At 41.4% G+C, this 124,105-nt stretch overlaps 3 protein-coding genes across 5 annotated transcripts; 2 read left to right on the top strand and 1 right to left on the bottom strand.

Moving 5' to 3' along the window:
- Positions 1 to 7,399: 7,399 nt before the first annotated feature.
- pak4 (p21 protein (Cdc42/Rac)-activated kinase 4) lies at positions 7,400 to 77,387 on the top strand. Of its 3 annotated transcripts, none has more exons than XM_084063742.1 (11): positions 7,400 to 7,544; positions 53,563 to 53,820; positions 55,293 to 55,492; positions 56,036 to 56,243; positions 56,904 to 57,137; positions 60,299 to 60,778; positions 61,321 to 61,454; positions 63,635 to 63,761; positions 68,313 to 68,438; positions 68,577 to 68,711; positions 69,855 to 77,387. In XM_084063742.1, the coding sequence occupies exons 2-11, from the start codon at positions 53,620 to 53,622 to the stop codon at positions 70,008 to 70,010; spliced, it is 2,001 nt and encodes a 666-aa protein (XP_083919868.1). In that variant the 5' UTR covers positions 7,400 to 7,544; positions 53,563 to 53,619; the 3' UTR covers positions 70,011 to 77,387. The 3 variants fall into 3 exon arrangements, with proteins under 3 accessions (XP_083919868.1, XP_083919870.1, XP_083919869.1); XM_084063744.1 differs by lacking the exon at positions 7,400 to 7,544 and adding an exon at positions 13,103 to 13,214; XM_084063743.1 differs by lacking the exon at positions 7,400 to 7,544 and adding an exon at positions 31,246 to 31,568.
- LOC311050508 (general transcription factor II-I repeat domain-containing protein 2A-like) lies at positions 50,726 to 52,171 on the bottom strand (the record flags this gene model as incomplete). The annotated part of the gene is made up of 1 exon (XM_084064590.1): positions 50,726 to 52,171. One exon carries the CDS (start codon positions 52,169 to 52,171, stop codon positions 50,726 to 50,728), a length of 1,446 nt encoding a protein of 481 aa, XP_083920716.1.
- A 1,943-nt stretch (positions 77,388 to 79,330) lies between the features above and the next one.
- Positions 79,331 to 103,402, top strand: LOC311049862 (sushi domain-containing protein 6). The gene is made up of 5 exons (XM_084063759.1): positions 79,331 to 79,395; positions 84,300 to 84,406; positions 86,319 to 86,522; positions 91,726 to 91,876; positions 100,954 to 103,402. Exons 2-5 carry the CDS (start codon positions 84,313 to 84,315, stop codon positions 101,291 to 101,293), a joined length of 789 nt encoding a protein of 262 aa, XP_083919885.1. The 5' UTR covers positions 79,331 to 79,395; positions 84,300 to 84,312; the 3' UTR covers positions 101,294 to 103,402.
- Positions 103,403 to 124,105: the final 20,703 nt, after the last annotated feature.

The following is a 124,105-nucleotide window of genomic DNA, read 5'->3' as shown; positions in this document are numbered from 1 at the left end:
GTGTGTGCGCATGTGCGTGTGTGAGAGAGGGAAAGATAATATGTCAATTATGAGATTAGCAGCTGAAGTTGTCAGGAGCCATTCCTTCTCCCCTACTACTCTCATCTCCCTCCATTCTGAAGACAAACCAATGACTCAGCAGCCACCAAACAGAGAGATGCTCAACCAAAGACTAGTACCTACTAGCTATTTAATAGCAGTACGATGCTTTTGATCATTCTGAAAGAATAGGCATAATTCAATTCAAAGGTTGAAGATGTCTTTCAGGAATCAAAGCTAATACATTTCCCTGTTCACTTTCATCCTCCTCTTGCTGTCTCTCACAATGTTTGTAACCCTCAATGCACGTGTGTGTACGCACACACACACACACACACACACACACACACACACACACACACACACACACACACACACACACACACACACACACACACACACACACACACACACACACACACACACACACACACACACACACACACACACACACACACACACACACACACACACACACACACACACACACACACACACACACACACACACACACACACATACACACACACACACACACACACACACACAGCCTGACTACTGAGGGTTGACATTCAAAATGTTTTCCTTCTAATACTTGAACAGGGAGGTTGTGTTAGGACACAGTCTTGTTTGCAGGGGAGGACTGGGTCTGGGGGAGCAATTACCCTATCTGTGTCACTGGTCACTTCCAGGTTATTCACCCCTGACTTTCATTTAGAATGCACCCTCAGAAGGATCTATAAGGAGATATTCTGAATCTTTATTTACTTATGGCTATTGTGAACTGTTTTCCTCTTCATGAGAAAGAGTATAGGTGAAAGAGACATAAAAGAAGGGAGATCAATTATGTACAAGAAAGGTCATGAATCCGGTTCCAACCCATGATGCAGCACATGGCTCGTGCTGCTCTCCCAGATGACCCCCAGATTCTGAACAGACTCATAGCGTCTGAATAGGGTTGTAGTCGCTACAGTATTCTAGCTACAACATGTATTATATAGATTATTAGGCAAAGGGCTGCGGAGCTGAAATATACACATTTTGTATTTTTATTCCTTATTAACTTAATTCTACAATTAATAAACGCACAGGAATTTTTCAGTGTGAGTGAAACAGTACATTTCACCAAGCATACGTTACTGACAGACAGCAGGGACAGCAGGACCTTACCCAATCACTGCAAGACTGCAGCATGTATTGTATCGGTTGTAGCCTATACATTCCACTCTCACTCTACAAATAGGCCTGCCTACACTTTCATTTTGTGCATTCAGCCAGCTTATCCTAGCTGCAGAGCGGGGTGGTGAAATGTCCTGCAGGCTGCAGTGTGTCCTGGGCCAGTGTACCATGAGCGAGAGATCACAGTAAATGACTGCTTTTCAAGTGGAAAAACATAACGCATTAAGCCCTGCAGCGCAACACGGATATAGCAAGGTACAGAGCTGGCTGGGATAAACACTTAGCTGCAGTTTGTGCTAAAATTGGTTATGGCAAGAAGTGCTGAGGTAGACAAACTGAAATGCAGCATTCACAGATGGGCCAGGGTCTGCAACGGTGTCAAGATGAGACTTACAAGATGTCAAGATGTCTTACAAGTAAAGGCTTGTTACAAAAAGATATTTGCATAATTTTTGCATTTGTTGCTACCTTGTTCTGCCATTGTTCCACTATAAGCTTATAGATATCTCATTTTGTCATAGCATTCACTTGTTAGTTCAGTTGACAAATGAAGAGTGTAATTCCAAGACAAGCACTCCTGAAATTCTAGCATTTACTGAATAGAAGATTACTGGTAGCTGCTTCCTTTCATTAATAGTTGCACTTCTTTTCTGTGGGTTAAATCAGATTAATTCAGACTATCAGAATCTTTTATTTCGTCAAAAATAAAAGTCTATACTGAAAGGTAGCATATAACCATGACTCGAGTCCATGATTAAAAGCCTATAATTCTCTTGCGGCAGATCCATATTTGAGCTTGAAGTTGGTTATAGACTGAACACAACCAAATGTTATTAAAGAGAGTGTACTGCACATGAGTCACTCTGCTGTATACATTCATGGAAACATACTGTATGTATGGAGACACTATCATACTCTAATCATAAGAGTATGATGGCGTCTACATATATACAGAATTAGTGTCTAACGGATACAAAATTGAACAAATATCCCGCTGTGGTGCAGTTTGCAGCTAAAGGTGAACCCATCATTACCACCCATGGACTTGAATGTCTGTCCCACTTCCGCTCTTTATAGTAATTAGCCAGCTCTCTCACTTGGAATGATTGATGACGAGGCAGTGCAGCAGAAAGGCTGCGACAATCCAATCAGGAATAGTCGTTACTCTAACGAAGCGGGCAGGCAGGAAGGGATGGATGCTGCTCAGTTTTAATGGGAAGTCTGCACACCAATGCTGCTGCTGTGCTTTCAAACCCATTCAATCCGGGAACGCATCTGGGTGTCATTTTCAGATTTCTTTGGCTATTTAAAAATAGCAGATATACAAGCTCATAGCGCGGCACCGAGTACTAAGTGACCCATGCTCAACCCACTACTCATTATGACTTTTATTCAGAGTAGGCTGATGTCACATTTTTGAGTGCATACGTTTCAGCATGGATTGTCCAAGTGGGAATTGAACCTATGAACCCGATAAGGAACCTTTAATCATGGTAGCATTGGAGTCATGTTCAGTGCAATGAACCTCACAACCTTCTCAAATCTCAAGCCCATTTATATGGAATGCATATGTTTGAGTGATTCAATGTATTGGTCATGTAAATGGTCTGCATTTTTTTTAGTAATGCTCTGCATTTCTATAGCTATCGTGTGTCACCGGCATTCAAAATCAATACAAAAAAATTGCCAGAATTTCAAGCATGTGTCAATGGGGTTGATGCACAGCCAGGAGGAGCTGGGGATCAAACCACCGCCACTGCTGCAAGCCAATGCTGCCTTGAATACTTGAAAATGTTTCAATGTAAATGTGGGTGTATAGAAAAGAATACAGGGATGGGGTCAGTATACTTCATTTGAATTGTAAATGTAAAATGCAGTTCACATAGTATTAATAATAAATGTTCATGTTTTCCTGTATTAGATATGTGGATTGAATTCACATGTTTTATTTGGTCTTATTGCTTTGGGCCTGGAGAAATCAATCAGAGGGGAGAACATTTAGTTTTTTAGTGATGGCCTGGAATACACCTGGGACTTTCCTTTCATTGAACATTTATTCAGCCAAACTGGCGAACCCAGAACAGATGGCTATTATAAAGATGCTCCTTGGAGGATGAAATCTGCCTCTTGAGGGGATGAAGGAGTTCAACATTGGGACAATAACAAATAGCTCCAGAATAAAATGCAACCCTAACCCTAACCCTGACCCTAACCCTAACAGACATAAATAAATAAACAAATAAATACATTTCAATAATATTCTGTAAGTTTGCCCTAGTGCACCCAGTCTATGTGTCAAAGTTTCACACTCCCTTAGCAAGACACTTAAAACTACTCGGGCACTAATGGCGCCCACGACATGGCCTCTAATCGTTAGGATGGGTAAGTGCATAGCAGAGTAGTACACATTTCATGTGATGTTTGTACAAATGTACAGTGTCTGTGACACAAAAAAATAACCACATGTGAATGAGTGTTACATGTACACTCATTCACAGGACTGTGACAGAAAAGAACCCACTTGTTCAGCAAAACCAGCCACTGAATAAATAAAGCCTTTAAGAAATATGGTCAGCTGTGCAGGAGAAATCAAAGTCTAATTATATTCAGCACTTGCAGTGTCAGCCTGTTCCCAAGTACATTGATCGGCATTGGAATGAAGGCAGGGAAAAGGCGTTACAGTCTGTGCCCACTTTATTCTGCTTGCACCCTGGTAGATGGAGCCACCTCAGATAGCTAAGTGTGTTTCGATTTTCTTTTTTTCGAATTCTTTGAGAATTCTTCCTTTGTTTTTATCTTTTTTTTTTTTTAAGTAAAAGTATCAATACTGCAATGTAGAAGTACCCTGTTACAAGTAAAAGTAAATTCAAAATGTACTTGAGTAAAAGTACGAAAGTATTGGTATCAAAAGGTACAAGTACCAAAAGTGGAAAGTACTAAAATGTTTGAAAAGAGCCGATCTACAAGCTCACCACGCGTCGCATCGCGACACGTTGTGAGCTTGTAGATCTGCTATTTTCAAATAGCCTAGGTATAAAATAGGGCAAACGTGGTTAATGTATGTTTCATAATGTAATCATTTATATCTGCAAAGTAACTAGTAACTAGAGTTTTCAAATAATTGTAGTGAAGTAAAAGCACAATATTTGCCTCTGATGTAGTGGAGTAGAAGTAAAAGTATTGAAATTTGTAAATACTCCAGCAAAGTAAAAAATACCTCAAAATTTTACTTAATTACTGGAAAAGGTCATTGGGATCATTTTAGTTTGGTTAGTGTCAGAAAAGTAGCATAATCTTACACAGTGTGTATGTATCTGCCATTAGGGGGCAGTGTTGGATGGGTTAACCACACTCCATGAACATAGCATTAGATAACACACTGTATTTCACCTTCACACTAGCCCCAGCCTTATTGATTCACTTGACCAGGAGTTGGTTTGGACATTACAGCTGTGCTGCTGACCTAGAATAGCAAAGCATGGTGGGGGAGGGTGACAAGAGAGGGAGATAGATGTGGTTGTTTTCATTAACAAATTGAAGTTTGCATGCTCTGTAGGCCTACAAAGCAGGCCTACACAGTAAAAAAAAAAAGAATTATAAAGAAAATTTGAATAAATTGAACAAATAACACATTTTAATCAGTTTCAGTGCTTTGACTCTCACCATCAGTACCTTGACCCTTGTTTGCTTTTGGGACCAATGGTTTTCCAGAATCTAACCATGCGGGCTGGGTTGGAATGCAGCACAGGACAAACAGAACAGGAATTAGTCAGCAACTCTTCATTGACTGTGGGGGTCTGTCTGTCTCTCACCAGGGCAGTGGTGGAAAAAGCACACACATTTTTTTACTTAAGTAAAAGTATCAATACTGCAATGTAGAAATACTCTTACAAGTAAAAGTCCGGAATTTACTTGAGTAAAAGTACAAAAGTATTGGTATCAAAATGTACTTAAAGTACCAAAAGTGGAAAGTACTCATTATGCAGAATGTCCAGTTTCCCAAGTTTTCAAATGAATAAAATGTTTACATTTTTTTTTTAAATAGCAGATCTACAAGCTCACAATGCGTCGATTTTCTAAGTGATCCTGGGCGCTACACTCCCCCCACCAGCCTAAGGAGGCTAGGGCCGAGCTCATGCCTCCTTCAATGCATGAGAGCCAACTGACCTTCTTGTCATCTGACAGGGGGGAGTTCCCCGGTTGGACGTAGCGTGTGGAAGGAACACGTTATTCCAACCAGTTCCCTTCCATAAGGCGCCACGGCTGTCATGGGGGAGGCGTTATAGCGACCAGGATTACTACATGTTTTTGTGAGGGTACCTACCCTAGGGGACATGGGGAGAACAAACTCCACACAGAAAGGCCCTTTCGCCAACCCCACCTAGGGTATGGGCACTGAACCCAGGACCTTCTAGCTGTGAGGCGTGAGCTATTTTCAAATGGCCGAAATGTATATAGGGCTGTTGTGGTTATTGTATGTTTTGTAACAATAATCAAAATCTACAAAGTAGCTAGTAACTAAAGTTTTCATGTAATTGTAGTGGAGTAAAAGTACAATAATTTCCTGAGATGTAGTGGCCCTGGGGTAGAAGTAAAAGTATTGAAAATTGTAAGTAGAAATACCAAAAATCTTTTGCTTAAGTACAATACTTGAGTACATGTACTTAAGTTACTTTACACCACTGCACTAGGGGCTGCAGATCACATGGTTGGGCAAAAGATGCTCACCTGCACAGTGTTCTCAACCAGTAAATAATCTGTGCTTTTTGATAGTGGGGATGTTGTCCAATCACAGAGAGTCTGCATGCATCCACACCCTAAATTGCTACCATATACAATCTATATGGTCCATCCATCCTCATCCACTCTGAACCCCCTTCCTTTGTCTCCCTCCCCTTCCCTTGTGCATGACCCAATATACGGGAGCCTCCTCTTCCAGATACAGTAGCTACAAAGTCAGCAGCCTCCTGCCACCTCCTCCCCCATACTAGACTCACCGTAAGTAAAAGTACCAATACTTACGTATACGTACCAAATATTTGAGAATAGCTGATCTACAAGCTCACAACGAGTCGCGTTGTGAGCTTGTAGATCGGCTATTTTCAAATAGCCTATGTATAAGATAGGGCTAAAGTGATTCATGTATGCTTTATAATATCATAATTTATATCTGAAAAGTTACTAGTAACTAAAGTTTTCAAATAATTGTAGTCGAGTAAAAGTACACTATTTGCCTCTGAGATGTAATGGAGTAGAAGTAACAGTATTGGAAATTGGAAATACTCAAGTAAAGCACCACAAATACCTCAAAATGTTACTTAAGTACAGTACTTGAGTAAATGTACTTACAGTAGTTACTTTCCACCACTGGTCCTGGGCTGGGCTGGGCTGCTCCTGCACTGCATTGCACAAGTGTCACAGCCGTCTGGTAGCCCTGAATCTACAGGACACAATGGAAACAAGCCCTAAGGGCTTTTTGTGTTATCCTTTTAGCACCATTGTATAATCGTGCCACTTGTACTATTTGCAAACTGTTAATAAAGTATTCAATCAATCAATCAATCAATCAATCAATCAATCAATCAATCAATCAATCAAAAAGGCACAGGGCTGTACTGAGCCCTTTCACCTGTGCTGTGACTCGTTGCCCTTTGCCTGTTTTTTGCAGGCATGCATTTGACCAGTGGTGTAAAGTAAGTAACTAAGTACATTTACAATTTTGAGGTATTTCTTTACCTTCCTCAGTATTTACCAATGTCAATAATTTACTTCTACTCAACTAGGCTACATCTCAGAGGAAAATATTGTACTTTTACTACAATTATATAATTTGTTTGAATGAATTTCATACATTTGAAAACTTGTGAAATGGGACATTCTGCATAATGAGTACTTTTACTTTTGGTAGGCCTACTTTAAAGTACATTTTGATGCCAAAACATTACACTTTTACTCAAGTAAATTTTGCATTACAAAATGTATTAAATTGCAGTATTGATACTTTTTTACTCAAGTCAAAGCATATTAGTAGGCCTACTTCTTCCATCACTGTTTGACCCACTGAACGACTCTTAACACACAGATAGAGAGGTGTGAGGGGGGGGGGGGGGTTAGAGTGGTATGGTTGCCATGGAGAGTTTGAGCGCAACTCCCCGGATGTAGCATTTTCCCCCAATTCAACATGGCGACTGGAAAGTGAGACTTTGGGCTAATGTTACACCGTTTGCGGTTTAAAGTCAGACAAATTATTCCACGACCAGGGGAACAAAAGTTTTAGACCCACACACACCCGGTGGCAGAAAAAAAGTTTATTCCGGAGTTTTGAGGTAAGTACATTGTACATTGTGGGTTGAAGCTTGTTGTTGCTTATAGCTTGTGGCGCGTCCCCCCTGCCTTGTCTAGCATAGCCAGGCAAAACTCATTCAAGAGTTTAGCCCTTTTAGCCAGTGTTGCCGTGTCGGCTTATTATAAGCGACTTTGGGCTTCTTTTTCTGTGAAGTTATTTAGTTATTTAGGCTTGCTTCCAATTGTTCTAATTATTATTTAAACCAGTGGTTCTCATATCATTTCATAGATATTTTGTGCCAGGGAGCATTTGTGTTGTTAGAATGTATCCAAATAATATTCCAAATATTCCACATTTTATTGCAAGAGTTTTTGAAGATAGCAGATCTGCAAGCTCAGCGTTGTGAGCTTGATGCATATAGGTTTAAAGTGCTCATGTGGCCTCTAGTTTATTCCTTTGGGCTCGTTTTCCTAGACCTGTGTGCTTATTTATCTCATACAACATGGCAACACTGCTTTTTTTTTGCTGGTTTCACAATCTATATTGGTGGCTAATGCTATCGGTTAGATCTGTTTAAAAAGCTCTGTCCAGCCTCGTGTTTGCCACGGATCGTTATCACTTTGTGTTAGTTCTCTGTGTTGTACGACACGGACTCATTCACACACAACTAAAGGGCAGTTCCGTGAACGTAGGTAGGAGAATGAGTCTCTTACAGTTGCAAAAGTTGTTCAAATAATAGCCACAGCAACAAGGAGCTAACTGGGTTGTCCTCCCGGCTCTGTGCTAAGACCCTCTAAGCTTGCTAGACAGCTTACTGGCAAATCCATCCCAAAACCACACAAGCTGGTTTTGGTAACAAAGCCTTTTCTTGTCTGTCATCATTGTCATACCCGACCTGTCACTTCTTTTTAATGCATGATAATGCAAACAATCCCCAAAAGACTAAGAATTTTACATGCATCACATCAATCCTTGCTTTCTTCTGTTTTCACATTAAATTGACGAAAATATATAGTGTGGACTAGCGATATGTCAATGTCAACCTTGCGGCATCATTGAAAGAATGAGGTTATTGCTGATCTTCAGAAAACATACAACCTGGAATACTTACTTTACTTAAACTTCCTGGCCTCAGTATCTAGTGCACAACTTATTTTTTGATTTGATTGAATACTTTATTAGACAGAAATGTAAACGGCACGAGGTACAGTCAGACATTTGAGCTTTAAAAGAGTACACAAAAAAGTCCTGGGGACTTTCCATTGTGGTCCTATGTATTCAAACTCCCTCCTCCTCATAATCATATTTGAACTGGGGACCCCCACCCCCTGACAAGCACTTGGAATGTACGGTTGAGGCATTCAATTTGGTTTGACTCTGTTCCACAGATAAATATTGTGAAAATAGCCGATCTACAAGCTCACAACGATCCCCAGGGGGGTCCCCACATGATTTTGGCGGGGGTCCTCAGATGACAGTGAAGTGACAATTTACGGAATTTTAAGACCTTTTTAATACCTAAAAAAAATCAGAAATAATCAACAAACTATACTAAAAAAACTGGTCAAACATTGGCCAAATTGTCAAACAATATAAAAAAGAGAAAAAAATTGTGAAAATAGCCGATCTACAAGCCGTTGCGAGCCGTTGTGAGCTTGTAGATCGGCTATTTTCACAATATTTATCTGTGGAACCGAGTCAAACTAAATCAAATGCCTCAACCCTCAACTCTTGCATTCCAAGTGCTTGTCAGGGTGGGGGGTCCCCAGTTCAAACATGATTTTTTTTTTGGGGGGGGGGGGGGTCGCGGTCTAAAAAGGTTGAGAACGGCTACTGCGTTAAGAGAGGATGGGTGGAGGGATGAGGGAAAGTGAGACAGACTGGGTTCAGTCAGTCAGTCAGTTAGTCAGCAAGGTTGTGCGATTAGTGCTGGGCACTCCACACATTCCTAACATGCCAGAGCTCTGCCGAGGGGGTCACTCACACACACATAACCCCATATCCCAGCAGTGCACTCTACTGAAACTAAACCCCACCTTTTTGGTTTGGAGTCATTGGCAGGAGTCAGACTTCCATCTACGAGACATATTATTGGGTTAGGCCAGTTGATGGTAAACTCTGTTGGGGTCTTATGAATACATCTGAGCCTCTTGCCTTTTGTGTGATATTAGTATTGTAGGCCTAATGCATTTCCCCTTGTGTGGTTGTGGTTGGCTGAGAAATAGATACAAAGGGACGGGCAGAGCTGAGCAACAACAACAAAAACAGAAACATTTTAGTAGTTGGTTCATCACTCAGAGAATGCCTTGAAACAAACATGACGTGCGTTTTGTGTTTAGCCCTTTCATGATTGTTGCTATTTCATTTTTTACAGAGTCCTCTTTCTCTGTCATTAAAATTCTGTAAAATGTAAGAATGAAGAATACATTTTGCATCTCTAGCAGGCACAGGGACCCGTTGCTATAGCTGTTCAAGTACCCAGATGGTGTCTTCTGGCCTGCGTGTTACTGTTTGTTTTTCCTTTAGAATTTCTGAGACATTGCTTGAGGCACTGCATGGAGTTTATAGTTGCAAACAGAGATGTTCTCTCCACTCAGTTTCTTACAGGAGGCTTCAATTAGTTCTACCCCTCCTCTCTCTCACTGTACTGACTACTGACCTGCTATGTAAAGGCCGGCAAACGTTTTCATGTCATGTAACCTCAAATAGAGCTGCATGTGGACATCCTTTTCATCAGACGACTTATCCAATGTGTTTTATGTTGTCGCATTTATATAGGTTATATTGAATTATACACAGCTATATAGGCCTACTGCAGGGTTGGTGTTTACCATAGTGTGAAAACTGTGATTTAAAAAAAAAAAGATAATCTGAACAGTAGAATTATTTATATTTATTTTAATGCTATAATGTCAAATGTATTGTGAACCAAGATATGTGCTGTGGTATGATTCCAAGTAGGGTCAGACGAACAGGAAGTGAAGTTGAGAGGCTAGAGGGTCCAATGTTGTCATTGGTGTGGTCCTGACTCCTGACAGAAACTAGGTTCTCATACTATAGTGAGTGATAGGGAAGTATTACAGTAAACAAAGTCCATGTTTATGATATATGCAGTAGCGTATATGCTTGTTGAAGACCGGTTGTAACAGAAAACATAATGTCTGTTGTTGATATTGTAGTATAAAAGTAAAGCAAGTTTCCGTGTTACTAACAGCACACAGAGGCTGTCCCCAACTTTGTCTAATGGTTTCATGTACATTTCCGAAACTGGAGAAAGCACTTTGTGCAAAGGTAGCAAGTCAATGAGTGAATAGAATATGGGCTTGGGCAGGCTGACTGACTTACATTGCTGTTGGAATGTGAACTTGTGAGGACTGAAGAGAAATTGAGAAGAAGAGGGATAGCTGTCTGGCAAAGACTGAAACATTGTTCAAATCTTCTCATCTTCTTCCAAAGATCAGGTTGCATAGAAGAAAGATGACACAGGCTTGAGGAAGACTGAGGAGAATGGAATGAAGAGAGAGAGAGGCTGGGTAGAACAAGTAATGAGAAAATAAGTAAAGTGTAGATGGAGAGAGAGAGAGAGAGAGAGAGAGAGAGAGAGAGAGAGAGAGAGAGAGAGAGAGAGAGAGAGAGAGAGAGAGAGAGAGAGAGAGAGAGAGAGAGAGAGAGAGAGAGAGAGAGAGAGAGAGAGAGAGAGAGAGAGAGAGAGAGAGAGAGAGAGAGAGAGAGAGAGAGAGAGAGAGAGAGAGAGAGAGAGAGAGAGAGAGAGAGAGAGAGAGAAAAGTATAGATGAATGTTGGCGTTTGAGAGAGTAGAGAGAGAAATATACTCTGCTAGAGCAGCGCAAGGGATGAGAAAGCAAGAAAGTGTAGATGAAAGGAGATCCGTCTCCCCAGGCAGGTAGACTGTGTGTTTATGGAGAGTCCAGAGAGAGCGTGAGAGATGGAAGGCAAGGCGCCTTTCTTCTTTCTACAGATTTAGCCTGGTCTGATAGCCAAACAGCCAGACCTCCAGAGAAAACACAGCAGCAGGGCAAGGCTAATACTCTGTAAATGAAAACCTGCAGGGTAGGTGTATCAATTCGTTCTTTCCGTCCGTCCGTCCGTCCTTCTGTCCGTCCGTCTGCTGTTTTATCAAATCACAAATGTTAACGGGTCACACATTTTCCCATGTTCAATCTCGTGTTTTATACACAGGATAAAAACAGACTACAATGAAACAGTCATGCTTTTGCTTACCCAACTGAACTATTATAATATGTGACATTGTCTGAAGTCTCAAATAAAAAAAATGAGTGTTGGGGTAGACAGAGGAAGCTGACTGGAAATGGATGAAATGAGCACAGGGTGTGGAATAACAAGTAGAGGGGGAAAGAAATTGGAAAGCCAATGAGAGCCATACTCTGATACTTTGCCTTAATGGGGAGAAACTAGAAAGGGGCTTAGCACATACAAATAAAATCCCTTTTGGAATGAGCACAGCAGCCAATATCAACACAACCCTGTAGGTACGCAGGACCACAGACCACAGAAAAAAAAATAAGTTGCAATAATATAACAATACCAGACCTACGTATGTTTGAGCCAGTTGCAACAGCAAGTCCAGATAGTAGGCCAGCATTGTGTTAAGGTGGAGCAAGATTTATAGCCAAATAAAAATAAACTGATAACATTCTACCTACAGCCTCGCTCTGCTGGTATCTGCTATGCAATATGCATCTGACTTTAAACCTGTGTTCCTCCCGTACCATTGCATTTAAAAATATTTTATCTTTCAGTTACCTGTGAATATGGTTTTAATATTATTGATGGGAGGTTAGTGGCGGTTCCATAAGTGATCTAGTTTTATTTTTGCCGTGGCCAAATATTTACTTAAATTGAATAAAAAAATGTAAGTAACGTTGAAAAACTAGTTAGAAAAGTATGTTATTTTTGGTGACACTATCGTAGCCTGGTAAACCCTCCCTCCGGAAATCTCATTTCCATTTGATTCACTCCTGGAATCAAATGGAAATGAGATTTCCGGAGGGAGGGTTTACCAGGCTAACACTATCGTGCAACAAAGTACAAATTAGGCTTGTGTTTACATTCCTCACACTTGCGTTTAATAGGTTTAGGTAGTGTTCACTAGGGCTGGTAAATTAATATTCGATATTCGAATATTCCTCGAATATGGGGAAAAATGTATATTCGGGGTTTTTTTATGTTTATTTGACAGGGTAAATACAAAAAAACAATTTATCAAGTTATAAAAACAAACAATGTATTCTTTATTGGATCTTTATTGGATTATTATTATTTTTTAACAATAATATTCGAATATTTTAGATATTCTGACAATGTTTAAGACCAATATTCAAGTATCATTTCTGAGGAATGTTACCAGCCCTAGTGTTCACACCATGGTCCTTGTGAAAAAAATTTAGCCAACACCATTTTACCCTGTGAGAAATGACCAAAAGGCGACCACATACAGACTGCTTTTAGAAGGCGCTGATCGGAGCCCCTTTGAGCACTTTTAAAAGTTGAGACTAGTTTAATATTTTCAGTAATGACAGCTTTTTATCAGCTGTCCAACAGGACTGCACACAAATGACCATGGACCATCTCTGTCAGCTGTGGCTGTCAGCCTCAGTCGCGGAGACACCCACACCACACCCAACTACCACCAGCGCCCCTCCCTCCTCCTCCTGTGCCTAACAAAAACTGTATAATAAACTAGTATAATAAGCCAAGTATTACCTAATATAATAATGTTGTATTTTCTATATTTAACGTGTAGTTGTATTTTCTTAAAGGCATGCATCTTGCAAATTCGCAACTGATAAGCGAGCTGTGGTCCAGCTGAGCAGCGTGAGCGTTAAAGTGTGGGAGTTTATTATACTTGTGCACCCAAATGACTTTCTATACACGAATCCACGGAGCGCTGCACTGTAGGTGGCGCAACCATTGCTGCGTTGTCAGTCAGCTGCTGCGGTTCTGTCCATCTGTTGACGTTAGCAGAGCAGCCATAAACTAGCCTACTGGCACCTGATTTTCTGTACATTTTTGTAAAGTTAGTGTTGGTAAAAATGAGTAAAAAGCAGGTAAAAGAGTAAAGTGAGCAGTCAGTGACTGCAGCTGACTGACACCGCAGCAGCAGCTGACTGAGTCTGACACAGCAGCAATGGTTGCGCGCAGGGCAGCGCTCCGTGGATTTGTGTATAGATTCAGATATACTGTCTGAAATCTGAAGGATTATTATCAACTCGCGTGAGTGAGACAGAGCGGGGCTCGGCAGCTCATAGCCACCTACTGAACAAATTCAGTTAAAGAATGAAAACGTTTAGCTGTTTTAGGCTTGGTTGTTCATCAAGTCAGATTTTATATGGAATCCAAACTTACAAACTGATCAAACACCAAATGTGTTTTTTCAAATCAGTTAGTTAGTTAATGAATGAACCATGAGTGATGGTTGGATGATAATGTGTTGATATCGGTAGTTCAGTTCAGTTCACAGACAAAGTCCCTGGGTGAGTTGATACATACATACCTCTAAAAAAACTCGGTATCAAATCTGCCAAAAAAGTTTATATTTTCCACAAGTGAATGTTTTGAATCAGCAGCACACACTGAACAGAACATGTCCTTACCAGTGGTGGAAAAAGTACTCACATTTTTTACTTCAGTAAAAGTATCAATTCTGCTATGTAGAAATACTCTGTTACAAGTAAAAGTCCGGAATTCAAAATTTACTTGAGTAAAAGTACAAAAGTATTGGTATCAAAATGTACTTAAAGTACCAAAAGTAGAAAGTACCATTATGCAGACTGTCCAATTTCACAAGTTTTCAAATGTATAAATGTAAAAAAAACTTTTGAAAATAGCAGATCTACAAGCTCACAATGCGTTGCGATGCGACGCATTGTGAGCTTGTAGATCGGCCATTTTCAAATGGCTGAAATGGAGGGCTGAAGTGGGTAATGTATGTTTTGTTATAATGATCAAAATCTACAAAGTAACTAGTAACTAAAGTTTTCAAATAATTGTAGTGGAGTAAAAGTACAATATTTGCCTTTGAGATGTAGTGGAGTAAAAGTACTGAAAATTGGAAATACCTCAAAAGTGTACTTAGTTACTTTACACCACTGGTCCTTACTAACCACTGTGACCAAGTCGTTATCTCATGATAGTGACAGCCCAAGCTTGATGTTGTGTTTTAGATCATGAGGTTGATAAGATGGTGGTTAGAAAAGACAATAGTCATTGTTTGCAGTACTGGCTATTCAATGTGCTCTTCAATGAAGGCTGATAACTATCTTCATGAGGGAAGCTACTGTAGCCTATATGATGGCACATGATGTTGAATGAATCTCTGCTCATTTTTGTCTCTGTAACAATGCTCTGTCTGTTCAGGTCAACCAGGCAGTTCCCTGCTGTACTGTGTGCGTGCCGTGCATGCATAGGTGTGTGTGTGTGTGTGTGTGTGTGTGTGTGATTGTGAGAACAGGGTTTTGTGTGTGTGTGTGTGTGTGTGTGTGTGTGTGTCTTTGTCTGTACTGTAGTATTGTACATGGTGACGGAGCAACGATTTGTCCTTTGTGCTTGTACGAGCAATGATTTCAATCACAGGCTCACAATCAAGCTAGGACCTGCATGTCCTGGGTGATATGGACACACACACACACACACACACACACACACACACACACACACACACACACACACACACACACACACACACACACACACACACACACACACACACACACACACACACACACACACACACACACACACACACACACACACACACACAGATAATTCTGGGTCGCGAGTGTATTTCCCCTTAGTTGTTACTGTTTCAGTGCTAGTGAATAGCAGCATGTTGAATTGTAATAGGAGGCAGAACAAGAGGGAAAACACAGTTTTTTGTGGACGTTTCACAGTGGCATAATACTAGAATATTCTGAGTGACAGAAGAAGGTCTTTTGTTCCAGTCTAGAGAATGGTTTAGGATTTGGCCCAGCAGCATGCAGCCTCTGGGGCCATGGAGAGAACGGTGCATGTGATTAAATGTGTCTATGCAACATTTACTAATACACATGATCCGATGGAACCGTCCATGCTATTTAGTGACTGTGTGAATGTTTAGTGACTGTCTTGAATGTTTGAGAAAAGAGGGGTGATCGTGAGATTTGGTACTACACAGGGGTTATCAAGGGATTGTGTAATGTTAACTTATGGCACTGTAAAGGTCAAACGGGAAACCCCCCTTGTTTCATCAGTAAAGTAGATAGAAATACTATTAACTATATGCTGGTCAAGTTAACTGTGGCTAACCCACTAACATTCACTGGCCAATGGTAGCAGCATTTGTTTGGTACGTTTCAATTCACAACACTCTCTATAGACTTATATTTGGTTATAATGGTCAAACCTTGCTTTTCCTGTAGACCTCCTGTAGTTTGAATAACATTCGAGTACAAGACCGTGAAATATGTGACCAGATGTTTGATAGCATGTTGACTTGTGACTTGTGATGACTGACATTACAGTCAACTAATGACAGGTTCTTCAACAAGAACATCACCTTGGCTTAGAGTTTACTCACGATCTAATGATGTAGTTATGACTGCATGCCTACCGTAACTCCATGATTCATACAGTTTCCCCAAACTGAGCTACACAGCAGGCTTTGTTGGTGCTGGACATGAGGCTGAAATTGTCAGATTGTAGGCTAGATTTATGTTATCTTGACACAACTAGGCATTAGACAGGTGGCCCTGGGACTGGAAGGTTGTCGGTTCGTAAATTGTTTTGGGAAAATCTGATCGGATGAGGAATGTTTTCCATTACATCCAACAGCTGCTGTAGAGGTGTACTTGAGCAAGGCACTTAATTGTGTCACTTGCTGTGTACCTCCCCAGGAATTAATGTGAAGCTGGTGCGGGCCAAAACCTCTGTCAACCCTTGCTATTAGAAAGACACACGGAGAAAGGCACATTTTATTTGTTTGACAGCTATGTGGTTGTCTAACCAGACTTCTGAATCCTTATAAAGGGGAACTAAACCCTAGGTCACTGACTATTGTAAGTTTGCTGCCATCTAAACGTTAAAAATGAAAAGATTTAGGTGCCAATGTGTAAGTATTGACATATTGACTAGTGTCACCTAAATCTAACATCCATTATTAAACTATCTATTTGGGGCACCGATAGCCGAGTGGTTAAGGTGCCCTGATCCCTTTGCTTCCCGAGCCCTGGACTAAAAGGCAGAAGAAAAAACGATTTTATGTGTGTGTGTGTGTGTGTGTGTGTGTGTGTGTGTGTGTGTGTGTGTGTGTGTGTGTGTGTGTGTGTGTGTGTGTGTGTGTGTGTGTGTGTGTGTGTGTGTGTGTGTGTGTGTGTGTGTGTGTGTGTGTGTGTGTGTGTGTGTGTGTGTGTGTGTGTGTGTATATGTGTGTATATATAAAGTTTTATTTGATCAGCTGCAGTAGTCTTGCTTACGTCACAGTGAGTGTACCACGCTCATCTTAGATCTTTATATTAGTTTGAACCTTTAGACAGCGCAGCAAACTCACAAAAATGCCATAGCATTCCATTTCCCTTTCAATGCACCATGCTAGGCAGGCAGCCATGTTGGTAGAGCGGCTTATTATGCTGGAACTCCAGACTTAATGTGGTTAATGACCTAGCCACTGTGTGTGTGTGTGTGTGTGTGTGTGTGTGTGTGTGTGTGTGTGTGTGTGTGTGTGTGTGTGTGTGTGTGTGTGTGTGTGTGTGTGTGTGTGTGTGTGTGTGTGTGTGTGTGTGTGTGTGTGTGTGTGTGTGTGTGAACAATGAGACTTGGTGTTGGTGGCAATGATGAGTAGTCTAGTCCTGATGAGATGGTTACATTTTGAGTTGAAAACAAAGGTCAAAGATCAAGAGCATAACCAAGATCAAGGTCAAAACTTAATATTAATTGGTCATATCTGGTTAAAAATGTAATAATTAGTCTCGGAATTAATGAGTCGCGGAGCTCGAACTGCACTGCTCACTTGGCTCGTGTGACTCTTTGCTAACCTAAAATATCTTTTGTTAACACAAATATTAGAATCTTAATAGTTCCATTCCGACATGAACGAGACATTGAAAAAAGCCTTGAGTAATTGGGCCAGCCCTAGTAGTCAGTGTGTCCAACCAGGATATTTTCTGTTCTAAAATAAACTGTTCTCTATGTTTTGGATAGCCAAGTGGTTAGGGCACATACCACAGGGGCACAAAATGCTCTGATCACCAAGTCCCTGGTTTGATTCCGGTCAGCCAGAACATTTGCTTTATGTCATTCTGAATGCTCTCTCCAATGTCAGCTATCAAATAACGTTTTAAAAATACCCCCAAAAATAACTTTAAACATCTCATGTCTTGAAGTCCTGTCCTGTAAATCACTAGTTGAACTCTGAGTGTCTAGACTGACCTGGGGCATGCTGGGCATCCTTGAACTTGTGCTCTTTAATGTCAATGAACATGGCTGTATGTTTGTCTGAGCTGCTGAGAGTGAGCCCAGGGCAAGTTGAAGTCTCAAAGTCCCGTTATGAACAGTCAGGTGTGTGTGTGTGTGTGTGTGTGTGTGTGTGTAACTATATTTGTATGTGCATGTATGAGCTGTGCTCAACTCCGCTCCATGATCTCAGTGCCTCCTTTATCATTGACCTTTCCACATTCCACAACCTGCTCCTGGAAGTTGGCGCTGATTGGCTGTGCTGCTGCATGCTTTGTTTGAACTCAAACTCAGGATTGGACGGTTTGTTGTTCCTTGCTCCGATATGTCAACTGTCAAGTGGACCTGTTCTGCTGTATTTTTACACACTGAACAACAGCATCAAACAGGCCTTTTCCTTAGGCCTATTGAGATTGACAGCTTGTTGACAGTTTACAAGATAAACACCAAAATAGAGACGCTGCTTGTAGCTGCAGTTTAGTCTGTCTGGGACGAGTTTTTTTGTTATAATATAAGGTCTTATAATAAACACATAACCATTCTTCAAATAGCCTAATTTCACGATGTTATTGAAAACAAGGGGGCTTGATCAACACAAGGGATCTCAGCAAAGTGGGAAGGATGTGCATGTTTATTATGAAGATATTTGATGTCTGGGGTAAACAGATGTTATGAAGTGGCCGTATGGAATGAATTTCACATGCAGGGGAAGTCGGGGACAGAGAATTGGAAGTGACTGATCTGATACATCAATATCAAAAATATTTCAAAATGTTTGGCCAAATAACTGCTAAAATCATCTTGAAAGTATTTAGAGTTTAGTGTAGCGGGGATCTGATCCGGATTTTTCCGTCCGATGCCGGACCAGTCACAGATTATTTTCCTCAGGATTGGCCGATACCGATTTAAAAAAAAGGAAGAAGAAAATGTTGCTACTACAGTATCTGTACTTGTGGAATAATCTATGATTATGATGAGGGTGGAGTGTTTATTGACATGTGGCTACTTATATGGCCCTCTAGCGCCATCCCGTGGTAAATGACCGTTTGTTCAGAAATGACGGAGTGATGACGAACTTCCGGTTTAGCGTGATTTAATTATATACTTTCATTAAGATTTAGGTAGATTAGCGGCTTAATCCGCGCATAGAAAGTATTGTCCTAGTAGTGGGGTGATTTATGTATTTACTATCTAACTTTCTGAGGGTTTTTTAAGCTATTTGTTATGCCTGCCATCGTGACCAAGTGTACTGCGCATGCGTCAGCTTTCCTAGCACCGGAGTTTTTTGGTTAGTATCTCAGTAACAAAGAAGAGCCGCGGTGGGCAGATGGTATGTAAATTAAGCTCCGACCTTACACGACATAACTTATTTCTTGCATATATATATTATACCTTGTGAAGATGTATTTCATGTCGGTAATGATTGCTATGTTCTATGTTTTTATCTGCAGGTTTATAACCTGCTAACTACCGTTGTAACGACCAGTATAGTGTTAGATATGTGTGTGAGAGTTTGTGTGTGAATGAAACAGAAATAAAACGCCATAAAAGACACTTGTTTGAGTTGTATCCACTGGCCACGGCTCTACCTACCTTTCCAAAGGGAGATCTACGATTACATAGGGTGTGATTGATTAGATATTTGGACAGTTATAAACCATCGTCGCCTCCGGAGGAGGAGAACGTGTGGAACAGACGGCGGGGAGAAAGCGGACGTGACGACCGGACCACTTTCACTCGACGCTGCACGGCGGAGAAGCCGTTAAAGGGAAGTAAAATAGCGCTCATATTGACTACTAGTGGTAAAAAAGGCTTGAGGACCAAGGCTGTAAGCTAAAAGACGTAAAGTGACTGTTTCTGTGGATGCTGCTGCTTACATGCTAAGTGCTAGTTCCTTGGATGTTTGCTAGAAGGCTACGCTACGGCTGCTATGCTACGCTGCTACATGCTGAGTTCTATTGTGTCTTGGATGTTTTGCTAGAGACGGCTACGCTACGGATGCTATGCTACGCTGCTACATGCTGGGTTCTATTGTTCTTGGATGTTTTGCTAGAGAAGGCTACGCTACGGATGCTATGCTACGCTGCTACATGCTGAGTTCTATTGTCTCTTGCTACGCTGTCTCTTGGATGTTTTGCTAGAAAGCTACGCTGAGGATGCTATGCTATACTGCTACATGCTAGGAAGCCCTATTGTCTCTTGTTGAAGATACAACGGCTGCTGTTTTACGCTGCTACATGCTGAGTTATTGTTGCTGGATGTTTTGCTAGAAAGCTACGCTGAGGACGCTATGCTATATTGCTACATGCTAAGGAAGCCCTATTGTCTCTTGTTGAAGATACAACACACTGCTACATGCTAAGGAGGCTGCAGCAGCGCTCTATTGGTTTTGCTGCTCTTGGTTTTGCTGCCTTTGCCTTTGCTGCTATTGACTTTGCTGCTATTGTACTCTCTGCTGCGATCTGCTACCTAGTGAGCCGTAATCAAACTGTTCCGGGGTCCCTATATGTGCACTGAAAGCCAGTAGAGGGGAGCGATAAGACGGAAAGCAATATGGGGTCAAGTGGTGACATAAAGAAGAAGCTAATCAATGCAGTGACCACATACGGGAATATAGCAGATCAGATCGACGATGCTATTGATCGTGCGCCAGCCTTGGAACTGGACAGAGAGAGAAAAGCACTCCAGGATGAGTGGAAGAGACTCTTGGGGTTCTGGAATGCATATGAGATAGCCTTAAAAGAGGAGGATGAGACCGCAAACGCAGGAGCGATTGCAGAAGTCCAGACGAAGAGGGCTGCCGGTAGACAAAGGCTCAAAGACACAGATCAGAGGGTCCGGGCGGAACTATGGACCCGCTGTGCAGAACCGAATGTGAGAATCCTGAGGGGGGAGTTTGATGATGCTTTGGGGAAGGTCCAGGTGCGTAGCTTGCAGGCGGCATCCGCAGAGCAACGAGAGAGAGAGAGGAGAGGTCTAGAGAGGAGACTCTATGACTTTGTACAAGTGATGAATGAGTGGTTATCCGTTGTCCCTGTGGATAAAGCAGAGGAGATGCAGACTACTTACAGGATCCTAAAGGACCAAAAAGAAGTGCTGCTGGAAGACTGGGCCGCGCTCAGGGAGGTTAAGGGAGCTGACGAGAAAGACGAGTCGTCAGTGGTGGTGGTAGATGAGGGACATAACGACCCGTCAAAGCATACTACAACCCCAGCCAGCCCGCAAGTGCATAGCCTTAGAGACCGGCCTGCTGTATCCAGTGGCAGTGTCTATCCTAAGCGTGCATATGTGGGGCCACCCGCTCCGGCCTGGACAATGCAGCACCAGTCCTCAACACCATTGAGAGACGGTGGGACTCCGCGCTTGTCTTTCCCAGCCTCAGGCATACCACCACATCAGCAGAGTGGCCGTACAGGTCAGCACGGCGTCACTGAAGCTCCGCAGGCAGCGTTTGAATCCCACGGTTGGTCAGGCATGGCATCTGGAGGAGATGGCAGCGCCCAGTACTACAGGCCCAAAGTCAAGGTGAAGCCGATTAGTCTGCCTATGTTCTCCGGGGACAGAAGGACCTACTGGAACTGGCGGAACAATTGGGAGAAACTCCAGGGACATGCAGAACCCTCAGGGTTAGAAGTGTGCAAGAGGGCTCACCTACTTGACAGCCTGGAAGGGGCACTGAAGACAGAGCTTCGATTAGATACATGCAGAACGTCAATGGATATCTTTAGACTCCTGGATAACCGGTTTGGAAACAAGGGCACTACTGCTCAGGTGATCCTGGAGGAACTGGAGGAAATGCCTGCGGTGAAGGGCAACCAGCCTAGGAAGGCAATAACCTTAATCCAGACAGTGGAAAGGGCACTGTGCGATCTAGAAGACCTGGAAATGGTGGGGGCCATCAAAAATCCTTTGATGATCAATAGGATAGTAGGGAAACTTCCCGCGGAGGTCAAGAGGAAATGGATCTCCCATGAGCAGGACGCCATGAATGGTGTCAACCAAGGGAATCATTTCGACAAGCTCTTAACGTTTCTGAAAAAGGAGGAGGGGATCCTCGAAAGGCTAGCAGAGATGGATCTTGGAACCACCTATGTTAATGAGAAGACGGCCCAGCGGGAGAAACCGAGAGAGAGGAGGCAGGAAAAGCAGTCATTCACCAAGACAGCAGTGAGTGAGATCAAGAGGGAGTCCCAGCGAGAACCGTGCACTATGTGTGGAGATGAAAAACATGGAGGACGACTCTACGCCTGCCCAGCCTTCAAGAAGGCTAACCTGTCAGTTAAGAATGTCCAGGTAAAGAAGACAAAGGCGTGTCCCAGATGCCTGAGCGTTCACGGGGCTGACAGAGCATGTAAACAGGGTTTTCCCTGCCGAAAGGAAGGGTGTGCTGGGGAGGACGCTCCTGCAGACCATCATTACCTCCTCTGCCCCAGCTCAGAAGGAAGGGGGGCGTCAACCAGAAGGGAGACCAGGGTCGAAAAGAAGAGAGGGCCTCGTGGCCTGACAGAGGAACAGGAAGCCGTCACAGCCAGACTTGCAACTAAGTTGAGTCCGAGAGAGATGGAGGATCTTAAGAAAGCCTTCACTAACAAGGCAACCTCAAAAGTATGCTCTAAGTACAGTCTGGTGGAGAAGGAGCTACCGGTCCTCATGATGCTTGTGGATGTCACAACAAGAGGAGGAGACTATATTGGAGCCCTGATTGACCTCGCCTCCGACACCAACTATATCACGCACCAAGCCGCTAAAAGACTCGGACTGACTGGTGAACCAATCACACTGGTGGTTTCTGGAGTCGGGAAGATGGAGGTAAGGGTCGACACAAGGAGATATCTTGTGGCAATCAAAGTATGGACCCCAAGAGGAACCCTAAGATCCCACGAGATGATCTGCTACGGTTTAGATGACATCGCCAAAGTGGATCGAGTGGTGGAATCAGAAGAACTGGAGCAGTTCTTCCCAAGGGTCAGGCCAGGAGAATTGGCCCGTCCCGAGAAGATTGAACTTCTCATCAGCACTCGCGAAGGCCGACTAGCACCGCAAAGACTGCATAGAATCGGTGATCTAGTGCTGTGGGATGGCCCCCTGGGCAAGACCGTGAGTGGTGTGCATCCGGACCTCTTTGAAGAGGTGGAGGTGACAACACGCCATTCATTAACACACTTTGCTCGTTCCATGAGGACGGCAGCCATTAGGGTGGAGGAACACCTTTTCAATGTCCCAAAGCCTGTGGGCAATGTGGAAAAGGAACACCTTTCCAATGTACCAAAGCCTGTGGGCAATGTGGAAAAGGAACACCTTTTAAACGTCTCAAGGCCTGTGGGTAATGTGAAAAGGGCAACTACCGCTGCAAGCGCTACCGATGCCATAAGTTGGTTGAAGATGGACAGCATTGGAGCAGCATGTGACCCTGCATGCGGGGGCTGTCGTTGCGGGAAATGCTCTCCGGGAGGAAAGGAGATGACGCTGGTTGAAGAAAGGGAGATGGAGCGTATAAAAGCAGGCTTGACCTTCAAAGAAAGGGATGAGCACAGTGGAGAGCCCCACTGGGATGCAAAGTACCCCTGGAAGGAGGATCCGGCATCACTCCCCAACAACCGCAAAGTAGTGGAAGCAACGTTCCTACGAACAGAGAGGCGCCTTGAAAAAGATCCCAAGTGGAAAGAAGCCTACTCCAGGCAGATCCACGAAATGATTGAAAGAGGAGCAGCGGTGAAGTTGACAAAGTCCATGATGGAAGAGTGGCCGGGAGCAGTGTGGTGGGTGAGTCATCTGACAGCACCCAATCCCCATTCAGTTACCACGCCAGTGCGTATCGTCTGGGACAGCAGCCAAGAATACAGGGGAGTGAGCCTGAACAACATCCTGCTAAAGGGCCCAGACGTGCTAAACCCCATTCGGGCAGTATTACTCAGATTCCGGGAGGGAGAGTTTGCTGCTATCGGCGACATCAAAAAGATGTACAATTCAGTTTGGCTGGAAGAGCAAGAAGTCCATCTTCACCGATTCCTGTGGAGAGACTCACCACAGGACACGATTGAAGACTATGCCGTTGTAAGGGTGAACATGGGAGATAAGCCAGCCGGATGCATAGCGCAAGTGGCTATGAGGGAGACTGCCAATCTTCCTCAGTTCTCCCACCTTGTGGATGAAAGAAGTGTCATTCAGGAGAACAGCTACGTGGATGACATCTTTGCATCAAATAATGACCCCAGCAGACTTGAAGAGATCCTGGAGGGGGTTGAAGCTATACTGAAGACAGGAGGCTTCCACCTCAAGCCCTGGGTCCGGTCTGGGCAAAGTGGGAGGATTGATGCTACAGAATCCAAACCTGAAACACTGATTCTTCCTAACCAGCTCAAAGAAGAAGACAACAAGGCATTAGGGGTGGGTTACCTCGTCCGTGACGACAAGCTCTTTGTCATGGTATCCATCAACTTCTCTAGTAGAAAGGGGAAGATGAGAACTGGAGAAGACCTGAGCGAAGAGGAAGTTGTGGAGATGACGCCAAACCCATTGTCACGTCGGGTGCTACTAAGCCAAGTTGCTGGACTGTACGACCCTCTAGGTCTCGCAACACCAATGAAGCAAAAGGGAGTGATTCTCGTGAGGAGAGCCTTCCAGGAGGCCGGAAACCTGACGAGAGACACCTGGGATGAACCACTGTCTGATGACCTCCGTGAAAAAGCAGTAGAGCTATTCAAGGAGTACACAAGACTGAGCAGCATCACGTTTCACAGGAGCATCACGCCCTCCGGCTGGAGGGGGAAGCCCTGGGGTATCACGTTTTCGGATGGAAGCTGTGAGTCCTATGGAGCTGTACTGTACCTAAGGTGGAGGACAGCCGATGGTGTAGTCACCCGACTGATAGAATCAAAGGCAAAACTAGCCCCTCTTGACCAGAAGGGTGACGCGGTCAAGGCCGAAATCTGTGGAGCTGTGTTCGCCTCTCGTCTAAAGGGCTACGTGCTGAAGCATGGAAGATTGGAAGTGGAGAGATGGTTCCATTTTGTAGACAGCCAGACGGTGCTAGGTGCCATCCAAAGAGAAAGCTACGGGTTCCAGACGTTCTTTGCTAATCGAGTTGGGGAGATCCAGAAGGCTGGCCCCGTAGAAGACTGGTGGTGGATACCTGGAACACTAAACGTTGCTGACTTAGTGACAAGGAGCGGCTGCACCCCTGAACTGCTCACAGAGAGCTCTGTATGGCAAAATGGTCCTGACTTCCTGGCCGATCCTGAAGAAGAATGGCCCATGAAATCCGCCTCCGAAGTAGTGGCTGCTGCTAGAGACATCGTGAGCAAGCTCCAAAGAAAGTCCTTCTCAGCTGTAACTACGAGAGCACAGGCCAAGCTGATAACACCCCCTGACAGTTATGAGAAGAAAAAGACGGACGACGGGGCGCCACAAAAGTCTTCAGACGCGACAGCCCTTCCCTCAGAAGAGAGCAAAGTTCCCCAAAAGCTCTGGGGCGCTGCGCTTGTGGACCAAGTCGACCCAAGAAGATACAGCACGCTGACCAAGCTCTGTAATGTAATCGGCTTCGTCAGAAGAGCAGTGAAGTTCTGGTTATCACGGAAGAAGAGAACCTGCACACCAGTAAAGTGGGAGGCCTTGACAGTGACTGAACGTCAAGCTGCTTTCGAAGAACTAAGCCTGGCAGCTCAGAAAGGAGTGAAGTTTCCTGAAACTACACTAAACAGGCTTGTAGTCCGTGAGGAGAAAACTTCTAAACTGTTACTGTGCCACGGCCGAGTCCAAACTATGACTGAAGGACGGCCCGGAGTGCCCTTGATTCCCTACGGGGAGTGGGTTAGCATCCTTCTGGCTGAAGAAGCCCACCGGGCCAACCATGAGGGAGTAGCTGGTACCCTTCTACGAATAAGGGAAAAGGCGTGGATTGTGCAAGGACCAAGAGTTGCTCGCAAAGTAATCGACTCCTGCATTCACTGCCGGAAAAACAGGGCAAAAATGTGCCAGCAAGTTATGAGCGACCTCCCGCCGGAGCGCACAACGCCAGCTGCACCTTTTGAATACACAACGTTGGATCTCTTCGGCCCTTACACCATCAGAGATGCAGTGAAGAAAAGGACTAGCAAGAAAGCCTGGGGCATTGTCTACTGCTGCATGGCATCAAGAGCGGTGCATGCTGACGTCGTAGAAGACCTATCAACAGAAGGTTTCCTGAAAGCATTTCAACGCTTCACTGCCCTGAGAGGCCATCCGAAGAAGCTCTGGTCTGACCAGGGAACCAACTTTGTTGGAGCTAAGCCAGTATTGGAAGAACTTTACAAGTTCCTGGCAAGTGTCGACAAGGAAAAAGTCCAAAAGAGAGCTGCCGAGACTGGCACAGATTGGACGTGGGTATTCCACCCAGCCGACTCGCCGCACCGAAATGGCGCTGCAGAAGCAGCAGTTCATGTAATGAAAAGAGCGATGAGCAGCGTGGGAGAAGAAGGAAACATGACGGCACTGGAGTTCCAGACCCTTCTATACCTGGCCGCTAACCTGTCTAATGAGAGGCCTATCGGCGCTTTGACCCAGCTGCAAGACGGGAGCGTTGAGGTCATCTCCCCCAACTCCCTCCTGCTGGGGCGCGCAGGGCCCAGTAGTGACCCCGGAGGGTTCGATTCCACTGTCTACCCATTCGTCCGTCTGAGAGCGATCCAGATCGAGGTGGACAAGTTCTGGAAACGGTGGAGCCAGCTAGCGGGTCCAGGACTCTTCATCCGGAAGAAGTGGCACACCCCTGCCAGGGACGTCACCGTCGGAGACCTGGTATGGCTCGCTGACCAGAACGCACTCAGAGGCCGTTTCAGACTGGGTCGAGTCGTGGAGGCGTTTCCTGATGAGAAAGGTGTCGTCCGAGACGTGAAGGTGAGAACCTGCCACAGCCTTCCTGCCAGCACCAGCCCTTCCAAGAGTGACCAGCCCGTCGCAAGTTGCCCGTCCACCATCCTCCACAGGGATGTTAGGAGGCTGGTGGTTCTTCTACCAGTAGAAGAGCAGTAAAAGAAGAAAAGATTCCCCACTGCCATCCTCCCTGGAGGTTGGCGGTGTGTTTCGGTAAGGCCAGTTCCGTGCCGGTGCAACTTGGTACAGCTGTGACTGGACATGACCGAGGTCTAAGCCCACCTCTGTGCGGGCTTGTACTTCTGTATGTTTAGTTGGCAGTTGTGCGTTGTTGCATCTGCTAGGGCTGCGCTTAAAGGATTGTATGCTGCATCAAGGACCACGAGAAGGATCTCACCATTTTTGTAACGTATTTTTCACCTTTTACAGACAATATTTCGCGTATTTTGCGTATTTTTTACAGACACTGTTTTGCGCCTTTTACGAACAATATTGACGGCCTAGTGCCCATTATTTTTCCCTTGGAGAAATGTTTCAAATGCATGGACTAAGGGAGTTATGGGTGGTGGTCCTCTTGGGTCTTAAAGCCATAGGACCAAGTGGGAGGTGTGGAATAATCTATGATTATGATGAGGGTGGAGTGTTTATTGACATGTGGCTACTTATATGGCCCTCTAGCGCCATCCCGTGGTAAATGACCGTTTGTTCAGAAATGACGGAGTGATGACGAACTTCCGGTTTAGCGTGATTTAATTATATACTTTCATTAAGATTTAGGTAGATTAGCGGCTTAATCCGCGCATAGAAAGTATTGTCCTAGTAGTGGGGTGATTTATGTATTTACTATCTAACTTTCTGAGGGTTTTTTAAGCTATTTGTTATGCCTGCCATCGTGACCAAGTGTACTGCGCATGCGTCAGCTTTCCTAGCACCGGAGTTTTTTGGTTAGTATCTCAGTAACAAAGAAGAGCCGCGGTGGGCAGATGGTATGTAAATTAAGCTCCGACCTTACACGACATAACTTATTTCTTGCATATATATATTATACCTTGTGAAGATGTATTTCATGTCGGTAATGATTGCTATGTTCTATGTTTTTATCTGCAGGTTTATAACCTGCTAACTACCGTTGTAACGACCAGTATAGTGTTAGATATGTGTGTGAGAGTTTGTGTGTGAATGAAACAGAAATAAAACGCCATAAAAGACACTTGTTTGAGTTGTATCCACTGGCCACGGCTCTACCTACCTTTCCAAAGGGAGATCTACGATTACATAGGGTGTGATTGATTAGATATTTGGACAGTACTAGCTGTCTCTTCTTTGAGTTACTCATACCCATATGATGAAACTGTCTTTGCAAAGACTTTTGGTTTGATTGGTGTGATATATAATAAATACATAAATAAAGGTTTTTAGGTTAACACTCTATATTCTGATAGTAATCATTGTTATAGTGTTTGTTCCATAACAGGGGTCCCCATCTCTCCAGCTCTTTAGTAAACAGAACATACATTTTAATTTATCAGCTTCAATTTGGCTGCTATTTGTTTTTTCTTTCATCACTTCCAATTTCCCTTGTTTATCCTGTAACCTGTATGAGTTTTCTCTCCTGTTGGGATACAATTCCCAAGCTCAAAATGTATTTTCTGTTTACTAAAGAGCTGAAGAGACGGGATACTGCTGTTACTGAACAAACACTCTTTAGTCTATACAGTAATGATTACTAAAAGAGTATCAAGCTATTTAACACTCAGCTTTCACTAAAATATGACTAAAACCCCCTTTAACCCATTAAAGGGGAAATCCACCCATTTTCAATATTTAACTATGTCATTAATATAGCAAATTACAACATGATGAGTCATCACGTTGTAATTTGCAATGTTAAACCCACAATCAATCCTCCAGTTCAAGGCAACACAGAAAGGGGGGAACTTTTTTCTTATTTCCACACAACTCCTTTATGCTATATTAATGACATAGTTAAATATTGAAAATGGGTGGATTTCCCCTTTAAGACCTAAAGAAGCATCTGTGTCACTTTTTCATTTGAGCTAAAAAGCATTATTTTACACTTTGGCTATTCAAAAATAGAGAAAATGTGTGCAAATTAATATATTTATATTATTTTAAAGCGAACATTTTTAACTCAAATCTTTGTTTCTGGGGTCACTGGAACAAAACATTTTGAGATGGGGGTCGGCAGCCAAATGCATATCATTTTGAGGGTCCTTGACATGAAAAAGTTTGAGCACCACTGATATAGAAACATGCGTTTTTCAGAAAACTGTTGGGATTTAGAAGACATTTGTAGAATCAGCTTCAGGTCTTAAAGGTGTAAGTGTGCCCAATCTGCCCATTATTAAAAACTCTTGAATCAGCTATATGTTTCAATATACAGTATATCAGACACATGCCAAGTGAAGTGACTCATTTTGAATTTGGAAACCTCTCTTTTAATTCAAACAAAATCATAAAGGCCAATTTGATTTTTTCATTTAGCCGATCACCGATCGATCAGCCCTAGTGTTTGTAGATGTCAAGTGATCTGTAGGTATGGACAAAGACATCCACAACAACCGCTGTCAACCAGACAAGTGTTATATGAGAAACCATCAAAAACAATCAATACTTACACTTGATGCTTGTCACAGTTACCTGGCTGAGCTGTTCCCGCTCTCAGACTGAAGTGTTTAGTTAAGATTAAGATTAGCTTGTTTCCATTCGGTGGTGATGCAATAGGAAATATTTAGCCACACTTCCTACCATGCAAAAACAAATCTGCCATATCTTTTAATGCAAATGTTTCCTGCTGAACAGTCCAAAGTAACGAGGGTTCCTGTTCTATTAGATTGACAATGCTAAGGCTTAAATCTATAGGCAATATAGGTCTATTATATAGACCCTCCAGAAAAATGCGATTATGCCATCGCAGAATTTACCGCATAATCAGCAAAATGGCGCATAATTATGCGGGGGTAACGATTTTTCAAAAAGGCTGCATCGCTTCGCATAATATGCGCATCACATCGCATAATATGCGCATCACATCGCATAATATGCACATTGCATCGCATAATATGCACATTGCATCGCATAATATGCGCATCACATCGCATAATATATGCTTGGCATCGCATATTTCCGCATATTTCGCAACTTTTCACATATTTGCATTTTTCGCAACTTTTCGCATATTACCGCATATTTCACAACTTTCCGCATATTTCGCAACTTCCCGCAATTTCACCGCATAAAATTGCAAAAAAAACCTGCATATATCGTCACAAAATCAAGGATTATAGCCTGCATAATCAAGAGTTTTAGCCTGCGTTTTTCTGGAGGGTCTATCTATAGACAAGTTGCCCAGACTTTGCCCTGTGTAACACTGCCTTATGTTGACCATTTCGCTCCCTTACTGTCTCTCCTTGCCATCATTGGTAATACATCTTCATCAAAGATAGACACGGTATTTCACTAGAGTCTGTCTTAAATCATACAGGCTATTATTAGCATTGAATTGAAAAATGCTGTCAGAATCAGCTGTATGCCAATTGCCAAATATCCTCCCGTGACTCCACTATGTCATCTTATAGTGAGTGCACTCTCTCTCTCTCACATGCACAATTAAAAAAAAAAAATTCAAAAGAGCTTCTTTGGCATGAGCAAACAAACGGTCCATGTGTCAAAGCAAGTGTCAAAAGATAATAAAAACGATTTAAGATGTTTTTTGGGGGGGAAAGTACAGTAGTACAGTAACACAGGGGTCTTCAACGTTTTCAGGCCAAGGACCCCCTAGCTGAGAGAGAGAAGCAGGGACCCCCACTACATATTGTATAAAATAGCGTTTTAGATTACACTTTTTTTATTTACTTGGTCTGCCCTTTTTTCCCTCTACACCTATACCTCTTTGCCAAAAGAGGTATAGCTCCACCTATACCTCTTTGCCAAAAATAGCCGATCTACAAGCTCACAACGCCTCGCAGCGTGAGGCGTTGTGAGCTTGTAGATCTGCTATTTTTGGCTAAAGTTCTCCTCAGAAAAAGTGCTTCAAGTGGTTAAGATAAAAAGAAGTGGTCAAGGTAGAAAAAAAAATCATCACACAAAGATTTGGCGGACCCCCTGTTGAAGACCCCTTGCAGTAACACACACACACACACACACACACACACACACACACACACACACACACACACACACACACACACACACACACACACACACACACACACACACACACACACACACACACACACACACACACACAGGCTCTCCACTACAGTAGCAAGTTCAGTTGAGAGGTGGGGGGGGGGCGTGTTCTCAATCCCCTGTTTCCCGGTGACGTCATGATACTGGGCCAGAGGAATGCAGCGCAACACTTTTGTATCCAGAGAGAGAGAGAGAGAGAGAGAGCTTAGTAGTTCAGTTGTTACTATCGCTTCCTCCTCCACGGAACTCTGTCGTGTTCCCTCCAGCAACAACAACACTTTACTGTTGACACACAAGGATCGTGGGAATACGGCAACGACTTGACTCGTCGTGGAAATAACTGGACAATAACTTTTTTTACGGTGTAGTGTCAGTGTGTACTTTGTTTTTGAGTGTACACTAACACTAACACTACTGGTGGTGTTCTGCGTCGCGGTGCTGCTGGTGTTTTGTGCTGCCTGCTGGCGACATGACATCAGGTGGATTATAAATGGAACGTTGTTGTGATCAACTGAAATAGCTGTGTGATCAACGTAAGTAGCACGAAGTGTTCCACTACGGTGCTGTTAGAATGATACATAGCCTACTTGTTTATTGTTGGACTGCATGTGTGTGTAATGTGTATGGAAAGGAAAAGCCGAGTCAGGCGCTGATTTAAAGGTCTATAAAAAAATCCATTAATCCAGTACTTTTGAGAAGTTGTGAAAATGGCAGATCTACAAGCTCACAACACGTAGCTTCAGACCGTGTTGTGTAAATTAACCTTCCAAGTTCTCTCTGCTTTAGAAAACACTTCTCTGACCCGCTAGTGGCCCGACATATCTCCCGATCCGTGGTGTAAAGTAACTAAGTACATTTACTCAAGTACTGTACTCAAGTAAAATTTTGAGGTTTTTTTTTTTTACTTTATTGGAGCATTTCCAAATTTCAGTACTTTTACTCCACTACATCTCAGAGGCAAATATTGTACTTTTACTAACCAAACAATTATTACAAAACATACATTAACCACTTCAGCCCAAATACATTTTTCAGCCATTTGAATATAGCCGACCTACAAGCTCACAATGCGTCGGCAGAGTGTTTCTACATTGCAGTATTGATACTTTTACTTAAGGAAAGAAATCGAGTACTTTTCCCACCACTGCCCTATACTGTCCCTCCCAGTCTGCCAGGATCCAACTGTCAGTCAAAACATAGGAACACAAGCACATAGCGTGGGAGTGAAATGATTTATCAATGAGCCAGCCTCTTGTTTGTTGAGCTCTTGTTTGTCCAACTTGTGCTGTACAGCAGGGGTCTCAAACGTTTTCAGGCCAAGGACCCCCTAGCTGAGCGAGAGATGAAGCAGGGACCCCCTCTATATTGTATGAAATTGTGTTTCAGATTAAATCTTTTGGTTGTTTACTAGGTCTGCTCTTTTTCCCCTCTACACCTATACCTCTTTGCCAAAAATAGCCGATCTACAAGCTCACAACGCCTCGCGAGCTTGTAGATCTGCTATTTTTGGCTAAAGTTCTCCTCAGAAAAGGGATGCTTGGGTTCAAGTGGTTAATGTAAAAAAGAAAAATCATATCACACAAAGATTTGGCGGCCCCCCTGTAGTAACTTTGAGGACCGCCTAGGGGTCCCGGACCCCCTGTTGAAGACCCCTGCTGTACAGTAAAAGCGGTGTTTCTCAAACCTTTTCACGTCAAGGGAGTAGGGACCCCCAAAATGATTACGTGCTTGTTTGGCCGCGGACCCCTATCTGAAAAGATTCTGTGCCAGCCGGGACCCCCATACAAGATTTGTGTTACATAGCCGACGTGTATATATAAGATTAAAGCGGTTAAACTGATTTTGATGCTATATTTGGCTGGGAACCCCCTCAAACACCCCCGGGGGTCCCCGGACCCCACTTTGAGAACCACTGCAGTAAAGTCCTCAATGTAAACTGAGAGAGTGTAAAATGTAACCAAAATGGTTGCATTTACATTCAGAAATACACATGGATAAATGATCAAATGAATTAGTTACAACTTACAAATGGGATAATGTACTCTTGTACTGTACTCGAACCTGTGACTGTCTGCAGTAATAAAATTACCACATAGAAGACAGCTGTGAGGCCTAGAAACTCCATCATTCACTCTCATGGCCTTATCAGGCTACAGTACACATGTGTTGGGGACGTGTGTGTGTGTGTGTGTGTGTGTGTGTGTGTGCTGGGACAACAGAAGTGATAGTGCTTCGCATACTGCCTTTGTTTTCATGTCAGCGTTAAATAAAAGTGCAAAGAGAAGAAAGGCTCCTGAAATCAGAAATGGGGGGGGGTTACATTATTCAGGCTGCTAGTTGAGTTCAGTGATTTGTCAAAAGGACATTTGTTACACTGCACACAGCTGCTGTTAGTCACACATGGTGAGAGGAGATCATAAATAATAGTGATTCACAGAATCACCTTTGTTCATAAAATGAACAAAGTTCTGTGGACAGTTGGTTACTTTGGCTTTCATTTTTCAGAAACAAAAAGAGTTTGTATTTGTTTAAATGTCCTTTCGAGTTTACAGTGGGTATTTGAAAGTGGCAAAAAAAAAAAGTGCTTGTTTAACCACTCTTTTCTTAGTAAAACGGACGTAAATCATACGCCAATCTCCTTGCCAAAAATAACCGATCTACAAGCTCACAAGTTACAACACATCGTTATGTGAGCTTGTTGATCTGCTATTTTTGGTGAATGTTCCCCCCAGAATAGGCATGCTGGGGTTCAGGTGAAAACTAGGCGTGAAAAGCTACTCTTCGTTTTATTAAGTTTGCAAAACTACAATAGTTTTTTGGTGGTTTAGATCCGTTGGACGTTTGGGCTCTCAGATTTTGCGTGATCATTTTTTAGATGTCAGGACTGTGCTGTTGTGTGTCATGGGAACTCTTAAGAAGTGAAGCAAGCTGGTGTCTAATCTTAACTCCCTCATTTACTGTAATAGCTGACAGATGTAGACCCACTTAGTACAATATAGATGCTGAGATTGCAGCGCGCCACACACACACACACACACACACACACACACACACACACACACACACACACACACACACACACACACACACACACACACACACACACACACACACACACACACACACACACACACACACTCTCAAAGTAACAGTGAACAGGATGATGTAGTTACATCACACAGTAGGTAGATCCAAGGTCACAATATGTGTGTTTGTACAGCACTTAATGGTTGGGAGAAAAGGTGTGTGTGAGTGTGTGTGTGAGAGAGAGAGAGAGAAAGAGTGTGTGTGTGAGAGAGAGAGTGTGTACCCGCCCTGGCTTCTACCAGTGTGAGAACAGGCTATTAATTATCACCCCTGATTCAGCACTAGCCAGCTAATGTTAGAGCTCCCCAGCAACAATGGAAACCAGAATACTTTTATGTCCTCATTCTATCCAAGATTCTAAAGCATCGGTTTGTGGTGTTTTAACATCCCAGGGGCTGGCTTGTATTGTTTGTCTCATGGAATGATGAGCAATGTTGCTGCCAACTTCAGGCACAGCTTACATTGAGAGTAATGACTCCACATTAAAGACAAAGCAGGTTACCACCATCCAACGGCTGGTAGATTTTCACTGTATCTGGTAACTTGGTTTACTCTCCCAGCCACGTAAAAGTTCAAAATCCTACAGAAAATAGTTGATAGACCTGCACAGGATAGCAGAATGAGAAGCACTCAGTATCTATCTGCTGCCTTTTTAATCCATTGAGCCTGGAACGCATCAGTGTCACTTTAGATTTCTTTGGCTATTCAAAAATAGCAGATATACAAGCTCATAGCGCGGCACCGAGTGCCGCGCTATGAGCTTGTAGATCTGCTATTTTTGAAAAATCTTGAAAAAAAAATGTTTTGGATTTTTTTTTCCAAAAACTGTTAAGATTTAGAATATTGTTAAGAATCGCCTTAGGTCTTAATGGGTTAAAGATTTAATTATTTAGCCATTTCTGCTTTATTTTGATAGTGACAGTGAGAGAGAGACGGGAAAGGCGGACAGAGCAGGGGAGTGACACAGTCGAACCGGCAGGGACACGCTGAAGAGGGCGTTTTACGCGAATGTTGCACGCGTCCTGATTCGGCTATCGGGTTGGAGGGCTGGGCAATTATCTGAAAATAAAATGTATCGAAACTGATATTTAGAACCAATAATCGAGAAGCAAGGTTTTCAACAATTTCAACGAATCAACATGAAAACATTCTTATAGATCTTTTTAAATCGACTAAATTCATTAGTCTTATTAACAACTTAACCCTGTATTTTTCTTCGTTGCACAATGGTGGTGTATGAAAATAGTGAAAATAACCGATCTACAAGCTCAGAGCTTGTATATCTGTTATTTCCACTTGTTTTGAAAGAATTGTTCATTAATCATAATCGATGCAAAAGTTTGAAATAATCGTGATATTAATTTGAAGTCATATCGCCCTATCAGGTCACCGCATGGTATCTGCTGTTAATGGTCCGGCACTGGTCAGCACAATTAAGGGAGTGTGATTTGTGGAAATAATGTAAAAGTAGACATTTTTCATCAGAGCAGATTTGGTTAAAATGCTCGTACTGCAGAATCTGCAGTACTCTGCCAACGGAACATTCTAAACTGATCATGACCAGTAAGTAGCCTGAACCATGTGACCCATAGGGGAGGAGCCTATCTCCTGTTACTGTAGCGTGATTGGGCTTGATATACAGTCAAGTACATCCCCCAGCCATGATGTACAAAGTACCACCACTGGACACGATGACGCTAGTATGTATCGCAGGGACTTAACCCCAATTGAACCCGTGTGCCAAGCAGGGAGGTATTGGGTCCCATTTTTATAGTCTTTGATTTGAAGTTGAACCCCGACCTACAAATCTCAGGGCGGAGGCCACTGAACTGGTTAGACATTAACCCTGTAGGCACATGGTGTTCCTATTTTGGGCAAGTCATTATAAGGATTCATAATTCTTTTTATGAATGAATGGTTTATTTTCGTTCCTTTCGTACAAATTAAAACACACTTGTGTGGACTTACAAAAAAAAAGAAATCATCACAAATGTACATATCCAACCAACTCACACAGAATCCAAATTCAATGACCGAAAAAAGGAATAGGCTGAAGCACAATGCTTATTCTTTGCCTATCCTTTACAATCAATTATATTATATTATTTTAAATAGTGAAAATAGCAGATCTACAAGCTCCCAACGCGCCACGATGCGTTGTAAGCTTATAGATAAGCTATTCTTTGCCATTTGTGTCATACGACAAAGTGTATAGGGGCTTAAGTGGTTAAACACCCCTGCATGACACCCTGACCTGTGAACTGCCGTTGTTGGTCAGCTGATCAGGGATCGAGGAAGGATTTAAGCTACATAAGGATCTCTCGAGTACAGTTTAATTAGTGTCTTTGAATGTTCTCTTGCGTGTGTCTGTGATTTTTACTTATGCTGCCTTTCATATTTGTGATAAGCGGGTTTAGAGAAGAGTCAGATCACGTTTAGCAGAATCACATAACGGTCTGTCTATGACGCCATAATGAGTGCCTGTCCTTCCTTGAAATTAATCTTAACCCATTAAGAACAGGAAACTTTGGAAAAAATCACAATCTTTCTGAAATACCAGATCTTGTAGATCTGCAGAGCTTGTAGATCAGCTTGAACGTCTGCTATTTTTGAATAGCAGATCTATAATAAAAAGTAATGGTTAAAGTGCTCACACAGATGCGTTCCCGGTCTTAATAAGTGTTTCTTTGAGTCGGTTAAGTAGATGAAATGTTGAGGATTTGCAGTGCTTCGACGTAAAGATGGAGTTTCCCCTTGTTGTTGGGTGTGGGGAGGTGGGGGGTTCTGCATAGCATCAGCATATCGTCACCGTCGGGCGGAAAGCTTGTATGTCCAAAACCGTTACTTTTCAGGACATGGTGAGGGGAAAAAAGAACCTTTGTTCCAAATGGATCCAATGTAGTTATTATTTAGTAACATGCTCTTGCAAATATATTCATTGGTTTAACCCATTAAGACCTGGAACTGTGTCATTTTTAGATTTGAGCTAAAAAAGCATTATTTTACACTTTGGGCTATTCAAAAATAGCAGATATACAAGCTCATAGCGCGGCACTCATGAGCTTGTAGATCTGCTATTTTTGAAAAATCGTGAAAATGTGTGCAAATCTTTGAATATATATATTTTTAAAGCGAACATTTTTAACTCAAATCTTTGCTTCTTGGGGGTCCCTGGAACAACATATTTTGAGATGGGGGGTCAAATACAATTTTGGGGGTCCTTGACATGACAAAGTTTGAGCACCACTGATCATAGCAACATACGTTTTTTCAAAAAACTGTTCGAATTTAGAATACATTTGTAAATCCCCCAGAAGGCAAAGATTTGAGTTACAAATGTTTGCTTTAAAAAATACATATTCAAAGGTTTGCACAAATCAAGATTTTTCAAAGAAATAGCAGATCTACAAGCTCATAGCGCAGCACTCTATGAGCTTGTATATCTGCTGTTTTTGAATAGCCCAAAAGAAATCTTAAAATTACACAAACGCGTTCCCGGTCTTAATGGGGTTAATTAGCCTAGTATCAGTTTGATACTGTCATCTGTCACGCCAATAATCCATCTGGTCTTGGTTTTGTTTTGGCTGTATTCAAGTGTGTTTACGTTGCCCTTTCAACCCTCAAGTGTTACTGGTGTCTAGAGGCGAAGAGCGCTATGCAGGGCATGTGTCATTGGTATGTCTCACTGGCACTGTGGAGAGAAAAATCATTAGGGAAGGGATGTGGGAAGCATGGGCTTTGTGTTGTGACTGATACTGATGAGGTGTTGTCTTTGTCTGAGTAATGGTTTCCTCTGCTGGCATTCTTCCAGTCAACGGCAGGAGTCGGACTACCATAACGTTTTTTTGACAGAGCTTGCTACGGTTTTAAACGGAGCATTGTTGTCAGGCTGTGAGCCCAAAACTGTGGCTGCATTTGTTAATACACTTTGTGGCGATGAACAACAGTGAGTCCAAGATACCTTCTTAGATAAGATGAAACTAACATACAGTTGTTTATAATAGCATAGCGTAGGCCTATAGCTTGGAGGGCTAAAAAGAATATTTAGAAGGGTTGAATTTGGCTGGCGGGACGTGCTGTAAACTGGGATAGATCAGGTTTTTGACAAGTGAGTTACGCACTAGGCATGGAGCGGCATGGAACAGCAGCAAACAGACGGGAGTGATTATTGCTAACCCCATGCATCCACATCACTCACTGCTAGTAAGTAATTCACACCTAGCCTGGTAAACCCTCCCTCCAGAAATCTCATTTTCATTTGATTTCAGGAAGGAGTCTGGCCTGAAGGCTTGTCTGGGCGTTTCTAGCCCGTTCACCAAATTAACAAGCCTATCAGCGTCGTCGCTCATCGTTCTGTGATTGACAGAGACAGTTGGCTAATCAGGTGGCGAGTTCAAGTGAGCCCGAATGAAGCCGAGTGCAGCCTGAGTGCAGCCGACAAAAGACGAACGGCAGCCATTGTTGTTGTCCGAGTGCCTTCACTTCTTACTTTCGTTTTTAAAACGGTCTCAAACTTCTTTTTTGAGGCACGGAATTTACTATTAAGATATCGTTTGGATAGAATTTAGTTGTTTAACTTCATATATGTGGTCAATTAATCATGACAGAGCCTATTTAAAAATATAAGTTTAGAGAACCGGCAGGGGCGGGGAGTGACACGCATGTATCCCAATAAGGCAACCTATTTTGGGCATGGCCGTCTCAAAAGTCCTGTTGCGTCATATAGTCTGGAGGTGGTAAAAATGAACTGCTGATTGGCTGAAGGGGAAAAACGATCATTGGCTGAAGGGGTTGTCAGTCAACGGTATTACTCCCGCCCAACTCCAGCCCACAGCCAATATTGCAGAATGGGCGATCAGGCCAGACTCACTCCTGAAATCAAATGGAAATGAGATTTCTGGAGGGAGGGTTTACCAGGCTAAATTTCACACCAGCTTGTGTCAAAAAAGTCAAACTATCCCTTTAAGGCATCCTGCTCAATTAGTCTTGCTTGCTTGGTACCCTGAAAAATATTAATAACGGAATGATAATGATCACTGCTGCTGGTTCTCTTAGCAGTTAAGTGTACTGTCATTTGTTACAAGATGTAGGCTATTTGATATCTCGTGTCAGTGATGTTGCTACTTGCTGGGTTTTCAAATGGGTTCCAGGGAAATTCTATGGGTCCCCCCATAAAATACGCATTTGTTAACAAACTGCAGTATTTAACTTGTGTAAATCTTATATAACGGTTATGGTTACCCATTAAGACCTGGAACTGTGTCATTTTTAGATTTGAGCTAAAAAGCATTATTTTACACTTTGGGCTATTCAAAAATAGCAGATATACAAGCTTGTCGATCTGCTATTTTTGAAAATTCGTGAACATGTGTGCAAATCTTTGAATATATATATTTTTAAAGCGAACATTTTTAACTCAAATCTTTGCTTCTGGGGGGTCTCTGGAACAACATATTTTGATGGGGGTCCGCGGCCAAATACATATCATTTTGGGGGTCCTTGACATGAAAAAGATTGAGCACCACTGATATAGAAACATGTTTTTCAGAAAACTGTTGAGATTTAGGAGACATGTAGAATCGGCTTCAGGTCTCAATGGGTTAAAACATGGCGAAAGAGTGTGGACGGTGGAGTGCTGATAGTTGGAGCATTTCTTTGTTTTGTGCATAGATGTGCTGGTTTAGTTGTATTTAGTATATATATCACTGTACAATACAAAGAAAGATCAGTGGATAATTAAAACCAAGAAACGCTTCATGCAACACACTTGAGTCCTCATCCTATGGTGCTTTTCTGGAAACTTGAACACAAGCATTTGAAGCTCCCCAGAGACCGTAGTGTTTTGTGTTGCTTTATGCTAATGAACGGTGTATCCTATATCCTTGCGGTGGTGACCCACCTTTCCCACTCCGGACCACCCACTTTTGCTTTTGTTCAATTTCTGAATTCTGCACCAAGAAACGTTACCTTGTCATATCAAATGCATCAGTTATGTGTTTGTAACTACCAAACAAAGACTAAAAGGAAAAGATAGGGGGAAAATGTGGAGATAATCCACGTAGCCTACTTCTCATTGATAGCCCTTAACTATAACACAGTGGTTCTCAAAGTTTGATATTTCAAACCATCTGGGTTTTTTTTCTATTTTTTTTTACTTTTATCATGTCATGTCATGTCATTCTCTAGAGCAGTGGTTCTCAAACTTTTTCATGTCAAGGACCCCCAAATTAACACTTATTAGGCCGCGGACCCCCATTTGAAAATATATGCCACGGACCCCCATAAGAGAAGATTTGTACGGCTCTCGCAGTGATTCTCAACCATTTAAATTTCAAGGACCCCCCAGTTTGACATGAATTATTGGGCTGCGGACCCCCATTTAATGGCATTTCTATCTGTGGGACACCAATTTATATTGTAAACTCAATGTTAATTTAACTCTAAGAGTGTACAAATGTACACTATTAGACTTACAGACCCATAAGGGTCCATTTGGTTCCTAACTATCTATCATTTAGCTGGGGACCCCCTGGAACTCCCTCAAGGACCCCTGGCGGTCCCCGTACCCCACTTTGAGAACCAATGCTCTGGAGTCTAGAATACATTGTTGTTTATGTCTGTGCTCTGTTTTCAGAGGGCCAGGCAGGTGGAACCACAAAGACATAGCCATTGCTAGAAACAGTCCCTTGCCTTGTGCTCTAGCTTATGTCTGCTAGTACCAGTCCTTGCAATAGGACATGAACCCAAATTACACGAAAGACATTGCAACACAAGGAAAATGGGAAATACGAGGGCAAAAAACCCTACCCACAGTGTTACCCACTCCTGGTCAGCACTCTGCAACATCGCACAGGCTGCAGCGGACCGCGGGGTCAGGGTTTGATTATGGTTCTCCCTACTAATGAGACGGTAGACCTAAAGTGTGGGTCGTTGTTACTGACTGTATGTTTTCACTTCAAGACCACCCATCTACTTCAATAGGAAGTGCAGGACGGCAGTGGAGGCCAGAGCTCATCAGCCTGTCTCTGTCCCTCTCACAGCCAGTGTTGCCAGATTCTGTGAGAGAAACGAGCAACCACGTCTAGGAAAACCAGCCCAAAAGAAGCGACTATGGGCCACATGAGTACTTTAACATGTACATCGGCTGTTTGAAAATAGCAGATCTACAAGCTCACAACGCGTCGCGATGCGACGCGTTGTGAGCTTGTAGATCGGCTATTTTCAAATAAAATCTTGCGGGGAAATTATAATGAGCAGATCTGGCAACCCTGCTCACAGCCCAGTCTTTCTCACTGCTCAGCCAGGCATACACACAGGCCACTAGTGGAATGTAGGGGGAGAGAGGGATAGGCACAGTCAATGGCAGGGGGAGAGTGGTGTACTTGGTAGAGAAGCTAAGTAGTGTATGGAGATGATGGGGGAAAGGGGTTGTAAAAGACAGTCAGGGTGGACAGAGAGCGGGATAGGGGTGAGCTAATGAGTGGGAGAGAGAGAGAGAGAGAGAGAGAGACGGATGAGGGAAAGAGACATTTGAGAGAGTGACAGAGGGAGAGAAGACTAGAGACGATGGCAGAGTGAGATATGGCAAGTGAGCAGGAGGGAGGGGGAGAGAGAGAGAGAGAGAGAGAGATGGAAACAATAACTGGGAACTGGAGTATTTGTTGTGTTCAGGGAGGGATCTGTTAATTTGTCTGTGTGAGCAGAGGCCGGGGCCCTCTAACTTCTGTGTGTGTGTGTGTGTGTGTGTGTGTTGTGCACGCCCTAGTGAGTGTCGGAGCACAGCGTGGCAATTCTCTCTTTAACTACAAGGCAAGGCAGACAGCATTTTATTTTAAACAGTCCTCCCTTCATTTACAGAGACAGAAACGGCAACAATGATGATGCATTATTGCTTAGGCTTAAAATGATCTTTACCATACTCGCTGCAAACTAGGCAGCACATGCAATCTCAGTGGGATTTCTAAGTTTAAGAAAGTGGACGAGAGAGAAACCGTGTCTGTAGAGGGTGGGACCTTGCATGATTGATAATAGGCAAAAAGTACAATTCCTTGATAGTTCAGCCTGTTGCAAATCACACCTAGCCGGTTGAGTGTGTTGAAGTACTGAAATTTGACGGAAGTACCGCCCAAGGAAATGACGTTGAGGCTTTACAGATCTGTTTACATTCTCCGCTCCGTGCATGAAACAAGTGTTGTGATTGGTTGAAAAAGACAGTTTCCGGGGGAAGTGCATATGATATGACGGAAGTCCCGCCCTATATAGACATTCTCTGCATTAGGTCGTTGCCAGGCTTTTCTCCTTGGAGATGAGAAAAGGGTGGGAACAAGGCTAATTAGTGCTCATGTCCAGGAGTGTATAGTATGTCAGCAACTTTGCCAGGGATGGAATGACATTTGGCAAGCAGTCATTTGGTAGACAGTCAGAGGTTGTTGACGGCCAATGAGAGGAGAAAGCTTTCCCACGATGGGATGCAATGCACATATATAGAAACCTAGATACCTCATTGGCCTCTGCAGTTCATTGGAGCGACGTGTTGGTATGGTGGGCGCCATATTTCCGGGGGGCACCGGCACTGGCCAATCACAGCGTGTTGACTACTGGCCAACCACAGCGCTCTTTTCCAGGACTTGTCAGTACTAGTAGTCTAGTTGTCCCGCCCCCACCTGCCTCTGATTGGCCTACTGAACGCCCCTTTCTGTGACGCACACGGAAATTTCCTCTGTCCCCCCAGAAGCGGATACAGACGCTCCATACGCACGCTTCAGAGCCAGAGGAGGCGTCTACCTTTATATGTCTATGATGCAATGTATGTATAGACGGCCAGCGACTGCACCTCAGCGCCGAGACTCGGCAAAAATAGCAGATCTACAAGCTCATAGCGCGGCACCGAGTGCCACGCTACAAGCTTGTAGATCTGCTATTTCTTTTATTTTTAGCGGCGCTAGCCGCTCTATACCTTTAGGTATAGAGCGGATATTAGCTCTCTATACCTGGCTTTTGCGTCAACGTTCTGATTGGTCAGGCTCGCCAAAGTTCTGATTGGTCAGGCTCGCCAAGGTTCTGATTGGTCAGGTCCGTCAACGTTCTGATTGGTCAGGCTCGCCAAGGTTCTGATTGGTCAGGTCCGTCAACGTTCTGATTGGTCAGGCTCGCCAAGGTTCTGATTGGTCAGGTCCGTCAACGTTCTGATTGGTCAGGTCCGTCAACGTTCCGATTGGTCACTATTCATGACATCATAGTGATGTCATGAATAGTAACATAGTGATGTCATGAATAGTGACCAATCGGAACGTTGACGGACCTGACCAATCAGAACGTTGACGGACCTGACCAATCAGAACCTTGGCGAGCCTGACCAATCAGAACGTTGACGCAAAAGCCAGGTATAGAGGGCTAATATCCGCTCTATACCTAAAGGTATAGAGCGCGAAGTTTGTATATCTGCTACAAAAAGCTACGAAGATAGAAGCTGATAGAGTGGGTACCTAAAGTTTATTTTTTAGGTACCCACTCTATCAGCTATGACAGATCAGTTTTTGCCACTTACCTTGGAATGCATTTGGTGATTCGCTTCCAATGGCACTATTTAGTGCCACTGGAAGCCTTTTAATATTGTTTCTCTAGTAGAAACACATATCTATGACAAAATATATCAAAGGCGCCGCTACCTTCACACAGGTGTGATTTTTTAAGAAATGTGTGCAAATCTTTGAATATATATTTTGAAAGCGAACATTTTTAACTCAATCTTGAACCACTGATAAGAAACATAAGTGTAAAAAAAAAACAGTTTTTTCCCCAAGATTTGTAGAACCCCCCAGAAGCAAAGATTTGAGTTTTAAATGTTCGCTTTAAAACATATATATATTCAAAGATTTGCACAAATGTTCAAGATTTAAAAAAAAAATGCAGATCTACAAGCTCATAGCTCAAGCTGCTATTTTTGAATAGCCAAAGTATAAAACAAATAATAAACAAATTATGGTTAAAGTGGTTAAGATCTAAAATCACAGATGCTTTTCCCGGTCTTAATGGGTTAATCATTAAATACGTTTAATATAAGACTAAACCACCTGTCTGAGTCCATGGATTAGATTCCCTGTGTTGTGGTGGTGACCGTGTCTCTGAGCTGTTGTTTACCAATGTTTTGTCTAGCGAGTCTGCTTCTGCTTTGCATCAGGGCCCAGGGGTTGCTAACATGCTACCTAGCAAATTGGTGCTATGTAGCAATATTTTTTTTTTTTTGCAGATAAACATTTCATATACAGTCGCATTCACATTATAGATACTACACTGACTATCCCTCTAACAAATTGCATACACTTTTAACCCATTGCCCATACATGGCACAGCCATATGCTAGGTTACACCTAGCCTTGTTTTCTTCACTTTACTGTTCTGCCAGGGAAAGTGTCTGATTGGCTACTGTGGTGCTTCCTGGCCCAAGGGGGAGGTACTATGCACCCACCTGTTGCAGCTGTCAATCACTTTGTCAGTCTGCCTGAAGCTCACCTGTTCTGCTAACGCGTGTCTAATCCTCTATCATTTTGAACAGGTGCACACTGCCAGCTGCTGTTTACATTGCATATGTATCTTTATTCATCGGCATCTTTTTTTGCTTGCTTTTGCCTTCGTATTCATCTGGCTAAAGTCAGATTGCCTGCAGCAGTCTGTCTCTGCTCCCACATGTCTGGATTGGTTTGTGTGCGTGTATCTGTCTACTTTGACTTCTTAGACGTTATCTCACTGGACGGTATATAAAGAGACATGTGTATTGTGTAGCATACTTGACAATGCAGCAGTGAGCTATTAACCCATTAAGACCTGCGGCCGATTCTACAAAATGTCTTCTAAATCCTAACAGTTTTTTGAAAAAACCTATGTCGCTACATCAGTGGTTCTCAAACATTTTCATGTCAAGGACCCCCAAGATGATATGTATGTTGCCGCGGACCCCCATCTCAAAATATTTTGTTCCAGGGACCCCCAGAAGCAAAGATTTGAGTTAAAATAGCAGATCTACAAGCTCGTAGCGCGGCACTCTGTGGCGCTATGAGCTTGTATATCTGCTATTTCTGAATAGCCAAGGAAATCTAAAATGACACAAATACGTTCCCAGTCTTAATGGGTTAAATGAAGTGCCAACGGCTGACCTTGTGCTGCAGCAATTAACGCATTTCCACTCTCAGCTCGGCTAATGTTTTTTTCATTACAAACAATCAGTCACGCACCTGTCGCCTAGTGAACGCCGCTCGCTCAAATGAGCTTTGAGTTCAGTGGCTCTGGAATCCGTTTGCGCTGAGGAGCACCTGTGGCTCCTCTCAGAGATTCAAACCTTTTATCGCTCCGCAGATCTCGTCGACTGCAATAAGAAATGATTCTCTTACGGCTAAGGCTTGATTTATACTTAAATAGCCGATCTACAATCTCACAAGATCAGCTATTCTCAGCACGAGACAGAGACAAGTATAAGTCAGGCTGGCTGGATACTCCGAGGAGGAGGCAGTACAGTACTGCCTCCATTTTGAAAGCCACAATCCTTGCACACATCCAGACTTCCACATGTGAATTTGAGATTGGTGACATCTTTCACAATCCCCACTTGGTGGTGTCTTATTACATAGCCTATTTACTGCCTGGTGTTTTTAATAAGGCAGGGCCACCAACAAATGACTCAAACCGGCTGCCCATCCATCTCACTAATATTAAGGCTTGGCCAATCAGAGAGTGTACATTGCATCACTTTGTGTAATGATGATCAGTTAAATTCCCTGCAGCCACATCATTCTTTGAGTTTTCCATAATTTCCACGTACCTCAAGCTGCGCTAGTTATTGAAAGCCTGGAGCTTGTGTTGTGTGCACCAATTGACTGTATACCTATTGCTGTCATAATTTGAACATTAATGATTGAGACCTAGGGATTGATTGATATCATTTGTTTCCCCTAATTGACCAGGACATTGCTAAATATCTTTGTGGACAGAAAGGATAAAGCAAATTGAATAGGAATAATGCATTCAGATAAACATTTAGAAAACCTGGTATGGTGGGTGTCTGTAGACGGGATTCAATCCTAGGCCAATGGAGTATGACTGGTTTTGTCATATTTTCTGTAATATTTTGTCATTAATTGGGTCAACGTCATGCAAGGTTTTCACCTTATGGTGGAGTAGCCATGTTGTTGTTGACTGTAGACCAGTGGTTCTCAACCAGTGGTCTGGGGACCACCAGTGGTCCTTGAGGGGGTTCCAGGTAGTCCCGAGATAAATGATGGAGAGTTGGTAGCCAAATGGACCCTTATAGATCTTTAACTCTTGAGAGCGTAAAATGACACCAAATGGACCCTTATGGGTCCATTTGGTTTCATTTTACGCTCTCAAGAGTTAAATTATTGTTAAACATCTGCATTAGTTTATTAAAGAATTGTTATTTTGATCAACGTTTGCCTGTTATCCCTCCTGTGGTACCAACATCAATACAGCATGGGATTGTGGACAAAATGTCATCCAACAGCAACGAAATATTCAAAGTTTTGGGTCTGAGAGTCTAAATCTCATCAAACGGTGGTCCGTGGCGCAAACGCCGAAAAAATAATGGACCTTGATATGAAAAGGGTTGAAAACCACTGCTGCAGACCACTGTTCTTCTCCCAGTGTGTTTCTGGGTGGGGTCCTGTTACACTTCAAATAGTCTGACTGTGACGGAGGGTTTGTAGTGCTGCGGCCAGTTCTCTCTGGCTACTACGGCAACGACATGACTCATGTCCTCTCACTCACCCTCTCGGATTACACTCCTTACACGTTTAGGAAACATACTATTGTTTAGAATGTAGGCATATGCCTTTATAGGCTACTTGTGTATGCAGCCATCAATACTTGTGTATTGATCGTGTGTGTGTGATTAATCGTGCCACCATAAGTGTGTGCACTACAGGTGATCGATTATTGTGCTGCCTTCTTAAACCAACCATACATGAACTCTGGTTGGTTGTCATTGGTGGGAAGGCAATGAAAAGATGCTGTATTTATATCATATCATATATAAACATCAGTGGCCAGTTTGGTCTGTTTTTAAGAACGGTCTGTGTCTGTTCGGCTAGTTATAACAGGCCGCTGTTTGTCTACAGGGAGTGTCTCCTTTGATATCCACTGACAAAGCAATGGTGTGTGTGTGTCCAGCAGACAGTAGGCCTATCTGCTCTGTCTGAACAATAATAAACATACCACATGGTTCTTGTACTTGACTTGACCGATCTGTCAGTCAAATATTTTAACTCGGGCTCAATTAAAAGCAAAGCAAGGGACAGTATAGGTATATGAATGTAGACTGTAAATTAAATGTGAAATATGTAGCTTTATAGCCCACTAGAGGGTGCTTCTGTTCGGGGTTTCTACTGAAAACGTAGGGTGCACTTGTTTAAGGATGCCTGGGACCCCCTTGAGTCCTGTGATAAGATGGATGGAGAACGGCAAAGGCAGCGAGTGTTGCAATGATTGAATATATAAGCAGCTTCTAGCTGTGACAAAACAAACTCACCGTTGTTTACTCAATTTGATTGGTCCCAACACTACGTGGACCTTTGTTTTGAATGAAAAGGCCACTTCTTAATGCTGATTTAGAGCCATTTAAGTGTAAACTTCACCCATGCTGGTACAGTACATGAATTCCCGCCCGGTAGCCCTTAAACGAGTGTGCCCTATGTTTTTGACTACTGTAGCTAATTGTGGGCCTTACGGAGTTTGTCTGTGGGTCTCCTAGTTGCTTTAGTCATTGTCATTCGCTCACTAAATACTGTTTGGCTGGTATAGCATACATTCCCACATGCGACCCATTTAGACCAAAACATAGGAGATTTTACCAGGTGGGGAATTGGAAAGGATTTAGTTTTTTTTATAAATTGTTACCATTATTATTTGTGGGGAAACATGAATAATTTCCATATTGGCACATTTACCGTGGATGTTATTTCTCCAAGTTCAAAGCATTCATATGACCATATGAGTATTGAGCAATAGGCCTATTCAGGTTAAGTAAAGTCATGTGTTTTTAGTTCATGGACATGGAGATCAGCTGTTTTGTTTCTTTCTTTCACCAGCAGCACTTTAGTGTAAACTGTGTGTGTATACTGTAAGCCTGTTTTCTTCAAGTGCATGGACATAGAGGCGACAGTGTTTGCTTGACTCCTCAACATTAGTATTCAATTTCCCAGTCTCGCACCACTACATTATACCAGCAATGTCCAGCATCAACCCGCCATTAAAGATAAATGTCACCAGCATCCAAGCATACACAGATTACACACCATTTGGTAGTCGGTCCATTGCTTTTCATGAGTTGATCCATAGATTGTCCTCCCTCTGGCAGTACTTAGAACTCCGACTGATGTTGAGTTCACTGGCTGCCATTAGTAGGCTAAATGTTAGAGAGTGCTTGTCGTATTAGTAATGGGGAGTCTATTGTAGTTGCTGTAAGTCATTGACCTTCAACTAGGCCTAAAGGTCACAGCAGTGTAAATGCCACTAGGACGTTGAATGCTCAGTCAGTGTTTAAAGCTCAGTGGACTAAACAGAGCCAACTGCCTGAGCAGCAAATTAATTTGTCCTTGTTGTCTGCCAACCACTGTGGCCAGTTAAGTCAAAATGTCAATATTTCACTATTTTGACCATCCATGATCATGTCTGCTAGAGGGGACAAGAACAACAGCTACAGCCAGAATCAGTTCTTTTTTGCCTGTTAGTTAATGTTTAGGCCCATTTCCCACCATGATCATCACTCTGTTAATGTTTGTGCCTCTGCTGTTCTGAATCCATTACTGTATTGTCATGTGCAGAGGTGTGGCTTTGCGGGAAACACAAGTGAGCTATCCACTTGTCCCTGCTTGTACTGTGTTTCCCAAATCCACAGCACATTCATGAGTTTGTTGAGCCGAATCGAAACTGACTGTTTTGTCATGATGCCAGACATGTCAACTTTGACATATATTGTCGTGGCAGAAAAAGGTTAAAGCCGATGACTTTGTTATTCTAACAGGCAGAGAGAAGCAAATACTAACCAGTTGGCTGTGTCCAATTTGGCTGTGTCCACAGTAGCACAGTGAATACTTTTTTTTAACACCACAAAGCTCTGTATATAGATTGACAAATGAGAAATAGTATTAGTAGGATACATTTGCTATAGCCTTAAGACATGGGGGGAGTCTCTGCGTGTTTGTGTTTTGCATGGGCTGTGACACTAGTGCTACACGTTTGTAGCTTTTGCCTTATCTTCTCTCAACTCTTTTACCTTGCCCTGTCTTTCTCTGTCTTTAGTTACCTAACACAGCTGTACAAAGTAAGGGACACGAATGCAAATGCAGACTGATATCGGCCTAACATTATGTTAGAGCAGGGATGTCAAACTCATTTTAGCTCAGGGGCCACATGGAGGAGAGCCAGAGGGCCAGAGGGCCGGACCCATAGGCGGAGCACATGCACGGGGCGCGCGCGCGCGATTTTTTTTCGGGTTTACCGTGGATAAAGTTACTTTTTTTGTTACTTTATTGCGGTTTTAGGGTTAGGGTTGTTAGGGTTGTTAGGGTTATTTAATTCTTTTGGGGGAGCCAGCCCCCCAAACTCCCTTTTAACTTTTTAACTAATAATAACAACAACTTCAGATAGTTTTCTTTGTTTACTTTACTTAGTCTTAAAGTACAAGCACATTCTGAAAATGTAAACTTCACAAATAATCCTCTTATTTGGAAAAAAAGGGCAATATCAAGAACACACTCTTCTAGGTATCAAATACCTCATATTAATCCTGTGCTAATTCAACAAACCATACAAAGTACAAACTGAGGTAGGAACAATTAAAGAGGGTTGAGTACCCCCTGCCTTGTAGGCAAAAAAGTGCAATATCAAGAACACAATGCCTCAGTGATTGAAACTTAGACTTCATCTCAGTGTATCTACAAATCCATAAAACTTTAAGTCACAGCCTATCTGGGATTGAACAAAAATACAAAATAAATAATAAAAGAATAAAACAACTCTTCTAGGTATCAAATACCTCATATTAATCCTGTGCTAACTCAACAAACCATACAAAGTACAAACTGAGGTAGGAACAATTAAAGAGGGTTGAGTACCCCCTGCCTTGTAGGCAAAAAAGTGCAATATCAAGAACACAATGCCTCAGTGATTGAAACTTAGACTTCATCTCAGTGTATCTACAAATGATAATCCATAAAACTTTAAGTCACAGCCTATCTGGGATTGAACAAAAATACAAAATAAATAATAAAATAACAACTCTAGGTATCAAAGGTATTAATCCTGTGCTAACTCAACAAACCATACAAAGTACAAACTGAGGTAGGAACAATTAAAGAGGTTTGAGTACTCCCTGCCTTGTAGGCAACACTAGAAAACTAAAAGCTGTGCATTGCATGAACAATTTCAACAAACCAAACTTATGAAATTAGGTGACTGACATCACATCATTACAGTAAATCACACACTGTTCACTGTCTTTACATGTCCACAGAAGGCAATACTTTTCACAGAACTATATCAGGGCAGGGTGCAGTCTCTCATGCAACATTTTAAGTGGGGTGTTACACATTTTTTATTTCACTCCTGAAACCTGGCATCTTTTAGCTTTCACAAGTGCGTCAATATCAGGCGTCACATCCTGAGTGGCAGCCAATTTCAGAATGCTACTCAAGTGTTCGGTCGTGAGCCGAGAGCGCAGCTTTGTTTTATTGATGTTCATAATAGAGAACACTTGCTCACAAACATATGTGGTTCCAAACATACACAACACTTTTGCAGCATGGGCTGTCAAGTTGGGGTAACGCGCAGGCAAGAGATACTGATAAAATGTGTCCAAGCCAGCCGTGGCAAACTTGTCCTTCAAATCTGAGTCACACTGCAAGTCTATTATCTCAAGTTGGATGTTTACGGGTAGATCAGAGGCATTAGCGGTGAATGGAGAGGAAAAAACTTTGAAGTCTTTCTCCAGTTCAACAAAAATCTGAAAGCGTTGCTCAAATTCCTGGGATAGCCCCGCTATTTTCTCTTTGAACCGCTTCATGTCTGCGCCGCGACGTGTCGCGCTGCTCGCGCACACATCTTTCAGACAAGGAAAGTGAGCAGCATCACCACGTGCGAGTTGTGTTTCCCACAAAGACAGCTTCAACTTGAACGCACATATGTTGTCATAATACTGTGTGACAACTTTGTTGCGCCCTTGCAGCATTGTATTCAACTTATTCAAGTGCTCTGTAACATCCACCATAAATGCAAGGTCCTGCATCCATTCTGTGGATTGGAATTCTAACACTGGTTTGCCCTTTTTTTCCATGAACTGTTCAATTTCCCCTCGCAATTCAAAGAAACGCTTCAGCACATTGCCTCGGCTTAACCATCTTACCTCGGTGTGGTATGGAAGCCCATGGTTGATGTCATTCTCTCTGAGAAGGCTGTCAAACTGACGGTGATTTAGGCCTCTGGATCGGATGAAATTAACCGTTTGGATGACCAACTTCATGACGTTATCCATCTTTAATGACTTGCAACACAAAGCCTCCTGGTGCAAAACACAGTGAAAAGTCCAAAAATCACGTCCTCCATTTGCAGTCTGCACTTTCTCCCTGAACTTTGTCACAACACCTGCTTTTCTCCCGACCATTGAGGGGCAACCATCTGTAGCCAGGCTGACAGCACGAGCCCAGTCCACTCCGACCCTGTCCAGGGCCCCGACGAGTGCAGTGAAAATATCAGCAGCTGTGGTTGTATCCGTCATTGGGACCAATTCAACAAACTCTTCGGTGACTGTCATAGTGTCATCAACTCCACGGATGAATACAGCCAGTTGAGCAATATCTGTAATGTCGGTGCTTTCGTCAATTGCGACTGAAAACGCAATGAATGACTGTACTTTGCGCTTCAATTGGCTGTCCAAATCCGCTGAAAGATCAGTAATCCTGTCTGCAACTGTGTTTCTTGCCAGGCTGATATTTGCAAAAGTCTGGCGCTTTTCAGGGCACACGATCTCTGCAGCCTTGAGCATGCATGTTTTCACAAATTCCCCATCACTAAATGGCTTTGAGTTATTTCATTAGCAATAACAAAGCTGGCTCTCACTGCAGCGTCACTTATTTCTCGGCTACGAGTAAATGCTGACTGCTGTTTTTTCAGACCCGCCAACAATTCTTTCACCTTCTCTTTTCTCATTTCTCCTTGAATGTTTTGGTATTTGTCGGCATGATGCTTCGTAGTGTGGTAGTGGCGACGAATGTTATATTCTTTCATAACTGCAATATCTTTTGAACAAACCAAACACACAGCTTTCCCATTAACTTCCGTGAATAAATATGAGGATGTCCATTTTTCTTGAAACACTCTGCACTCTGAGTCCACTTTTCTCTTCTTTGATAAGGCCATTTTGGGCCAGCATTGAGTCTGGGAGCCAAAGCACGATGGGTCGTAAGCTAATGTTGACAAGTTAGTTCCCACCGGTCCACATGTGTTCGCTGGAAGCAGCGGTGTGAGATGTATTCGAACGCCTCGTCCCTAAACACGCTCGCCCCGGGTATTTCCGGGTGGCTCGGTCGGCGAAAAAAATGGGGGCGAGTGTGTTTTGGGACGACGTTTTTCGGCGAAAGGCTCGTCCCAAAACACCATCGCCCCGGGTCTAATCCGGCGGCCACGGTCCGCGAAAAAAATGGGGCAGTGTGTTTTTGGACGAGCGTTCCATTTTCCCCCCGATTTTTTTTTTTTTTTTTTTGAAAAAAACATTTTTTTGAATTTTTTTATGCTTTTCAAAATCATCTCGCGGGCCGGATTAAACTAGTTAGCGGGCCTGATCCGGCCCGCGGGCCGTATGTTTGACATCCCTGTGTTAGAGCATGTGTGTTAGTGTTGTTGTCCATATAGTGTGTTATTGTGTCCTGTTTGTTTACTGGTGGATATTCCACTTGGTGTCACCTTCCTTCTAAGCTCAGCATTACAGACCAGTGAAGGACATAGTCCAATGCAAACAAAAGAGAACAGGGTGGTTTTCAGATATGAGGCCAGAGCTTGTGTGTATTTGTTGCTTATGCTGTATGTAAATTGTTTTGAGGAAACATGCACTTTGTAAAATTCTACTTCCTCCACTGCACTGTGCTGCGCACTCTCCCTGTATTTCAGATCAGTCAAGGAAAGAGTACCGGGGAGACGATTTGTTATCCTAGAGCCAATACTGTATTTTATTTAGCATTTTTAACCCATACACAATTAACCTGATGTTTTTATATTTCATGTTATTTTAGGCTTTTACAAATATTTTGCATTACTAATCATGTATAATTTTAGAATCCAAATTGTAATACCTGAACCTCTCCCTCCCTCCCGTCTTTCCCTCCTTGTTTCCTCCTCTTCCCTCTCTCTTCTTCACTCCCTCCCTTGTCTTCCCTGCAGGTCTGATGCTAGGCTGCAGCCTCGCCCTCTGTCCCTGCTGCTGCTGTCACCGCCGCCATGTTCACCAAAAAGAAGAAGTCTCGCATCCAGATCTCGGCGCCGTCCAACTTCGAGCACCGCGTTCACACGGACTTCGACGAGCAGGAGCAGAAGTTCGTGGGCTTGCCGCGGCAATGGCAGTCCCTGATCGAGGACACAGCCAAGAGGCCCAAGCCCTTCATTGATGCCACCGTCATCACCACCGTAGAGCCACGCAAGGTGTGTGTGGAGGGGGTCACAGGGTCATCAGTACGGGTGTAATTAAAAAGCATATACTACTAGTCCATACCCGGGGTGCATACCCTGCGCACTCAAAATCTTTGCAGACTTTAAGTTATGTGTGGGCAAGACGTGTGTTGTGTTCCTGTGAGTCGATGTCTGTCTAGCTGCGACAGTTACAACACACACACACACACACACACACACACACACACACACACACACACACACACACACACACACACACACACACACACGGCAGCTTCACACATTGTGATTTGTCCGCAGCCGTGAGGCAAGTCTGACGCTCTGCTCTGTTGCGCTACCCAGGGATGTGCTCTCTCTCTCTCTCTCCCACAACCATGAGAAGTTGATATTTAAGCTAAGCAATTTGTGCTAATAACGCAACGTGTGAAACGGCGCGCTAGTGCTATGAAGATGATCTCCAAAGCGCCCTCCCGCTCATAAAAGTAAACGCAGTGTGTGTGGACACGGGCCGTAATTGAAAGTCGTTTATAAGTTTGCAGCATGTGGCAGTGGCCATGGTCGGCAGCCATAAGTCCTCGTGTGTTTGATCATCCTGCAGCTTGCGACAATAGATCCCATAGCCAGAACCTCTGGTGTTTACCATAGACTGTATGTGTTTATACAAAAGCTGTAACCATGGTGACGATAGATCCCATTGCCAGATCGCAGAATCTCCAGTGTTTACCATAGACTGTAGGTGTTATACAAAAACGCTAATAAATGGTGTACATTTTGGGAAAGTGAAAAACAGGCGTTGCAGTTGTGTCCATATGCAAGTTCAGATCAATTGCTCAAGCCACTGAGGAGAACCCTGCTGAACAGACAGGTTTTGATGACATAATTACTTGATGACAGGTTTCCTTAATTATAGTAGAATAAGTAATGATTGAGTAGGGTCATCATGGGGCCTGATTCACTAAGCTGTTAGTAAATTGTGCCTAAATAAAGTCAATAAAGGGGTGCGTACGTGTTCGATAAGCAGACGTGTGATTCACCAACCAGCGTATAAAGCTCTGATATGTGTGTATCGCCGGTCTTCCTCATTTTTGTCTGACAGTCAGAGGCACGTTCGCGTGGAGAATCATTTGCATTGCTCCACGCCCCATTTAAAACTATAGCATGCAACCGGAAACTGACGAAATACGCCAAGCAAATACATTGTTGACATTTTTTTTATTTTTTTTTATTTTTTTACATGCGTTGACAAATGTTGAGCACATGAACATTTTATTTGAGGTTTGGCACTATTGTAATTGATTTTGCATGAAGAATAAGGCATTCTAATTACTTTAATGCAAGCTTTGGTCCCACATAAGTCTGCCTCCAAACAGACGTGAGAAAGAGAGGCCGTCAGGCAACATTTACCAAAGCTTTACCCAAAGCTTGTCAGCGTGTGCTGTTAACTGACCATGTGCTTGTATCTCTCGGTGTGTGCGTGTCCTCAGACCATTGTGCGTGGCAGTAAGCTGGGAGTGGATGGCTCTCTGACATGGCTGCTGGACGAGTTTGACACCATGTCTGTGACTCGCTCCAACTCACTCAGACGAGGTAGCCCCCCCGTCCAGCCCCGGCGAGACTCTGGCTCCTCTGGAGGAGGACAAGAGAATGGAGATCCTCACCACAGACACTATCCACACACCGACAGGTACCAGGAAATATGCTAAGTAACTCGACACCTATAGAAACACGGAGGGGACTATAGCGAGGTTACCACTCAGATTTCCAGCCAATCCATATATTGTATATATAAAGAGTTGGCAAAGCAAAGTCTTGTTAGCCTATTATGATGAATGCTATGCTATGTCATTTACATAGTTATTATGTTTGTTCTCTCAATGAGAACTATATATGGTGTCAACAGCATAGAGATTCACTGAAGGAACTAGGCTAACGCTGTGCTGTTAACTATAATCTGTCAGATTACAAATTGCCAGCGTGTATCTATATTCGACTACTGCAAATAATAATAAACAAAACTTCATGTGTACAGTATAGTGTAGTGATCATAGCAAGACAATGCTATGCGATATCAGGCCACCCCAAAATTGGACTAATGTAGATAAAGGCATTTTTGGATATTAAAAATATATCGGGCTTGCATAGTTGCTACAATAGCTTTCATAGACAGATGGGTGTACATGTAAAGACAAGCCAGAGTCACCCTTTTCCTGTCTCTGCTCTCCCTCAGAGAGCGACCCAGACCGGATCACGGAGGGGACCGCGGGGACGCCCGCCAGGGACAGCGTGCAGTTCGGCCCCCTCAGAGAGATGAGCCTGTCCCAGGTCGGCCCCATCAGCAGCCCCGCGGCCAGGAGCCCAGATCCCACAGGGACCGGCCAGGGTCTGGACCCCCGCCTCCTCCCCATAGAGACAGAGAGCCACGTGAACACCACCAGGTAACGATGGATGTGCCAGATCTGCTTATTATTTATTTCCCCGCACGATTTTATTTGAAAATAGCCGATCTACAAGCTTGTAGATCTGCTATTTTCAAATAGCTGATGTATATGTTAAAGTGCTCATGTGGCCCCTAGTCGCTTCTTTTGGGCTGGTTTTCCTAGACCTGGTTGCTTGTTTCTGTGGCAACACTGGATGTGACGCCTAATGTAATGTCTGGAGTGCAATGGTCCCTTGGTAAAAAATGATGTCATAATTGGGTATCTCTCCCTGAATCTCCAGTCTCTGTTATATTAGCCACGTGGACGCTAGCGTCCCTATTCTGGGCATGTCATAATAGGCGGACGTTCTGCAAAATTCATTTGTCAAATTTTGTCAAAAATTGCAGATATGTGTCGAAGATATTTGGTCTAGGTGGAAAAAAGGAGGGGCCCAGTACAGACTCCTGAGAAACCCCAGTCAATGACACATATAGGTTAATTAAATTAGCCAATTTGCTATTCCATTTGTTTATGTTTCCCTACAAATACTCCTTTTCACCCACCGTGTCTTTCCACCCGTCCTTCCCTCCGATCACCATTTCTGCCCTCTCTCCTTCCCTACATCTTTCCCTACCATCATCCTCTCCTCCCGCTCCCTCCCTCCGTCCCTCTCTCCAGGACCCAGTGGTTCGTAGGGAGCAGCAAGGTGACCGAAGGCCCAAGTCTAGCTACACTGGACGGGACGGCAGCCCTCAGTCTCCCCGGGACAAGAGACCGCTGTCTGGGCCCAACATTCGAACCCCCAACCTGCCGGTCACAGAGGGGGTGATGAAAACAGCTCAGCAGAACACCCGGCCATTTAACACCTACCCCAGGACAGACAGCGAGGGCGGACGCAGCCCCACGGGACAGGTATACACGAGAGGACAGACTAGACTGCATTGATTGAAATAATAATAGATTCTCGAAACAGACTGTTGACTCACGCAATTTCCAAATGCTCCCGTCATACAGTCTGTACTTGGGAAGCACTGAAACGGTTCAAGGCATTAAACCAAATGTTTTTTACGGTCGCGTAAATCATTCCAAATTAGTCTAAGCATATACAGCTTGCTGCTGCAATGGAATTATATTTTAAATACATTTTAAAATACTTTTCATGAACAGAAATGACAAACTTCCTTTGAACCGCTTTCAGGGGGCATATTTACAGACTATATACCTTTTTGAAGATTGTGGAATAGTTGTCTGGCTTGAGATATGAGAGCCACAGTAACACCATTTGATATAAAACTGCCACTTGATAGTGCTACAAGTGCCTGACAAGCAGCACTAGGACAGATACGAACCGCAAACGTAAAGACTAAACAGACAAAAATCTTCATCCAGGTCATTTGAAGACTTAACAAGACATTAAAGACAAACACGAAAGGTGGTAGTATAGAGAGCCAGACAGGCGGATAGACAGCTGTGTTGTAGATGTTGTACATGGCGGCGTGATAGGACGCAGCAGCCACTCCGGACAGATGTTGACTTTGGTTTATTTTTTACAATTGTTTTGTTACGAGTTATCTCAGGCAGTGTGTCTAAGTGATCAGAAACTTGCCTATGACAAGAGATGTGTGAGGTTTTAATTGCATCATCCTTCAGCAGCTAATAGGAAAGCTCAATCTGCTGGTACTCAACCCCACCCTCTGTAACTGGATCCTGGATTTCCTCACCAGCAGGCCCCAGTCGGTGCAGAATGGCACCAGCAGTTCTAGCACAGTAATTCTGGACACCAGCCCTCCCCAGGGCTGTGTGCTCAGCCCCCTTCTGCTCACACTACTGACCCCACAGCTGCACCTCCACATCCTATACAAACCACATCATTACGTTTACGGATGACACCACCGTTGGATGGACCTCATCAGTACTGGCAGCAATGAAACATCCTACAGAGAGGAGGTGGAACAGCTGTCGGAGAACAACAATAATGTCCCTGAATGTCGTTTTTACCCTTTGAGACCGGAAAATGAATGAAATGAAAATTTCTTTGGCTATTCAAAAATAGCAGATATACAAGCCCATAGCGCTTACAACTTCTGGGGGGGTCCCTGGAACAAAATATTTTGAGATGGGGCTCCACGGTCAAATACAGTACATATCATTTTTGAGAACCACTGATATTGTAGCAAACACATTTTTTTTTAAAACTGTTGAATCCCCAGAAGCAAAGATTTGAGTGACAAATTATTACATTATTCAAAGAATTGTACATATTTTTCACGATTTTTCAAAAAATAGCAGATCTACAAGCTCATATTTTAGACTATGGTATTGATCTGACAATTGGCAAAAAGTCAGAAATTGGAATGTATGGAAATTGGGTTTATGCTGCAACTTACTGCAATAGAATGACGTTTTATGACTATAGTACCTTTAGTACGTTTTATGACTATAGTACCTAGATATGGGTTTGTATATCTGCTATTTTTGAATAGCCAAATAAATCTTAAAATTACACAGATGCGTCCCCGGTCTTAAAGGGTTAACAAAGGAGTTGATTGTTGACTTTAGAAGGTCCAGCCCTGACCACTTCCCCCACTGTACATCAGAGGCTCTACAGTGGAAAGGATAAACTGCACCAAGTTGTGTTACACATCACGGAGGACGTCTTCTGGACCCCCAACACCAGCTCTCAGGTCAGGAGATCCCAGCAACAACTGCACTTCCTGCTGTGGTGGGTGAAGCAGGCTCCCACCCATCCAAGCCCCCAGAGCCGCTGAGAAATCTTGAAGCCGCCACCCCAGTGGCCAAAGCTGGAACTGCAGGCGGGGAGAAATACATGCACGAGCAAAACATACTGATATATATTTATATATATAGATATAAATATGTAAACATATTATACATAAATACATATGCATTTACATATACATAGGCATCTCCAGTGAATTTCATAAATATCTCGCGTTCAATCCTTGACACACGGGCTGCCGTAGAACGCAAAAAGGACACTAGTGCGCATGCTCATAACTCTACGTGTGGTCAAAATCGACTCAATAATTCTACTTCCGGCAGTCTTCCGGGTGCTTCAAAACGCCACTGAGCACATTCATTGAAATGATAGCTGGGGGCGGGGCAATCCGCCCTCTAGTTATATTATACCTCTATGCACCCATCCTCACCACCTTCTGCACAGTAACTATTGAGTGTCCTCATCGTCTGGTATGGGATCTGCCACACCGCTAATCGCAAAGCTCTACAAAGAATTCTGCAGACGGTTGAGAAAATGTCTCTCTCTTGTCCATCCAAGAGATTTTCCACACACGCTCTGTTTGGAAGGCATCCAACAATGTTGGAGGACCTCTCTCACCCTTCACACATGCTTTTAGTCCCTCTATCATCTGGCAGGAGGTTCAGAAGCATCCCTACAAAGACTACCAGGCTGTACAACAGCTTCTTCCCCCAGGCTGTCAGATGGTTGAACTCACTGATGCATCCATCTTCTTGTTTCAACCATCGTCTTGTTTCAACCTGGTCCCCACCCCCCTGTTTTGCCCCACTAGTACTCCCATTCAAACCAAGGGAACACCGGACTGTATTTATTTATCAACGTTTAGCTATTTTCAACTATGATTTATGAATCTAAAAATTCACAACAACTTTGCACATTGTTCTTTTTTTCTCTTATTGATATGTGTTTTGTCTTGTCATACAGTTGTGTCCACTCTTGAGCATTGTTTTTAATGACCATAATGTCTAATTGTAGTTCTTGGGAGAAATGCTATTTCATCCTACTGTAGTATACCTATGCTGACCTGAGCCTGGGACAGACATCAGCATAATCTAGCCCTAGCAGGAATTCTAGCTAGACAGAAAGGGAGGTGAATTGATAGACTGGCTCGTAGATTAGCTCTTACCACTTTGTTTACTGCCCTGTTTGTGTTTAGCTGTGCTTGTTGTTCCTTTCCCTAAAGGTTTACTGTCAGCAATAAGTGGTTCTGAGTGATAACATGGTAATAGGCAAATCCATAATGATGTTGTTCTGTTGTCCCTGTGCTGTGTGCTCTCTTTTCTCCCTGTTCCAGCCGGGCCGGCACCACGACGGCCCGCCTCATAACGGACCCTCTGCCGGCTCAACCCACGGCTCCTCCGCCGCCAAACCCCCGGTGAGCCACCCGCACCCCCACCACACCTCGCACCCCACCCTGGGCCCTGCGGCCACCCAGCAGCAGCAGCAGCAGCATCCCCACACACCGCACCCCGGCGTCCCTGCCCCGAGGCCCCCCCAAGGCCCCCCCGCCTCGGCCCCGGGACCCAACGCTCCGCCTCAGGGCCGCTCGCCACAGAGGGAGCCCCAGAGAGTGTCCCACGAGCAGTTCAGAGCGGCGCTGCAGATGGTGGTGGACCCGGGCGACCCACGGACATACCTGGACCACTACATAAAGATAGGGGAGGGCTCCACGGGCATAGTGTGCATCGCCACGGTGAAGAGCACGGGCAAGCTGGTGGCAGTCAAAAAGATGGACCTGAGGAAGCAGCAGCGCAGAGAACTCCTCTTCAACGAGGTATGAGATTCTGTGCTGTACACGTCACAACTAGGGCTGCAGCTATCCATTATCTTCTTAGTGGTTATTCCATTGATTGATTTTTTTTATCAATCGATTCATCAAGAAACTTTTAAAAATCACACCCAGTGTGAAGTGGGCGGTGTGGTCACAGTGGTCATCACAGTGATGGAAGTGATTCACTTAAAAAAAACAGAAATGTGTTTTTTTTAAGTCCTAGTCCTATTTATAGGGCTATGCACATGTGTCATGTGTTTCTAGCGAATCACAGTCCTGAATAGAGTCATGGTGGCCAATCACGGTGCAGGGTTAGGGGGGTGCAATGGGTGTCGATGTCCAAACCTCACATATAGGGGCGGTTGCACCGCCCAAAAATGTTTTATATATAAACCAATGCAAAAAAATGCGAAGTGAGTTTTTATAATCGATTAAATTGTTTGAATATGAATAGATAGACAGCCTTGACGTAGATGTCTTTTCTTTTGGTTTTACTCATTGCAGTGGCATAAATGTATGTGTTATGTAATGATGAAAACCAACAGGTGGTGATAATGCGGGACTATCACCACGACAACGTGGTAGAGATGTACAACAGCTACCTGGTAGGAGACGAGCTCTGGGTGGTCATGGAGTTCCTGGAGGGAGGGGCCCTGACTGACATCGTCACTCACACCAGGTGAGTAGGTCTTGGGATCCTTTTAGGATTTGATCGATTCCGATTCCTTAACGGTTCCCTTTAACCAGCGTTGATTTTGACAGCAAATTTTGATTTAGTTTTAGTCATGTCTTTTGAATTAAATTCCATTTAGTTTTAGTCATATTTTAGTCATCTGAAATGTTTTAGTTTTTGTCTAGTTTTACTAAAATGTATTTTGGCGGTGCCTTGAAGGCATCGCAATGGCTGATTTTACACTTGGTTGCATGCTGAAAATAGCCGATCTATAAGCTCACAATGCGTTGTGCTGCGACGCATCGTGAGCTTGTAGATCTGCTATTTTCAGAACACAACACCCGAGCGCAACCAATTATAAAATGACTTGTCCTTTAGTTCATTGGATCTCTTCTCCACTATTCCTTCCCTAACACTTTAGTCTGTTTTTTATTTGTTGACGAAATTTTCAATATATTTAGTCTTAGTTTCATATTTAGTCTTGTCATCATTGCTTAGTTTTTATTTCGTTTTCGTCAGTGAAAAAAGGTAGTCGACGGAACATTTTTCGTCATAGTTTTAGTCGACGAAATCAGCATTGCCGTTAACGATTCCTATAGGGTCTTCCAAATGGGCCCTTACAGGAGAGTGTACACCAAATTGGTTCCATTTGTACACTCTCAGAGCTATGGTGGTCCTTGAAATTAAAAGGTTTGAGAACCAACTGTTATTGTAATTGTGTAGCAGACATGAATCCACATCTCTGACGGTGTGATAAAACCGGTTCCGGAAGCTGTTTCAAATGTGACGGAACCGATTCCGGTTCTGGATCCCAACCCCACTGGCGCGAGAGAAATGTTACACATACGTATCTGTCATGTTACATTCAGTCACTGTTATTTGTGCCTTACAATGACACAGTAACATCTTAATGTAGCTTTGTTAATTTAACTCAGATTTTACTGTGTAAGAGTACAAAGAACACACATAAATGTACTGTAGATATACAACATGAAACAAAGTCGACACAAGTCACAGTGATAAGAGTTAACCTTGGTTGCGTGTGCAGTGTACGGTTCATTTAAACGTATCTATTTAAAATATATATATAAAATAAACGTATCTATTTGACAGTGGATTGGTCAGTTGTAATGACATTTTCTTTTGTCTTATTTCTGCACACACTCCTATTCATCTTGACAGGAGATATGTTACCACTGTTTTCCCCCATTGCATCTCATCCTTGTGTGGCAACTGTGTAGCATGTTAGCACCACAAGAGGGCAGTATTGTTTGGTGTTTTTGCCATTGGAGGTGTGGAAACTACTACTGGTCCCCTGATGGTTCAGCCAGTGCAGTGGCTCTCAAACATTTTCATGTCAAGACCCCCCAAAATGATGGGTATTTGCCTGCGGACACCCATTTGAAAAGATTTTGTGTCAACATTATTAATCAGTTTCCAAGATTCAACAAGCTAAGCTGTTTTCAGCAAAGACATTTGGTGTAGTAAAAATGAGGGAAGTAATAGACTCCTTGTGGACCCTGGTCAACGAAGTATATGGATCACTGGACCCCACTATGATCCTGGTGGACTGGAACCGGGTTTGGATCAGATCCCCATCTTGTCTCTCTATCTCTGCCCTTGGTTTCCTGTCTCTGTACACTGACCTATCCAGCGGTGGAAAGTAACTAAGTACATGTACTGAAGTACTTATTTGTACTTGAGTATTTTACTTCTACTCTACTACATCTCAGAGGCAAATATTGTACTTCTACTCCACTACAATTATTTGAAAACTTTAGTTACTAGTTACCTTTGCAGATATGAATTATTACATTATAAACATACATTAACCACTTTAGCCGTATTTTATACCTAGGCTATTTGAAAATAGCCGATCTACAAGCAACGTGTTACATTGCAACGCGTTGTGAGCTTGTAGATCTGCTATTTTCAAGCATTTTAGTTTTGGTACTTTAAGTACATTTTGATACCAATGCTTTTGTACTTTTACTAGTACATTTTGAATTCCGGACTTTTTTAACAGAGTACTTCTACATTGCAGTATTGGTTGATTGCAGTATTGATACTTTTACTTAAGTAAAACATTTGAGTACACTTTCCACCACTGGACCTACCTGAAATAAAGCGTAAAAGAAATAAAAGCGTATACCAATCTTTTCCTTAACTGTTCCCCTCCCCTCCAGGATGAATGAGGAGCAGATTGCCACGGTGTGTCTGTCTGTCCTGAAGGCTCTGTCCGTTCTCCACACCCAGGGAGTGATCCACCGAGACATCAAGAGTGACTCCATCCTTCTCACCCACGATGGGAGGGTATGTACCCCAACTGTACTTTCAAACTACTGCCCTGTGCCCCGAGTTCACCGCGATCCAAACTATGTAACCTCCATGTACCCCACGTTCGCTGTCGTACCCTATAACTGCACTCCAAACCACAACCGTGGACCCCGATGTCTCTGCAGCACCTGCTTATGCTGCAGTGAGCGTCTACTCAGTGTTCTTAAACAGTGGTTTTCAACCGTTTTCATGTCAAGGTCTATTATTTGTTCGGCATTTGAGCCACGGACTAGCCTGGTAAACCGCCCCCCCCCTCCGGAAATCTCATTTGTATTCGTTTTCAGGAGTGAGTCTGGCATGAGGGCCTGTTTGGATTTTTTTGCTGTGGGCGGGAGAAGTACCGTTGACTGACAACCCCTTCAGCCAATCAGCTGTTTGTTCCACCACCACCACAGAGCAACGTGACGCAAGGGGACTTTTGAAAGGGCCATGCCGAAAATAGGTTGCTTTATACGCATACAAGAGTATCGCTGCCCGCCCCTGCGGGTTCTCTGAATTTTTATTTTTGAATAGGCTCTGTCATGATTAACACATCGGGTGCCAGCATCTTTTCATAACAACTTACCGTGGGTGCCAGCATTCTCCCCATTGACTGCGCTTTGCTGTTTAAAGCTTCCGCGTGCGTTACAAGCAAATCCACACAAAAAAATGCATCGATTCATGTTGTGCCATGAGTCTGGCTACAGGCTGGAACCATAACATTTCCCTGGCGAGTTACAACGGGGGGGGATCGCGCATCGCGCATGACCGGTTTTCCCCACAGGAAACAGATTCGGAGATATAGGCGTTTCAAAGTAGGAAATAGACAGGAAGCGGATGGGAAAAAAAAAAGTGTTTCCGGTGAGCGATCTGGCACTTCCTTCGCAGGATTACAATGAGTGCTCCCAGAGCTGCTCTAGCCCCGCCCGCGCGGAGAAAAACGAAAAAAACAAAAAGACTAAACTCACGGTTCAGACCGTGTTCGGCACCGAAGCAGCGGAAGCGCTACTATGTAAACACACGGTTCAGACCGTGTTCGGCACCTGATGTGTTAATTGACCACATGTAGGAAGTTAAACAACTAAATGCTATCCGAAAAATATCTTATAAGTAAATTCCGTGCCACAAAAAATAAGTTTGAGAGCGGACAAAACAGCGGAGAGAGTTTTAATGGCCGCCATTTGTTTTCGCTGTGCTGCACTCGGCTCCATTCCGGTTCACTTGGGTTCCACCTGATTGGCCAACGTTCGCTGTCAATCACAGAACAATGAGTGAGGAGGTGATATGCTATGACAAAGTCTAATGGTTTTATTTCTCTAGGTCATTCAAAGTCTGGTCAGATGATGTGGATGAGAGAAGTTCATAGGAAAATACCAGGTGATGTCTCAGTTGTAGCAGCATAGAAGAAGAGCGATGCATCGGGAACACATTAAGTCTCAAACAAGCGTCCAAGGTTAACATGTTCTAATTTATTGAAAGACAGACAGTCGTATATATACATACAAGTTCAATGTGGAACATCCCATTTGAGGCGGTCTCAAATGGACGGTTTAAACTGATTACAATCAAGGAAGCCTCTCTATATGTGTATTGTGATCTGGGGTGCAAATGTTCATGGTTAGGTGGTTAGCGGCATAGATATATATAAAGGCTAGATGACTCACCCGCGCTGCTGGCCAATGGAGTACGACGTTGCCACATGGCGGCCATCTTGGGACGGTCATTCATAACATTATGTCTATGGTGCATGTACTTTGAAATAACCATAGCGTGCGCAATTTTCATCCGATTTTCAAACGGTTTGGTGTGTTGTAAACACCAAAGATGTAGTTATGATACTGCATAATTAATGTTTAAAAAAACAACAAAAACATGATTATAATTATGAGTATGCGGTATCATAACTGCATCTTTTGTGTTTACAACACACCAAACCGTTTGAAAATCGGATGAAAATTGAGCACGCTATGGTTATTTCAAAGTACATGCACCATAGACATAATGTTGATGAGATGAGACTCTCAGACCCAAAACTTAGAATATTTTGTTATCGTTGGATACGATTGTGTCCACAATTCCATGCCGTATTGATGTTGGTACCATAGGAGAGATAACAGGCAAAAGTTGATCAAAATAACAATTATTTAATTAAGTAATGCAGATGTTTAACAATAATTTAACTCTTGAGAGTGTAAAATGATTTGGTTTCATTTTACACTCAAGAGTTAAAGAGCTATAAGGGTCCATTGGTTACCAACTCTCAATCATTGAGCTGGGGACCACCTGGAACCCCCTCAAGGACCACTGATGGTCCCCGCACCACTGGTTGAGAACCACTGTTCTACAGAGATGTTAGGTGAGCCTGAGTGTTCATTTAACTCTGAGAGTGTTCAAAGATTACATTAGTATGTTTGAGTTACAAAGGGCTAAATTACCATTGATGATTTTACAGAGTGTACTCTTTAATATTTAGAGTTGGGCAATAGATTACATTGGAAGTTGTGATCTTCTTGTGTTACATTCTGCTCACTCTTCATTATGACAGCTTTAATTAGCTGAGCTACTATTTTCGGCTGCCTAAGGTTTACCTCTTTTCGCGGAATGTCTGCCTATTTTAGCAGAATCTACGGCAAGTATGACCTGCCCAGACAGTGATGCGAGGGTTCATGTGGTTAACACATTCACTGTGAGCTAGGGGGAGAGGAACTGAGCCTCCACACGCACACACCTATTTAATCTGAATTTTAAGTTCTCTGAAGTGGGGTGTGAACCACAAACAAGTGACACTCATTGTCAGCCCTCTCAGCTGGGTGCAGAGTCACATTTACTGCTTATAGCAGACCTAACCTCAACAGCTGTGACCCTGCTAATGCTGAGCAAGTCAACGTCACAGAACAAGTCTAATTCTTCTTTGACTCTGTTATCAGAAGCGCTGTCTTCTACTTTAGTCAATACTCATAATAGTTAATAGTTAACAGGTATTTATATATATATATATATATATATATATATATATATATATATATATATATATATATATATAGGCATATATATAATATATATATACAATTTTAAAAATGTTATGTATTCGGAAATGTGTGCAACAGCTTTGCAGGTTTGAGGTTCCGCTGCTGCTTTTGTGGCTACAGTGTTACTTTAGATGGGATTGACTGTGCACAGGCCGGACGTAGCGCTCATGCTCATGCACAACTTTGTGACATGTCTGCACAGTTGATCACTAAATAATTGAAACTGCAGTTATGGACTATTTCCAAGCGGCTGCTATTTTTCTCCAGAGGGAAACATGTTCTATCTAGGCAGGCTCCAAGACAAATTATTCCAGTTTTGTGGAGAATCTCTGTACAAGTTACATTTCATCATTGATCATATTCAAACAAACCAAAACTCAAGCATGAGGAGGTAGACGTTACGTTTCTTGTTTAGATGCTTTTCCCACGGTGTGTGAGTTGACCTAGATATGGAGCGTTCATAGCGTGGAATATAGACATGACCCCTGTTTTCTGTGAATTGAATATGAAATGACCATATCACAAAAAAATATATATAACGTTAGTTTATAAAGACATAAGACGGAGCACTCTGCTCTCGTGAGAGTAATACGGTGTAACATTCATTTAAGTGGTCTTTTTGGGGACACCTCTCGAGACCATTTTACAGCATCCATCTATATGGAAGTACCGCTCAAAAATTAATGCATTACATTTCTCGTCATTTTGTACTTTGTGTCCCTGGGTCGCACTCACCCACAGATCTAGCTTAAGATCAGCGTTTTTTGGTGCACGACACGGCACACAACCAAGTACAAATCAGGCATAAACTTGCTGAAATGTAGAGTTTCAACTTCCTTGGTGGCTGGTATGATGGTTTTGGCCCTGGGGCTGGGCTCCAGTTCTGCCTGTGGTTTGGTCTACTTGGGGAAATGGTCTCGATCAAGCTTAGTTTCTCATTAATAGAGCGCGTGTGTTTTGAAGGTAGCGATTTACATATAAGGCCATAAATGCAGTGCGAGGAGGAGTTCCTGGAAAAACCACCAGATGTCTTTGAAAATGTGATAAGGTCTACACTGAGGTTAAGGGTTGGGGCTAGCTAGGCTCAAAATCAGCTTATATGGTGAAATTATAACAACATTTAACAACTTTATCTATATACAAATGTCAATGAGAGGTGCATGTTGTGTCTGCGTGTGCATATAGTATGTATATCCTCCATTTCTCATTGTTATGCTTTGTGCGTACTAGTGTTCAGACACTGGTAAGCTCTGTCTAGCCACCCTCCATGCAGAGAGAGGCTTTCTCAGACATGTAAGATTGTGCCCACCCAGTGTTCTGTGACTCACACCAGTCAGCTGGCAGTCACAGCTGTTTTATATTTGCTCAAACTCAGCGGTTAGTCTCACAGCGCGTCAGAAGTGTTAATGCATTATCCACATAATGTCCTAGTGGTACTATATGTTGTGACGGTGTATATGAACAACTCTCTCCTCCTCTCTCCCTCTGTCAATGTTGAACTCCCCACCACCATCTGCAGGTGAAGCTGTCAGACTTTGGATTCTGTGCCCAGGTTTCTAAAGAGGTACAGAGGAGAAAGTCTCTGGTGGGAACGCCCTATTGGATGGCACCAGAACTCATCTCCAGACTGCCCTATGGTCCAGAGGTAACGCATGCATGCACACGCACGTCTTTCACACACAAGAGACACATTCTGACTTTTCTGTGTGTTTTGGAAAGCCAGGACGGTTGAACTAGTTGAATTCTGACACGACCCCTCCTCCTCCCTCTTCATCGTGTCCAGGTGGACATCTGGTCTCTGGGCGTCATGGTGATTGAGATGGTGGACGGCGAGCCACCGTACTTCAACGAGCCGCCGCTCAAAGCCATGAAGATGATCAGAGACAACCTGCCCCCGAAACTCAAGAACCTACACAAGGTACGCCAAACGGAACACTACACACTTTTGATTGATTGATTCAAAACCGTATCAACGCGTTTACACGGAGGGGGGGGGGGGGGTTTGTTTCTATTGTGGTGCGACTTGTGAGTTTGTAGATCGTTTTTTGGTGCACGACCAAGTTTAAATACCCCTTTAGAGTCGATTAAAAGAGCTGGGTGTAATTCCTTTTCTCCCTGTAAACGGACAATTCTAAATCACTTGCATACTGTGTGTAATTACGTTAATTAATATAATATCTTTAATTATATATACATTCTCATATACAAATTTCGAGGGAACACACTGGAACAGCTCGGACTACTTTTTTATTAATAAAGCTACTTTTTCATTAACACATCGGGTGCCGAACACGGTCTGAACCGTGTGTTTACATAGTGGCGCTTCCGCCGCTTCGGTGCCGAACACGGTCTGAACCGTGAGTTTAGTCTTTTTGTTTTTTTCGTTTTTCTCCGCGCGGGCGGGGCTAGAGCAGCTCTGGGAGCACCCATTGTAATCCTGCGAAGGAAGTGCCAGATCGCTCACCGGAAACAATTTTTTTTTCCCATCCGCTTCCTGTCTATTTCCTACTTTGAAACGCCTATATCTCCGAATCTGTTTCCTGTGGGGAAAACCGGTCATGCGCGATGCGCGATCCCCCCCCCGTTGTAACTCGCGGAGGGAAATGTTATGGTTCCAGGCTGTAGCCAGACTCATGGCACAACATGAATCGATGCTTTTTTTTGCGTGGATTTGCTTGTAACGTACGCGGAAGCTTTAAACAGCAAAGCGCAGTCAATGGGGAGAATGCTGGCACCCACGGTAAGTTGTTATGAAAAAATGCTGGCACCCGATGTGTTAATAAAGGTGCTAATAAGACAAATGACTGACGTTTCGATATTACTGCATCCTCCTCAGAATCATGACACTGAGAAAGATGTAGTATAACATCGAAACGTCAGTCATTTGTCTTAAAAAGGCTCAAAGTAGCCCGGGCTGCTCCAGTGTGTTCTAACATGTTTACTGCCACTGTGTCCCTCTCCTGTGACGCATTGGACCTGCCTTAAATTCGCTGAGGCGCTGTAGAACTCAAGTAATCAGGAGGGCTTTTTTTCTCTCTTCTCCCGACTCCTTCTTTCTCAGGTGTCTCCTCTCCTCAAGGGCTTCCTGGACAGGATGTTGGTACGAGACCCCGCCCAGCGGGCCCCGGCCAACGAGCTTCTCAAACACCCCTTCCTGAGCAAGGCAGGCCCACCCTCCTGCATCGTCCCTCTGATGAGACAGAACAGAATGAGATGAGATCCGGCAACCCTGACACCAAGGCCTCCGGACACTAGAGGGCAGTGTCTCCAAGTTCACACAGTAGAGAAGAGAATTACCCCTGCATACACACGGAGAGTGGAGGTGTTCGCCTCTGTGCTGAAGCAGTGGCAAAAACGCAAAGTGGATGGCGGGGGGGTTTCCCTCTGTGGACCCAGGAGAACACTTACAAAAAGTAGTGCGAGCTCCTGAAGTGCAGGTTTGAAACTCGGGTGTGCTAGGATTATTTTGTATCTCATGTCGATTGCTGAACAATGGGGACCGTATTCCCTGTACGAGAGGAAAAAGGGTGGTGTGTGTGTGTGCGTGTGAGTGTGCACATGTGTGTGCATGCACTCAACGAATGTTTGTGTTAGTGTGACTTACCAGCACTGTTGATGACGGTGTGTTGTGAACCCTCTGCCCCAATGCGCGCACAATTGTGCAGACTCAACTTCCAAGCTGTGGGAAGGGAAGCAGGGTGGGGATCCCCAGAGAAGCCACTGGCTGCCTATTTGATTGATTTTTAACGATTTTTTGGCCAACTTTTGTGTTGTAGAAGACCTTTCTGGAAAGAAAAAGAAAAAAAGATCACTACGGCTATCTTATGTTCCATTTGCATAACCTGGATTTGAAGTTTGGACTGTTTCTTTGCATCCCTTTGGATGCCTTTATTTGAGCCGGGAGCTTGCAAGCCGATTGGATGATTCAGCGATATGCAGCGGCCTACAAATCTCCGTATTGGACGGCGCCCCGATTCCCTCGTTACAAAGGCCGCTGGAAGAATGGACCCCAGACTCGCACGATCTCCAGACAACCGGAACTTACTACTGAAGGACAACCTCACTGGTTTCAGAAAGGAGTCATATGGACCTTTTTGTATCCATAGCAACACTAGCTTCCCATTACAGACACCCACTAATTTACAAGGTAAACACTGGAGTTGATTTCTCTTTTAATAGATTATTCTTTTCATTCTTTTAACTTCCTCTTTAGTTTCCTGTATAAGTATACTGAACATAGAGAGTTCTCAGAGTTTATCAGTTTTGTTGTTCTATTATCTCTATTTTGTGAATTTATTATTTTCTAATTATTTTTCTGCTCTATACAGTGAGATCTAATGATTTTTTAAAAAGCACTGTCGAAGAGAGATAGAAGCTGCACTCCTGGTTGATTCAACACGTGAAAAATGGAATTAGACGTTTGACTTTGTTTTTTGATCGTTATTTTGTGTGGGTATTTGTAAAATTTTAAAGAGTCCAGATGAAATCTTTGAGCTTTTAACTCACATGTCGATGTTTTACGGTGTCATGGTCAAGAGAGCCGTGAGACCCAGTTTCACATCGACGTGATCCAGAACGCAAAAACTCAAAATGGAATTAGGAAAAAGAGGACATTGGCCTCTTCTGTTTGAGCAATACTGTCTTCATTCTAAGTATTTATGCTTTCGTCTCTCAAACATAACATACCCTTAGTGAGTGGTCAGTTGCTAATGTGAGAAAGGGCTCCTTCTGTGCTTCTGTTGTTTACCAGTTAACATATTCTCTAGACTACATCCTAATTCAGTTTACTGCACCATCTGCACGCTGTCACAATTGAAGTGATAATTTAGACACAAGACCATTTCCACAATTTGGAAATTCCAAATTCCAAACCATACAGATAAATCTTTCCAAATCTTGTTTTATCTACTCTCTGTCCCGTGCGTGCACATATGCGCGCCTGTGTGCTGCAGATTGTGTGAATGTACAGACATACACACTTTAAAAAATGCACACATTGTTACAACTAGATCAACTCTTGACCACTGCAGGCAACAGGTGTTGATACAATGAAAATGCTCACATGGCTTTTTAGCCATGCCCCTCTGCTGTATTGTATTTGGAAATAATGCCTAGTGTTTGATTTAATGTGTTTGGAGTACCAGATGGGTGGGGATTAGCACACGAGGACAGGTCAGATGGTGTCCGATAATTTGTCACAAGTGTCACAATTTGTCATAATTGTCTTAACCCATTAAGACCCGAGGCCGATTCTAAAAATGTTGAAACAGTTTTCTGAAAAACGTATATTCCTATTTCAGCGGTTCTCAAACCTTTCCCTGTCAAGGACCCTCATGTATTTGGCTGCCGACCCCCATCTCAAAATATTTTATTCCAGGGACCCCCAGAAGCAAAGATTTTAGTTAAAAATGTTCGCTTTTAAAATATATATATTTATTCAAAGATTTGTACAAATTTTCATGATTTAAAAAAATATGTATATATTCAAAGATTTGTACACATTTTCACGATTTTAAAATATATATATATTCAAAGATTTGTAGAAAAAATAGCAGATGTACAAGCTCATAGCGCGGACTGAAGTGATGCGACACGCTATGAGCTTGTGTATCTGCTATTTTTTAATAGCCAAAGTATAAAATAATTGTTAGTGGTTAAAATCTAAAGTGACACGGATGCTTTCCCGGTTTTAATGGGTTTAAAGTCCGGGCACGGGCTGTACAGTATGCACCTCGCCTATCTGGGAGAAAAACACCAACATTGTGAACCTATTCTGGATGTTCTAAGAAGCTTTTGCTCTGCAGCTGTCAATCTGTCAAGCTGGAAAACCAGTTTCATTGCCGTGGCACAACGGCCTCTAATTGCACAATGTAGCAATGACAGGAGTGCGTGTGGTCAATTACACACAGGGTCAAATAATCTTAAGCGCAACTACTTGTCTTTCTTCCCAAGTTCTAGACTTCATTTTCCATTCCTCTGAGCTCTTTCTGTTCTCCTGTTGAAAAAGCATTTATCAACATGCCAGAACAAGCTAGATTAAATGGGCAACAGCTCCATTTGAAAATCAATAAAGCATCCTTTTTTTATTCTGTGATAAACAACAACTTACTTGAACTAATATGTGCCGATGCATTGAATCTCAATACAGTGCAGAATGATTGGTCTGCAAACATCCATTGTTTGCAGCAGCATTTGTTCTTGGAACAAAAAAATCTAAGCTGCCAGTGACGGCGCTCATCTAGACAAAGAAAGAAACAGTTTTATTCATATTTGAAGAAATTAAAAGTACCACACTTACTATAATCCAAATATAAAAATACAAAGAGCCAGCACACGTGTATATTTCCCTATATACATACTGTAGTGTACTGTAGCACATGATCTCCACTAATACAAATGGCTACCACTAATGTGTGCACAGGGATGTCATTTCCTTCATGAAAATGGACCATTTTAATCCACCTCCTGTAATGATTGAATGAGAGTGAATTGATCATCCTTAAAGAGGACGGATGGCAACCAAAGACAGTGAAGCCTTGGACCAAGGACAGTTGCACTGTTGTATACAAGAGTTGATTTATACCAAGCAACGTTATCAGTAGCTGTGCTTGATCAAAAATAGACTTGGTTGCTATGTTAACTCCTGTGGTTAACAGTGATCCAGCCAGTGAAGTCATGTCATGATGTTATAGTGTTATTTGCATAAGCTGCTTGTACAGTAGACATACAGTGCACGTGGTTTTTAACTGCTGTATGAAAGTAAACGATAACCTAGAAGCTATTCTTTACTGTGAGTAGAGGTACTTGAATGTTAAGCCCAGTCCACACCAATGATTCGCAACGCATCGAGTTGAGTTTCAACTTGCAACCGCCTGCAAGCACTCGCAACATTATCCCAAAAACCTGGGACCTGCAGCAATTCAGACCACTGCAATTTCTGGCAATGGTTGCAATTTGCAACTCATTGCGAATCATTGGTGTGGTCTGGGCTTTACAGACAGTACATGGTGAAACCTAGCCAGCATCCATCAATGTCTTAATCTGTTGTCACAGTACAGACTGTCCTTCAGGCTATTGTCTTCAGGCTAGAATGCAATTCTACAACAGTATGTACACTATTATGGGTGATTTATGCTTAGTTCCGCGCCAGTTTTGCACACCATACATAGCCAATCTACATGCTGACAACGCATTGCAGCAGCATGACTTATTGTAAGCTTGTAGATCTGCTATTTTCAGTGCGCGACACAGCTCACAACCAAGGCATAAGTTCTTCCGTATGGTGTGATTGTACACTGCCACTACTGTCTCATAGTTGAGTGCCTGCATAACTTTATACGTTGTAAAGTCTAACTTGGATTCAGTTGATTTACTTGACACTCAATTTTAATTGCATCGATTCATTTGTACTTGTAGTACACTACACTACTTACGGAAACATGATAATGCCACATGGATCTTTGTAATGGTGAAAAAAAGAGTTTCTAGCTCGAAATCCAGTTGAGTTCCATGTCCAGAATGTTTATCCAGACAACATGGAGAGAATATAGGAGAAACACTAGGGAGACCAGACGTCCCAGTTTCAAACTGTGTCGAGTACACGACAAATATCTCTAAAACACTAAAATATCACGGTTTTCAACATTAACTACCAAATTGTCCTGTTTTTTGCCACAATTAAAATGATAATAGTTGCTTACAGCGGTTGCATAGATTTTTATCATTCTCAAATGTCATTAAACATGAACAATGCATTATGTATCTGAATTCAATACTGATGTGTGTCAAGTACTGTTGTAGCTAAATAAACACTGATACTGTATGATGGTGTGGAGAAAAACTAAGACAAATGTAGCCCATGTCACTATTTCAAACTTAAAATCAAAGCATCTGAATGATGGTCTGTATGACAATCACTAAAGTCCATTTCTGTTTTTGTGAGATTATTATTGCGTATCAGGCACTTCTAATTTCCAAATCTTACATTGGAGAGAATCATTTATCACAAGCAAGCTGCCAAATGTGAAGATCAATTCCTTTTTTAATTATTATTTAGATTGAATATTTTTCTTTTTACTCTTTTTCTTCTTTTTTTCCCCCACTAGATTCATTGTCCCCGTAATGCCTTCTACTTAATGGTGGCACATAGATTGATGACCAATATGCTTAGCATTCCTTCCTTTACTTACTGTATCAATAAGCACAGACACCTTGTCATCTCTGTTTTTATTGACCCCAAACACTCAACAGAATTTAGTTTTTCATTCCAAACGGACCCATTTGTACCACTTTCTGGGGACATAAAATACACTACTTCTGTAATGTCAATAGTGTTTTAAGGCCTTAACAAAGCTAACAACTGCAATAATATTCCATAGTGAGCTTAATTCTGATGTCAATAATACATTTGTTATCTTAGACATCCGTTTTTAGTTTTTTCATTTTAGTTTTTCGATTATGAATCATGTTGGAATGAATCTTTTCCAAGTACTAATGTGAAAATGCAAACTTTGTTCATTCTGCTGATGACTTTACATTCCTGTTGATGACACTGTACTGGGTGTCTTGACAGGGTAGACTTTTGCTAGTTGGTCTGAGCATACATGTTCTTAGCTGTACTTCTGTGCATGGGTGTGTGTTTCTGCCTTAACATTCACATTAGTTACTTAGTTGATACTGATTCCAATATGACTTTACACTGACTGTTAACAAAGAACAAATTGGTGATGCGTTACACATCTGCATAAGACCTGGGCAAAATTCCTACTTGAACACATCTCATATATTTGAAAGATATTGGTTTGATGTTTATCAGGGTGACCGTTGTTTATACCTGACAAGGTACCTCAGGTTTTTTGTATAGTTGAGATCACTTCAAATACTGAATTTTCCCAGGTCTAGGGTTTGCATTGAGTGCCTCAAAGATGACTTTCTACTGACTTACTTCCTCTGATCAATAGTTGTTCAGTCACACGATGCCTTGCATTTGAAGGGTATTTCATGAAGCATGATTTACCATTTAGTCAGATGACTGCAAACATGGACTGTGCCTGTCATTGTGTTATCCTAATATAGTTTGCCAAATTAAACATACACAATGTCAGTGTCAGGTGAACCCTGTCAACTCCACAGTTTGTGTCTGGACAGTGGACACAGTAAGTAATTTAACACCTAAATGAAACAGACCCATTTACCATCTACATATGACAGGTCAAAATGTCCTCTGAAAATGCTCTATTGAAGGGTGAGGTGCCTTGCTCAGGGACCCCCACCCCCCAAACCAGTCTGAGTCTCTTAACACTCAAAGTTACACACACACACACACACACACACACACACACACACACACACACACACACACACACACACACACACACACACACACACACACACACCTATGTGGTGGTTGCTTAGGCATCTTTGGCTAAATGTTCCTGCTTCTTGAAATACTCTACAGCACTTAAAGGGTAGTTGTTTTTCCTCCACTGTTTTGCCTAGGCTACTTACCCAGAGTCAGACAAACTCATGGATGCCTTTTTATGTTTCTGCGATTTACAAAATACATTCATATTAATCTGCTGTCGCTGTTCGATGTATAAAAATTGTAACATGTAAATTACAAATGGTTTGTTTTGGTTGACCAGCCATCTTTGGAGAACTTTAAAAGGTCTTCTGAGAGCAGCTGCTACTTGATCTCTCTTAGATCTCTTTAGTTACACTTCTTCAAACTGCACCAGAGATGGGGGGGGGGGGATTCCATGAGTTTGTCTGTCTCTGTTTAGGTTAGGACAAAAATAGTGAAATTCACCCTACAAAAAAAACGGAACTGTCTCTTTAATGTTGATGTCAACAGGGACTGGTGGTTACTGGTTATTGAGCCTGAGTTTCTGTCCAGAGGGAGCATTCTCAGCCTCCAATGGTTGAGCTGTTACCACTAATGAACAACCACCCTACACGAGAAATCTATGTACAACAAATAATTATTCCTATACTGACTGTTATGGTTTTGATTTCTTCTCCTCTTGTGTTATGCTGATTTTATCGATCTGCTTTAGTATTGACAGATTTTTATCAGATGTTTTTACAGCACCCACACCCACAGCATTTTCTTTTTGTAAATTTCACTGATATTGTAAAAAAGATGATTTCACTTTGCAAATGTTCCTCTTTTTGCAAATACAGTTTGTTTCTGAAATGTATGAATTGTTTCTGTGTTTACCTACCACCTTATGATTAGCCTTTTGATTCTGTATGCTTTTACATTTTATTTTGTATATGTTATATACAAAGACACATATCCACAAAGCCATAGAACAAGTCAGTTCCAGATGTGCTAAATTCAGTATTGTTTGCTAGCAAGCTTTTAGTAGCTACCCCTGGAGCTGCTGACTATAATAGATGAAGAGTTATATTCTATCTTGTCTGTACAGGGAACTTAACAAGCAACTTTTTGAATACTCAAACCAGCCTGGATTTCTGCAAAACCAGACTGATGTTGCTATTTGCACAACACTGTTCTGATAAATATAGGCTGTGACAAATAGACTAACTTGACTATTTTAAGCGAGCAACTGTCGCCACATCTTAATTCATATGCTCAAATTGTCCCACTCTCAGACAACCCATGTCAGACAACAGACCATTGCTAGTCAGATTAAAGAAAATGCTTCAGCAGCTATCACTGCACGTGTCCAATGTAGCATTGTGTGTCCTGTCCTGTCATCTTAATTACATTGTTTGGCATTTAACATTTATGAACAAGTTAACTGTAGTAAAGATTAAAGTGCAATGATGATGACAGAGGAATAGTAATAAGCCATAGTGCAGGAACTACATGTGTTGAGTTATTTATTTGTCTCAAAGGTCAAATCAGCCTTCATGATTTTCAGGAATAAATGATTACCTCATGAACAGATAGAATTAGCGCAATATAATCACATATACACTGATTACTCATTTGGCTGGCCAATTGAAACACTCTAAAGCCTTTCTATCAGTTTGATTATTTGCGTAGCTGCACTTTGGCTTTTTAGGGCAGTATATTATAGTAGCCTATTAAGTGTGGTGAGTAATTACACTTCCTGCAGGAAAGTGTGGGAGGGTTTTGGTAATTGTGTCTTTCTACGATCAAAAACACTCAAGGATTGGTGGGCGAATTTTTATGAAACTTTCATGATACTGCTCTGAAGAGATGATTAACTTTTGGGTGGAAATGATCAAAGTCGAGTTCAAAATCAAGAAAAACAAGGAAAAAACTATGTTCATGAAACGTGATTAGAGTTGAGCTGAAGAGATGATAAACTTTAAAAATAATCTTAGTCATACTGTATATTTGGAACAGAGGTGAGAGACACGAGATGTTGGTGTGGGCAGGATTTATACCAGGGGCATATTGTGAATGATAATGACTTATTTTTACACCAAGGTTTCTGTTGCCTTGTTATCCACCATATAATATACAATGTTCTCTTTGCTTCTTTATTTTACAAGCTGTATTTCTTAGCTTCATTTAGGTCAGGGTACCTTAGTGAACTGTTCTCCTGACTGTCAGCAGTGATGGAAGAAGAAGTTGCATGTTTTACTTAACTAAAAGTATCAATACTGCAATGGAGATATACTCTGTTACAAGTAGAAGTCCCGTATTCAAAGTGTACTTGAGTAAAAGTACAAAAGTATCGGCATCAAAATATACCTAAAGTACCAAAAGTAAAAGTACTTATTGTGCATAATGTCCCATTTCACAAGTTAAAATGTATACAAAATAAATGCTATTTTCAAATGGCCAAAATATATATAGGGTTGAAGTGGTTAGTGTGTTTAGTAATAATAATCAAAATCTACAACGTAACTACAGTAACTAAAGTTTGCATATAATTGTAGTATAGTAAAAGTACAATATTTTCCTCTGAGATGTAGTGGAGTAGAAGTAAAACTATTGTAAAATTGTAAATACTGAAGAAAGGAAAAATACCTCAAAAGTGTACTGTACAGGGCCACTTCAGTGACTGAAGTGCCCTGTTGCTAGTGGCCCATTGTCCATCATTACATCAGGAACATCATAACAGAAGATGATTACAGTAACTATATGCAGCTGAGCTGGCTGCAACTCTTCACTGTTGTATGGTGACTGACTGAGCAGTGAAATAAATAGGTGAGCCCACTGGGCCCCTGGCTATTATGAGTGTACCATGCAAACACTGTGTGTGTGTGTGTGTGTGTGTGTGTGTGTGTGTGTGTGTGTGTGTGTGTGTGTGTGTGTGTGTGTGTGTGTGTGTGTGTGTGCGCGCGCGCGCGCGTGGTAAACAGAGAGAGAGGGAAATAGGTGCAGAGAGAGAAAGAGGTATAGAGAGACAGAAAGAGGTATAGAGAGAGAGGCAGAGAGAGGCAGAGAGAGAGAGAGAGAGAGAGAGAGAGAGCGAGAGATTGGGATTTCCAGAATATGACGGAATGGAGTGGTGGGCGGGGCTTATGAACACGGCCGTCAAACAGCTGATCGATGAGTCAAACAGGCTCCACTTGTTGCTTTAGTCTTTTAGTGAACCATTCATTTACAGTCTCTGGTCTGATCTGACACCCTGGTACAGAAGCATAGCGTTGATCAGGTGAGTGATATCTCTTCTGTATACATCATCAGGTACATACATCATTTTGAGATTTTTTTTAATGATCATCAAATGAGCACCATCTAATAACTTTATTTTATAATTATAAGTGGTATAGCCTCAGTCTGTAATATGCTATTTGACGACTTGTGCTCTTGCGATTATGAAAGTGTAATATTCTCTCTGGATGAAAAGGATTTCATAATGATTTAGGCTATTGATTGTGATCGATCGCTGACCATATCGGTCTTTTAATCTGGTTGTAGAATTCGCCTCTCACGCTCTCAGCATCATCGTTCAATGATCCACGTCTAATCGTGCGTCCGTTGCGTGTGTGTGTGTGTGTGTGGGCTTCGGGATCATACTCCCACTGTCGATAATAATAGCCTACTACAACCTGGACTAGCCTGTCTCGTGAGTCATGAACAGTGGTGTAAAACAAACAGGGGTCTTCAACAGGGGGTCCTTTTTTTTTTTTTTTTTTTTTTTACCACTTGAACCCTTGTATCTCTTTTCTGAGGAGAACTTTAGCCAAAAATAGCAGATCTATAAGCTCGGCTATTTTTGGCAAAGAGTTATAGGTGTGTAGAGGGGGAAAAGAGCAGCAAAAGTTGATCTGAAACACAATTTTATACAATAAAGAGGGGGTCCCTGCTTCATCTCTCTCTCAGCTAGGGGGTCCTTGGCCTGAAAACGTTGAAGACCCCTGGTGTGAAAAGTAGCCTCAAGATTTTTACTTAAGTAAAAGTATCAATACGGCAATGTAGAAATACTTCTATACAAGTAAAAGTCCGGAATTCAAAATTGACTTGGGTAAAAGTAGCCTACAAAAGTATTCGTATCAAAATGTCAAAATTGTACTAATTGCTGTCTCATGAACCTTCTCTGATGATAACACATGGTTAATGTCACTGAAGAAGAATGGAGGCTTTCAATTGGGAACAATTTCACCAGGTCTTTACCATAGAATTATAGGTCTTTACGACATATCTTGAGATAACCAGCTAAATACTGATATTCCATTTAAAGACGCTCTCTAGGATCCTTGAAGATGGATGATCATTCTGTTTGCGACCAGGTGATTTATTATCCATAGCTTTAGCACAGCTGACAGGTTGTATTCAAATCAAGGATACTTTACCTGGCAAAGCAGCAGTGGTGGGAAAAGTGCTCACATGTTTTACTTAAGTAAAAGTATCAATATTACAGTCTAGAAATACTCTTAAGTCCGGAATTCAAATTGTGTAAAAAGTACAAAAGTATTGGTATCAAAATGTACTTAAGTTCCAAAAGTAGAAAGTACTCTGCAGAATGTCCCATTTCACAAGTTTTCAAATGTATGAAATGTATTAAAAAAACGTTTGAAAATAGCAGATCTACAAGCTCACAATGCTTGTCGCATTGTGAGCTTGTAGATATTTTTCAAATAGCAGAAATATATAGGGCTAATGTATGTTTTGTAACAATAATCAAAATATACAAAGTAACTAGTACCTACATTTTTCAAATAAATGTAGTGGAGTAAAAGTACAATATTAGGATCCGAGATGTAGTGGAGTAGAAGTAAAAGTATTGGAAATTGGAAATAGTCAAGTAAAGTACAAATGCCTCAAAATTGTACTTAAGTAGAGAAAATGTACTTATAGTTACTTTACACCACTGCAAAGCAGGCAGCAAACTGACTATTGCATGCAAAGGTCTGTGACTCCCTAAACCTCAACCAGGGAACAACATTTTATTAGTCTAGTATTTGTAAAGCATTTAGGTCAGGTGTGTGAAGGTCCTGGGTCTGGGGCATTGGTTTGTTGTTTGTTTAAGTTATCATCAAGGAGTTGGACATTGATTGGGCAAGTGATCTTGGATCTGTTTAGGTTTAGATACTGTATACTACAGTAAATGGGATGGGGATAGTCATATTCAGATTCAACTTTATTGTCCCATCACACTATTAGAGTGGGTGAAATATTTGTTTTCTTTTGGACTTCAGTAACAGTCCATGTGGTACAGTTGTGTACTGTACAGTATAGAAACCATCATTGCTACAGTATATCTCAGACTGACCAGTCAATCAACTCAGGCTCTCCTCCTTGGTCCACGTGGTCTGGGTAAACTACGTGTTCAGTTCTGTTCTGTCCAATCAGGAACCAGGGATGCTATGTGAATGGGGTCCCAACACTTCTCTAGCTTAAATCTAGGATCCCTCCCTTGAACATACACCGATTCAATTAAGCATTGATGTACAGTCAAAGTATGTTTTGTGGTGTGTGATAGATGTCCTGCAGACAGGACAAAAGAGAGGCAAATCTAAATGAGGCATAGTCTGTACCTGTATAAAGAGAGGATATAAAAACATGTAAATAATGGCTCAGGTTTCATGTGGTCCATCATGAGTGGTAAATTGCATCTCTGCTCTACAAAAGCAAATGTACATAAGTGGTTACAGGTTATGATAATTCTAAACAACACAAAATATGAGAAAGCAAAGGAGTTCACAATTATTATCTTTTAAACAAGGGGAATGTCCATGCAGAATATAACATTTCTGACTTGTTGTTCTGATTATTGCATTTCATAATGAACACAGTAGCCATTAGCAGATCAAAGGGCAGGTCAAAGGGCCTGGAACTAGACAATCACTGCCTTGGGAATTATAATCACTCACCCAACCCCCAACCAACAGCAGATATTGAAGTGCTCTTGAGCAATGTACATAACATAGCCCCCAAATGCTCCAGTAGAGCTGCTCGATTGCTATATTATATAGTAGTATACTGTAGGTCTGTGGTTGTACAGGGCACCAGCCTTTAGATGTGAATTAGTGTCAATATGAAGTGACAGGGCTTTGCTGAAAATGAGCATTTTGTGCTCAGTCAGTTATTCAGCTTTGCCTGAATAAATAATCGTAAACGTTATCTCAGGAGTCAAAATTAATCAACACTGGAAAAAATAAGAATAATCAACAAATCAACAGAATGAAGGGAATGTTGATAGATGCCGGGGTAATAATACATTCTCCCTTTTCCCAGCTTGGCAAGCTGTAGCACAGCTACAGAAAGACAGAAAGTATCATTTAATATCACATAGAGATCTGATGACTAATATACAGTAGCACCATCCCACAGGTTGTGGTCACATCAAACACACATGTGTGAAAGAATGAGTAAAATCCACCTCAACAAGGGTAAAAGGGACCCAAAAGGATCATTATAGTCAGTATATATGTGTGTGTGTGTGTGTGTGTGTGTGTGTGTGTGTGTGTGTGTGTGTGTGTGTGTGTGTGTGTGTGTGTGTGTGTGTGTGTGTGTGTGTGTGTGTGTGTGTGTGTGTGTGTGTGTGTGTGTGTGTGTGTGTGTGTGTGTGTGTGGGGCACATGTTAATGCCAGGGGACCCTCCCTCACCACTTCTGAGATGACTGCCCTAGGTCTTGACATTAAAGCATGGCATGCATACACCGTAGAGAGCATCAAAAACACACCCACACGTTCTCACACATTCTGAAAAACACTGTGGCATTCATGCTTACATTCTAACTAACTAACTAGTCTACTTGGTCCACTGGCATAGCACAGGAAATATCACTCTGGGTTGAGCGGTGTGCTGTAGTCATACTGGGAGTCATACTGCTCGGCAGTGTTCTGGGGCAGAGGTTTTGTCAGTGTTGAAGATGAGATACGTCTTTGTTTTGGGTCTTGGGTTTTGTTGAGTCAAATGTTGAGGTCAGTCCCAGTTTACTGACACATCTTGGCATGTTTGAATACAAGAGAATGCGATAGAACTGAACGGCATCTGAAGAACTGACTACAATTTAACTGAAATTAAACACTGTAAATGTGGTTCATATACTACTGAAATTGCGTTATTTGCCAAAGTCGGTCCTCACTGCTGCTGTTGTTGCAAAAATAAAGAATAAAATAAAATAAGTGAACTTATGGGACCAGTTTTGTGCCGCATGTGCTTATTTGACTGGTGTGGAAAAGCAACAAGTAGGGCTGGAGGTATTATGGTACAGGTCTAACAGGAGGCCCCACTAGCCTGGCACAAAATGTCTGGATTAGTGTTGCTTTCATATGGAGTGTTCCCATTTGACCCTGTGTTAAAGTCGTGTCAAGGGCCCCACTATTTCACACAGCCCTTTGGTTTGTTGTTCGTATTGTTGTTGCAGCTGTGTCCTACTGCCCTGTATGTGTGAAAGCACAGCGGGGTGACCTACGCTGAGTGTACAACATATCAGAACTATATGAAATAGACTGACTACACTGCAAAATCGGCCTTATTACTTACTTACTTACTGCCCTTTATGCTGGCTGGGATGTAGGGCAGCAAAAAATGATCTCCACTCCTGTCTGTTCTGGGCCAGTGTCTTTATAGAACCCCAGGTGTGATGCGAAATCGACCTTACCGGTCAGTTCTTACACTCTCAGAGTTAAAGGACAATGTCATCTATTTTCAACCTAAATACCATTGTTTCCTTGTGAGGTCAGTAATATAATTGGAGCTAAAAATACCATATGTCTTCTGTGTATTTCTCAGTGAAATGTTGCCAGAATGTATGCCTGATGACGTAAAACAACACATCTGATGTTGTCGTTTTGCCACCTCAACATTTTGCAGAGAAATACACAGAGGATTTTGCTTGTAGATCTGCTATTTGTTTCGCTATGTGTCGTACGACAGTATTTAGGGGTTAAGTGGTTGTGGTGAGGTGTTCGTATGTATCCTGTATCCTCTAGCAACAACAACGTCCTCTTTCATTTGCTGTAAATAAAGATGTACTCGTCTTCCATTTCTGCTCGCCTCAGTCTGTGTGGTATATGAATTTCATATTCATATACGAGACATGTGTGTTCGTGTGTATTCTGTATAGCTGACCGAATTGTCTGTTTCTGTCTCTGTTGTGCCATCAGGAAGTCTGTTTTGATGTCTACGCCGGTCCTGTACCCATGGCTGTGTGCGCCCATCAGTCTGAGCTATGGACTCCTTCTCCTGGCCACGCTGCCACGCCTCACTGAAGGTACGACCTCTGACCGCTCATGGCGTCACACCACTACACTCACACATTTACACAATAAAACGGGCTGTGCATGAAGACCACTTTTCAATGAATCTCACGGGCAGCCGGCATTGAACATTTCAAGCATTTCAGTGCTTATATGCAGAGCGACTTAATGGCAGTGGTAGAATACCTTTCAGTTCCTCCTCCTTCATTCTGGCCAAACATAAATCTTGTAGTGTTTTTCCACCCTCGCTTTCACTCTTGACCGTGCTCTGTACGTGTCCAGGTCACTAGCTAAGGGATTAGTGGAGGAGCTGGGAGCCATTAAGACATGAGCCTCAGACGTGTCACATTTGCATTGCAAACGGATGGTTGAATCTCCAAAGTAGAGAGGAAGTCTGGATGGGAGGAGTGAACGAATACTGCTCAAATTTACAAAACGAAACGCTGCTCCGGCAGAGCCCGCAGTAAAATGCAATAATAGACATACTTGGAGCCATAGCCAGCGCTTTCATTTTCATTCTGACCACTGACTTCATCAGTCTGCAATGCTTACGGTATATATTAACCCTCAGTAGTTTCATTTTGATACTCATACTAAAAAGCCTCTTTCGTTTTCTTTCCTTTTGTCTGGAATGGATCAGTTCATTTTGTTTTGAGAACACTTTCATTTCCTAACTCTCGTTAATGGGGCAGCAGGTGCTCAGTAGGCATTTTATGTATTAATGTATGTTGTAATTCATGTTTGGCTTAGGGTTGAGCCCCGCTATACCATAAGTCTTATCCTCGAATTGCCCCTCACCTTAGCTGTGAGTATGTAACTGAATTAGTGTAAAGCAGGGAAGTGCTTACATTACAGGGAAGTGCTTACACACATCTAAAAAATGAATTTTTCCCCGAACTGTGACCTGACCCCTCCCTCAAGGACTTGTAGACACTCAACACTTGTATACAGTGACAATATCGCTTTTTTGTCCATTTGCACTGAAGCCTTGTACACTCGGCATACCTACAGTGTCATCTTTGTCTTTTCCACTATGTCACTTTCCCCCTGCAAGTCTGAAAACATTGTGCATATTGCCCCCTGTATTTATACAACATGAGGGTTTTGCTGAACATGCCCATATGAGCTGGTTCCTTGCCTATAGGATCCTCTGGTCTAGACTGAAGACAAAAGATTATAGGCCTTTTACAACTAGGGCTCCTAGACTTTGAATCACTTCTTAAAACCTGCTATTTTGATTTTACATACGTCTTATTTTTTATCATTAGGGGTTCAATCATTTTTGACCCATTATTTTCCTCCGACCCATTATTCCTCCTCCGTTTTGCAAATTCCCATGAGATGGTGAATGGTAGAAAAATAACATTTTCACCAATGATTGGAAGTTATGTGCATTAGCCTACTTACACAACAAATATGACTCAATTCGGCCTTATGGCTGTTAATAAATGAGCATCTGTCTGATCATCAGAAAACCTGTTAGTTACAGTAGCTAAAATGACATAGATGCATTCCTGGATTGAATGGGTTAAAAAAAGGTCAAAGGTCTAGATGCATTGCAGAATTCAACTTCTAACAATCAGTGCTAGCTTGAATTCCAGAATTGCTGCTTTGTAGCTATATTTGTTATTGTTATTATTATTATTATAATTGATAATTTATACTAATACTATAATAATGTTAATTTAACTGTCTTTATCAAATTCCATTGCTTCTTCTTTTCCATAGTTTATTTAAAGTGGTTTGTAACTGTTTAAGTTTAAGAAAATTGCCACAGATCGGCTACTTTTGATGCTTTTGTGTGACGTTGTAGTATGATCAAGTAGGGGCTTCAATTTACAAAAAAAAACACACAAAGTTAGAATATGGAGATACCGACAGCAACGATATTAGTCTGGAACAAATGCCTCTCTGCTGTCTCATCAGGCAGACAGGGGAACTGCAGCCATCCCGTGATGCCAGAACACGGGTGGTTCCGCTGCGAGCCATCGCCGTGCCGAGGCTTCCCCCAGAAGAGCTCCGTCCACTACTTCTGTGAGCCGGGCTTCTACATCCCCAGCAAGACCCGCAGCTCCAGGTGCCGACACGGGAAATGGATGCCATCAGTACCAGCATGTGTGCCGCTGAAAGGTGAGCGGGGTAGACGGATACAGGAGTGGTTCTCAACCTTTTCAGGCCATGGGGCCAGACCTCCCTTTCCCTTTCCCTTTCAGCCGAACACTACACCAGTCAGATAAATCACACCTTCAGCTAGAGAGGTGAAAGAACTAGAGGTTGAGATCACTTAGAAAAGTAGTGGTTTTACATTAGACTGGTTTTGCATTACACTACAATTAAACTGCTCAATTAAACACCTGTAGCGTTTAATTGGCATGAAAGCCTGCATACATCTGCTCTCCGTTCCATAGAATAAAGCCTCATTTATACTCACCACACGACGGCGTCACTCGGTGAAAATAACCGACACAAATTCGTTATTTTCCCGCCAGCGACGATGTTTTGTGACAAATTATAATTTAGGCTTTGAGACACCGCTGACCTAAAGGTTTGAGTAGAGAGCTTGTGGCATGTTGTTTAATCTTCCAGACGGATTGCAGTGTCTCTCAGCAAGGGAGCTCACTATATGAACTAGACATACAGAATATGAATGGGAAACAGATTTGTTGGGAGGCTTTGAAGTCAGGAGAGGGGATTTTTGTGTTATATATATATAATATATATATATATATATATATATATATATATATATATATATATATATATATATATATATATATATATATATATATATATATACAGTATAGTTCTTGTACAGTTTTATTTCTATTACAGTGGTAAAAGGGACAGGTGGCAGCTTTAAAGTTGTTTTCGAAACTTGAGTTGATTGGAAACAGGCCCCCAGACTGACATATTTCCTAGTATGAGCTGTGAGCATGACATCATTTATTATGAAACACGTGTCTGGTCTGAAGCCACACTAATGGTAATTATTAAGCTGTGCAGTGAACACTGCGTTCATCATCAAAGGCAGACAATTTCCAGACAACGTTTTCAGATACTTCCCAGCCCTGCTATAAATGTCACACTGACTGTAGAAGATTCCCTACAAACTGTTTCTCCTTCACTCCCTCATCAGCGTTGGTAATGGCTGGACAGTGGTGGAAAAAGTACTCAAATGTTTTACTTAAGTAAAAGTATCAATACTGCAATATAGAAATACCCTATTACAAGTAAAAGTCTGGAATTCATAATGTGCTTGAGTAAAAGTACAAAGGTATTGGCATCAAAATGTACTTAAAGTACCAAAAGTAAAAGTATTCATTAGGCAGACTGTCCCATTTCAAGTTTTCAAATGTATAAAAATCCTTTGAAAATAGCAGATCTGCGATGCGACGCATTGTGAGCTTGTAGATCGGCTATTTTCAAATGGTTGAAATGTATATAGGGCTGAAGTCGTTAATGTATGTTTTGTAATAATAATCTAAATCTACAAAGTAACTAGTAACTACATTTTTCAAATAAATGTAGTAGCGTAAAAATTACAATATTTGGATCCGAGATGTAGTGGAGTAGAAGTAAAAGTATTTGAAATCGGAAATACTCTAGTAAAGTGAAAATACTTCAAAATTGTACTTAATTACAGTACTTGAGTACATGTACTTAGTTACTTTACACCAGTGCTGTATGGACACCATCTGACATGCTTACTGTATTTCCTTTGTGCTGCACTATGACTATGCAAGCACTGTTGAGGGTGTATAGTGTTGTATATTGTATATTTTGCCAATGATTTGATGGTGTTGCCCTTTAATCTGTATCTTAACTGCTGTGCTGCCTTTCCCTCGTGGGATCAATATCTTATATGATCTTATCTAAGTTTCAAGGTATTAGTTTTTTGGTCTTGTGCAACTTTGCAGGAAAAACATACAAAGACAGTATAAGAAGATCAAAATAGTCATATTAAACCCAGAAAATAAAGCAGTGCAAATAGAATAACATAAAAGTAAAGTAAAATAAAGTTGCATCTGCACAACTGTAGATCTGTGAGGCTGTGACGCTGGTAAGGTATAGTGACAGCAACATCCAGCGGAGAACGCAGGAGAGGAAGTTAGATTCCATTCATGATTTAGCTGTGCGGTTAACATTTCCTCAATGAGCCAAAATGAGTCATTTTGTCAATTGAATTGTTTTTGGTTTCTGAGCAGTACGATATGGACTTTGGATAAAGAGTCTATCACGTAGTGTTTTGGTTTCAGTCCCTCAGTGGTATTAGTACAGACTTGTTGACACCATAACCGTTTCCCAGCATCAGTCAGTGGCAAGGCATTCATACTGTAGGCTAGGTTATTATTGCACAAAGGCTAATCATTTATCAACTGACTCATGACAGCTTTGGTCATGCTGGTTCGTCATCTAATGATGACATGGCTCCTTCCATCTACTGTATGAGAGCATGCAGCTACTACTAATAATAATTACATAATTACACCTATTTGATCCCAGGGGGGAAATTCAGCTTCAGCTTCTCTCAGCTGATTGCTGCCCAAGTGGTCAGATTTGAGTGCGGGCGATGGGGGGCGCAGTTAGAGGTTACGAATCTTGCTTAGTGACACCTCCACACATTGCTGGGGCTCAAACCTGGGACCCTCTGTTTCCCAGGCAGCCTTTCTCTACCCATTCAGCTACGTTGAGTGCAAAGTTTTGCATGCGTAACTATGACATTTTAAAACTGGCTCAGAATGAGAATGTGCGTGGGAGTAGTCCACACATGGCCACGCACAGTATACATGCACATGCAAAACGCTCGCACGCACGCACATGTACACGCACGCACGCACGCACGCACGCACGCACGCACGCACGCACGCACGCACGCACGCACGCACGCACGCACGCACGCACGCACGCACGCACGCACGCACGCACGCACGCACGCACGCACGCACACACACACACACACACACACACACACACACACACACACACACACACACACACACACACACACACACACACACACACACACACACACACACACACACACAACACGCACACACAACCTGTGGTGATTTTGATCGTATTCTTCACCTGCAAAATTCCCTATGTTCCTTTAACTCAGAGAGTGTAGAAATGGACCCATATGGATGTGGGTACATATTTACACTCTCAGAGTTAACACTGAAGATTTTTCTGTGAACTAATACATGATTAAACCCCAGCGTTCATTTAGAGTGAGGCCAACAACTCCATTTCCTTTTACAACAAAAGACACTTTATCTATTGACCTACTTATGTAAAACAAGAACATGCACACGCACGCACGCACGCGCGCGCGCGCACACACACACACACACACACACACACACACACACACACACACACACACACACACACACACACACACACACACACACACACACACACACACACACACACACACACACACACACACACACACACACACACACACACACCCACCCACCCTTAATAGCCCTATGCATTTCCTCATTCCATAGCTACAGTGTATTGACGTTAAATAGGTGTCACCCTGACAACATCACAGAGGGGGCAATGTCAGCCTCAGAGCTGACCTACTTAATACAAAAATTGACACATGGGCACCCTACAGTTAAAGGTTAATGCCTTTCTTATCATCACTGTCAGGTGGAAACCTTGTATGTCCAAAACCTTGTCAGGAAATGGAAGTTGGAAGAAATGTAGTTGTTATTAAGTAGTTATTATTTAGTCATAAGCTCTTGTTAATACTTTTTTTTGTTTACATATTTATAATACTCACAGACTTTTTAAAGACATTTTAAAAATAGCATAAATAGCAGATATATGACTACAAGCTCACTATCTTTGTTACATTTCTGTGACACTAGTATGATGAATTGGGGCATTAATTTACACACAAAAAAACATACAATGTTGAAATATGGAGATATGAGGTTTCCGCTCCGACGGCAACGTTATCATAGCCGAATTTCTGACTTCCTCTCTCAAGACTCAGACTGGCATGTGTCGACAGGAAGCTAGAGCACCGAAAGAGGAAGTGGGCTACCACCATAATAACCTTGAAAGCTCTCCGCCATCACTGGTGGAGCCTCATGGAAATCTACTGCTGTGCCGTCTCAGCATAGACAAACCACAGAATTGGATAGAAACCTTTTTTTTATAGATTGTGTATAGATTTTGTCTCTGATTCGTTCCACTGCATGCGTCTTGCTATCCTTGCAGTGCACGTAATGGCATGTTCCATTAGGTTTCATGTACATTTGGGGTACACAAGTAGACCAAAACAGTTCTGGTATGGCACAGGAAATGTATCCATACGTACTTCAAAGCTCTGGTAGAATCTTGTGACACAGATTCACAACGTTAAACACTGCAAGTTCATGGTCACGCTTATCTGCCAAGACCTCTCAGAAATCAAAGTTTTTACATTAAGGGTGAAAAGGCGATGGCCTGCTTTTAGCTTAATTCAAACCAAAAATAGTTGTGTGTGCGCGACAGCACTTTTACATGGGTGGCACGGTGGCTCAGAGGTTAGCTCTGTATCAAAACAAGAAGGCCATGGGTTGAAAACCGGAGGGGCCTTTTGAGGGGTTTGCATGTTGTCCCTGTATTCATATGGGTTTCCTTCAGGTGGTCCACTTTCCCCCCACACCAAAAGACAGGCTTATTAGGGACCAGTGCGATGGGCTTAGTGCTGAAGTTGGTCCACAAGTATGGCAGAATGGCTGCCCACTGCTCCTAATAATTAGGATGGGTTAATGCAGAGGACCAATTTTGGGTATGTGTAAATGTACTTGGCAAAATAAAGAAAAACTCATATCCACCCTGGGGTCTCAGCAGCTCCACTGGAACTAGATGTGTGCTTTATGTGCCCATAGAGTTATAATATATCTAGAGGGCGGAGTGCCCCGCCCCCACCTATTCATTTCAATGAAATTGCTCAGTGGTGTTTTGAAGCACCCGGAAGTAAGAAATATTGGTTCCATATTGGTTCCATGGGTCCATTCCATTGGTTCATGCGTCGTGAGCATGCGCACAAACGGCAAATGCACCCGCAAAATGCGGAAGTGCTGCAATATCAGATTTGACCACCAGGCGTGGCCGCTTCACTGTTCTACCGTGGTTCTGGGGGCTTGTATGTGCCTTGCTGAAACGCCACCCTGACAGTTTTCCACAACCTTGTGGCCAAAAGCACGCTGCTCTCATCGCTAAGCTATCAGTGCTCTGCTTTGACTTGCACCACACTGAGAGCCGCACATGTTGTGTAACTGTATCAGTGGCATGGTGCCAATGATGGCCGTATTCTCTCCCTCAGATAAACACAACATGAACGTGAACCACGAGGACAGGACGGCCCACTCCCTGCCAAGCGTTGCCACAACAGCAGTGGGCGTGTCCATCTTCCTCCTCACCACCACTGCCTGCATGGTCATCAAGTCCCGCCTCTACCCATGTCACTCATACAGGTAAGACCATGAGGTTGGCTCTCATACACCGTCACCCACACATCAGAGGAGTGCCTCATTAGACTTCTTAATCATATCAACCCTGGCATCCCTGTTTTGGGCATGTCATTATAGACAAAAAAGGTCAAAAGAAAGGCCTATATAGGCCTATAAGCTTCATTGGTAGCACTTTACAATAATGACCCGTTATAAAGCATTTATAAACGTTTATAAGTAGTTTCTAGACTATTAACAAATCATTAACAACCTGTTTGTTGACATTCGTAAATGATTACTAAAACCTTTATAACTACAGTTACAAATCATTTGTAAAGTATTAGTAAGTAGTGAACTATTCATGAATAAGCCATTTATATACATCTGTAAAAGATTATTAAATCATTTGTAACGACCCATTCTAAAGCATTTATAAACGTTTATAAGCAGTTTGTAGACGATTAACAAATCATTAACAACCTGTTTATTGACATTCGTAAATGATTACTAAAACCTTTATAACTACGGTTACAAATCATCTATAAAGGTATTAGTAACTATTCATGAATAAGCCATGTATAATACATCTGTAAATGATTATTAAATCATTTGTAACTGATGTTACATAATATATACAAGCTATTGGTAGCTTGTTCATGTTTAACGTATGCTTTGTTAAACATTCCTAAAGTATCTATAAATCCTTAGTACATGTTATTATGTGCCCTATAGTAAAGTGAAGACAGTTCATCATTTACAACTGTCTGTTAATGTGTTTGTTCATGTTTAACATGCTTTGTAAAACATTCCTAAAATATCTATAAATCCTTTGTACATGTTATTATGTGCCCTACAGTAAAGTGAAGACAGTTCATCATTTATGACTGTCTGTTAATGTGGACTTTCTCCTTACCTGTTGCAAACTACCTGGCTTTCATGAATGCAGACACCAAACAATTACTAGAATTATCTTTCATGTTAAGCAAATGATGCGTAAGACATTCGTAAAGAGTATGTAAACCATTTGCAGACGTTATCATGAGCCTGAGCCTAGTTGCTTCTTTTGGGCTTGTTTTCATAGACCTGTCCGCTTGTTTCTTTTGCAAAATCTGGCAACACACTGATTACCTGCATTACACCTGCAGTAGCCTACTAGGGAGGAAGTGAACAGTGATGCAGTTGCAGACTGGACAGAAATATGTCTAATTCATGTTTTATGTGTTTTAACTGTCTTGGTGCAGGTGATCGAGGTAACATAAAATGGCTAATCTTACACACATGAAGTAGCATTATGACTAGGGGGTATTTTGATGGTGGCTGTTTGTATCCACAATGTTTGTTTTGATGTGTAGGCTAGTAATGTCCTCCATGCTTAGCAGTTTAGCTTAGCAGCTAAAGCTAACTTGCACTGGGAGGTGGTGACTGCAGAGGCTCCAAGTTGCTACTCTGTGATTCTGTTGTGATTAATTTCTTTGTTTAAATGTCAGTGTGTGTGCTGTGGCCAAGAGTTGCTACATTTTATATCTTAATAAATTGTTGTATACTTGTATACTATATAACGTTACTTTTGCCACTTTTTGATGTCACATGTTTTACTAATCACTGTTAAACATGAAATAATAATGCATAGTCTTCACTTTACAACAAGGCCCATGATAACGTTAGCAAATGGTCAACACACTCTTTACGAATGTCTTACGAATCATATATTAAACATGAAAGATAATTCTAGTAATTGTTTGGCATCTGCATTCATGAAAGCCAGGTAGTTTGCAACAGGTAAGGAGAAAGTCACATTAACAGACAGTTGTAAATGATGAACTGTCTTCACTTTACTATAGGGCACATAATAACATGTACTAAGGATTTATAGATATTTTACTCTACTCAGAGTCATAAGTTTACAAAATGTACTAAAGTACATTGAACGTCTGTGCGGTTTGTCTTCATCACTGAAAATAACGTACATGTAAACTGATATAAAACTGCTGTCATGTGCAGTTGGGGTGAAGAAACACAACCATTTCACTCCTAATAATACCTATTTGATTTGACATCCTGACTTGCTGCTGTAGCTGAGGCTTGAACCTGTTACCTGCGGCTCACTAGTCAGTGACTCTATCCATTCACCTACAGCTGTTTCCTTGGAATCTGTGGTTCTGAAACGTTTTGTTGTCAACCCCCCAAATTGACATGTATTTGGGCAGTGGACCCCAATGTGAAAATATGTAGTGTCAGGGCCCCCCATGAAAAAGATTTATATTTATGCTGTAACACATTTTTTAAAAGTTATTTGTCTTGTTTGTTGTTCAAGTCAAAGCACCAGGAAGGCTGTACTTGTCAGCCATCTGTTAGCTCAATGGGTTGAGACGCAGTATTCATGATCCAGAGGCCATGAGTTCAAATCCCATTGATGTCTTTCCTATGATTCTTTCCTTTGCAGACTGGCTTCCAGAAGATCAACTGAAAACTACCAGGAAGGCTATATTTGTCATCCAACTGTTAGCTCAATGGGTTGAGACGCAGTATTCATGATCCAGAGCCCATGAGTTCAAATCCCATTGATGTCTTTCCTATGATTCTTTCCTTTGCAGACTGGCTTCCAGAAGATCAACTGAAAACTACCATCAAGGCTGTACTTGTCAGCCATCTGTTAGCTCAATGGGTTGAGACGCAGTATTCATGATCCAGAGGCCATGAGTTCAAATCCCATTGATGTCTTTCCTATGATTCTTTCCTTTGCAGACTAGCTTCCAGAAGATCAACTGAAAACTACCAGCTGTACTCGTCAGCCATCTGTTAACTCAATGGGTTGAGACGCAGTATACATGATCCAGAGGCCATGAGTTCAAATCCCACTGGTGTCTTTACTGTGATGCTTCCCTTTGCAGACTAACTTCTAGAAAAACAAGTTAAAACCACCAGAAAACCTGTAACTCTCAGCCAACAGCATAGCTCGACTGGTAGAGCCTCTGTCCAATAACATGACTTGACTTGACTTGAGTGGGTTCGATTCCCACTTGAGTCAAGTGTCCCCGGTATCTTGGGGCAACGGATAAATTGACTGATATCCTTAGTGATGCTTCCCTTTGCAGACTAACTTCTAGAAAACAAGTTAAAACCACCAGGAAACCTGTAACTCTCAGCCAACTGATATCCGTAGAATAACTTGTAGGAGTATCAGTCAATTTATCCGTTGCCCCAAGTTACCTGGGACACTTGACTCGAGTGGGAATCGAACCCACTCAAGTCAAGTCAAGTGATGTTATTGGACAGACGCTCTACCAGTCGAGCTATGCTGTTGGCTGAGAGTTACAGGTTTCCTGGTGGTTTTAACTTGTTTTCTAGAAGTTAGTCTGCAAAGGGAAGCATCACTAAGGATATCAGTCAATTTATCCGTTGCCCCAAGATACCGGGGACACTTGACTCAAGTGGGAATCGAACCCACTCTAGTCAAGTCAAGTCATGTTATTGGACAGACGCTCTACCAGTCGAGCTATGCTGTTGGCTGAGAGTTACAGGTTTTCTGGTGGTTTTAACTTGTTTTTCTAGAAGTTGGTCTGCAAAGGGAAGCATCACAGTAAAGACACCAGTGGGATTTGAACTCATGGCCTCTGGATCATGTATACTGCGTCTCAACCCATTGAGTTAACAGATGGCTGACGAGTACAGCTGGTAGTTTTCAGTTGATCTTCTGGAAGCCAGTCTGCAAAGGAAAGAATCATAGGAAAGACATCAATGGGATTTGAACTCATGGCCTCTGGATCATGAATACTGCGTCTCAACCCATTGAGCTAACAGATGGCTGACAAGTACAGCCTTGATGGTAGTTTTCAGTTGATCTTCTGGAAGCCAGTCTGCAAAGGAAAGAATCATAGGAAAGACATCAATGGGATTTGAACTCATGGGCTCTGGATCATGAATACTGCGTCTCAACCCATTGAGCTAACAGATGGCTGACAAGTACAGCCTTCCTGGTAGTTTTCAGTTGATCTTCTGGAAGCCAGTCTGCAAAGGAAAGAATCATAGGAAAGACATCAATGGGATTTGAACTCATGGCCTCTGGATCATGTATACTGCGTCTCAACCCATTGAGCTAACAGTTGGATGACAAATATAGCCTTCCTGGTAGTTTTCAGTTGATCTTCTGGAAGCCAGTCTGCAAAGGAAAGAATCATAGGAAAGACATCAATGGGATTTGAACTCATGGCCTCTGGATCATGAATACTGCGTCTCAACCCATTGAGCTAACAGATGGCTGACAAGTACAGCCTTCCTGGTGCTTTGACTTGAACAACAAACAAGACAAATAACTTTAAAAAAATGTGTTACAGCATAAATATAAATCTTTTTCATGGGGGGCCCTGACACTACATATTTTCACATTGGGGTCCACTGCCCAAATACATGTCAATTTGGGGGGTTGAAAACAAAACGTTTCAGAACCACAGATTCCAAGGAAACAGCTGTAGGTGAATGGATAGAGTCACTGACTAGTGAGCCGCAGGTAACAGGTTCAAGCCTCAGCTACAGCAGCAAGTCAGGATGTCAAATCAAATAGGTATTATTAGGAGTGAAATGGTTGTGTTTCTTCACCCCAACTGCACATGTCAGCAGTTTTATATCAGTTTACATGTACGTTATTTTCAGTGATGAAGACAAACCGCACAGACGTTCACTGTACTTTAGTACATTTTGTAAACTTATGACTCTGAGTAGAGTAAAATATCTATAAATCCTTAGTACATGTTATTATGTGCCCTATAGTAAAGTGAAGACAGTTCATCATTTACAACTGTCTGTTAATGTGACTTTCTCCTTACCTGTTGCAAACTACCTGGCTTTCATGAATGCAGATGCCAAACAATTACTAGAATTATCTTTCATGTTTAATATATGATTCGTAAGACATTCGTAAAGAGTGTGTTGACCATTTGCTAACGTTATCATGGGCCTTGTTGTAAAGTGAAGACTATGCATTATTATTTCATGTTTAACAGTGATTAGTAAAACATGTGACATCAAAAAGTGGCAAAAGTAACGTTATATAGTATACAAGTATACAACAATTTATTAAGATATAAAATGTAGCAACTCTTGGCCACAGCACACACACTGACATTTAAACAAAGAAATTAATCACAACAGAATCACAGAGTAGCAGCTTGGAGCCTCTGCAGTCACCACCTCCCAGTGCAAGTTAGCTTTAGCTGCTAAGCTAAACTGCTAAGCATGGAGGACATTACTAGCCTACACATCAAAACAAACATTGTGGATACAAACAGCCACCATCAAAATACCCCCTAGTCATAATGCTACTTCATGTGTGTAAGATTAGCCATTTTATGTTACCTCGATCACCTGCACCAAGACAGTTAAAACACATAAAACATGAATTAGACATATTTCTGTCCAGTCTGCAACTGCATCACTGTTCACTTCCTCCCTAGTAGGCTACTGCAGGTGTAATAGAGACACACGGGCGGAAACGGAAGGCCTACAAATTCACGCCCACTTTTGAGATAGCGCCGCTACTCGAGGTCCGTTAGAACGACGAACTGCAGCTCTCAATGCATTCCCTATGAGAGGATATGAGAATTAGCCTACTTTTAAAATTATCCTGCATTAACTGGAGACGATATTGATTTAAATAAAAAATATGTTTCCAAATGTATGGAGTGTCTTTGTCAACATATCTTCTTGTTTTCTTAATAGTTGATGTGTTTCACATTTAATTTGCCACTTTAACAAGTTACCCATAATGTTAACACAGCAGAGGGTAGACGGCAGACAGAGAAGTTGTCGCATTTCAGTGACATCACTGTCTTTACGAGCGCCGAGCGCCGACCAGTGGTGTACCCACACTGTAGAGGCAGGACAGGCGGTCGCCTGCCCAACTAAGATCTCGCCTCCCCTAAAAAAAATAAAACAAATACGAAAATGTGTCATTGCGTGCTTAATGTCCTCAAAGTCACGCACCCAACAAGCTTTGAACTGAGCAGATTGGACCTTCTGTTCCAGAGATAATGACCAAAACATATTGAAAACGTCCACTTTCGCCAGTTTTCTGGGTATTGAAAACCTCAAGGGATGCGTCCGTGATGTATATACCATGCGACCACTTAAAGTCTAGATCTCCGATGCTAGCGGTTTTGACATACTGATGGAGTATATTATAGTATATTGTGGGTAGTATATCGAGATGACAGATATGGGACATTAAAAAGGACAAATCAAACAAATGGGACACTTTATTAGAACACCAAAAAAGTCGCTACAGCCTCAGTAGTTAACCAATGAAATGACGGTATTTTACAATGCCTCTCATAAAGATTGCATTGAGTGCTGCAGTTCATCTTTCTAACGGACCCCGAGTAGCAGCGCTGTCTCAAAAGTGGGCGTGAATTTGTAGGCCTTCCGTTTCCGCCCGTGTGTCTCTATGCAGGTAATCAGTGTGTTGCCAGATTTTGCAAAAGAAACAAGCGGACAGGTCTATGAAAACAAGCCCAAAAGAAGCAACTAGGCTCAGGCTCATGATAACGTCTGCAAATGGTTTACATACTCTTTACGAATGTCTTACGCATCATTTGCTTAACATGAATGATAATTCTAGTAATTGTTTGGTGTCTGCATTCATGAAAGCCAGGTAGTTTGCAACAGGTAAGGAGAAAGTCCACATTAACAGACAGTCATAAATGATGAACTGTCTTCACTTTACTGTAGGGCACATAATAACATGTACAAAGGATTTATAGATATTTTAGGAATGTTTTACAAAGCATGTTAAACATGAACAAACACATTAACAGACAGTTGTAAATGATGAACTGTCTTCACTTTACTATAGGGCACATAATAACATGTACTAAGGATTTATAGATACTTTAGGAATGTTTAACAAAGCATATGTTAAACATGAACAAGCTACCAATAGCTTGTATATATTATGTAACATCAGTTACAAATGATTTAATAATCATTTACAGATGTATTATACATGGCTTATTCATGAATAGTTACTAATACCTTTATAGATGATTTGTAACCGTAGTTATAAAGGTTTTAGTAATCATTTACGAATGTCAATAAACAGGTTGTTAATGATTTGTTAATCGTCTACAAACTGCTTATAAACGTTTATAAATGCTTTAGAATGGGTCGTTACAAATGATTTAATAATCTTTTACAGATGTATATAAATGGCTTATTCATGAATAGTTCACTACTTACTAATACTTTACAAATGATTTGTAACTGTAGTTATAAAGGTTTTAGTAATCATTTACGAATGTCAACAAACAGGTTGTTAATGATTTGTTAATAGTCTACAAACTACTTATAAACGTTTATAAATGCTTTATAACGGGTCATTATTGTAAAGTGCTACCGCTTCATTTATACTATGCGCGTTGTGAACTTGTAGATCGGCTATTTTCACCATGCCACTCCATTGTACAACAAATTATAAATCCAGCTTAAGTATACCTACTGTAAGCCTTTGTAATGTGGCAAGACAACAGCATTGATCACCATTGAAACCCTGCTTAACTCTGAATCTCAACTAGCTTTAAGAGGGCGCTGCTCTCAGTCTGGCCCTTGATTCAAATTTTCAAATTCAAAAGTTATATTTAAACCCCTTCCGAGATGAAAACATGAGGAGAATAGCGCAAATACAAGTCATTAGAGTAAAGGATCGGGACTACATGTGTCTGAGTCTCTTGTGACAGGTTGTGAGGCAGGCCCGGCGCCAGGATGAAATGACTAAGAGTGCAGTTGAAAATTGTGAGGGTGCCAGTGGCGACCCGTGCGAGCACACGAAAATTTGCGGTTATTGGGTGGATTTTGGCCGTTTTTGGGCTTTTCTTTGTTATTTTATTTCGATTTTAGGGTTAGGGTTAGGGTTAGGTTAGGCTTATGTTATTTAATTCTTATTTTTGCCTGATTTTACTGATTTTTTTATCAAAAAATTAATTATTAAAAAAATCTAATTACCATTCTTTTTTTTTTAAACATAAACTGAGGGGGCACAATTTGGAACTGAGGGTGCCAGGCCCCCTCAGGCACCCCGTGGCACCGGGCCTGTTGTGAGGACCATGATAAACATCTGAATATCTCTGACAGTGGAGAGAGAATGATTTGTAAACACACTGATGGAGGAACTGAATCAATGGTTGGATAAAATTTTGGACATGGAGCACAATGGAGCTCACACGTTGTACTGACAGAAATACAATAAAACAAGACCGGCTCTATTGCTAATAATGGCATGGCTTGGAATCTCTGACGTTAAATTAATGACATCAGTCTTGCCCAAATATGGAGTTCCCTACAGCTCCAAATTGGCCTCCAAGCACAGCATGAGACTGGATAGCCTGGAAGGAACGTGGACCTGAGATTATAAATTCACTAATGTCGTTGAGGGATTTGAAAAAATATTTGGGGATTCACTTCCTTGGCCTGCAGGCAGTGTGCACAAGAAATGTTACTGATAATAAATACGTACAGGCGACTAATGCTGTTCTATGCGGCTTGCCATGCTTTTACAAAATACACGAGAAGCTGTGATGTACCATTATATCATCATGGCTACAGGAGTTGTTATGATGTGAAGCAGAATGCTTTAAACGCCAGTAGCCAACGCCGTGGTAAAGTACAATACAGTTTATTCCAGCCTCAAGTGTGTATTATACCTTTTATTAAATGGTTAAATCATCACTAAACGACAGCCTCACACTCCTTTCTGTGTTTACTTTTCCTTCACTAATGTTTCGATAAGAGCTGGCTTCATCAGGGTTATTACTAGTGAGCAAGTCTTTATAGGAGTAATTAGACCAATTAGAATAATCTAAATGATGGAGGCACGCTCTTGTCGAAACACTCGAGAAGGTGAAATAAAACACAGCAGAGGAGAAACTTGGCTCTCTCACTGATTTTTGCGTTCTGCTAACAAATTAATTGATTTTCAATCACTTGCTCATCTCTTTCCCTCATTTTCCTCGCTCTCTTTTACACCCTCCCCACTCTGTCCTGCTCTCTTTGTCTCTCTGTCCCTCTCTTCTCTTCTACCGTCGCCTCCTCCCTCTTTTCCTTTCTCCCGGCAGCCGTCGTTCATCAGACCAGATGGACCTGATGGTGGACGGCCTTCCCATCTCTCTCCCCTCCTACGAGGAGGCTGTCTACGGCAGCTGGGGCCAGCGCCTTTCCCCCTGCTCCGCACCCGGTCCGACTCAGCTGCTATTGGCTCAGGAGTCCTCCAGCAGCAGTCAGTCACCCGTCAGCAACCAATCAGACACCAGTCACCGCCCCCTCCGACCCAGTCAAAGCCCAGAGCACCCCCCACCCCCTTACGAGGAGGTCCCATCGCGTCCCAGAGCAGAGAGGAGTGGTGCAGGAGACGTCCCCCAGCTACAAGTTGCACTTCTGGGTCACAAGGACACCTGATTGACAGACCTGTAGGCTGTTATTTTTCTCTCTATCTGACCCACGGTGCAGCACAGGAGCACTGAATGAGTTTGATTTATGAAAAAAAAGGATTGGTTTCATTGGCTGTTGGCTGGTCCTAGCCGGTGTGCTTGCCATGTATTGTTGTCATCCATTCATCAACCAACCAACCAGCGATGTTCTGAAACCATAGCCTGACTGTACAAACCTGTGCCCTTTTTTTCTGGTTGGCTGCAGGTCATCAGCATCAGCACACAGTGACCTATCGGGTTGTTTTATATGCAGCTGAGTGGCTCTGATTGGCTTAACATCAGAAGCGTCTTAAGGATTATTATTGATTGTATTGTATTGTATTGTATGGTGTTTTCAGCGCTGTGCTGGAGATGTTGTGTATCTATCCCATCAGTGATGGGGCTGAGGTCTTGTAGGCCAGTGGTAACTTTCTTGAAGTTAAGTGATGTGCCCTAGAACCAAAACCTATGTGTTTCAAAGACTAACTCTGTTCCCTGTCCCCGTTTGCAACTTTGTACATCACTGATATTTTGCTCTGGGTCAAAATGGATTGTGATGACTTGAAGGCTTTCAAAATGGAGAAACTGAAGTGAGTAATTAAATGTGAATGCTTAGATTAGTATCATAGTATTTGGTTCAGTAAAGCCGCATTCATGCTCCATCACTCGACGGTGTCATGCGGCAAAAATAGCGTGCAAGCTCACGACGCGTTGTGAGCTTGTATTAGGTATTTTTGACATGAGATTTCGTAGTGGGACAAAGTATGAATCAGGCTTAATGGTCATTTGGTGTGCTCTATAAGAGCAGTGGTTCCCAAACGGTGTGCCGTGAGACAAGTGTCCATGTGTGCCTTTTGGGATTTTGTGACAACCACACATTATTTTTGCAACATAATATATTGTAAGTTATGATTATTGTATTTTTTTATCAGTACTTTCTGTGCGCAGAGGCAATTTCTATACCCTAAAAAATATATTTTAACCACTTTCAACCTGACTTAAGTTTTTCTTCTATATTCAGCAGTGGTGGATCACCACAGCAATAAAAGTAACCACTGCTAGAGTCAAATAAATAATGTATTGAGTTATTATTTTGATACAATTGGCGCAAAACCTGTCTATGCCCTATGCCCAAACACAAAAAAAGAGAGACCATGTTCCAAATTAGAATGAGACTCTATTCACCATGTATAATTTATATAAAGGAGTTAGTCTTGGTGGTATTGTCGCAGAGAGATTAGCTATATATAGTACCAGTACCATGATTACGAAAAGAAAAAACAATAGATTTAATCCAATAAATTGCATGACAGCTACAATTTGGACCAGAATGGGGGTATGGAAGTGAAACCAAAAAACATAATAACCCCCAACAATAAAGCTCTGGATGCCTTTCATTGACCACATTACTATGGCAGCCATTTTGCGCTTATAACCACCCTGACAGGGTGGATACGTATATGATGAGCACAGTTCAAGAGTAAAAAACAATGGCCACCATCAATGCCTTGTGGTTACCAATGTTTACAAGAGGCACACAGCCATGTTCAAGACTAATGTAACGATTTCACCTCATAGCCTGATTATTGTTATAATTCTTCCACTTACTATCCACTTTCCATGATTAAATTTGAACACCCAAGCCCATCGTTTTGTTTGGCCATTTGTTTTGTTCGAGAGGAAGATGCAACAACATCACAAGTGCTGCTTTCGTGATAAGTCTTTCGTAACCACTGGTAACCACTATGACTGACCTCTGTCATCACGACCCATGGGAAAATACAGGTTTGCACCATGAAGATTCTTATAAATGTGCAGCACTGGACTTTTGTTTCATTGGCTAATAATGTTCCTCCCATCTCTTCTCTGTGCTATCTTCCCCACAATGGTTATCTTTTCTGTTACTTATTCAGCTCTACAAGGTGAATGGGTTATGTATTCTAGAGACCTTGAATGTATTTTCTGTATCATGTTTTGTAGTAGGGGAAAAATAAATATTGTGCATGGAATGTACCTATCTACATGATGAAGTTGTTGGTGGTGGAGTCACGTGGGACATTTTGCCACATATAGCCTATACCTTGTATATTGTTTTATTGCACAGAGTTCTATGATGAATAAAAGTTGATATATTTCATTGTTCAGTGCCTTGAGCTTGTGTTCATATTGAGATCTGTTCTGGTCTGTCAATCAAGTCATTCTTTTCATTTGAAATCTTAGCCATTCCTTGCATCTTTATCTAAGTTAAATTAAAACCTTCTGTAATAAGGTTAATGAATGTAGTTCTGAATTTACTCCTGAAGAACATTGACTGGATTCATGCAGGCACAAAACATCTGATGCTTAATTCTTTACTTGAGGACTAGCGCAGAGTTAGAAGAGAAACTGAATATCGTGGACAATGCCACAGGGAGGAAGCATATCAATATTGTGGTCAACACAAATCGACTATGTAAAAAGGTTATAGTCATTATATTACATGTTTGTGGATAGTAAGTGAAGTATTGCAACAATATGATTATAGGAAGCACCATAGAAGCCAGGGAAGCACCATAGGAAGCACCATAGATGACAGGGAGGCACCGTGGATGACTGGGAAGCACCATTGACAATATTCACACAGCAGCAATTTTGCTCACACGTCATATTCGTGGGACACGGGTGGGGAAGAAATGACCCGGGGTGGCATTATTTCATTAATTTAATAGCAAAATGGCCGCTATGTGAATATGGTGAATAGGAAGCACCATAGATTACATGGAAGCACCATAGATGACAGGGAAGCACCATAGGAAGCACCATAGAAGACAGGGAAGCGCCATAGGAAGCACCATAGAAGACAGGGAAGCACCATAGGAAGCACCATAGACAGGCATATGCTCTCTTTCTCCATAGTCATGTAGCCTGACAGAACTGTGGTTTAATATTCTGTCACATACAGTATATGATCTGAGTGCTGCGTAAACATGAAGAAAAGAAACACCTTTGTATTTCTCCATTTACAAAGATGACATCAGATATACAAACATCAGATATCTCTGCTGCTGCAGTCTAGCACTGGTGGGTCCAATGCTCCCAGCACTCCAGGCTGGCATTTCTATGCCACATTAAAGCAAAAGGATTGTTCATGATGACAGTATTTGTGAATATTAACTGAATTTCTACTCAATTGTTATAGTAGTACGTTTCAGGCAATTTAGAGTTGATTGGTAATACTTTGTAGTGACACTTTTTTTGGTCCCTAACATTCATCGAGCTCTGGACTTAGTAAATTTATTTTTTCACCATTGGGTCACTACCGAAACGAAACCGAAACGAAAGTTAAATCCGAAAAAATCACTAAGTGTGGAGGCCAACAATTTTTTTTCTGTTTTCGTCACTCGTCACTTTTCGTCACTACAGAAACGAAAAAAAAAAAATTCACCAAAAAATCTCTACCAATCAGCTTTAAATTGCCTGAAACGTGCTCCTAACAGGTTTTTGGGGGAACAATTTTTTTTCTGTTTTCGTCACTCGTCACTTTTCGTCACTACCGAAACGGAAAAAAAAAATCACAAAAAAATCACTACCAATCAGCTTTAAATTGCCTGAAACGTGCTCCTAACAGGTTTTTGGGGGAACATTTTTTTTTCTGTTTTTGTCACTCGTCACTTTTCGTCACTACCGAAACGGAAAAAAAAAATCACAAACAAATCACTACCAATCAGCTTTAAATTGCCTGAAACGTGCTCCTAACAGGTTTTTGGGGGAACAATTTTTTTCTGTTTTCGTCACTCGTCACTTTTCGTCACTACCGAAACGGAAAAAAAAATTCACAAAAAAATCACTACCAATCAGCTTTAAATAGCGTGAAACGTGCTCCTAACAGGTTTTTGGGGGAACATTTTTTTTTCTGTTTTCGTCACTCGTCACTTTTCGTCACTACCGAAACGGAAAAAAAAAAATCACAAAAAAATCACTACCAATCAGCTTTAAATTGCCTGAAACGTGCTCCTAACAGGTTTTTGGGGGAACATTTTTTTTTCTGTTTTCGTCACTCGTCACTTTTCGTCACTACCGAAACGGAAAAAAAAATTCACAAAAAAATCACTACCAATCAGCTTTAAATTGCCTGAAACGTGCTCCTAACAGGTTTTTGGGGGAACAATTTTTTTTCTGTTTTTGTCACTCGTCACTTTTCGTCACTACCGAAACCGAAAAAAAAAATCACAAAAAAATCACTACCAATCAGCTTTAAATTGCCTGAAACGTGCTCCTAACAGGTTTTTGGGGGAACATTTTTTTTTCTGTTTTCGTCACTCGTCACTTTTCGTCACTACCGAAACGGAAAAAAAAATCACAAAAAAATCACTACCAATCAGCTTTAAATAGCCTGAAACGTGCTCCTAACAGGTTTTTGGGGGAACCATTTTTTTCTGTTTTCGTCACTACCGAAACGGGAAAAAAAATTCACAAAAAAATCACTACCAATTCTGTCACATACAGTATATGATCTGAGTGCTGCGTAAACATGAAGAAAAGAAACACCTTTGTATTTCTCCATTTACAAAGATGACATCAGATATACAAACATCAGATACTGTATCTCTGCTGCTGCAGTCTAGCACTGGTGGGTCCAATGCTCCCAGCACTCCAGGATGGCATTTCTATGCCACATTAAAGCAAAAGGATTGTTCATGATGACAGTATTTGTGAATATTAACTGAATTTCTACTCAATTGGTATAGTAGTACGTTTCAGGCAATTTAGAGTTGATTGGTAGTACTTTGTAGTGACACTTTTTTTGGTCCCTAACATTCATCGAGCTCTGGACTTAGTACATTTATTTTTTCACCATTGGGACACTACCGAAACGAAACCGAAACGAAAGTTAAATCCGAAAAAATCACTAAGTGTGGAGGGCAACAATTTTTTTTCTGTTTTCGTCACTCGTCACTTTTCGTCACTACAGAAACGGAAAAGAAATTTCACAAAAAAATCACTACCAATCAGCTTTAAATTGCCTGAAACGTGCTCCTAACAGGTTTTTGGGGGAACATTTTTTTTTCTGTTTTCGTCACTCGTCACTTTTCGTCACTACCGAAACGGAAAAAAAAATTCACAAAAAAATCACTACGAATCAGCTTTAAATTGCCTGAAACGTGCTCCTAACAGGTTTTTGGGGGAACATTTTTTTTTCTGTTTTTGTCACTCGTCACTTTTCGTCACTACCGAAACGGAAAAAAAAATTCACAAAAAAAACACTACCAATCAGCTTTAAATTGCTTGAAACGTGCTCCTAACAGGCTTTTGGGGGAACATTTTTTTTTCTGTTTTTGTCACTCGTCACTTTTCGTCACTACCGAAACGGAAAAAAAAAAATCACAAAAAAATCACTACCAATCAGCTTTAAATTGCCTGAAACGTGCTCCTAACAGGTTTTTGGGGGAACATTTTTTTTTCTGTTTTCGTCACTCGTCACTTTTCGTCACTACCGAAACGGAAAAAAAAATTCACAAAAAAATCACTACGAATCAGCTTTAAATTGCCTGAAACGTGCTCCTAACAGGTTTTTGGGGGAACATTTTTTTTTCTGTTTTTGTCACTCGTCACTTTTCGTCACTACCGAAACCGAAAAAAAAAAATCACAAAAAAATCACTACCAATCAGCTTTAAATTGCCTGAAACGTGCTCCTAACAGGTTTTTGGGGGAACAATTTTTTTTCTGTTTTCGTCACTCGTCACTTTTCGTCACTACCGAAACGGAAAAAAAAATTCATAAAAAAATCACTACCAATTCTGTCACATACAGTATATGATCTGAGTGCTGCGTAAACATGAAGAAAAGAAACACCTTTGTATTTCTCCATTTACAAAGATGACATCAGATATACAAACATCAGATATCTCTGCTGCTGCAGTCTAGCACTGGTGGGTCCAATGCTCCCAGCACTCCAGGCTGGCATTTCTATGCCACATTAAAGCAAAAGGATTGTTCATGATGACAGTATTTGTGAATATGAACTGAATTTCTACTCAATTGGTATAGTAGTACGTTTCAGGCAATTTAGAGTTGATTGGTAGTACTTTGTAGTGACACTTTTTTTGGTCCCTAACATTCATCGAGCTCTGGACTTAGTACATTTATTTTTTCACCATTGGGACACTACCGAAACGAAACCGAAACGAAAGTTAAATCCGAAAAAATCACTAAGTGTGGAGGCCAACAATTTTTTTTCTGTTTTCGTCACTCGTCACTTTTCGTCACTACAGAAACGGGAAAAAAAAATCACAAAAAAATCACTACCAATCAGCTTTAAATTGCCTGAAACGTGCTCCTAACAGGTTTTTGGGGGGAACAATTTTTTTTCTGTTTTCGTCACTCGTCACTTTTCGTCACTACCGAAACGGAAAAAAAAAATCACAAAAAAATCACTACCAATCAGCTTTAAATTGCCTGAAACGTGCTCCTAACAGGTTTTTGGGGGAACATTTTTTTTTCTGTTTTTGTCACTCGTCACTTTTCGTCACTACCGAAACGAAAAAACAAAAATCACTACCAATCAGCTTTAAATTGCCTGAAACGTGCTCCTAACAGGTTTTTGGGGGAACATTTTTTTTTCTGTTTTCGTCACTCGTCACTTTTCGTCACTACCGAAACGGGAAAAAAAAATCACAAAAAAATCACTACCAATTCTGTCACATACAGTATATGATCTGAGTGCTGCGTAAACATGAAGAAAAGAAACACCTTTGTATTTCTCCATTTACAAAGATGACATCAGATATACAAACATCAGATATCTCTGCTGCTGCAGTCTAGCACTGGTGGGTCCAATGCTCCCAGCACTCCAGGCTGGCATTTCTATGCCACATTAAAGCAAAAGGATTGTTCATGATGACAGTATTTGTGAATATGAACTGAATTTCTACTCAATTGGTATAGTAGTACGTTTCAGGCAATTTAGAGTTGATTGGTAGTACTTTGTAGTGACACTTTTTTTGGTCCCTAACATTCATCGAGCTCTGGACTTAGTACATTTATTTTTTCACCATTGGGACACTACCGAAACGAAACCGAAACGAAAGTTAAATCCGAAAAAATCACTAAGTGTGGAGGCCAACAATTTTTTTTCTGTTTTCGTCACTCGTCACTTTTCGTCACTACAGAAACGGGAAAAAAAAATCACAAAAAAATCACTACCAATCAGCTTTAAATTGCCTGAAACGTGCTCCTAACAGGTTTTTGGGGGAACAATTTTTTTTCTGTTTTCGTCACTCGTCACTTTTCGTCACTACCGAAACGGAAAAAAAAATCACTACCAATCAGCTTTAAATAGCCTGAAACGTGCTCCTAACAGGTTTTTGGGGGAACCATTTTTTTCTGTTTTCGTCACTACCGAAACGGGAAAAAAAATCCACAAAAAAATCACTACCAATTCTGTCACATACAGTATATGATCTGAGTGCTGCGTAAACATGAAGAAAAGAAACACCTTTGTATTTCTCCATTTACAAAGATGACATCAGATATACAAACATCAGATATCTCTGCTGCTGCAGTCTAGCACTGGTGGGTCCAATGCTCCCAGCACTCCAGGCTGGCATTTCTATGCCACATTAAAGCAAAAGGATTGTTCATGATGACAGTATTTGTGAATATTAACTGAATTTCTACTCAATTGGTATAGTAGTACGTTTCAGGCAATTTAGAGTTGATTGGTAGTACTTTGTAGTGACACTTTTTTTGGTCCCTAACATTCATCGAGCTCTGGACTTAGTACATTTATTTTTTCACCATTGGGACACTACCGAAACGAAACCGAAACGAAAGTTAAATCCGAAAAAATCACTAAGTGTGGAGGGCAACAATTTTTTTTCTGTTTTCGTCACTCGTCACTTTTCGTCACTACAGAAACGGAAAAAAAAAATTCACAAAAAAATCACTACCAATCAGCTTTAAATTGCCTGAAACGTGCTCCTAACAGGTTTTTGGGGGAACAATTTTTTTTCTGTTTTCGTCACTCGTCACTTTTCGTCACTCGTCACTTTTCGTCACTACCGAAACGGAAAAAAAAAATCACAAAAAAATCACTACCAATCAGCTTTAAATTGCTTGAAACGTGCTCCTAACAGGTTTTTGGGGGAACATTTTTTTTTTCTGTTTTTGTCACTCGTCACTTTTCGTCACTACCGAAACGAAAAAAAAAAAAATCACAAAAAAATCACTACCAATCAGCTTTAAATAGCCTGAAACGTGCTCCTAACAGGTTTTTGGGGGAACCATTTTTTTCTGTTTTCGTCACTACCGAAACGGGAAAAAAAATTCACAAAAAAATCACTACCAATTCTGTCACATACAGTATATGATCTGAGTGCTGCGTAAACATGAAGAAAAGAAACACCTTTGTATTTCTCCATTTACAAAGATGACATCAGATATACAAACATCAGATATCTCTGCTGCTGCAGTCTAGCACTGGTGGGTCCAATGCTCCCAGCACTCCAGGCTGGCATTTCTATGCCACATTAAAGCAAAAGGATTGTTCATGATGACAGTATTTGTGAATATTAACTGAATTTCTACTCGATTGGTAGTACTTTGTAGTGACACTTTTTTTGGTCCCTAACATTCATCGAGCTCTGGACTTAGTACATTTATTTTTTCACCATTGGGACACTACCGAAACGAAACCGAAACGAAAGTTAAATCCGAAAAAATCACTAAGTGTGGAGGGCAACAATTTTTTTTCTGTTTTCGTCACTCGTCACTTTTCGTCACTACCGAAACCGAAAAAAAAAAATCACAAAAAAATCACTACCAATCAGCTTTAAATTGCCTGAAACGTGCTCCTAACAGGTTTTTGGGGGAACAATTTTTTTTCTGTTTTCGTCACTCGTCACTTTTCGTCACTACCGAAACGAAAAAAAAAATTCATAAAAAAATCACTACCAATCAGCTTTAAATAGCCTGAAACGTGCTCCTAACAAGTTTTTGGGGGAACCATTTTTTTCTGTTTTCGTCACTACCGAAACGGGAAAAAAAATTCACAAAAAAATCACTACCAATTCTGTCACATACAGTATATGATCTGAGTGCTGCGTAAACATGAAGAAAAGAAACACCTTTGTATTTCTCCATTTACAAAGATGACATCAGATATACAAACATCAGATACTGTATCTCTGCTGCTGCAGTCTAGCACTGGTGGGTCCAATGCTCCCAGCACTCCAGGATGGCATTTCTATGCCACATTAAAGCAAAAGGATTGTTCATGATGACAGTATTTGTGAATATTAACTGAATTTCTACTCAATTGGTATAGTAGTACGTTTCAGGCAATTTAGAGTTGATTGGTAGTACTTTGTAGTGACACTTTTTTTGGTCCCTAACATTCATCGAGCTCTGGACTTAGTACATTTATTTTTTCACCATTGGGACACTACCGAAACGAAACCGAAACGAAAGTTAAATCCGAAAAAATCACTAAGTGTGGAGGGCAACAATTTTTTTTCTGTTTTCGTCACTCGTCACTTTTCGTCACTACAGAAACGGGAAAAAAAATTCACAAAAAAATCACTACCAATCAGCTTTAAATTGCCTGAAACGTGCTCCTAACAGGTTTTTGGGGGAACTATTTTTTTTTTGTTTTCGTCACTCGTCACTTTTCGTCACTACCGAAACGGAAAAAAAAAATCACAAAAAAATCACTACCAATCAGCTTTAAATTGCTTGAAACGTGCTCCTAACAGGTTTTTGGGGGAACATTTTTTTTTTCTGTTTTTGTCACTCGTCACTTTTCGTCACTACCGAAACGGAAAAAAAAAAATCACAAAAAAATCACTACCAATCAGCTTTAAATAGCCTGAAACGTGCTCCTAACAGGTTTTTGGGGGAACCATTTTTTTCTGTTTTCGTCACTACCGAAACGGGAAAAAAAATTCACAAAAAAATCACTACCAATTCTGTCACATACAGTATATGATCTGAGTGCTGCGTAAACATGAAGAAAAGAAACACCTTTGTATTTCTCCATTTACAAAGATGACATCAGATATACAAACATCAGATATCTCTGCTGCTGCAGTCTAGCACTGGTGGGTCCAATGCTCCCAGCACTCCAGGCTGGCATTTCTATGCCACATTAAAGCAAAAGGATTGTTCATGATGACAGTATTTGTGAATATTAACTGAATTTCTACTCGATTGGTAGTACTTTGTAGTGACACTTTTTTTGGTCCCTAACATTCATCGAGCTCTGGACTTAGTACATTTATTTTTTCACCATTGGGACACTACCGAAACGAAACCGAAACGAAAGTTAAATCCGAAAAAATCACTAAGTGTGGAGGGCAACAATTTTTTTTCTGTTTTCGTCACTCGTCACTTTTCGTCACTACCGAAACCGAAAAAAAAAAATCACAAAAAAATCACTACCAATCAGCTTTAAATTGCCTGAAACGTGCTCCTAACAGGTTTTTGGGGGAACAATTTTTTTTCTGTTTTCGTCACTCGTCACTTTTCGTCACTACCGAAACGAAAAAAAAAATTCATAAAAAAATCACTACCAATCAGCTTTAAATAGCCTGAAACGTGCTCCTAACAAGTTTTTGGGGGAACCATTTTTTTCTGTTTTCGTCACTACCGAAACGGGAAAAAAAATTCACAAAAAAATCACTACCAATTCTGTCACATACAGTATATGATCTGAGTGCTGCGTAAACATGAAGAAAAGAAACACCTTTGTATTTCTCCATTTACAAAGATGACATCAGATATACAAACATCAGATACTGTATCTCTGCTGCTGCAGTCTAGCACTGGTGGGTCCAATGCTCCCAGCACTCCAGGATGGCATTTCTATGCCACATTAAAGCAAAAGGATTGTTCATGATGACAGTATTTGTGAATATTAACTGAATTTCTACTCAATTGGTATAGTAGTACGTTTCAGGCAATTTAGAGTTGATTGGTAGTACTTTGTAGTGACACTTTTTTTGGTCCCTAACATTCATCGAGCTCTGGACTTAGTACATTTATTTTTTCACCATTGGGACACTACCGAAACGAAACCGAAACGAAAGTTAAATCCGAAAAAATCACTAAGTGTGGAGGGCAACAATTTTTTTTCTGTTTTCGTCACTCGTCACTTTTCGTCACTACAGAAACGGGAAAAAAAATTCACAAAAAAATCACTACCAATCAGCTTTAAATTGCCTGAAACGTGCTCCTAACAGGTTTTTGGGGGAACTATTTTTTTTTTGTTTTCGTCACTCGTCACTTTTCGTCACTACCGAAACGGAAAAAAAAAATCACAAAAAAATCACTACCAATCAGCTTTAAATTGCTTGAAACGTGCTCCTAACAGGTTTTTGGGGGAACATTTTTTTTTTCTGTTTTTGTCACTCGTCACTTTTCGTCACTACCGAAACGGAAAAAAAAAAATCACAAAAAAATCACTACCAATCAGCTTTAAATAGCCTGAAACGTGCTCCTAACAGGTTTTTGGGGGAACCATTTTTTTTTCTGTTTTCGTCACTCGTCACTTTTCGTCACTACCGAAACGGAAAAAAAAATTCACAAAAAAATCACTACGAATCAGCTTTAAATTGCCTGAAACGTGCTCCTAACAGGTTTTTGGGGGAACATTTTTTTTTCTGTTTTTGTCACTCGTCACTTTTCGTCACTACCGAAACCGAAAAAAAAAAATCACAAAAAAATCACTACCAATCAGCTTTAAATTGCCTGAAACGTGCTCCTAACAGGTTTTTGGGGGAACAATTTTTTTTCTGTTTTCGTCACTCGTCACTTTTCGTCACTCGTCACTTTTCGTCACTACCGAAACGGAAAAAAAAATTCACAAAAAAATCACTACCAATCAGCTTTAAATTGCTTGAAACGTGCTCCTAACAGGTTTTTGGGGGAACATTTTTTTTTTCTGTTTTTGTCACTCGTCACTTTTCGTCACTACCGAAACGGAAAAAAAAAAATCACAAAAAAATCACTACCAATCAGCTTTAAATTGCCTGAAACGTGCTCCTAACAGGTTTTTGGGGGAACAATTTTTTTTCTGTTTTCGTCACTCGTCACTTTTCGTCACTACCGAAACCGAAAAAAAAAATTCACAAAAAAATCACTACCAATCAGCTTTAAATTGCCTGAAACGTGCTCCTAACCGGTTTTTGGGGGAACAATTTTTTTTCTGTTTTCGTCACTCGTCACTTTTCGTCACTACCGAAACGGAAAAAAAAATTCATAAAAAAATCACTACCAATCAGCTTTAAATAGCCTGAAACGTGCTCCTAACAAGTTTTTGGGGGAACCATTTTTTTCTGTTTTCGTCACTACCGAAACGGGAAAAAAAATTCACAAAAAAATCACTACCAATTCTGTCACATACAGTATATGATCTGAGTGCTGCGTAAACATGAAGAAAAGAAACACCTTTGTATTTCTCCATTTACAAAGATGACATCAGATATACAAACATCAGATACTGTATCTCTGCTGCTGCAGTCTAGCACTGGTGGGTCCAATGCTCCCAGCACTCCAGGATGGCATTTCTATGCCACATTAAAGCAAAAGGATTGTTCATGATGACAGTATTTGTGAATATTAACTGAATTTCTACTCAATTGGTATAGTAGTACGTTTCAGGCCATTTAGAGTTGATTGGTAGTACTTTGTAGTGACACTTTTTTTGGTCCCTAACATTCATCGAGCTCTGGACTTAGTACATATATTTTTTCACCATTGGGACACTACCGAAACGAAACCGAAACGAAAGTTAAATCCGAAAAAATCACTAAGTGTGGAGGGCAACAATTTTTTTTCTGTTTTCGTCACTCGTCACTTTTCGTCACTACAGAAACGGGAAAAAAAATTCACAAAAAAATCACTACCAATCAGCTTTAAATTGCCTGAAACGTGCTCCTAACAGGTTTTTGGGGGAACTATTTTTTTTTTGTTTTCGTCACTCGTCACTTTTCGTCACTACCGAAACGGAAAAAAAAATTCACAAAAAAAACACTACCAATCAGCTTTAAATTGCTTGAAACGTGCTCCTAACAGGCTTTTGGGGGAACATTTTTTTTTCTGTTTTTGTCACTCGTCACTTTTCGTCACTACCGAAACGGAAAAAAAAAAATCACAAAAAAATCACTACCAATCAGCTTTAAATTGCCTGAAACGTGCTCCTAACAGGTTTTTGGGGGAACATTTTTTTTTCTGTTTTCGTCACTCGTCACTTTTCGTCACTACCGAAACGGAAAAAAAAATTCACAAAAAAATCACTACGAATCAGCTTTAAATTGCCTGAAACGTGCTCCTAACAGGTTTTTGGGGGAACATTTTTTTTTCTGTTTTTGTCACTCGTCACTTTTCGTCACTACCGAAACCGAAAAAAAAAAATCACAAAAAAATCACTACCAATCAGCTTTAAATTGCCTGAAACGTGCTCCTAACAGGTTTTTGGGGGAACAATTTTTTTTCTGTTTTCGTCACTCGTCACTTTTCGTCACTACCGAAACGGAAAAAAAAATTCATAAAAAAATCACTACCAATTCTGTCACATACAGTATATGATCTGAGTGCTGCGTAAACATGAAGAAAAGAAACACCTTTGTATTTCTCCATTTACAAAGATGACATCAGATATACAAACATCAGATATCTCTGCTGCTGCAGTCTAGCACTGGTGGGTCCAATGCTCCCAGCACTCCAGGCTGGCATTTCTATGCCACATTAAAGCAAAAGGATTGTTCATGATGACAGTATTTGTGAATATGAACTGAATTTCTACTCAATTGGTATAGTAGTACGTTTCAGGCAATTTAGAGTTGATTGGTAGTACTTTGTAGTGACACTTTTTTTGGTCCCTAACATTCATCGAGCTCTGGACTTAGTACATTTATTTTTTCACCATTGGGACACTACCGAAACGAAACCGAAACGAAAGTTAAATCCGAAAAAATCACTAAGTGTGGAGGCCAACAATTTTTTTTCTGTTTTCGTCACTCGTCACTTTTCGTCACTACAGAAACGGGAAAAAAAAATCACAAAAAAATCACTACCAATCAGCTTTAAATTGCCTGAAACGTGCTCCTAACAGGTTTTTGGGGGAACAATTTTTTTTCTGTTTTCGTCACTCGTCACTTTTCGTCACTACCGAAACGGAAAAAAAAAAATCACAAAAAAATCACTACCAATCAGCTTTAAATTGCCTGAAACGTGCTCCTAACAGGTTTTTGGGGGAACATTTTTTTTTCTGTTTTTGTCACTCGTCACTTTTCGTCACTACCGAAACCGGAAAAAAAAATCACAAAAAAATCACTACCAATCAGCTTTAAATTGCCTGAAACGTGCTCCTAACAGGTTTTTGGGGGAACAATTTTTTTTCTGTTTTCGTCACTCGTCACTTTTCGTCACTACCGAAACGGAAAAAAAAATCACAAAAAAATCACTACCAATCAGCTTTAAATAGCCTGAAACGTGCTCCTAACAGGTTTTTGGGGGAACCATTTTTTTCTGTTTTCGTCACTACCGAAACGGGAAAAAAAATCCACAAAAAAATCACTACCAATTCTGTCACATACAGTATATGATCTGAGTGCTGCGTAAACATGAAGAAAAGAAACACCTTTGTATTTCTCCATTTACAAAGATGACATCAGATATACAAACATCAGATATCTCTGCTGCTGCAGTCTAGCACTGGTGGGTCCAATGCTCCCAGCACTCCAGGCTGGCATTTCTATGCCACATTAAAGCAAAAGGATTGTTCATGATGACAGTATTTGTGAATATTAACTGAATTTCTACTCAATTGGTATAGTAGTACGTTTCAGGCAATTTAGAGTTGATTGGTAGTACTTTGTAGTGACACTTTTTTTGGTCCCTAACATTCATCGAGCTCTGGACTTAGTACATTTATTTTTTCACCATTGGGACACTACCGAAACGAAACCGAAACGAAAGTTAAATCCGAAAAAATCACTAAGTGTGGAGGGCAACAATTTTTTTTCTGTTTTCGTCACTCGTCACTTTTCGTCACTACAGAAACGGAAAAAAAAAATTCACAAAAAAATCACTACCAATCAGCTTTAAATTGCCTGAAACGTGCTCCTAACAGGTTTTTGGGGGAACAATTTTTTTTCTGTTTTCGTCACTCGTCACTTTTCGTCACTCGTCACTTTTCGTCACTACCGAAACGGAAAAAAAAATTCACAAAAAAATCACTACCAATCAGCTTTAAATTGCTTGAAACGTGCTCCTAACAGGTTTTTGGGGGAACATTTTTTTTTTCTGTTTTTGTCACTCGTCACTTTTCGTCACTACCGAAACGGAAAAAAAAAAATCACAAAAAAATCACTACCAATCAGCTTTAAATTGCCTGAAACGTGCTCCTAACAGGTTTTTTGGGGAACATTTTTTTTTCTGTTTTCGTCACTCGTCACTTTTCGTCACTACCGAAACGGAAAAAAAAAATCACAAAAAAATCACTACGAATCAGCTTTAAATTGCCTGAAACGTGCTCCTAACAGGTTTTTGGGGGAACATTTTTTTTTCTGTTTTTGTCACTCGTCACTTTTCGTCACTACCGAAACCGAAAAAAAAAAATCACAAAAAAATCACTACCAATCAGCTTTAAATTGCCTGAAACGTGCTCCTAACAGGTTTTAGGGGAACAATTTTTTTTCTGTTTTCGTCACTCGTCACTTTTCGTCACTACCGAAACGGAAAAAAAAAATCATAAAAAAATCACTACCAATCAGCTTTAAATAGCCTGAAACGTGCTCCTAACAGGTTTTTGGGGGAACCATTTTTTTCTGTTTTCGTCACTACCGAAACGGGAAAAAAAATTCACAAAAAAATCACTACCAATTCTGTCACATACAGTATATGATCTGAGTGCTGCGTAAACATGAAGAAAAGAAACACCTTTGTATTTCTCCATTTACAAAGATGACATCAGATATACAAACATCAGATATCTCTGCTGCTGCAGTCTAGCACTGGTGGGTCCAATGCTCCCAGCACTCCAGGCTGGCATTTCTATGCCACATTAAAGCAAAAGGATTGTTCATGATGACAGTATTTGTGAATATTAACTGAATTTCTACTCAATTGGTATAGTAGTACGTTTCAGGCAATTTAGAGTTGATTGGTAGTACTTTGTAGTGACACTTTTTTTGGTCCCTAACATTCATCGAGCTCTGGACTTAGTACTTTTATTTTTTCACCATTGGGACACTACCGAAACGAAACCGAAACGAAAGTTAAATCCGAAAAAATCACTAAGTGTGGAGGGCAACAATTTTTTTTCTGTTTTCGTCACTCGTCACTTTTCGTCACTACCGAAACCGAAAAAAAAAAATCACAAAAAAATCACTACCAATCAGCTTTAAATTGCCTGAAACGTGCTCCTAACAGGTTTTTGGGGGAACAATTTTTTTTCTGTTTTCGTCACTCGTCACTTTTCGTCACTACCGAAACGGAAAAAAAAATTCATAAAAAAATCACTACCAATCAGCTTTAAATAGCCTGAAACGTGCTCCTAACAGGTTTTTGGGGGAACCATTTTTTTCTGTTTTCGTCACTACCGAAACGGGAAAAAAAATTCACAAAAAAATCACTACCAATTCTGTCACATACAGTATATGATCTGAGTGCTGCGTAAACATGAAGAAAAGAAACACCTTTGTATTTCTCCATTTACAAAGATGACATCAGATATACAAACATCAGATATCTCTGCTGCTGCAGTCTAGCACTGGTGGGTCCAATGCTCCCAGCACTCCAGGCTGGCATTTCTATGCCACATTAAAGCAAAAGGATTGTTCATGATGACAGTATTTGTGAATATTAACTGAATTTCTACTCAATTGGTATAGTAGTACGTTTCAGGCAATTTAGAGTTGATTGGTAGTACTTTGTAGTGACACTTTTTTTGGTCCCTAACATTCATCGAGCTCTGGACTTAGTACATTTATTTTTTCACCATTGGGACACTACCGAAACGAAACCGAAACGAAAGTTAAATCCGAAAAAATCACTAAGTGTGGAGGGCAACAATTTTTTTTCTGCTTTCGTCACTCGTCACTTTTCGTCACTACAGAAACGGAAAAAAAAATTCACAAAAAAATCACTACCAATCAGCTTTAAATTGCCTGAAACGTGCTCCTAACAGGTTTATGGGGGAACATTTTTTTTTCTGTTTTTGTCACTCGTCACTTTTCGTCACTACCGAAACGGAAAAAAAAAATCACAAAAAAATCACTACCAATCAGCTTTAAATTGCCTGAAACGTGCTCCTAACAGGTTTTTGGGGGAACAATTTTTTTTCTGTTTTCGTCACTCGTCACTTTTCGTCACTACCGAAACGGAAAAAAAAAATCACAAAAAAATCACTACCAATCAGCTTTAAATTGCCTGAAACGTGCTCCTAACAGGTTTTTGGGGGAACATTTTTTTTTCTGTTTTCGTCACTCGTCACTTTTTGTCACTACCGAAACCGAAAAAAAAAATCACAAAAAAATCACTACCAATCAGCTTTAAATTGCCTGAAACGTGCTCCTAACAGGTTTTTGGGGGAACAATTTTTTTTCTGTTTTCGTCACTCGTCACTTTTCGTCACTACCGAAACGGAAAAAAAAAATCACAAAAAAATCACTACCAATTCTGTCACATACAGTATATGATCCGAGTGCTGCGTAAACATGAAGAAAAGAAACACCTTTGTATTTCTCCATTTACAAAGATGACATCAGATATACAAACATCAGATATCTCTGCTGCTGCAGTCTAGCACTGGTGGGTCCAATGCTCCCAGCACTCCAGGCTGGCATTTTTATGCCACATTAAAGCAAAAGGATTGTTCATGATGACAGTATTTGTGAATATTAACTGAATTTCTACTCAATTGGTATAGTAGTACGTTTCAGGCAATTTAGAGTTGATTGGTAGTACTTTGTAGTGACACTTTTTTTGGTCCCTAACATTCATCGAGCTCTGGACTTAGTACATTTATTTTTTCACCATTGGGACACTACCGAAACGAAACCGAAACGAAAGTTAAATCCGAAAAAATCACTAAGTGTGGAGGGCAACAATTTTTTTTCTGTTTTCGTCACTCGTCACTTTTCGTCACTCGTCACTTTTCGTCACTACCGAAACGGAAAAAAAAATTCACAAAAAAATCACTACGAATCAGCTTTAAATTGCCTGAAACGTGCTCCTAACAGGTTTTTGGGGGAACATTTTTTTTTCTGTTTTTGTCACTCGTCACTTTTCGTCACTACCGAAACCGAAAAAAAAAAATCACAAAAAAATCACTACCAATCAGCTTTAAATTGCCTGAAACGTGCTCCTAACAGGTTTTTGGGGGAACAATTTTTTTTCTGTTTTCGTCACTCGTCACTTTTCGTCACTACCGAAACGGAAAAAAAAATCACAAAAAAATCACTACCAATCAGCTTTAAATAGCCTGAAACGTGCTCCTAACAGGTTTTTGGGGGAACCATTTTTTTCTGTTTTCGTCACTACCGAAACGGGAAAAAAAATCCACAAAAAAATCACTACCAATTCTGTCACATACAGTATATGATCTGAGTGCTGCGTAAACATGAAGAAAAGAAACACCTTTGTATTTCTCCATTTACAAAGATGACATCAGATATACAAACATCAGATATCTCTGCTGCTGCAGTCTAGCACTGGTGGGTCCAATGCTCCCAGCACTCCAGGCTGGCATTTCTATGCCACATTAAAGCAAAAGGATTGTTCATGATGACAGTATTTGTGAATATTAACTGAATTTCTACTCAATTGGTATAGTAGTACGTTTCAGGCAATTTAGAGTTGATTGGTAGTACTTTGTAGTGACACTTTTTTTGGTCCCTAACATTCATCGAGCTCTGGACTTAGTACATTTATTTTTTCACCATTGGGACACTACCGAAACGAAACCGAAACGAAAGTTAAATCCGAAAAAATCACTAAGTGTGGAGGGCAACAATTTTTTTTCTGTTTTCGTCACTCGTCACTTTTCGTCACTACAGAAACGGAAAAAAAAAATTCACAAAAAAATCACTACCAATCAGCTTTAAATTGCCTGAAACGTGCTCCTAACAGGTTTTTGGGGGAACAATTTTTTTTCTGTTTTCGTCACTCGTCACTTTTCGTCACTCGTCACTTTTCGTCACTACCGAAACGGAAAAAAAAATTCACAAAAAAATCACTACCAATCAGCTTTAAATTGCTTGAAACGTGCTCCTAACAGGTTTTTGGGGGAACATTTTTTTTTTCTGTTTTTGTCACTCGTCACTTTTCGTCACTACCGAAACGGAAAAAAAAAAATCACAAAAAAATCACTACCAATCAGCTTTAAATTGCCTGAAACGTGCTCCTAACAGGTTTTTTGGGGAACATTTTTTTTTCTGTTTTCGTCACTCGTCACTTTTCGTCACTACCGAAACGGAAAAAAAAAATCACAAAAAAATCACTACGAATCAGCTTTAAATTGCCTGAAACGTGCTCCTAACAGGTTTTTGGGGGAACATTTTTTTTTCTGTTTTTGTCACTCGTCACTTTTCGTCACTACCGAAACCGAAAAAAAAAAATCACAAAAAAATCACTACCAATCAGCTTTAAATTGCCTGAAACGTGCTCCTAACAGGTTTTAGGGGAACAATTTTTTTTCTGTTTTCGTCACTCGTCACTTTTCGTCACTACCGAAACGGAAAAAAAAAATCATAAAAAAATCACTACCAATCAGCTTTAAATAGCCTGAAACGTGCTCCTAACAGGTTTTTGGGGGAACCATTTTTTTCTGTTTTCGTCACTACCGAAACGGGAAAAAAAATTCACAAAAAAATCACTACCAATTCTGTCACATACAGTATATGATCTGAGTGCTGCGTAAACATGAAGAAAAGAAACACCTTTGTATTTCTCCATTTACAAAGATGACATCAGATATACAAACATCAGATATCTCTGCTGCTGCAGTCTAGCACTGGTGGGTCCAATGCTCCCAGCACTCCAGGCTGGCATTTCTATGCCACATTAAAGCAAAAGGATTGTTCATGATGACAGTATTTGTGAATATTAACTGAATTTCTACTCAATTGGTATAGTAGTACGTTTCAGGCAATTTAGAGTTGATTGGTAGTACTTTGTAGTGACACTTTTTTTGGTCCCTAACATTCATCGAGCTCTGGACTTAGTACTTTTATTTTTTCACCATTGGGACACTACCGAAACGAAACCGAAACGAAAGTTAAATCCGAAAAAATCACTAAGTGTGGAGGGCAACAATTTTTTTTCTGTTTTCGTCACTCGTCACTTTTCGTCACTACCGAAACCGAAAAAAAAAAATCACAAAAAAATCACTACCAATCAGCTTTAAATTGCCTGAAACGTGCTCCTAACAGGTTTTTGGGGGAACAATTTTTTTTCTGTTTTCGTCACTCGTCACTTTTCGTCACTACCGAAACGGAAAAAAAAATTCATAAAAAAATCACTACCAATCAGCTTTAAATAGCCTGAAACGTGCTCCTAACAGGTTTTTGGGGGAACCATTTTTTTCTGTTTTCGTCACTACCGAAACGGGAAAAAAAATTCACAAAAAAATCACTACCAATTCTGTCACATACAGTATATGATCTGAGTGCTGCGTAAACATGAAGAAAAGAAACACCTTTGTATTTCTCCATTTACAAAGATGACATCAGATATACAAACATCAGATATCTCTGCTGCTGCAGTCTAGCACTGGTGGGTCCAATGCTCCCAGCACTCCAGGCTGGCATTTCTATGCCACATTAAAGCAAAAGGATTGTTCATGATGACAGTATTTGTGAATATTAACTGAATTTCTACTCAATTGGTATAGTAGTACGTTTCAGGCAATTTAGAGTTGATTGGTAGTACTTTGTAGTGACACTTTTTTTGGTCCCTAACATTCATCGAGCTCTGGACTTAGTACATTTATTTTTTCACCATTGGGACACTACCGAAACGAAACCGAAACGAAAGTTAAATCCGAAAAAATCACTAAGTGTGGAGGGCAACAATTTTTTTTCTGCTTTCGTCACTCGTCACTTTTCGTCACTACAGAAACGGAAAAAAAAATTCACAAAAAAATCACTACCAATCAGCTTTAAATTGCCTGAAACGTGCTCCTAACAGGTTTATGGGGGAACATTTTTTTTTCTGTTTTTGTCACTCGTCACTTTTCGTCACTACCGAAACGGAAAAAAAAAATCACAAAAAAATCACTACCAATCAGCTTTAAATTGCCTGAAACGTGCTCCTAACAGGTTTTTGGGGGAACAATTTTTTTTCTGTTTTCGTCACTCGTCACTTTTCGTCACTACCGAAACGGAAAAAAAAAATCACAAAAAAATCACTACCAATCAGCTTTAAATTGCCTGAAACGTGCTCCTAACAGGTTTTTGGGGGAACATTTTTTTTTCTGTTTTCGTCACTCGTCACTTTTTGTCACTACCGAAACCGAAAAAAAAAATCACAAAAAAATCACTACCAATCAGCTTTAAATTGCCTGAAACGTGCTCCTAACAGGTTTTTGGGGGAACAATTTTTTTTCTGTTTTCGTCACTCGTCACTTTTCGTCACTACCGAAACGGAAAAAAAAAATCACAAAAAAATCACTACCAATTCTGTCACATACAGTATATGATCCGAGTGCTGCGTAAACATGAAGAAAAGAAACACCTTTGTATTTCTCCATTTACAAAGATGACATCAGATATACAAACATCAGATATCTCTGCTGCTGCAGTCTAGCACTGGTGGGTCCAATGCTCCCAGCACTCCAGGCTGGCATTTTTATGCCACATTAAAGCAAAAGGATTGTTCATGATGACAGTATTTGTGAATATTAACTGAATTTCTACTCAATTGGTATAGTAGTACGTTTCAGGCAATTTAGAGTTGATTGGTAGTACTTTGTAGTGACACTTTTTTTGGTCCCTAACATTCATCGAGCTCTGGACTTAGTACATTTATTTTTTCACCATTGGGACACTACCGAAACGAAACCGAAACGAAAGTTAAATCCGAAAAAATCACTAAGTGTGGAGGGCAACAATTTTTTTTCTGTTTTCGTCACTCGTCACTTTTCGTCACTCGTCACTTTTCGTCACTACCGAAACGGAAAAAAAAATTCACAAAAAAATCACTACGAATCAGCTTTAAATTGCCTGAAACGTGCTCCTAACAGGTTTTTGGGGGAACATTTTTTTTTCTGTTTTTGTCACTCGTCACTTTTCGTCACTACCGAAACCGAAAAAAAAAAATCACAAAAAAATCACTACCAATCAGCTTTAAATTGCCTGAAACGTGCTCCTAACAGGTTTTTGGGGGAACAATTTTTTTTCTGTTTTCGTCACTCGTCACTTTTCGTCACTACCGAAACGGAAAAAAAAATTCATAAAAAAATCACTACCAATCAGCTTTAAATAGCCTGAAACGTGCTCCTAACAGGTTTTTGGGGGAACCATTTTTTTCTGTTTTCGTCACTACCGAAACGGGAAAAAAAATTCACAAAAAAATCACTACCAATTCTGTCACATACAGTATATGATCTGAGTGCTGCGTAAACATGAAGAAAAGAAACACCTTTGTATTTCTCCATTTACAAAGATGACATCAGATATACAAACATCAGATATCTCTGCTGCTGCAGTCTAGCACTGGTGGGTCCAATGCTCCCAGCACTCCAGGCTGGCATTTCTATGCCACATTAAAGCAAAAGGATTGTTCATGATGACAGTATTCGTGAATATTAACTGAATTTCT

This window comes from Gymnoscopelus microlampas (assembly GCF_963454915.1).
Source record: "Gymnoscopelus microlampas genome assembly, chromosome: 8".
NCBI classification, from domain to species: domain Eukaryota; kingdom Metazoa; phylum Chordata; class Actinopteri; order Myctophiformes; family Myctophidae; genus Gymnoscopelus; species Gymnoscopelus microlampas.
This window is presented reverse-complemented; position numbering and strand designations above follow the sequence as displayed.

Bases quoted from the DNA above. Each gene is read 5' to 3' on its own strand.
- pak4 (XM_084063742.1), top strand. From the start codon at position 53,620: ATGTTCACCAAAAAGAAGAAGTCTCGCATCCAGATCTCGGCGCCGTCC. The intron at 61,455-63,634 runs GTGAGTAGGTCT...CCTCCCCTCCAG, and splicing joins GACATCGTCACTCACACCAG to GATGAATGAGGAGCAGATTG. The intron at 63,762-68,312 runs GTATGTACCCCA...CACCATCTGCAG, and splicing joins TTCTCACCCACGATGGGAGG to GTGAAGCTGTCAGACTTTGG.
- LOC311049862 (XM_084063759.1), top strand. From the start codon at position 84,313: ATGTCTACGCCGGTCCTGTACCCATGGCTGTGTGCGCCCATCAGTCTG. The intron at 84,407-86,318 runs GTACGACCTCTG...CTGTCTCATCAG, and splicing joins GCTGCCACGCCTCACTGAAG to GCAGACAGGGGAACTGCAGC. The intron at 86,523-91,725 runs GTGAGCGGGGTA...TCTCTCCCTCAG, and splicing joins AGCATGTGTGCCGCTGAAAG to ATAAACACAACATGAACGTG.